At 43.1% G+C, this 121,896-nt stretch overlaps 3 protein-coding genes across 5 annotated transcripts; 1 reads left to right on the forward strand and 2 right to left on the reverse strand.

Annotated features, from left to right (window-relative positions):
• Nucleotides 1-19,026: 19,026 nt before the first annotated feature.
• ERLEC1 (endoplasmic reticulum lectin 1) lies at nt 19,027-35,017 on the reverse strand. Its single transcript, XM_072140558.1, has 14 exons — nt 34,708-35,017; nt 32,905-33,009; nt 31,665-31,745; nt 30,519-30,596; nt 28,735-28,795; nt 28,023-28,066; nt 27,525-27,748; nt 27,154-27,283; nt 26,448-26,606; nt 25,089-25,148; nt 24,721-24,845; nt 21,216-21,293; nt 21,060-21,135; nt 19,027-19,265 (listed from the first exon to the last, which is right to left on the reverse strand). The coding sequence occupies exons 1-14, from the start codon at nt 34,858-34,860 to the stop codon at nt 19,194-19,196; spliced, it is 1,446 nt and encodes a 481-aa protein (XP_071996659.1). The 5' UTR covers nt 34,861-35,017; the 3' UTR covers nt 19,027-19,193.
• Nucleotides 35,018-41,691: 6,674 nt separating this feature from the next.
• On the forward strand, nt 41,692-58,433 carry FAM161A (FAM161 centrosomal protein A). Of its 2 annotated transcripts, XM_072140559.1 has the most exons (7): nt 41,692-41,901; nt 44,901-45,124; nt 48,350-49,513; nt 50,143-50,304; nt 52,382-52,481; nt 54,661-54,815; nt 56,511-58,433. In XM_072140559.1, the coding sequence occupies exons 1-7, from the start codon at nt 41,761-41,763 to the stop codon at nt 56,644-56,646; spliced, it is 2,082 nt and encodes a 693-aa protein (XP_071996660.1). In that variant the 5' UTR covers nt 41,692-41,760; the 3' UTR covers nt 56,647-58,433. The 2 variants fall into 2 exon arrangements, with proteins under 2 accessions (XP_071996660.1, XP_071996661.1); XM_072140560.1 differs by lacking the exon at nt 50,143-50,304 and having other exon boundaries at nt 41,693-41,901.
• Nucleotides 58,434-61,048: 2,615 nt separating this feature from the next.
• Nucleotides 61,049-118,858, reverse strand: LOC140121224 (uncharacterized). Of its 2 annotated transcripts, none has more exons than XM_072140562.1 (11): nt 118,719-118,858; nt 93,714-93,816; nt 90,236-90,322; nt 76,333-76,866; nt 74,660-74,779; nt 72,776-72,967; nt 71,053-71,148; nt 69,638-69,685; nt 67,787-67,955; nt 63,384-63,501; nt 61,049-62,637 (listed from the first exon to the last, which is right to left on the reverse strand). In XM_072140562.1, the coding sequence occupies exons 2-11, from the start codon at nt 93,732-93,734 to the stop codon at nt 62,505-62,507; spliced, it is 1,518 nt and encodes a 505-aa protein (XP_071996663.1). In that variant the 5' UTR covers nt 93,735-93,816; nt 118,719-118,858; the 3' UTR covers nt 61,049-62,504. The 2 variants fall into 2 exon arrangements, with proteins under 2 accessions (XP_071996663.1, XP_071996662.1); XM_072140561.1 differs by having other exon boundaries at nt 76,333-76,869.
• Between the last annotated feature and the right edge of the window lie 3,038 nt (nt 118,859-121,896).

Below are 121,896 nucleotides of genomic sequence, written 5' to 3' on the forward strand. Positions count from 1 at the left end.
TTGTATTTTTTTTTTTATTGGATGTAGAATGTGTTTAATTGTGAGCAAATATTTGGGGGACTTGTGTAAGAAGACAGTTATCATGTTAAATATTTGCAGTCGTTCTGTTTGTTTTGGATTATTTTGCTCATGAGTAAACAGATGCGATGCGGCAAAATTATCATCCATTATTTCTTAAGGGGAAATATTAGTTCACACTTTTACTTCTACCTTTTAGGATGTGGTCAAAACACTGAACATGTTGGGTTACATTTGGTCTCGCCAGGGCCGGCGCCAGCACTGGGCATACCTGGGCAAGTGCCCGGACCCAATGCTGCTGGAGGGAGAAATCTGTGGGGGCGAGGGGGGCTGTATCTAATGAATCCATAGGGTACGAGTGAGGCTTACATAAAATGACCATCCTAAACTAGGGAATATTCTAGGACAGGAGACTGTTTTAGTTTATGAATGTTGAATGCCGCCACGTGAGTTCACTGCAAAGGGGCCCACTGAGGTTCTGTCGCCCAGGGGCCTACAGGATCCTGGGGCCGACCCTGGGTCTTGCCTATGTTTTAGTAGATCTTAGATGATCTTTTCTTGAATAAGATCTGAGCTGCAATAACCAGGAATGGATGTGGCACAGTGGGGTACGCTTTGCCAATTTAAGTGCCCATGGCTGATACTTGGTGGTAATACCTTAGCATAGCATCTACTAGGAGCTGGAACCCACCATATTGATGACCTAATCTAATTGCCTAATCGGCAATCACAGGAGTCTGTCAGTGCCAGACCTTTCTGACTTCCATCGGGCAAAGCAGTCACATCTAGCCTAATGATAAAAACTGGACTTGCTTCTAAGGAAGCAGGTGCCACATAAGAACGTTCTGATCCAATGGAAGGGAAGACAGGCACACGACTGTGCACTTGGTGCGGGGATACATCAAAGTGTTTGGGGGTAGCAAGAAAAGATGATTCCTAATGTAACGGTCACTGTAGAGGTAGTCTATAGGGGATGTAGGGTACCTGGCCTATAGGGAGAGCTCTGGTCACATATCTATTGTTTGTATTTAGATCACTTTTCAACATAAAAATAAATTTTCTAAAATAAACTAATCCATACACCAAGGTAAGAACAGAATATACCGAGGCGCTGCGTCAATGAGTTGCTTGATGTCATTCCATAGGAAGCTTTATCGTTTACTTCCTGTGGATGAAAACCATCTCCTGGTCATGTGATGTCACACAGGTGCACGGCTCGTTATATCCCTGATCATGTGATGTCACACAGGTGCATGGCTCATTATAACACACAGCTCTGATTACTCTCTGTGATGTAATGAGCCCTGCACCTGTGTGACATCACATGACCAGGGATATAACAAGCCCTGCACCTGTGTGACATCACATGACCAGGGATATAACGAGCCGTGCACCTGTGTGACAACACATGACCAGGGATATAACAAGTCGTGCACCTGTGTGACATCACATGACCAGGGTCTTTTTTTTTCTCCACAGGAAGTAAACTATAAAACTTCCCATAGAATGACAGCAAGCAGAGATCTAGAAAACCATTAGGAATTGATACAGAAAGTATATCGGAAAGTGTATAATTTTTCATTACACAAACAATATCCATTATTTGCTGAACCCCTTTAATGATCAATATGCGCACTTGTACTTTAAAAAAAAAAATCATAAAATATCTTTATACATTTGTTGCAAAAACCGCTGCACTTGAATCTTTTTTCCCCTCAATCTCTGCTTAGCACTTTGTTTTCCCAGATGAAATGGAGAATAGTAAGTAAATGTATTAATAATACCAGAGCTTTCTAGACAGCCCCCCACACTGTTACCACACAGGGGGCACACACTTGGTGTGTGTGGGGATTACATGGACATACAATGGTTCTGTACTTGGATCTAAGATAACATTTACCTGGGACAGAACCTCTGCAGAATTTCCATCAGCGTTGGGTTTTCATGAAAGTGACAGCTACAAAAACAAGAGGCTGATATGGTGTCGTCCTGCCGGCGTGACAGAGGGACTTCCACAGGTAAACCCTTCGGATCACAATATATGGGCATGTGCCCCAATCACTGCACCTCTGTGTATAATGTTTGCATGTATTGTCCCTTCCAAACTAACTGTGGACATACACACAGCCATAAAGTGTAAAGCTGACCGTGACCTTGTCCATGACCTCCTTTCATCTAAAATGAATGTTTAAAATTATGCTAATGACCCAGAAGGACACTCGTAGAGCTAAACTATTGTAGAGACTCACCTACAATAGTTTAGTGATAAGTTGGATTACAACTTACTGCTATTACACCAGAAGGGGCTGCAGCAAGTCTGCGCATGCGCATACTCTGATCCGTGGGGCTTGCGTTTCAGCCTTGTGTGTCACGCATGTTTACTGAAGTTTGATCTGATGTTTAGAAGCATGGAGAACACAGGATTTGTCCTTTCATTTTATTGACACATATGCACTTTAAGGGAACCTGTCACCAGGAGACCCCTTTTTAGCACCCTCCATCCCCATAGAGCATTGCACATACACTACTAAACATTTTTTGTATGAAAAAATCGGTTTTACAGAACAAAAGATAACTTATATATTACCTTAGAATAACATGTGCTGTGTGACTAGTCAAGTCGCCCCCTAGGTGGGGGCTGAAGAGGAGTAGTGTCCCGACCACCCCCCACCCTCGGGAAACCGCTCCACCGTGTGTTATTTTCAAAAGACTAATCCCGTCCCTGGCCCGCCCATCTCCTTAATTTTTACACCCCCTGGCTCGCCCCCCTGCAGTCCCGGAGCCTTGTTGTAGTCAGTGTAGTCTGTAGTCATTGAGGCGGCGGGAGCAACGCAAGCTACATAGCTACTCCGACTCGGTAGTGTGGTGTGGCGCGGATGAATGCAGGGACCTTCCGACCAGGCATGCGTGACGCGGTCAGCGAGAGTTCCGGACAGCGGGCGGGACATGAGTAGGTGATATGTGCAGGAGGGGGGGCGAGTCAGGGGACGTTTAAATGACAGAGAAAAGTGAGTGAGAGGCGGGATTTTGCTTGAAAACAGTTTTGATTGAGCCGAAATGTCGCTGTCACTAATGGAAAAACAAGAGCAGCATGTTTATTGCTCCTTATTTTTCTGGAGTGCTGCTCTATGGGGCACATGCTTCATAGTTTTTTCGGCTGCCACTTTTTCAAGTTTCCTGTACTTGGCCTAATTATTTATCATTTCCCACAATTTAAAGTTAGGCCCGATTCACAGGATAGGGCAAAACTTGCTGATCGGGGGAGTTCTCAGTAATGAGACCCCCACAGATCACAAAAATGAGGGGTCCAATGGGGTCCTTGTTACCTCTGTCGGACCCCTTGTCCCTCCATGACAGTTGTTGGGCTGTCACAAAAAGAAGGATCCCCCTCCTGTGTTGCAAATGTAACAGCCACTGAAAGAACAACTTTTACAGTCAAAAACTTTATTGAGACCTCTTCCTGTGGTTCAAAGGGGGTCCTGACAGAGCACTCCGGGCCAGGGAGAGATCCCAAGGAGTTACAACAGGTCTCCCTGAAGGACAAATATTTATGGTGGACTTAAAGTGGTTTTCCCACAAACAAAAGTTAGGCCCTATCCACAGGATGGGGCCTATCTTGCTGATTAGTGGGGGTCTCATTGATGAGACCACCACAGATCACAAAATCATGGGGTTCCACGTACATACGTCAGACCCCTTGTCGCTCTGTCAGACTAATGGAGCAGACGGCCGCGCATGACTGTTTTGTTCCATTAATTTCTATGAAGCGGACGAAAATTTCCGAGCGCCACGCAAGGGTTGATTCTACTGAGGAATCAGGACTGTAAGGGTAGTGAGTGAAATTGCGACCAGGGGACCTCTGGAATGACCACTGTCCAGCAGGGACATGGCCTGACGAAGGGTGACTACAGTGATTTTTTCAACCTTTTCGGACGGAAGAAATAATTTTCATAACAGTATGCCCAGTATAACCCAACAGTATAACAGTTGGGAGAGGATAAGGGAGACCTTTCCCAGATTTATTAGCCAACCTAACTTTGAAAGAATCTTGCATTTCAGCATTTACGGCTTCTACGGACCCCCAGGCTAGCAAAAAATCGTCCAGGTATGGGAAAAATGAACCCTTATCCTCTCTTATGTGGGACGCTACTTCAGACATGATTTTGTAAACATCCTTGGTGCTATGGCGGCATCAGAGGGTATAACCCTGAACTGGAAGAGATGGACAACTCTTGCAACCTGGATGGCCACTCTTAAATACCTTGTGAACTGATGGTGGAGTGGGACGATGGTTAACCTCTGAGTTTCCATCTTCCATCTTGGGACCACTAAATATCTGTTAAGGCCTTTTAGGTTTATAATCGTCCTCAGATTGCCTGACCGCTTTTTTATCCAGAAGAGAGTCAAGTAGAATGTGTTCCTTCTCTCTCCTAAAGAGACCGGTTGTAAAACCTTTTTGTCTAGAGAACTTCTGAAACCATGGCCGCACAGTTTATAGCTGAGTCTGCCCGAGTAATCCTGAATCTTGTGGGGCAAGGAGAATGAAAATCTAACTCTAGGCCCTCTTTGATGATATGAAGAATCCAACTGCTCACACAGATCTTTTCACAAACTTGGTAGAAGTGGGATAGCATTCCCCACCGGAAGTCTAGTATCATTGGCTATGTTTTTTTTGTGGGTTGTCCAATAAACGAGAGAACAGGAACCCCCTCGATCTCCTGGTATATCTTGCTTACCTGCCTTTATCCTGCGTAGATATCCACTGTGGAGAAAAGGGGTAAGAAAACAGTCTAAAGGGCTTATCTGCTCTAGGGGGTCTATCAGTAGCAGGAAAACCCATTTTTCCTATCCCCTGCTTTCTCAAGAAGATCCTTCAGAGTTGGAATAAAGAAGATACCACAGAGGATGCCACAAAGCATATATTTGAGGTTTAAATCTCCAGACCAGTTTTCTAGCCAGATGGTGAAAGTTGGTGGACGTCTCTCCAGAGATGCTCTATTGGGTTTAGGTCAGGTCTCTGGCTGGGCCAGCAAGAATGGTCACATAGTTGTTATGAAGCCACTGCTTTCCAGCACTCTGGAATAGGTTTTCATCAGAAATATCGCTCTTCTTGGCCGTGTTCATGTTTCCTTTAATTGCAACCAGTTGTCTTGTCCCTGCCACTAAAAAACATCCCCTTAGAATGATGCTGCCACCACCATGTTTATTTCTTGGGATTGTATTTGGCAGGTGATGAGCAGTGCAGGCTTTCACTTGTCTTGCATTGTGGAGAAGCTTTTGTTGGAACATAAGAACTTTCTCCCATCTCTCTACTGCATCTCTGGAGCTCAGCCACGGTGATCTTCTTTAACCACAGGGTCTCTCACCAAGGCTTTTCTCCCACAATTGCTTAGTTTGGCTGGGTGGCCAGGTCAAGGAAGAGTTGTGGTCTTCCCATACTTCTTACATTTAATTGCCACAATTCTTTCTCTGAGCTCCTTGGGAAGTTCCTTAGACCTAACGAGATTCACTACAGGGTCTTATATAGACAGCTGCGTGCCTTTCCCAATTAACTCCAACCAGTTAAATTAAACACAGCTGAACGTCAATGAAGAATGAGTAGAACTATCTCAAAGAGGATCAGAAGGAAATGGACAGCATGTGAGTTAAATATGAATGTCACAGCAAAGAGTCTGATGACCTTGTGATAATTTAGTTTTTCTTGTTTAACAAATTAGCAAAAATATCTATATTTCCCTTTTTCAGTCAGCATGGGGTGCAGAGTGTCCATTAATGGGCAAAAAAAAGACTCTTTTGATCTTACCAATTGGCTGCAACAAAACAAAGATCAAAAAATTTAAAGGGGCCTGAATACTTTCTGTACCCTCTGTAGCCTTAATCACCCTGCTGGAAGCTACCCAGCAGCATTACGGGAAACCTTTAATTTGCTGGTAAATTATCTTTAACAATTGTTTGGTCACTAATGTCTATTAACTAAAATGTGAAACCTTATGAGCACTTTCTATAATTCAACAACAAATTTTTCATGTAGAAGTTTATCCATCCCACGCTTCTGTCTATTGAGGTTTTAGGGCATCGGGTTCACCCCCTCTTAATAGCCTTCTATCTTAATAAGGTTGAGACCTGAGCACGGATTTTGATTCCTCTTCAGCCGTTCAGGACGTGGATTAGCTGATTTACCAGGAATCCTTGTCTTGTTACATAACCCAATTTTGGTCTTGCTCCAGTTGGAGGACAAGTGGATTCTTTGTTGTCTTAATTAGTTTCCCAGACCCTGTGACTAAAAAAGAAGTCGCCCACAACCCGCCACCCACCACCACCACATGGGAGCTGGCCTGAAGCAACAATAGGGATTTTTATACTTGCTTTGAGAAAGGTCCATAACTATTCTTGATGTTACTCCAAGCATCATACAGCAAATGACTCTTATACTGGGGGTCTGGGATATAAAGCAGTCACACGGCCTATATTTTACAGACTGCATACACCTGTGTATAGGGGCCCTAAAGCACGATGCAGACACACATCTGATACAAGACGCCTACATTTTGCTGTACATGTGGCCACATTTCAGCAGCCAGGTGACATATACAAATAATAGCATGTTTGCAAATCTAACAGCCAAAACATTATAGATCTCCTATCAATCAATTTGTTTTTGTCAACCTAAATTCACAGATTAATTTTAATGTATATTCATATTACACCAAAAAGATGTCGGAATTTTTATTATTATCGGAAAAAAAATAGCCCCTATTCAGCCAAGGAAATTTCATCAGAAACACCACACAGACATTAAAGGGTTTGTCCACTCTCAGCAAATAATCAATATTGTTTGAGGGACTGATTTGGCATGCTCTGTACAGCGTAATCTCTGTGCAGTATATGAATAAAAGAATTATTATTATTATTATTTTTATTAGTATTATTATTAGTAGTAGTAGTAATGTTAGAAAATGTTCCAATATACTTTCTGTATCAATTCCTCACTATTTTCTGTTCTCTGCTTGTTATAGGAAGTCTCAATTATTTGCTAAAAATGGACAACCCCTTTAAAGGATTATTTCATGAATTTTTAGATCACCAGGAATTTTAGTGAATGGATAGATACACAGAAACACTCAATAGTCAGTGACTTAGGTCAGCAGTACAGAGCACTGAACTATGTCTCCCATTCTGCTGGTGTCTCCTATTTTCTGGTGTCATATTAAAGGGAACCTTTCATGGCAGTTTGAGACACTAAACCACCCACAGGGCCTTACGTTTACCTGTGGTTTTGTATCTCAAGTCACCATTAGGTATTTTTAAGTTATCATACTTAAGAAAAAAAAAAAAACCTTTATACTCACCTACTCCCTCGCTCCCTACAGTGGATGTGCAATGCAGCAAGTGAAGCTAGCGTAGTACTCCCCAGTTTCACAATGTAAGTGCTATAGGTACGATGCTTGCACAGAGTGAATCCAGAGCATTATCCCGGCTTCACTTGCCACATTGTGAAAGGAGGCCCCGACGCATCATCTTCTGATGTGAGTGTGATGTGCCTCACCGGAAAGACTTAAAAAGGGTCAATAACGGTCTTTAATGAGGAGAATCTCCCCTTTAATATCACATCAGAAGTGTCGTAACAAGACTCCAGTGGGCCCCGATGCAAACTTAGAATTGGGGCCCCCATATACCTACATTCTCACTCCCGGCATTATCCCGCACATCATACTTCAGAAGACCCACTCATATGGGGGAGATTTATTATTAGTCCTATGTAGCTTCTTGGCGTATAATTGTTGCAAAAACAACAACTCTAAAGTCACGCAATGGCGGAAAAAATACACCACATTTATCAACTGAGAATTCTCAAAAGAACGCAAATTTAAATCGCAAAACTACACCACACAGGAGTTAGTGTATGTGTGTCCATTGCTACTACAGGGGGAAGTTTTTGCTCAATTTTATGTTTCAGGTATCTGAGAATTTCCTGTGCAAAATCATCGCAAAAAAGCAGAAATTGCATACGTGCAGGCTCACCAGATGGATCCTGACAGGTAGAGGGCCTTATTTGCAACAGGTAGAGGGCCTATACATTGGCAGGGGTGTTGCATACCCCCTAGGTAATTGAAAGAGCCGCCCACGGCTCGGCTATGTACCGGATGGGAAGGAAAACCAAAGCTGGCTAGCAGCAAATGGCCTCCAGATGGTCCATGCACACTACAGCATGTAGGGGTGTAGGTGGTAAAGTGCACTTTACGGTAAGTGCTGGCTATGTGCAGGGTAGGGGAGACAAACTGCCCACGGTCCTGGCTACACAGTCACAGTCCTTGATGCAGGAAAAAGTAGAGCAAAAACACAAAGGGTCCCCTCTTCAGATGAGGGAGACAGTCCTTTGGTGAGCTAGCAGAGATGGGTGCTTTCATAGCACAACTGCGGGAAAGTTCAGGAAACTTTACGACTGTGATTTAAATAAATGAAGGGTCCCGAGGGAGTCTCTGGCTCTGTGAGGGTAAATGGGCTCAGCCCAAATGGGAGTAGAAAAAAGCTGTATTTACAGAGTAAAAAAGTACCTGATTGTGGGCTTTGGCCCGTCAGGGAATTGCTCCTCTTGTGTAACAATTGCTGCAGGCATGGGAGCAGGACCTGCAGCATAGACTTCATCAGCCTGAGTAGAGGCAGCAGTGTTGGGATCTGTCGCATGGAGACATTTGATGGTGGAAACTGGAACTGCAGAGGTAGGTGCAGAAGCAGCAGGGATGTCATCTGGCGCAGCTGTAACTGTAGCAGAGCCGCAGGTTGCGGGAACAGGTGCTATAGCAGGAACTGGTGATGCTGGAACACATTCCGATGCAGCTGGAGTATCAACCTGTGAAATAGAAACTTTCACCACCAGGAGATCGACTTACCAGGAACCTTAGGAACACTGGTGGGCTCTGGAACTGCTGACATTCAGAAGCTGGAGCTGTAGCTGGAGCAGCAGGAAGGTCATCTGCAGCAGTAGGCATCTAAGTGAAGAAGGGAGGCAGGCACTTCTCTGACCAACCTCCAGCCGCAGGTGCTTTAGATTATTCTCCATTGCTCACAGATAGAGGAGTGTCATTCTCAGACTGACCGGCAACTGTTGGGGAAGCTGCTGAGCTGGCGTTGGCGACCTCTGTAGGTAGCAGGACATTCTCAGCAGGTAGTCCTGGATACTCCATGGGCTGGTCAGCGATGGCTACTGGTGTGTTGGGCTCCTTTAAGATAGCCTCCAGGGTGGAAGGAGCCTAAGAGAATACTGGTTTCCATGCCGCTTGGACTGGCTGCGACAGATTCCCCAAACAAAAACGGAAATCTTCCAGAGCATACGGAACCAGAACACCGATAGCGAAGAGGGTCCTCTGCAGGGGTGGAACCGGAGCCCCAGCCACAGAAGATGGCTGCTGAGGATGGTCCGCCATGCTGGACCTATCGCAAAGAAGTCCGTCAGCTGAAGAATTTGGTGCGTGTAGAGAGCCACGCTCCCTCCCAGGCGGAAGGTAAGTGTCCATATGGGAGGCCCGAGCCAGTGAGCAGCAAATGGCCTCCAGATGGGATGCATTGCCACGATGATCAGAGTCTCAAAGGCCACGAGGAACTCTGGTTCCTTATTGAGAGGTAAAGGCCTCGGTCTTGCTATGATTATGGCTGCGTCTTCACTTCACGAGGCGGTTAGTGATTGACTTCCTGCGCTGAGGTGGAGCGGGAAACTTTTGCACTAGAGGGTGGGGCTTAAGTCCTCGCCGCCAGGAGCTGTGGCGGCCTGTGCCAAAGAGCTCTGAGGCAGGATTTGCGCTATATGCGCAGGAGGCGGAGCTTACCCCGTGCAGATTGAGTTCCCGCAATTGACTTTTGCTGCATAGTACAGAGTTTTGCAGCGGTTAATCCCTTCAGTCCTGCAGCGGCACTCTTTCACAAGGTGTAGCAGAGCTGACACAGTTCTTTGCAGGAGTTAACCTCGTGGGTGCTGGAGCAGAGCTCTACCGCACGTGGCAGCAATAAAACACAGTCTATCTTGTAAATCACAATCACTTGGGCCTTAACCCGGATGGCAGCAGGGTTAGGCAGCACAGTCTTTTAGTAAAAGGACAGTCTATAGTGACAGTATAAGGCACAGAAGTAAATATCCTGTTCGTGACACCATTTGCAACATCCCCCACCGAGGCCTAGCCTTTTCTTGGGGCCTGGAGGAAGACGGGGCCCAGAATACCATAGAGGCGGGCGATTGTGGCCTAGGGCAAGCTGAGGTCTCGGTGCTTGGTATGGGGACCAGAGGGCTGTCCTACAGCCTGGCAGGTCTCCAGCAGGTGGTGTGTGCGAGAAATATGGAGGTAGAGGCTGATGTGCTGGTTCTCTCTGAGGCAACCCCTGAGTGTCTGTAAGATAAGTCCCTGGGTAATGGATGTGGAAGCCTGTGGTGGTAGACAGCCGTATCCAGGGATCAGACGGAGGCAACGTTGTGCAAATCAACTCTTTATTGAATAACATGTAGCAGGCAACAGAGTTGTCATGGAGAGTGTCCCTCAGGAATCAGGCACCAGCCTGGTAAAAGATGCAGGCTGGGATAATTGAGATGGAGCTAAGTCCAAACTGTGGTAGCTGCAGCTCTTGATTAGAGTCTCCTGACTCAGTTCCTGGGATTGGGTTCTGTCACAGCACTAAAGTTGTACTGACACTGTCTCTCTGTTCACTCTGTCCATGAGCTAAGAGACCTTGTGGTAAGAGGAGACAGACTCCCGAGAAGGAGCATGAGGTCTGGACCATGTGCTCCCATTACACAGGGGTTTTATACTCCCCCTGGTCAGGTGGTAGCACCTCTCCAATTACACTCCAGTTTACAATACAACCACATAATTGGATAAAATCTTACAGCCATTTAACTATTGCCTTTCCAGGCAGAGGCTACAGCTGCAGATTACCTAAGATCTCCCTGCATTATCCCTTGGGAGAGTTGGGCACTAGATCCTGACAGGTAGATGGCCTTATTCGCAACTTCCCCCTTGCCTATATGTTGGCACAGGCACTGCACATCATTTGCCAAATCCAATCGCAACAGTGACACATTTTGGTGGCAGCATCATGTTATAGGGCAGGGACACGACTCTATTGAGGGAAAGATGAATGCGGCCAAGTACAGAGATATCCTGGACAAGAACCTCTTACAGAGTGCTCTGGACCTCAGACAGGGCCGAAGATTCACCTTACAAAAAGATAATGACCCTAAGCACAGCTAAAATAACAAAGCAGGCTTAAGAACATCTCTGTGAGCCCGGACCTAAACCCAATTGAGCCTCTCTGGAAAGACTTGAAAATGGCTTCCACCAGCGTTCACCATCCAACCTGAAGGAACTGGAGAGGATCTGCAAGGAAGAGGCAGAGGATCCCCAAATCTGGGTGTGAAAAACTTGTAGTATCTTCCCAAGAATACTCATCGCCAGTGGCGGAACTTGAATCTGTGGGGCCCCAGTGCAAAGTCTGTGCCAGGCTCCCCTGACTATAATGTATGGTTTATAGTAATAGTCTTCTCATATGGGAAGTAATAGTCTTCCCTTATGGGCCCCAAAGCCTCCTGGGCCCGGTTGCGATCGCACCCTCTGTACCCCCTCAAGCTACGCCCCTGCTCATTGCAGCACTTACCCCAAAGCTGCTTCTACTCAATACTGAGCAAAGGGGCTGAATACTTATCACCATGTGAAATTTCCCACTGTATGTATAATTATATATATAGCACACACCACCATTTATACTATTAGAGGTCAATTTTACTTTCGAGGCTTCCAAATTACAATAAACTATGGGGGCACTGTCACTGTTTCTAATAGGGCTGCATTTGAATAAACTATGGGTGCACTATTGGGTTATTATTGGGAGCCAAATTATGAGGCACTATGGGGGCATTGTTACCAGGCTTAGTTCTGATGCATTATTTCTCTCCTGGGCTAGTTACCAGAACTGTATTTACTTAGCCTGGTTCTGATGCAGTATTTATGTAGAAATGCTGCTTTTGGTGCTATATTTATGGACCCAGTTTGGTTCTGATACTGTATTTGTTAATGGAGATTGTTTATGCACTGATCTTGGTTTTAATGCTGTATTTGTGCACTGAGCATTAGAAATGCTGGCTTAAATCATATAAAGAACACATAATTCCATTATTACAGCGAATGATGTCTAAAGACACGGAAAGATGCGCTGCCAACAATTGGTCAACTTTTATGCTACACTTTTCAGGTAAGACTCAATATTGGAGAAATGTAAAGATATTACATAAGTGTAGTACCGTATATACTTGAGTATAAGCCAAGGTATCTAATAAAAAAAACTGGGAAAACCTATTGACTTGAGTATAAGCCAAGGGTGGGAAATGCATTGGTCACAGCCCCCCCAGTATATAGCCAGCTAGCCCCCTGTAGTATATAGCCAGAGTACTAGAGTACAGAGTAGTAGAGTACAGTGTTAATTTTTTTTATAGACGCCGAGTTTGTGTTTTTCAGCACAAATTTTCTACTTGAGTATATATACAGTAATCATCAGGGGCAGGGTACTACAAGTCATAAAAGTAATGAAAAGTAATCCTAGAAACACTAGTAGACAATGGATGCAGAGTAAAAGCCAGTTATTTTATCAATTTTTTGCATTAGTTATTTTCAGCCAAAATCAGGAGTAAAGATTACATAGATATAAAAGGATCTTTATAAATCCAAGATCCATTTCTCATTTTCAGAACACAGTACAGAATTTGCTGTGCAAAAATATTGGAACAGTTTTCCTCATGTTTAGGCCCCTTACACAATGCACGTTTGGAGTAGTATATCCGGCTGCAAGTCTGCGGGTTGATATACGTCCCTATAGAAGGTTATGGCGCAGGTGGGGTAGGCTGTTAGACACGTGTGGTACCGTGCATGGGAAAATGAGAGAACATGTTATATCTTTTCCCTGGAGCCAGGCTCCGTGCATTGCAATGGAGAGGGGAGGGGTGAGCAGCACTAACTCTTCCTCCTCTGTGCTGCCGTGTGCTCAGCCATGCTCCATAAATAGGTGATCTCTTTGTGAATCTACATTTCAGATACCACACAGTCTATGCTCTTGCAGTACCTACCCATAGACCATATTACCCAAGTACAGGGTGAAAGTGTAGTTTTGAGTGTTTGCAATGCTTTCTGTAAAGGGGGGAACTTATAATGTGACAATGTCATGGGTTTTTACTTATGTACAGCAGTATATAACATATTCTACTGAAAAACCAATGAGAAAAATAGGTATACATTAAAGCAGGGGTAGGGAACCTGTGGCTCGGGAGCCAGATGTGGCTCTTTTGATGGCTGCTGTGTGTCTCTTAGTAGCCGTTCCACACTAGCGAGTGTGATGCGATGAACTCGCATCACACTCGCAACGCATGCTGTTCGGAACACACGGCCCGAATGCTGCACACCGGGACTGAACTGACATGCTGAGTTCAGTCCTGTTGTGCAGCGTTCGGGCCGTGCGTTCCGAGCAACATGCGTTTGAGTGTGATGCGAGTTCATCGCATGACACTCGCAAGTGTGGAACTGGCCTTAGGCCCCTTTCACACTTGCGTTTTTCACGCGCATTTTCTGCGCGTGCTTTTGATGCGCAGAACTTGCATTGCACTCTGACCTATTGTAATCAATGGGTCTTTTCAGACTTGCATTCTTTTTCACGCACACACGCGCGTTTTTTTTAACGTGCGTTTAAATCTCGACATGCTCTACTTTTGCAAGTCACGCGCGTGAAAAACGCACCACACAAGTCTATGGAGATGCATCAAAAACGCATTGCACTCTGAGACACTTACAAGTGCAATGCGTTTTTCACGCATCAATTGCCATAGAAAAGATAGAGCTCAGTCCTCAGTCCATTTCACGAGCTTTATATGCGCGTGAAAAACGCATTGAAATTGCATAAAAAACGCGCGTGAAAAACTGAGACACTGAACAAACACTGACTGAAAACTGATTGCACTCTGATCAAACTCTGACGTGAAATGCAACGCGAGTGTGGAAGGGGCCTTAGACTGATCACTGGACACAGGCAAAGATATTATCTCTGCCTACGTCCTTTGTGCGACCCAGGCACCATCATGTAAGCTTGGGTCAAAGAGAAGAGCATGGGAGCGATGAAGAGCTGGCTGCAGGGAGCACAGGTAGCTGAATATTTTTTTTTTTTTTTTTTGCTGTGACTACCGGTCTACTGGGGGGCATGTGATGTGGTTACCTATCTACTTGGGGGCATGTGATGTGGTTACCTCTCTACTGGGAGGCATGTGCATATTGTAGGGCTCTTACGGAATAACATTTTCAAATATGTGACATTCATGGCTCTCTCAGCCAAAACGGTTCCTGACCCCTGCATTAAAGGGAACCTGTTACCAGCTTTTGCCCCCAATAAACTAGCAGTACCCTCTGGAATGGTATAAAATTTAAATTTCCAGAATTCCTTTTTTAATGGGAATTATCACCTGTTTACCTATATAATAAAAATTATGTTAAAATTAGCATAAAACAGTCATCTTTTGCCAGGGATGAGTCGTTCTGATATGCTAAAGGGGAAGCGTTACTTCAGCTGCCTGGATTTGGTTCTCTACACCAGCTAGAACCATAGAGAATATATATTTATTGAAATGGTGTGTGTGTGTGTGTGTGTGTGTGTCGGGGCCACCGCCTCCCTGACCTTTTCCCACTCCCCCACCCCACATCCCGCTTTCTACTGCAAGCTTGCGGTAACAGCTCTGTGCTGCCGACAGCTGGAGTGGGGGCACCAAAGAAGCAGGGAGGTGGTTAAAAGAGATTCAAGGGCGATAATAGCATTTGGTAGTAGCCAAAGAGCTTGGAGGGGCTCTAGTGAGACTCCTGAAGCATTTCTTCATTTACATAAATATAAAGTAGAAAGCAAAATGTGGCTAGTTAAAACATAACTTTTACTATTTATTTAAAAAAAAAAAAAAAAAAGCGCACGCCAGCATCACGACCCGCACGCCTGACACGGCCGGGCCAGCAGGAGGAACGGCCACTGCCACTCCTGTTCAGCATCTTTCCCCGTTACCTGTGGGGGAGCATTTTTGAGGTAAGGCATCGGGAACCTTTATCCCGTGCCCCTGCTTTTTGTGAAATCCCCTGATGAACCCCAGCGAATTTTTTGGGGGAAACGCGTTGGGATATATAGTTTTTTCCTGTCTCCTGTGACTATCTAGGGACAGAGCAGTCATTAGGGCGAGTGTGGGACCGTCCTTGTTAGGACGGGAGCAACGGACCGGGCGATAGGTACAGATACACTAGGGATGTATGAGAGACCATCATATCCCAGCTGACTTTCCTGTACCGTGAAGTTCGCAACCATACAAACTACAAGAACTGGTGAGACCTTTCCATTTTCTTCTTGTATCACAATTTTCATATGCATTTTATGTGGATAAAAAATACCTGTTTGCTAGTAGCTACCCTAACAGTGTCAATTTAAACTCTGACAACGGGTCACAGCTGTATAGGTATCCACTATACTCATGAGATACGGTGAGTTAAATAGATTAACTATCACTACCCCACACACCTGCTCTTGTTGTGTTATGCTGTTTTGTGTGACATATTGTGTTTCTTTCTATTGCGGCGCCATTCAAGTATAGATCAACAGGGTCTTATGGACTCTCTTTTTTTAAAATAAATAGTAAAAGTTATGTTTTAACTAGCCACATTTTGCTTTCTACTATAATCTCTATTTCTATGCGGTCGGCACTGGTCATCACTTGGTAATTGAGGATTAGCACTGGTTGGCTTGCGAGTTGCAATACCAGTTTTATGGTCCCCATACGTTGTGCTCATTACGCAATATCTATGGGGCCATCCTTGTGAATGACCAATACCTTGCTTACATTTCTTTCTACATAAATATAAAAGTTAATGTTATGACTAAAGTACAGAAGCAGTGCATAGCACCAAACAAACATATGGCTGTAACCACACTGCTGGGAGCTTCCAGGTAACACTAAGGGTGCGTTTACACGTTCAGTTTTTCAGATGCAGTTTTTGAAACTAAGAGTGTAATGAAAAAAGAGGAGGACCGTAGGTTTTCATCCATTATGATCCACACCTGTTTTTGGCTTCAAAAACTGCATCTGAAAAACTTAACTTGTGAACGCAACCGAAGGGTTAAACGACATCTACCACCAGGATCCAGGATTTTAAACCAAGCACACTGACATACCGGTGTGTGCACCCTCTGGCAGGTTCTGCTCTTCTTTTAAGTTACCCATGTCCTGGATTTTAAGAAAAAAGGCCTTTAATGCAAATGAAGGGCTCCAGGCTTGATTAACACCTATGGAAGCCTCATTTGCATAATGTTAAAAGGCTTTTTTTTGCAACTACCAGGACATAAGATGCTAAAAGAAGAGCAGATCCTGAGAGAGGGGGGCACGCACCAGTATGTTAGTGTTCTTGTTTTATAATCCTTTAACCTGGTGGTAGATGTCCTTGAAGAAATCTCTACTTTGCTGTTAAATTTCCTTTAACAATTGTTTGGTCACCAATTTCTATCAACTAAAACGTAAAACCTTATTGGGGGAAAATAAAAAGCGCTTACTATAATTCAGCAATCAGTTTTTCATGTAGAAGTTTATCAGTGTCATATTTTCTTGCAGGAATTTCATCCCACGCTTCTGTCTGCTAAGGTTTTAGTGCATTGGGTTCACCCCCCTCTTAATAGCCTTCTATCTTAGTAAGTTTGAGACCTCAGCACAGATTTTGATTCCTCTTCAGCCGTTCAGGACGTTGATTAACTGATTTACCAGGAATCCTTGTCTTGTTACAATTTTGGTCCCGCTCCAATTTGAGGACTCTTTGTTGTCTTAATTAGTTTTTCCAGTTCCTGTGGCTGCAAAACAAGTCACCAGCCACCCACCACCACACATGGGAGCTGGCGTAAAGCAAGAACAGGGACTTTATACTTGTTTTGCGTTTTCATTTTTCACTCCCCATCTTCAAAAGTCTATAACTTTTTTATTTTTACACGTAATTAGCTGTGTGGGCTTGTTTTCTGCATAATAAATTGCACTTCATAGTAATGCTATTTAATATTCCATACCGTGTACTGGGAAGTGGGGGAAAAAAATCCAAATGCAGTGAAACTGTGGAAAAAGCGCATTTGCGCCGTTTTCCTGTGGCCTTGGATTTTACAGCTTTCACTGTACGCCCCAAATGACAGGTCTACTTTGGGTTGGTGCGATCACGGGGATGACAAATTTGTATAGGTTTTATAATACATTTACAAAAATTAAAACCTCCTGTACAAAAACTTTTTTTTTCAATTTTGCCATCTTCTGGCGCTAATAACTTTTTCATACTTCAGTGTATGGCGCTTTGGGCTGTGTCATGTTTTGCATCTTTTGATGACCTTTTCAATGCTACCATGAAAATATGCTTATGATTTTTCCTGTATATATATATATATATATATATATATATACACACGGATCGCCGCTCCCCGATGATGAGAAGAGGAGTGGCGATCCTCGGCAAGATGGCGGCGCCCATGTGCTGCCATTTTTTTTAAGCCGCTGGCAGCTTTGACGACGGCAGTCAGCGGGCTAGCACCGTTCACGGCTGTTACCGGTAAACCTTTGCTGCAAAAACCGTGACCCCCTCTCCATGTACCCGGTATGTGACCTCACATGTCGGTAAGGGGTTAAATTGTTCACTCAGAAATTGTAATAACTTTTCATTACTCAAACAGTATCAATTGTTTGCTACTATACAGGCAGTCCCTGACTTAAGGACACCAACAACTTACAGATGACCCCTAGTTACTGATGGACCTCTCTGCCCACTGTGCCCTCAGGTGAAGCTCCCTTGTTACTATTACTTTAGTCTCAGGCTAAAGGGTCTGTAATGAAGTTTTATTGATAATTCTTGCTTCCATGACAGCAAAAAATGTTAAAATTCGAATTGTGTCTGGAGCTACAATTATAAAGTATACAGTTCCAGCTTACATACAAATTCAACTTCAAGAACAAGCCAAAAAAAAAAAAAATAAATAAAGAACCTATCTTGTACGTTACCGGGGGACTGCCTGTACTTTGTTTTCAAGATCTCTGCTCGCTGTCATTTTACGGGATGTTTCAATTATGTGCCAAACATTGAAAATCCTTTTAAAGACAGGAATTTTAGGGAATTAGTAGATATACAGATTATCAGAAATTTTAGTGAATTCAGTGCAGGACTTTTCCACACTAAAGTACGCGTGCCCGGGCCGTAGCACCCCTCCCCTCTCCATAGGGGGTCGTGCACCATGGTCGTGTGTACGGGAAAAGATGGAGTTTGCTCTATCTTTTTTCCGTTCACAGTACAGTGCAATGGGCAGTACGTCCATAGAAATGCATGTGGCTGTAGGCTACCTGTACCAACAGCTGAACAAAATGTTAGTGTGGAAGGGGCCTAAAGCCTGCTACGTACTACTGTCCTGTGTCCCCCATGCTTCTGCAGGTGAGGGGAGAGGTTTGATTATTCTCACTATTCTCTGGTGTCATATTAAAGATCATGGCTAAGGCCGTCTAGACAGAAACGCCTTGATTTTTTCACGTGTAACTTGGGATATCATGTTGTGTATGCCCTATTCAGCTTTTTTTACTTTGTTTAAATAAAGGAAAATCAATTTTTAACTCCACCAGAACCTGTGCTGGACTAAAGTTTTTTCCTTCCTTGGTATGAAGTCCGGAGTCTCGGAACCGTCCTTTAAACAATGCATCTCCCAGGTTCTGCAACACCCAGAAACACAATCTCGCCACAGTTCAGAAGTTATTGCCGTTTACGTGTGGCACTGTCATGGCATCTATAAAGGTGCCATCACCTGGGGAGGGTTCAATTACGACATGTGTAGTGATATGGCAGCCATGAAGGGATTAATACACAGTTTATATATTGACCCATAAGAAAAAAAAAAAAAAAAAACTAAGCAGTACAGTAATCATAAAAAAAAGTTCACAACTTGACGAAAAAGAAAACTTTCATAAAGATTGTTGTATTTAAAATCTATATTATCCAATATATACACACATACATATACACAAATGGTCTGCAAAAGTTTGTACACTTGATCCCGCTGATTGATCAGATATAGATTGATTGATACAAATCCCCAATGAACATTCTTCTTCATTCTGTGACTCAGTTGGGAATTGAGAGGAGTCCGTTTTCATCAGCTGTATCAAGAATCTTACATATTACTGGGGATTCCACCTGCGGAGACAGAAGGCATAAGACTAATATACACCGGTGCAGTGGATGAACATAGGATGCTGGGCACATAATGTCCCCCTATAAGGAACTCATAGCAATAGCAAGAAAATATGAAGGAATAGACGGCACTCAAGAGTCTTCCGAACAACTTTTTATTTCATAGAAATTACATTCTTAACAAGTCCTCCTGGCGATGAGTGAGGGAGGACATGCAAGGTGCTATACCGAGACAACAGCCGTTTTGTGCAATGCAGCGCTTCTTCCGGCTTCTGTGTAAAGCGATTTATTTTCCTGTGTTATATTAAGGGAGCAGTAAACACCACAGTGTACAGCTAAACCGGTGCATAGCACTTGCTATTATGTAGGTCCCTCTCTAACACAGGGGTCCTCAAACTTTTTTACATAGGAGGCCATTCACTGTCCCTCTCAGACCGGAGGGCCGGACTAAAATTTAAAAAAAAATAGTGGTACATGTGACCGCATCCGTAATACACAGGCCCCCCCCCCCCCCTCAACCATTAATTTCTTCCTATGCTGCCCCTCCACCATTGATTTGATTTCTTCCTATGCTGCCCCTCCACCATTGATTTCTTCCTATGCTGCCCCTCCACCATTGATTTCTTCCTATGCTGCCCCTCCACCATTGATTTCTTCCTATGCTGCCCCTCCACCATTGATTTCTTCCTATGCTGCCCCTCCACCATTGATTATTTCCTATGCTGCCCCCCCCCATTAATTATTTCCTATGCTGCCCCCCCCCATTAATTATTTCCTATGCTGCCCCTCATAATTAATTATTTCATACATTGGGCCCCCGGCCGCCACAATTTTTTTACTGCCGTTTTTTAAAATAAAAAAACCTTGTACTCACCTCAATCTCCTGCCACACGTCTTCTATCTTCTTGCCGCGCCCAGGAAGGAAGGGGTGCGCAGCCGCGTGATGACGTCGTCACGTGGCTGCGCAGCCTAGTTCATGGAGCGATGTGCGCCGGGGTTGTTTTACTTGGTGCAAACTTGTTTTTGGCAGTATTTGAAGATATTTACATGTACGGTTCCAATTACCCATCCATTATGTACATCCATAGGCCAAGGGGTACAAAATCGTCACTGTTGTGTGTGAATACACACCAAACGAACCTGCTCAAAACTCCAGGTGAACAAATGAGGTCGGCACTTACGCGTTTCTGACCGATAAGGTCATCTATGACTAAGGACCTTATCGGTCAGAAACGCGTAAGATGATGCTTTTTCCTGCACTTATGTGTTAATACCTGTAGCTTGCTATTTTACCATGAATGAATAAAGGATTCAAGATTTCCGCTGAATCAAAAAGTGGCAACCTCATTTGTTCTGAAGTTTAAGTTTGGGTACAAAATAACAGTTTGGTTTCTTGTAGAGAGAGGGTAACAGGCTTTCTTGACACAATCCCTTTTTTTTTTTTTAACTTGTGATCATAAAAAGGTCCTAAGTTTAGCTACATGTTGGGTCTTCTTTTAACTTTTCTAACAACCTGTTTGCTTCTGCTTTATAATATTCCTTCGTCATAACCACCATGCATTTTACCTACGGTCTATAAGTATGTAATTTCTATTATATAAAATTACGGTTTTTTGGAAGAGTGCCGACTGTTCCTTCAAAGTGAAAACTTTCATTTTTGGACTGAGAGCACCACTGGTTCCATTGAAAAACTATTTGTTGTGTAGCACCCAGTATACCATTTCCTGAAGCCACCTCATAGAAGATATTAGGAGAGCGGGAGTAACACTATTACTTCAAATTGTTACTTATACTTACTCCAAGGATGTACTGACAAGTCTGTGGCTCGAGCATATATACAGTGACGGCGTGTGGAGACTCGGACTCTTTACACCTAGGTCAGGATAGAAAACATTATGTTTCCATATAACCAGCATGAGTGATAGGGAGAGATATAAGCAACAACATACTCACTTTAGTTTTACGATCACCTGCCTGGGCTTATTTGTAAGTTCGCATGTATCTCCACCACCATAGAAATGTGATACCATTCTGTAGGTAAAATTTAGACTATTTTATAACTTTTTTGCAAAAGAAACGTACAAACGATGCAAATACTATATGAAAACCTAGACACATTGTAACAAACCCACCAAGTTTAGCAAAGCAACTTTTACCCGACAGCAGATGGTTAGAGGAAAGTAGGGCAATTATAGGATTTTTACAAGTCTGATCGTTTGTTTGCCCCCATTAACCCCTTAAGGACGCAGCCATTTTGTAGCTTAAGGCTCAGCCCGATTTTTTGGATTCTGATTTGCTTTGCTTTATATGGTTATAACTTTTGAACACTGTTACTTATCAAATCGATTCTGTGATTGTTTTTTCCCCACATGTTGTACTTCATTTTAGTGGTAAATTTTGGCTGATAAGTTTTGCGTTTATTTACAAAAAAAAGAAAATATGATAAATGTTTTGAAAAATTTGCTATTTTCGAAATTCTAAATCATTTTCAGGCAGATAGATTTACCACCTAAATAAGTTGCTGAATAACATTTCCCATTTGTCTACTTTACATTTTCATAATTTCTGAAATGTCTGGATAATTTATTTTGATGTCACGCGGCTTACAAAAAGAATATCGCTTTTCCGGATTTTCAGAATTGACTATTTTGGGGATAAATACAGTTTTGAATGAAATTTTACATATTTAGCATCAAAACCCCCTATATAACCAACCCATTTTCAAATCTGCACCCCTCAAGTTATCAGAAACAGCTTTTACGAAGATTGTTAACCCCTTGAGATCTTCATAGTAATTGAATCAAAATGGAGGTGAAATTTATAATGGTCATATTGTTCCCTTATACGTTCATTTAGCACTAAAATTTACACATTTCCAAAATATAAAAAGAGAAAACCCACCATACAATTTGTTCTGCAATTTCTCCTGAGTACAAAGACCCCCCACATGTGGCTGTGACTTGTTTTATGGGCGCACAGCGAGACGCAGAAGGGAAGGAGCGCCCTGCAGCTGCCAGGATTTTAGTTTCCTCATTGGCCCCTTTTGAAGGCTATAAAATTTTCGCTTTTTCGTTATTGGGGCCATGTGACGGCATTTTTTTTTGCAGGATGAGAAGCTTTTTCCATTGTTATCATTTTGGGGTTGGTATCACCTATTGTTGAAAATTTAGGAACTTTTTTTGAGGGCAGGAGTAGAAAAGCATCAATTCTGTACTGGATTTTTTACTTTTTTTTTTTTGGTGTTCACCGTATAGACTAATAATCACGTTATCTTTATTCTATGGGTTGATACGATTACGGGGATACCAGACATGAATATATTTTCTTACGTTTTACTAAATTTGTCAAACAAAACCCTAATGTGGGGAAAAATCTAACATTTATGCATTGCCGTCTTCCAAGTGGCATAACATTGTTACTTTTTTGGCTACGGAGCTGGTTGATGGCTTGTTTTTTGCGGGACATGTTGTACTTTGCACCAGTATCATGTCTGAGTACATATGGTTTTTTGATCGCATTTTATAGCATTTTTTGTGGGATTGAAAAGGTAAAAATCATAATTTTTGGAGGGTTTATAACAGTTTTTTTTACGGCGTTTATTGTGGGGGTTCAATAATGATTTACTTTTATTCTACGGGTTGTTACGGACGCGGTGATACTATATATGTGGGGTTTGTGTTATGATTTAGACTTTTTTTTGAGTTATATGTCTCTTTATATGTTTTGGGGGTTTGGGGCATTTTTAGTGATTTATGACTTTATTTTTTTATTGAATAACTTTTTTTTTTTTTACTTTTTCACTTTTATACCATGGGATATGAACAAGCAATCATCTGATTGCTTGTTCATGATAATATTCTGCAATACTGATGTATTGCAGAGTATTATCAGTGTCAGCCTATACACTTGCATAGGCTGGCACTGTGCCAGTAAGATGACGTCACAGACGCCATCTTACCGGCAATTCTTGCAAGTAACTCTGGGGTCCAGATCGCGGCATTTAACGGGTTAAGCACCCGCGATTGGAGACAACTCCGATCGCGGGTGTTACACTGGGGTGCCGGCTATTAGTTACAGCCGGCACCCCGTGTTTCCCGATGCCGGTTTGGCTCTGATCCAGAGCCGAGCCGGCATAAGCGCCGTGGCGGATATATCCGCCACTGAGCGCTAAGTCACTGCGCTCCGTGGCGGATATATCCGCCACGGAGCGTGAAGGGGTTAAAGATGTATGGCAGAAGGATATTCCCTGAATAGCAGCACGGGAAGCAGTAGGGCAAACAAGTATTCAGCTACGTTAAAGGGGTTTTCCAATTATACTGAAAAAAACTGAGTGTCCAGAGTGGGAAAGAATAACATCAAAGTTGAAATAGGATAATCATTTTTTTCTTTCTGACTGATCCCACAGCTGGTGCCCTGGATGATGACACCACATGACCGCTCCGGGAACTCAGTCATAGAATGGCCACAGACAACCGCCAACATTTTCAGCTCCACTGGTGGTGTCAACCAAGAGTGAGGCAAGTACGTTTTTTTTTTTGTTCTTTGCTCCACTTTGGCCACCTATAGATTTTCCCATAAAAAAATAAAATAAATAAAAGTCTTGTAATGCTGCTGCAATAGGTTCTTGCCCAAAGCAGTTACAGTTCTGATATGACAATACGACTACATTCACTGCTTGTTGTAAGAATACGTCATTGTATGGACAGTTACATCACTGGGGTCCTCATAGAGCAGTGGTGGCGAACCTGTGGCACTGGTCCCAGAAGTGGCACTCAGAGCCCTCTCTATGGGCACCCAAGCAGTCATTCCAGCACAGAGTATGTCAGGCAGGACCTCCTCCTACAGTCCCAGGCAGCCCATGATGTTTGGTTTTCAGCGCTATTTTAAAGAGACTTATCCTTGGCTACGTGTAAATGCAGGAGGAGTGGATAGAGCTGGATTATCATTGGAGCCCCTGCTTTGGGCCTGTTTAAATGACCCTAGATGGAAACTACAATGATAATCCGAATTTCTCCTTCCTTGTACTGTATTGGTGTCCTCTGGCCACCAATATGATTGAAAGGTGTGACAGAGCAAAGAGCATTGAGTAACTGCTTATAATGTTGTGTGGGCACTTTGAGAAAAAAAAAGTGGGTTTTGGTTGTAGTTTGGGCACCCAGTCTCTAAGAGGGTCACCATCACTGTCCTAGAGCATACACCTAGCGGTGCAAGGGTGTGGATGCAATCCAGTTGCAGCTATCATCCCTGAGAGTACCACGCAGATGGAGGCAGAAGGATTCCTCTGTCAGCCACTATTGGGGAAAATTTTTCTGGTGTAGAAGCAGTGGATTAATTGCAAATTTTTGTGCAGTGCAAGTATTCGCTGGTTTTTATGCAAAACTAAGCTAAGTTCAACCCGGTGTAGTTTAGTGCGAAAGTATGCTCTATAACACAAAGCTCTATAAAATAAAAGCCCTACCTCACAGTCTGCACTCCCTCATCAGGTGGATGGTACAACCTTGCAGTGTTCTTTTTAGCCCATTCTAAATGTTGTTCTTCTTTCCAGACACCAACAACAAGAGTTGTCCTGCCAGTATCTTTATCCTGTGTGTGAAGAGTCAAAAAAGAAATTGATCAGTATTGATCAGCCAAAATGTAACTAACAGAATAATATGTCCCAAAAGCAGTCTAAACAGTGACGGTGTATGAGCCTCTTCCCATGTATAGGCATTAGGTTATTGGTTTTCTAGTATTTTCCCTTTTGTTAGCTGCAGACAATGCTTAGACATCCATTACCATATAAAAGGAAAGCTCCATCTAGTGGGTGAGCACAGTACATCCATTTACCTCATGGTACTGATGGACATATTTTCCATAACAAAATTCATACTTCCACCAGCCAACACCCTGCAAAAGAAATTGATGATAAAACTAAATAAACACATTCTAAAAGTCTGAGGCTTGAGAATACGATTGTGAAGGCAGACAGTGTGACGTTAGACTACACAGTATTAACCCCCACCAGATATTAGTGCGCAATGCTGAATGATACGTACAGAATTGTACACTTTATATGGTGGATTTTACACCAGACTCTGAGCCATCTGATTGCTTTGAATAAAAGGAAACTTTATGATTTTTGTCAACCTTTGCACCACACCCTAGATTTCCAACCTTTGTTTTTTTTTTAACTTAGGACAGTTTCTGGTGCAAGTTGCGTTAGTTTATAACTGGAGTAGATTTCCTGTTCTAGTGAACTAACCCAAGTCATGCCTCACTGCAGCAGCTAAGAGTGATTTATAATACACCAGAGTTAAAGGGAACCTGTCAGCAGAAATTGAGTCAATAACTTATTTGACAACATATTGGTCATGGTTTAACATCTTCTACTTCAGGTTTCTTTCGTGGACCAGTGAAGTGGCATTGTGTGGAAAATCAATTTTGAAGTGAGATGTAATTTTTTTGGCGGAAAGTTTACTACTTATGCTCTTCTGTAATTGACAGTCCTGCGTCCAGAACATGTAACAGTCTCTCCCAAAATCTGGAGAATGAAGTCAATCACAGCAGAGTTGATATTCTGTGGTGGGGAGAGCTGGACTTCAGCTCTAAACTCTCTGCCTCCTCCGTGACTCTATATAATCAATTTGCATTTTACATCACACTTGTTGATGCCACGACACTGGTTCATGAAAGAAACATAACGTGGAAGGTGTGAATTTTCTTCACAACATACTGTTAGTGGTTTATTTGGTCAATATCTGCTGACAGGTTCCCCATTATAAATCTGACCCAATTTGGTAAAGGCAGCACAAGGTTTTAATTACATTTGTGTATCAAGCTATTTCGGACACGTGAAATACAGACCCAATACTATTTACAGTACAGAGTTTCCTGTAGATGTATCCAGTTTAGACATCTGTCTGTAAACATGTGATACCAGCAGCAAATACCCCACTGAACAGATAGAAATAGCACCCGGACACCTCCATTTTGGGACAGTAACCGTGAAAGATGAGGTATCACACATACACACACTACTTGAGGATAGGTGAGAAGTTGTAATAGAAATTCTGGAAATCTGATTTTGGAGTCATGGATTATAGCTGGGTGCACAGCAAACTTTTTTTTAAATTAAAAAAAGCAATTATAACTGTTATTTACTAAAGTTAGAATAATTTCAGTAATACATAAGAATATATGTCTTACACCATGAAAGCAGTAGGATCCTGTGAGAAACTCTTTGATCAGCTGCTCGTCGGTCAGCTTGGAGATGTGCGTGGTGCCCACAGTGACATGCTGCTGAGAGCCCACCGTCACCGGCTTATGGATGGTGGAGAACTTCTCTTTCACGCCTTGTCGCTCTTCCTACAATTATATAATTAAAACATTTTTTTTTTTAAAGGAAATCTACCATCAAAATCCAGCACGTTTAACCAGAGACACCTACTCATAGATTCAGGCACTGTGACTGTGGTAATCTTCTTATATTTGTCATCCATTGCCTCCATCCTTCTAAAATCAACTTTTAAAATTAATCTGATAAGCCTGAAGGGCTCTGCAGGATGTTACAAGAGAACAACATGACAGGAGCTCTTCAGGCTCATGAGCGTAATTTTAAAAGTTGATTTTAGAAGGAAGGAAGCCAAGGATAACAAATATAAGAAGATTAACACAGTCACAGTGCCTGCATCTATGAATAAGTGTCCCTGGTTTATCCCGCTTGATTTTTGGTGGTAGATTTCCATGACATGAATGATCCAATCTCAGCTTCAAGTTACGCCACTTGTTTTCGATGGGAACTGATGGGATCATATTGCTTCTTGAGTGAACCCTCCATATGCCGTTTAGAAATTGTTAGCATCCATAGACAAATCTACCCCCCATACAAGTCTAGAATGCATGGATAACATACCTCTTTGTTCGGCTTAAATGGAGCCCTGATGGTCTCCTGCTGGTGTTCAAGTTTCTGCAGGCTTTGTGGTCTCAGTGGTGATCCTGGCAATGACTGGCAAAAGATATCATTTATAGGAGAGGTTTTAAACCTGTGTGAAAGGAAGACAATCACGTGACAATTTATTGCTGAACCTGAAACAGTTCTACAATGTATGGAGCTCCTAGTAATGAAATACTGAAATCTATAAAACAGGAACAGTCTGTTCTGAAAAGATTGATACAACAGAATTATATGTCACCTGCAAATAAAGTAACTTTCTCAGTTTCACCACTGAACATACGGCAACCCAGTCCCCTACTACATATGGACAGATGTCTAGGACAACCTACCTGTACTTTGGATGGGAACAGAGAAGAGGGGTGAGAATTACAACTTCATATTCGCACGTGATGACTTCAGCCACCGACAGGATCTCATGTTTGGCATCGGGGTGACATATGTACATGACTGTCGTGGTGCGGGGTTGGTTCTGTTTTAAGCTGCATGGAGTTCCATTTCCCATTTCAATGGGGTAATACGGTGTCATCTGTCCTTCAATGTTTTTGGTCGGGATCTAAACGGAAACAAAGACATCCGATATTAGTTATTTATTCTTAGGGACCTTTGGCTTACAACATAAGCGAGTAGAAGGCAGCAAATCTATTCCACTCAACTATTGTTCTGATAAAAAAGAAGACATTAAGGAAGCAATGCTCTGCGATATCCCTGGCAACGCATCAGAATTCTTCTAGATGAATGTGCAGAATACAAGTCACCTGGCAGCCTGTGCTCTGTCTCTATGGGAACAATTCTAGTTATAATATATATATCTGATAATTCCAACTTACTTTTTTATTCATTTCAGATTTGTCTCCTTCTTCTTGTTTCTCCCCTGTAGAATACAGACAGAATGTGGACTTTAATGCAGTACAAATGAATTATCCCTCCAGATCTCTTGAAAGAAAATGATTGAAATCACCGTTTCATAAACCAGTTTTAGAATATGCATATACATACATGTCTGAATGTAATAAAACTGTAATATTCTGGATTCAACTTTCACACTGGTCACTGGAGAACAATAAGTTTCCTTGTAATTTCTTGGGGTGTTGCAAGTTATTTCCTAGATGTTATTTTAATCTATTGTGACCATAAATAGGTTTCCCCACTAATATCCACTAATCCACATTATAGACACCTGGAACTATCAATGTTCATGAGATCCTGTGTCCTCAGTCTGAATGGAGCACTACTCATGCTCTAGTCATTGTATAGGTAACTTACAGAAAATGGAAACATCTGCATTTTCAGTACCGATTTCATATATGCAGTTAGTGCTGCCATTGTGAATATATATTATTGTTTGACTAGACGTCTCCATCTTCTTTTCCACAGCTCAAGGCAGCGAGAACAGCGACACAAAACTTGAGGGAAAACATGTAAAGTAAAGAAACTACTAAAACTACTAAAATCACTAAACAGGAAATATCAGCTCTTCTTTAATCACAATATCATCTAGTCATACATCTATTTTATAGTCTCCAGGGCTTAATAACAAACCTGTGTCAGAGGAGGTTTTTTTCATCATGTTTCCAAGGTAATATTCTTGAAGATTGGTTTGCTAAAGAACAAAAAAAAAAAAGTCTTATGTAGAAAAACTACTCATAGCTGGAAAAGGGTATCTATTTAATTGATTTCATTTCAATGTCAACGCCTAGAGGATGAGCAGGGACAACACAGGTAAATGCCTTGGGTGCTGGGGCTCAGCTGACAATATATATAGCACATTCTGCAATTCAGGTGTACAGCAGGCGTTGTGCAAAGGTTTATCACTCATCGATAGTATTGCAATTTGATTGCATCCTACCACTGGGACCCCCAACAACCACAAAAATGGTGGTCAAACACTTGTCCCGCTACTCATTGTGTCAGGGAGCATCGGAAGATTCCAAGCACATCACGCGGTTATTTCTGGCACACTCATGGAGAATACAAGAGAGTCCCAGAGATATCGTTCTGCGCTGTGTTAGTCCATTTCCAACCCTCAGATATTGAATGGAGCAGTAAGTCCAGAAATTAATGAGAGAAGGACCCCCCATTCTTGTGCTCACCATGCTAGCAGTCAGACTTTCACCACTCAGATACCATTTTAGCTCTCCCCTGTGCTTTCCCAGTGTCAAGGTGCAGGAAGAAACCCTTCCCACATATTATTTAATTGACTTTGATTCATTAAATAATATACCACAGCATAGGGCATAACATTCCAATAACTGGAACCACCACAGATTGCAAAAATGGGGGTCCCATTCAATAATAAGGGATTGTTGGAAATTAGAGCATAGCATTTGGCTATCTCTTGCACTATTATTCATTGTGTATAAGGGAGCCAGAGATAAATTGCGATAGCGCTCTAGGACGCTCTCAATAATATTGAATGGAGCAGCAGAATATAAGCTTTACCTGTTGCTTTACGAATTGGTAAGAAAGGGACTCCTGATGTTGTGATCTTCGGGATCTCCCCCAATGATGAGTTGTTATCCCCTATCCAACCGGTAAAACCCCTACTTTCCGCCATTCCTCTTGTGTCATCCCCTTGACCCTCCCTCCAGAGGGCAGTCTTTTGCAGTTAAATATCCTGCGCCTTCAGAAAGTATAAGCTACGGCTTATACTTCTCTCTCTTCTCTGCATTCGTTCCTTCCTTGACCCATGTGATTTAGCCACCTGGTTTGCCCAATATGCTCACAGGAAAGCCGACTTCAATAACTTTACTCCTCATGTTTATTACAAACATCTACGTATGTTCTAGTCACTTGAAAGATACTTGTTGTACTGTACAGCCTACTGTTACTCCCATAAGCCTGGCATTAGGCCCCATAAATACAAATGTATGTGCAGGCTGTATACTATCACTACGAACGACATAGAAGTGCATGATACCATGGGAATACACGTTTCACCGTTCTGTGCAGTTGCTAGAAAAAAAAAATCTATGGCATGCTCTTTTTTTTCCTGCAAAACAGCTGCCTATAGAGGGGATGGGTGAGAAGTGCTCCACCTCCCCTTCTGCAGAGAGCCCTATGGTATGCCCAGGTTGCATGGGGTTTTAGGATGTTAGAATGTAGATGTATCATGTCGTTCCCGATGATCCTTACAGGGTGAATTTACTCTAGTCTCATTATTGTTATCTTGTGTATATATGTACATTTGTTAAGTATTCTTATAACTGTATTTTCTGTTTATTTCAGTTAGACAAAGGCCGATTGTAGTGCACACTTCCTGATAAATTTGCCAATATTGTCATCTAAGCAGCCAACCATAACTAGAACAGCTACAATGTACATACCTGTCCAGCTTCCTTCTCCTCATGATACTGCCGAATATGTTTCCCGTGACACACCTCGTATGTCCAGTACGATTCAATCTAAAATATGAAAAATGCTGGATATATTAAAAGGAACACTAAATGCATAGAATGCGGTAATGGAAACCTTGTGCAATAACTGGCAACACACAGGAAGAACCTTTTGGATTTAACTAAGAGGAAGTATTTCTAGTCTGCACCAGTACAGGTTTATTAGTAAGGAAGTGATGGTTATAAATAGCCAAGTAACAGACACGTCCATTATTTTATACATAGATAATACTTGTCCTTTGCTATTATTCAAATAGAGGTAAATGGAAGGTACAGAACCTGTATAGCAGAGTGAGTTTCAATTTTATCTCACCTACGTCTACCTGCCATACAATGTTAAAACAGCTCCTACAGAGGTAAATACAGAAACAGCATAAAAGAATCTTATGGCCTTCCACACCAGGTGGACAGAGACATAGCTATTCCCGGTGAGAAAGGAATAACCCTTAAAGAAGATCTAACATCACAACCTAATATCAGATAAACCAGGGATATTTCTCATAGATCCCAGGCATCAGGATTGTGGTAATATTCTCTTATTTGTTATCCATGGCCTCCTTCCTTCCAAAATAAACGTTTAAAATTATGCTAATGAGCCTGCAGAGCTCTGTTGGGCGTTTCAGGAGCCTCTCCATGCCGTGCCGTTTTTAGGCAGTAACAATGAGCAGAGCATGTCTCCCCCTCCTCAGTCTGTCTGTCTGTCTCTGTGTGTAATCTAGCAGGAAGTGCAGGGGGGAGGGGAGACCTGCACTGCTCAACAGAGCAGTGAAAAGACATCCCTCAGGGTACTCACCAGAGCCCCTCAGGCTAATTAACATAATGGTAAAAGTTTATTTTATTAGGAAGGAGGCCACAGAGAACAAATACAAGAGGGTTACCACAGCCATAGTGCCTGGATCTATGAGTAAGTGTCCCTGGTTTAGCATGCTTGATTTAGACGGTAGATTTCCTTTAAAGTTTCTAATTTACCAAAACCTTATTTTTTCCATTGGTGTTAGTTCTGCTAAACTACTCAGCCAAAGCCATAGGAACTTCACACGTGTTCTTTTGTAGGAGACTAAAATAAATCCACCTTACCCTGTATGAACAGCTGGTTTGCTTGAAGAGAGGATCTAAAAGTTCTCCAGGAGTGGGCCCCTTATATTCTCTTTCTTCTTCCTACAAATAAAAACTGCTTTATACTAGAAGAAGTATGTTTATATACCATAATCCACAATCACTTATTCCCCAAAATAACAGATAAAAGATAGAGCCTGAACTTCCTACTAAACTCGACTTGCTGTCTAGACAGTTTCAGAATATATAGTAAAAAAAAAAATTTTTAAATGTAAAACTTTTCTTTGGATTGGTCATCAGTATCGGATCTATGTGAATCTAATGGCAAGCACCTTCACCACTGAGCTAACTAAAGTGTTTTATATACTGTAAGGTTTTGCGAGCAGAGGCCTCATTCCTGTTAGTTTATCTGGCCATGTTAATACTCGGTAATGTCTTTTATTTGTAAATGTTCCCAATGATCTACACAGCGCTGCAGAATATGATGGCGCTATATAAATGAAAACGTATCAAGATCATGAGAGGGTTGTGGGAATTGGCCATGAGCTGCAACCTATTCAGCGCCATACACTGTGGGGCAGCTGTGCTAGGCATATGCCTTTAGAGATGCCAGGTGACAGCAATGTCATACAGGCATAAGATACATCCCCAAATATGGGATATGTACATTTTAGTGGTAGGGGAGTTTTGACATGGATTTTCTTAATGGTAAATATGTGACAAAATCTTCTGTGTGAACTAACCCTTAGGCCCCATGCACACGAACGTAGAAGGAAAACATGATCCAGCCATAGAATTTGTGGCAGGATCACGGCCTCCATAGACGTATATTGGACCCAGTTAATGAGGCAGATTTATCAAGCTGTCTAAAAGTCAGAATGTTCTTAGTTGCTTACGGCTCCCCTTTAAAGTATTCATGAGCACTGGTAAAATGAAAGCTGAGCTGTAATTGGTTGCCATGGGCAACTAAGAACATTCTTACTTTTAAACAGCTTGATCAATCTGCCCCAATGTGGGGTGAGAGCACAAAGTCTCTGCTTTTAATGGAGAGGGCAGGGGTGAGGAGGTCTCACCACTCCTCTCCCCTACACCCGGCTGTATGCTCACCCGAGTGAGCGTACGTTTGAGCGCATGAGGCCTAACTGTTCCCTATAATGACAAAGGATGAACAATCTTCAATTCTTACTACTGACAGCAGTAGATTGGAATGCAAAATACAAGCAGAATTCCAAATCACTGAGCCATAATTCATAGGTCATACCTGGTGTTCGCTGGCTGTAAGTGGAAGCATACACTTGTAGGTCTCTTTATCGGCCGTTGTCATAATGATGTAATTGTCTTCTTTGTATGGTATTCCTGTAGTTGGCTGTAAAATAAGCAAAAAACTTTATATCATATGAGATTTTGTTTTTTATTGCAAGCAACCAGCAGAGCGCAACATATTCCTTTATACAAATACATCACGGCTCTATAGCAACAGGTAAGTAAAAGGGATCAAATCCAAAGTGTACTGTTAAACAACTCTATATCCTGCTATACTTACATATAATACTAATTCTTTATTTATATAACGCACACAGATTACGCAGCGATACACAGTGCTTGCCAAATCAGACACTGTCCCCAATGGGGCTCACAATCTAATCAAGTGTTTTGGAGTGTGGGTGGAAACCCACGCAAACACGGAGAGAACATACAAACTCTTTGCAGATGTTGACCTGGGTGGGACTTGAACCCAAGACTCCAGCGCTGCAAGGCAGAAGTGCTACCCACACAGCCATATTACATCAACACGCCCCTTGTGCTATGACCACACACTAATAAAACCTGCATGACACAGATCCAGGATTTGTGAGCTACAGGTTAAAAACAGTTGTGTTCCTAAGCTGCAGGCAACACAAGCAAATATTTGTTACAAGGTTTATAAAAAAAATATTGCTGTAAACATCGGCTGAGATTCACCAAGCAAAGTCTAGAAGTATCACATTTACCAAGTGTTTCAGACTCTCTATACTTTAGATCAGGGACAATATTCTCCATCACATGTAACATTCATTAGCTGTAAAGATTTTTTTCAACTGTCATTCTAGTTGTGATCACTCCGCATCGATTCAACACATGTATAAGACATGGAAAAACCTGGGCACAAATCCTTAAAGGGTCCCCAGAGTCTGTGGTGGGTAAAGCATGGGCACATCAAGGAGATTTAACACAAGTGTCTGAAGGAAAACTCTAGTTGCCCATGGAAACCAATACCAGCTTTAATTTTATAAACAGTTACCTGCAAATATAATACAGCTACATACAGATGCAATATAAAGCCTAATAAAAGCTAATACTAGGTCATTCCTACTGCCAGGGGTCAGAAGAGGCTGCGGAAGACTAGAGAGCTCTGAGAAATTTTCATCAAATATTTACATTTTACAATAATTATGATATTGGACTCTGCATATAATAATAATTCTTCATTTATATAGCGCACACAGATTACGCAGCACTGCACAAAGCACGTCAAATTCGTCCCTGTCCCCATGGGGCTCACAATCTAGCAGTATGTTTTGGAGTGTGGGAGGAAACCGGAGAGAACCCACGCAAACACGGAGAGAACATACAAACTCTTTGCAGATTTTGATCTGGGTGGGATTTGAACCCAGGACCCCAGCACTGCAAGGCAGAAGTGCTACCCACTCAGCCACCGTGCCGCCCTAATCCTGTGTTATGTGGTCCCTGTGTTATTCCTCCGGTAAATGTGGATGACATCACTGGTTGTGGGGGTACCTATATACACAGTAACATGCGGACTGCCCAGGGACCTCCTCAGCACCCACCCATGGGGATTTCCAGTAGGAATAACAGACGGGGCACACAATACACATTTCGGGGGGGCGGGGGGCATTTTTTGACATTACATAAAATTACATTACAGAAGAAGTGTCATTGATAAGGGGCATCACAATGTGGGCAATCCTGGTCTGTCCAGGGGTCCTCCAGTCCTGCTCTGCAGTGACCATATGTGGGGGCAGTAATAGCAGTAATGTCCCCTCCCCAGCACACAGTGACTAACCAGAGAGAAGTCCGGCCCGGGCCAGTTGAGGCGGAATGGGATGTCATCACTGAGAGCCGGCAGTGTCCTTGCCCCGCCGCACAGTCTGAACACACCGTACAAGACAAGCAGGGCCGGGGCACAGGCGCGGGCAGCCAGTCCTCTCCTAAGCATCGTCTCACCGCAGCCGCGGGTACAACTCTCCGCACAGTGTGTACACAGCCCTGGCCAATCACATAGCGGCACAGTGCACACAGCCGGGGACGCCACGTCTCTTCCGGGAGCAGTGAAGCCGGCCCGTACTGGCGACAGCTCAGCACTTCCGGGGGAGACGAGGTTGTTTTTTTTTAAATAAACTTTATTAACCATAACAATGTATCTGTTTACATTGATTTTTCAAATCTGACATGTCTCACGATAATTGGTTATAACTTCGGAACGCTTTAACATATCCGGGTGATTTTGAGAATGTTTTCTCGTGACACATTGTACTTCATGTTAGTTATAAAATTTAAGTGATAAGTTTTGCGTTTCGTTCTGAAAAAAAGTGAAAATTTGGCAAAAGTTTGCAAAAATTCTTCATTTTCCAAGTTTGAAATGTTCTGGTTTCCAGACAAGATGTAAAACTACCCAAAAAGTTTGATAATTAACATTTACAGAATATCTGCTTTATGTTGGGATGATATTTTATGCTTCCGGTCATTTTTCTAGGATGTTATGAGGTGCAGAACTTTAGGTGCGATTTTTCTTATTTTCATGAAAATTGCCAAAACTCACATTTTGAGGGACAACTCAGCTTTCAAGTGACTTTGAGAGGCCTAAATAATAGTAAAACCCCATAAATGACCCCACTATAGAAAGTTCACCCCTCAACGTATGTAAAACAACTTCTATTAACCCTTTAAGTGTTTCACATGGGTTAAAAAATATGGACCTGCGATTTAGAAACTATAGAATTTTTTTGGAAAATACATTCATTTAGGCCAAACTGACAGTTTCAGAATAAATTAAATGATGAAACGCACTGCAACGCTTGATGCCCAATTCCTCCGATTTTACTGATACCCCATATGTGGTGGTGACTGCTGTACGGACGCACGGCCGGGCATAGAATGAATGGAGGCGCCATTCACAGCAGATTTGTACGACCTATACATTTTTAATTTTTTTGGTAATGCAAACATATGAGGTCTTATTATTTACGGGATGATATACAATGTATAGATAATTAATTTTGGGAGTCTAAAGCTTATTCATGAGATTTTATTAACTATTTCAAGGGGGACACAAACAAAATCATCAATTTTTATTTTGGATTGTTAGCATTTTTTTCCCCCGCTCACCGTAACGTAAAAATAATATTTTATCTTTATTCTCTGGTTCACTACGATTGCGGTGATACCTCATTTATATAGTTTTTCTTATCTTTGCTCAATTTTCCTGGGCAAAACCAATATTGGAGAAAATCGCATTGTTTTTACTATTGACAACTTTTCAGGGCCATTACTTCTGTATTTTCTGTTGTCAGATCTGGTTGAGGGCTTTTTTTTGCGAAAACAGTTGTTCTTTTCAGTCGTATCATATTAGGGAACGTAACTTTTTTTGATCACTTTTTAGAACATTTTTTGTGATGGTGTTTGATGAAAAATTGTATATTATGGTTTTTCGAGTTTTTTTTTACGTAGTTCACCGAGCGGGTTCAATATTGATTTAGATTTATTGTACATATTAATACGGACGCGGTGATACCAAATATGTACGTGTTTTTGTGTTTTATTTACATTTTATGTGTTACTAGGGAGATTATGGGACTTTTATTTTATTTATTTAATTAATTATATTATAAAAAGATTTAATTTTTTTTTTTTTACTTTTTAACATTTTCTACTTCTTGGCTTGAATAAGCGATCATCCGATCGCTTATTCAAGCCTTTACACTGCAATACACTTGTATTGCAGTGTATAGTGTAAGTAACTGAGTTACTTGCTCAGTTACTTACAGCCGGGTCCTGCCAGGAAGGCAGAACCCGGCGGGGAGAGAAGCCGACAGCCTTGGGTCACTTGTTGGAACCCGGGGCTGAGGCAGGAGGGATCGGATCCCCCGGTAAGCACACCGGGGGGGTCCGATCCACGGGGGACACACTTGCACGCCGCGGTCATGCTTGACCGCGGCGTGTAAGGGGTTAAACTCCCGGGATCGGAGTTTTTCCGATCCCGGGTGTTAGTGCCGGGTCTGGGCTGTGATATCACAGCCCGACACCGGCACCAGCGAGACCCGGTGTCCCAAAATCTTCTCCTGACGCGCCGCCGTAGAAAGGCGTACGCGTCAGAAGAAGTACCCTTAATGACTGCCGTAAAAAGCCGATACGGCGGTCATTAAGGGGTTAATTATTTTATTTTTTTTGTATTTCCTTATCCAATAATATTTATTATTTTACCATTTCAGCATGTCTGTACCCCCCTCCCCTTTCATAAACTGAGGACTATAAATATTGTGTAACATTTTACTGGAAATTATTTGTTTAGTTGACATTGTCTTTTGGGCTTTATTTTTAGTTTCCAAATTGTTTTATTAACCCCTACGGGACTCAGAATCTTTTGGCCTAAAGGACGCGGTCCCATTTTTCAAATCTGGCCTGTGTCACTATAAGTGGTTATAGCTTTGGAACGCTATGAGATATCCAGGGGATTTTGAGATTGTTTTCTCGTGTCACATTGTACTTCAAATTAGTTTAAAAATTTGGAGGAAATCGTTTGCGTTTAGTTATGAAAAAAAAAACAAAATTTGGCAAAAATTTGGAAAAATTCTTTATTTTCAACATTCTAAATTCTCTACTTTTGATGCAGATAGTCATAGCTCCCAAATAAATTCATAACTTACATTTCCCAAATGTCTGCTTTATGCTGGCATGGTTTTTTAAGATTCCACATATTTTACTAGAATGTTATGAGGCTCAGAATTTGGGTGCCATGTTTCACATATTTTGTAAAATCACCAAAACCCGTATTTAGATGGACCTGCTTAACTTCTAATTGACACTGAGAGGCCTAAATAATAGCAAGACTCATAAATTACCCCATTGTGGAAACTACACACCTCAACGTATGAAAAACCACTTTTAAGAAGTTTGTTAACCCTTTACGTGTATTATAGGGGTTAAAACAAAATGGAAGTGCAGTCTGCAAATTGTAATATTTTTTCACAATACACTCATTTTGGGTCAAAAATTAAACATTTACAATGGATTAAATGAAAAAAGGCTCCACAAAGTTTAATACCCAATTTCTCCCGAGTACACGGATACTCTATATGTGGTGGTAACCTGCTGTATGGGCGCACGGCCGGGCATAGAGGGGAAGGAGGCGCCATCCAGATCAGATTTGCTATGGCTATACAGGCTATGACAGTCTATAATTTTTTTCTTTTTTTTATTGAGGACCTATAGGGGCTTATTTCTTTTGCCACATGAGATGCACTTTTCTGGTACGTAATTTTGGGGCATCTATAGCTAATTGGTGAGATTTAATTAACTCTTTGTTGGTGGAGGAAATGAAAATCATCAATTTTTAGGAAAATTTTTATGTGTTTTTTTTTTGGCTGTTAACCATACCATGAAAATAGTATATGATTTTTATTCTATGCGTTGCCACGATTACGAAAATACTTCATTTATATATTTTTTATATTTTTCCCATTTTTACTGAATAAAAAGTAATTTGGCGAAATTGTTGTTAATTTTAGCATCATCGTCTTTCATATGCATAACTTTTTTATTTTTCACCTCACAAATCTGTTCAAGGGCTTATTTTTTGCGAGAATGATAGCTCTTTTTAGTGGTCTTATTTTTGCGTAACTTTTTAAAATCACTTTTTAGAGCATTTTTAAATGGCATTAATAAAAAATCATCGCGCCTACGGGTTAAAGCATATTAAGCTGTACAATCCCTCACAGCTACTATATCCCCTCACAAGGGGTCACATGTGGAAAAGGCATAAAGCATCATATAGATCAGTGATGGCGAACCTTTTGGAGACTGAGTGCCCAAAATACAACCAAAATCGACTTATTTACCGTGAAGTGCCAACATGGCATTTTAAGCAGTAACTCATAGCCTACCTGTTCTTACACATCTTTCAATCGTATTGGCCCCCTGAGGCCACCAGTACAGTTAAAAGAAGGAGGGCAAATTTAGACTATCATTGTAGCCTCTTTCCAGGGTCCAGCAAGATGACCTCCAAAGATAATGTCCACATCTTCTCACTTTCCCCACAGTTCCAAACAGCCAATGAAGTGTTGCTTTAAAATAGCGCTGGGAGCAGCAAAAATTTCTCTGAGTGCCACCACTGAGTGCCATAGGTTCGCAACCACTGATATAGATCATTAATAAGCTTTATTTTTAAAGAGATATTCTCACCTGGGCATTGACATTTCATTCATCTCCCATGTACATACATTTCTTAAATTGAATGTTGTTAAAAATAAATGTTCCTGTGTGAAGATAATTTCTTTCCTAAAATTTCTGCTTTGGGTATATGACACTTATTGATGTGGATCATGGAGTTGAAATCAATTTATGAACAGGAGCGATGCTATAGTGAGGGTGACACTCGCATCACACTCGCAACGCAAGCTGCCGGGAACGCACGGCCCGAACGCTGCACCGCGGGAGTGAACTCAGCATGTCAGTTCACTCCCGCGGTGCAGGGTTCGGGCCGTGCGTTCCCGGCAGCTTGCGTTGCGAGTGTGATGCGAGTTCATCGCATCACACTCGCTAGTGTAGAAGGGGCCTAAGGCACATCGGAGTTATCTCTGGAACTCAGGTGCTCCCCGCTCGTTAGTTGTGCAATAATTCAATGAAGCTGGAGAAGTACACCTCGGCTTCAATGCGGAAGCACCATACCTAAAGCACATGTGCAGTGATTTACTATGGCGTTTCTGCCAGTTTTGTGGCGCTCTCACCACATGTTCTGCTCTCAGACCTACTTATTAGTTGGCGGCGCCAGAAAAAAATGCCTTTTTCCTCCTGCTCCGACTCTTCTCCGAAAAGGGGCGTGGCTTTGGCAGAGTGGAAACTCAGACACAATTAATATGTGTCGCAGCCCATTTTGGGCGCTGAAAACTGGCGGAAAGTAGACCAAAAGAAAACTGGTCTAGCAGGGACTGTTGGACACATTTCTGGTGCTCGGGACAGATTTTGGTCCCAGGGACAGAAAATGGTCTCGGCGCCAGAAATGTCTCTGCACATCTCTACAATATTAAATGTGTATCTTCTTTCCCAGAGCAGGTCGGTAACAAAGCCAATGCAGACACCGACACTTTATGTAAATGTCCCCCAGTGTGTAATACTGTGGCTTCATTGAGTGATTGTGCAGGACTGTGCAAGGTAAGTATTAAACTTTGGGGGTCATTTATCAAACTTTTTCTGATACATTTTAGTGTAATTGCGCCAATATTTGCAACTTTAACACCCGTTTTGCAAACTTTGCTGCAAGTTTTACACTACCACGACTGATCTATCTTAAAAATACAAGTCACAATTATTTGCGCACATACCCTCCAGTTCAGAGCAGGCGTAGGCAAGGTGATGCTTAAACATTTGAAACTTTTGTGCAACTTTTCAGACAAAAGTCTCAAAAAAAAAAAAACAGATTCACATACCTCATATCAAGCACTAAAATAATTCAAGCAAGCCCAAAACCTTACATAGCACACAAAAACTAGACACACGTTTCCAGAGTTATAATACATGGCGATTTGGGACACTAAATAAGGACCAGTGGGGGTTTAGTGTCCCAATTTGACCATTTTAATGACTACTTATTCACCTTCGTTAATTTTACTAATCTTGAAAACTCCTTTAATGTCATCTGAGCCTGAAAACATACATCCAAGACCCATTTCACATTTCTGTCAGGTTTTAAGTTATTTCTTCAGTTGTTGTGTCACACAGAAAACATACAAGTCTTTCCAGCATCTATACAGAGGTTAGAGGGTCAGAGTATTTCATTTAATTCATCTGCCATTTACATACATTTTTAAATAATATCCTATTAAAGAAATGTATCTGTGTGAAGATAATTTCCCACAATTGTAGCCATATGGTCCCTTAGAAACAGTTGTCTTTGGATACGACCACCATGATTGCCCAAACAAACAAAAATATAAAAATGTTCAGGGGTTACTGCATGTCCCACAGCCGTTCTGTGGTAATGAACGCTGATTCCAGGTGGTCAGGGTCCTCAATAGTGCATGTCTGGCCACTGCTTCCAGGGTGAGAGGGTGGTCATATCCAAGAACTAACACGTTTTTTTAAGGAGCAACATGCCCAATTTATGGGAAATTATCTTTTTTTTTTTTTTAAATAACATCCAATTGAAGAAGTGTGTACATAGCAGAGGAATTAAATTTAATGTGAATGCCCAGATGTATGGAAATGAGCCTGAGGGGCTCCAGGCTCCATAGGTGTTAATGGACGCTGGAGCCCCTCAGGCTCATTTGCATATGATTTTTTTCATCCTGGTTGTAGATGTCCTTTAAGATATAATGGAAACTCCTGAACCGGTTCCATTTGTTCAACCACCGCTGGTTTTTGTTCACTATAACCTCAACACTAGATGTCAGAGGAGTTAAGCTGCCACTTTTTTCCCTCTCCTATCAGCCAAGCATGCATGTATATTGGGTGTCAGGAGGGAAAGCTGTCAAATAGTGCCTGCCTATCTAAGTAATAAGCTGTATGATCAGCAGGGATCCCACAAAGATGTACTGGAGCTCACTAGTTTAAATATTTTGTGTTTTTGGCAACGTTGGGCATCACTTTACTAGGAAACCCCATTACAAATCCTCCCTTTGCAGAAGATGCTGTATACTGAAGGTCTGCTATACAATGACTGTGTGAGCTATGGTTTATGCAGATCACCCCCGTGCCCTCCTCTGCAGCAGCAGATGGTAGAGCAGGATTATAGCCATCTGCTACAGCCTTTAATCCGCTTGTCAGCTTTTTGTCCCCTCCCTGCTCCCGTAGCGTCACTGGTTGCCAGGCAGCAACAGAGCGGTGACTCCGGCCAGTAGTCACTATGGCGGCTTCTCACCGGGACTCCGTGCTGGCCGCTTCATGTATCCGCACCCCGGTGAATCCCCGCACCCGGGCGCCGCTCACCCTGTATGAGAGGGAGGAGGAAGACAGGCTGCGGGGCTCCATGGAGCAGCCCGGACGGGTGAGACACCATATATACAAGTATAGGGCCGGCGCCCGCATGTGGGCGGCGCTAGTGCTATGTGACTTTTTTTTTTTTTTGTATGTAACTTTATATTGCAGATAAATTTTATTAAAATTTATCTGGTTATTATTAAAATTTTCTGGTCACCACGATATCACTGCTAAGAAAATGCTTGACCTCCTTAAAGGAATTACAGGAAGAGTCTGCTCTGATCTGTGATGACCGGTACCACCTTCTGCCTCCCCATCCACCTCCAGACCCACATCTCGGGGCCCATGGACCTGGCCGCAAATTTTGATGCAAGTTTTCTCAGATTTCAGTCTAAGTTCTATCTGAACATCTGTTTTTGGAAGGGTGGCGGAGGCCCCTGGACGATACATTCACCCCCCCCCCCCTCAGATTTATTATTTTCTCTTTAAAAACTAAAAATGTTTCACCCCCTTCCTGAATTAATGCTTCTTCAAATATTCAAGATAATAGTATGCCTATAAACAAGCTTAATAATCATAACACTTGACTGCAGAGCCTCGTAATAAACACATCAGTTGCTGTGGATTGCATTGTGGATCACTATGCACGTCTCGGCAGCTGTAGAGCAACATAATACACATCTCGGCAGCTGCAGAACATCATAATGCATGGTTTCTCATAATACAAGCCTCAGCTATTACCAAACCTCATAATACACATCTGCTGCAAAACATCAAAATACACACCTCAGCTACTACTGATACTCATAATACACACCTCAGCAGATGCAGAACAATATATTTCACACATCAGCAAATGCTGAGCCTCGTAATACCCACCTCAGCTACTGCAAAACCTTATAATACCCACCTCAGCTACTGCAACACCTTATAATACACATCTCAGCAGCTGCAGAACATCAGAATACACACCTCAGCCACTGCAGACTTCATAATACACACCTCACCTGCTGCAGAATGTTATAATGCACATCTCCACAACTACCAAAACTCATAATACACACCTTCGCTGCTGCAGAACATCATAATAGACCCCACAGCTGCTGCAAAACATTAAAATACACACCTCAGTTACTACTGAACATGATAATACACACACCAGCTGCTACTGAACCTCATAATACACACCTCAGCAAATGCAGAACATTATATTACACACATCAGCAAATGCTGAACCTCGTAATACGCATCTCAGCTACTGCAAAACCTTATAATACATACCTCAGCTGCTGCAGAACATCAGAATACACACCTCAGCCACTGCAGACTTCATAATACACACCTCACCTGCTGCAGAATGTTATAATGCACATCTCCACAACTACCAAAACTCATAATACACACCTTCGCTGCTGCAGAACATCATAATACACCCCACAGCTACTAGAAAACATTAAAATACACACCTCAGTTTCTACTGAACATGATAATACACACACCAGCTGCTACTGAACCTCATAATACACACCTCAGCAGATGCAGAACATTAAATTACACACATCAGCAACTACTGAACCTCAATACACATGTCAGCCGCTGCAGAACACCATAATACACATCTCGGTTACTACTAAAACGCAAATATTTTTAAATATCTTTGCTGCTGCAGAACATCATAATACACCCCACAGCTGCTGAAAAACAAAATATACACCTCAGTTACAGCTGAACCTCATATTACAAACACTAGCTACTACTGAACCTCATAATACACACCTCAGTGGATGGATGCAGAACACTGGGGGTAATTTACTAAGGGCCCGATTTGCGTTTTCCCGAATATTTCCGATTTGCGCCGATTTTTCCTGAATTGCCCCGGGTTTTTGTTGCACGCGATCGGATTGTGTCGCATCGGCGCCAGCATGCACGCGACGGAAATCGGGGGGCGTGGCCAAATGAAAACCCAACGAATTCGGAAAACCCGCCACATTTAAAAAAAAAAAAGTGTCGCTGGACACGCGCTTACCTTCACTTGGACCGGCTTGTTGAACTCCAGTGCATTAAGCGCAGCAGCGACACTCGGTGGACGTCGGAGGAACTGCCTTAGTGAATCGCCGGAAGACCCGAATCCACCGCAGAGAACGTGCCGCTGGATCGCGAATGGGCCGGGTAAGTAAATCTGCCCCACTATATTACACACTTCAGCAGCTGTTGCAAAACCTTATAAAATGCACCTCAGCTTCTGTAAAACCTCATAAAATGCACCTCAGCTGCTGCAGAGCCTAATAATATGCACCTCAGCTGTTGCAGAACATCAAAATACACATACTTGCACAGCTCGCTCCTACTTTTGCCCCTGGAGCAATCGTCCTTCACCTGGGAAGCTCCCCATGTCTGTCCCCTTGTCGCTCAGCGAATATGCAATCAGCCATGGCACGCCCCAGTGCCTTTCGATTCCGTTTGTCAGTTTCAGTTTGTCAGATGCAGTTTTTGGTGTCCAAACCAGTAGTGGAGTAACTCTTCACAATATTGGGGCACAATATTGGGGCAATCATGAAGGTCGTGCGCCCGATTTCCTGCATGTGTCGCTTCCCCGCTCAGGTCCGCCGGAGTTCACCATATTCTTCCCGGTGCATGTAAGTGCTTGGCTTGCGACACAATTTTTAAGTTAAATCCTGCGGTTTGTTCGAACCCGCTGGATCGGCCGACGATCCACCCCACGATTTGTGTTGCATGAAAACCCCTTTTAAATCCCTGTCCCAGCGGCGCAAAACGGAAATCATCAGGATGTCCTTAGTAAATGAGCCCCAATATGTTCTTCCCCATTATCATCCACACTCTCTTTTGGCCTCAAAAACAGCATCTGAAAAACTGAAGGTGTGAATGCACCCTGAGTGAGATAAGACCTTGAGAACTAAGCAATTGCTTAGTTCTACTATAGTATTAATGGTTCGGTTCTACATAGACCTGTATCCACCATTGTACAACATTTTAAATCTTTTCTAGACTTTTTCCTTTTTTAATGCTTTATCTGTCACTAATGTATTCAAGTGTCATGTTTTGCAGGATGATCTAGACTCATATTCCGATACTGAAGGAGAACAATCCAGCAAAGACTGGATAGTGGAAGTCTCTAAAATCCATCACTCAGACACGGAGTACTACATGCAGCTTGAGAGATTGAAAAATGTTCATGCACTCAACATGGAACAGCTGGAAAAGATGTATGACAATAAACTCCATCTGCACGGAGTCCAGGACACACAACCTGTCACCAGGACAGATTACTGGTAAGCAGGTTTCATCACTTGTAGTGAGGGCAAAGTCACAATGTTAGGGAGATACTGGACAATAATTGGGGTCTTGGATTCGTTGTTTTAGAATAATGCGTGTGCTGTTTATTTTGCCTTTAGTCTATGAGTTATTGCAGTTCAGCTTCTTTTCATTTAAATGCCCAGCCGGACCACTAGGTAGCCACTGCACAACCTTTTGGTCCAGTGAGCTGCATGATGATGGAGCTGCATAGAAGACTCCCACCAATTAACAATAACTGATATATCCTTAAAGGGGTATTCTCGTCTGGGCATTCACATTCAGTTTGATTAATCTGCCATATATATACATTTCTTCAATTAGATGTTATAAAAAAAAATGTTCCTGTGTGAAGATAATTTCTCATAAATGTAGTGATATGGTCCCTTAGAAACAAGACTGTGTCCTCGGATACGGCCACCTCTGCTGGAGGGATTGCCCAAAGACACAAAAGGTTTTTGTATATGAAATGTCTTTGAGTTACTGTATGACCCACGGCCGTCCTGTGGTAATGATCGCTGAATCCTGGAGGTCAGGCAGGACACAATAGCGCATGTCTGGTCACTGCTGACAAAATGTGAGGTGGTCGTATCTGAGGAAGCCATCTCGTTTCTAAGAGACAGCATGGCTACATTTATGAGAAATTATCTTCACACAGGAACATTTTTTTTTTTATTGACATTGTGAGACACTGAAGGGGTTAACTGTGGATGGGCGGTATGTTTCCCCTAGGTTTTGCTTCTATGCAAGGCCTTAGTGCTGAGGTGGGTTTGTCCAGCACCTTGGACACAGGTGATGGGTGCAGACTAATGAGCCTGCATAAAATCTCTCAGCAGAGTTGAGTGTGTTGTCTCTCTGTGGAAGGAGGCTGAGAGGACACAGCTCTGACCTCTGGGCCTGGAGCAGCCACGTGATCTTTTGTATAGTGTGAGTTAGTGGACTATTTGTATAGTTAGCACCCTGACGGGTAGGTTTTTGTTTGTTTATTCAAATACCTGAATGTAAAGGCTGGTTTATTTTTGCTGCAATAAACGCAGGCGAGACCTGTTTGGACTGTACCTTGGTGTCACTGTCTTGAACTGCATCACAGCACCCCGCTACCACAGTCTCTACCGGGCCAAATCTTCCACAACATCCAATTGAAGAAATGTTTACATATGGCAAGTGAATTTAATTAAATGTAAATGCCCAGATGGGAACACCCCTTTAAGATAGGTCTATAATTATCAGTCTTGGAGACCTCTTTAAGTGTCTCTGATGGTTATACCTTAATTTTAAAGGAATCACTATATTTGCTGTATGGACGCTGTATCTGAAATAAAGAATACATTTTTATATGAAGACTTTTTGTGTAGTGCCGGAGTTTCTACTTTTTAACTGTACCTGTGCCCCATGTCTAGTGCATATACACTAACGTGAGGTATACAGACCTCAACTTCAACCAGTGTAAGGCTACATTCACATCGCATTTTTTAATACGCTAAGTGTATACGCCAGGAGAGCCGACATACATATACTGAAGAGGGTCGCTCCGATACCAGAATTTTAAGTGTGATTCAATATGTTGAGAATTATCTTGATACCGATACTTTTTTTCTTTTCTTGAAAATATTGCATTATCTGAATTCAGTGTTTTGGGTGCGGTCACATGGGGCATTTACATTGTGTTTAGAAAGGCAATGCAATCGTCTTGGGAGTGGGTGATCAATGATCAACCAGTGTTTTGCTAAGAGAGATTTTGTTTTTATGACGGTTTATTATATATATATATTGGAAAAATTGTCCTGGTAATGTGAATATAAAATATATAACATACAAAATAAATATACATTTTTATTAATTCTACTTTATTAATTATATGCTTTAAAAAAATATATGATGTAGTGATATATGGAGAGATCCATGAGAAGATCCATCTCTATATATCAGTGCATTAATCTTGCGTAACAGTGTAAATTTTGAAAAACATGAAATATTTTAGAGACATTGGGGCACATTTACTTACCCGGTCCTGTTGCGATCCAGCGGCATGTTCTCCGACGAGGATTCGGGTCTTCCGGCGATTCACTAAGGTCGTGCGCCCGATGTCCACCAGTTGTTGCTGCTGCGCCGAGGTCCACCGGAGTTCACCAACCTATTCCCGGTGCATGTGAGTGATTGATTTTGCGACACAATTCTTAAATTTTTAAATTCAGCGGTTTTTCCAAATCCGTTGGGTTTTCAGATGGCCACGTGCCCCCCCCCCGATTTCTGTCGCGTGAAAGCCGCCATGTTTGCGGCGAAATCCGATCGCGTGCGCCAAAATCCCGGCGGAATCGGCGCAAAATGGAAAAAGTCAGGAAACCCGACGAAAGTGCGGCCGCGGAGCCCCATTATGTCATGGGAAGCCCTCAGAGAAGTAGAAACAGTTCATGATAGTTCCCTGATGACGTGGCTCTACTGATGGCCTTATCAAAGGATCCGAACTCTCCTCTGAGGATTCCCCTGCACACAGCTACTCGGAACGGCATTAGTACTGAAAATGGCAGAAACCAGATTTTGAACCGTTTTGAGTTTGAAAGTATTGAAAAAGTAATGAGGTTTCAAAACATCGTGCAACCTTAATGCTGAGCATATCCATAGACTTTTACTGGTAGATGACCGCATCCTTTTTGCCTTTGTGTGACAAGTATATATTGTATATTGTGAGAAACGCATAAGCAGCGTCTTTCCACCCTGATCTCTTCTGCTTAGTAACGTATACACTCAGCAATGGAGGATGGATGCAGAGTAGGAGGGAGGTGCCTGGTGATGTAACACTCTGATGTAACATCAACAGCTTTTGGGGGAGGAGGAGCAAGATGTCGTATCCCACTTTATGTGCATCAGTAGAATATGTCCTACCCCTCTGTTGTAAGGATGTATCCTCCCGATGCAGTGTGAATCCAGGCTAATATGCATGTGCTGAAGTCAACTCAAGTCCAGAGCCCCTCAACTTTCCTCTTGGTGACCAGCTAAATAGGTTCTTCTGAGGATCATAAACACTTCTTTGTGGATTGTGATCCAGCTGATAAATATGTAGGTTACATGAGTGTTTTTAAACCTGCACACGCAGGTGCGCAATATTGGGTATTTTATCCTACCTATTTTAATTTTGGTTGCTTTTTCCTTACAGTATGTGACACCCAGAACAGTCATTTCTTACAAAGTTTCTTAATTTCTAGGTTCCAGTGGGAGCAGAAATCTTCACAGCCCACCGAATGTGAATGCTGCTTTCTGGAGCACAATGTCAGCTCCTCCGGCTTATCATCATCATCGTCCTTGGGTGATCTGTCTGACAGAGATGATGGCAGTGATACATATGATTCTATATCTGTCAGAGAGAAAATTGACCAAATGTGGGATGGATTTTCAGTTGAAGATTATATCAGTAAAACTGATTTTGGGAAGCATCGGGCCAAACATAAGGCTAAGAGTAGAGGATGGTCACACAGAGTGACTGTCCCCCAACCATTTGAGATGACAATAAGGGAGTCTAAGAAAAAGGAGATGAATGTGAAGTCTAAATCAGAAATTGAGATGGAGAACAATATGTTAAAGAAGAGACTAGAAGAAGAAGCAGAATGTCAAAAGAAATTTCGGGCAAATCCTGTACCCGCTTCAGTTTATCTCCCACTGTACCACGAGATAGTGGAAAGAAATGAGGAAAGACGGAATTTTGTGAAAGAGAGAAGCAAAGAGATACTTCTAGCATCTCAGAAACCGTTCTTGTTTATTGATCGAGAAGAACGCAAGAAACAAGACAAAAAGATGCAGCTGAGGGATCTTCCAGATAATGGCCAATGTGTTAAGCTTTTTAAAGCAAAGCCAGTCCCAGAATCTATCTATGGAACATCTGCGAATGAAAGGCTAAAAGAAGATGAACTGTACAGACAAATCAGGATACATATGAGATCTCAAGAACTTCTGCACAGCTCTTCTTATCCCACCAGCACACTGGCCGGCACGACTAGAGTAAGACGGAGTAAAACGAGACGTCAAGAACACGAAAATAAACCAAGCCATAGGCCAAAAATCAACACACAAATACCCAACTTTAAAGTTCTACATGAAAATCACCAGAAGCACCTCCTAAAAAATAAAGACGTCAAACATGTCACCATTTGTGACCCCTTTCATTTGCGAACATCCAGCATTCCATCAAACAAGGGGAAAATCCTGAAAGACATTGAGACAGATGAAGAGATGCTTAACGAGACTCGTTGGCCATATAAATCTCCTAGAAACCAGACATGGAAAAATTCTGCAGGGTTATCTCCACGTGAAGAGGCTCCGGTTATCGCTCCAAGATCTACTGAGTCTTCTAAAAGGAGAGAACAGGCTATTAGGTAACTTGAGTGACAATAATCTTGGCATACCTAGGCAATGCATTGAATCTCTAGTGAAACTTCAAGACTTAAATGGGTTGTCCAATATCACAGAACTTTACTGGGGTGAGTACTAGATCCTAATTAAGTCACCCATATTATACTTAATCATGTAAAGCTGTCAGAACCAGCAAGTCATTGACCCACAGACAGCAGGACTTAAGACTTCCTGTGATGTCCTGCTGCCTTCCGGTTGATGTTGGAGATTATCACTGGATGTCACTGGAAGTTCTAAGTACTACATGGGCGATCCTTCTAGGATACAGTACTAATCCTGGAAAAGCTCTGTGAAGGGGGCCGACCCAACAAGAAATTTGGCAGGGCACAATACCAAAAGGGTCCAACAATGCTCCCCAAAGGATCCAGTATTATCTCGGGGTAGTTATACATCTATTATTGGTCATTTATTCAGACAAACCTAGATTCCATGCATCCTTAGTAGGCCACATTCCCACTACCTTCCTTTATACAACCTTCCATATTAGAATAGCTGTAGGTTAGAGAAAGGGTTCATTGTTCCTCTTAGAGTCCCTTCCCTTTGTGGTCCTAGATATTACATCAGTTTTCAGCCCATTTGTCTTCCCACTCAGGAAGTCAATTGAAGACAAATTAAAACAGGAAGAAGAAGAGAAAAAGAGACAAACAAGAAGGAGGGAGAAAGAGAAAACTCTGAAGAAACACATAAGTAGGAAAGCCACAGCTATTCACCCAGACCAAACCCCAAAGTCACATAGTAAATTAAAAGAATTGAGGTAATAATTTCTAGACACTACAGTGTAAAACGTGAAGGTAGAATAGATTAGAAAATTAGATTGTTAATCATAAATAATTAAGGGCTTTGTTGTAGGTAAAGTTTATAGAAGTTCTCTGAAATTATGCTAATGAGCCAGAAGGGCTCTGGGGTATTTTATCTGAGCTCCTCCGTAGTGCAGCTTCACAAGTTGTTACTCCTGTGCAGGAGCTCTTTCCCTTCCCACTGTTGTTGAAACTTCCTCTGTTGCAGTGAGATCATCAAGCAGAGGGAAGGGGAAGTGCTGAGCAGGAGCAGGGTGAGACAGTGTAACGGCCAGTGAAGCCAGAGCACGGAGGGACTCTGGTAACACCCCCGGAGCCCTTTGGCCTCATTAGCATAATTTTAACAGGAAGGAAGCAATGGATAACAAATATAAGAAGATTACCACAGTCCCAGTGCCTGGATCTATGAGTAAGTGTCCCTGGTTTATCATGCATGATTTTGATGGTAGATTTTAAGGGCAGATACGCAAAGACGGTGAAATTTGTCCGTGTCCTGTCCATTTTTTTAACAGATGGGACACGGATCACCAACAGACTTAAGTTAATGAGGATCCATGAAAAACAGAGCCCAAACTGAATAGGACATTAATGTCAGTTTTTCAATGCAGATGTTGGCTGTGTCCATGTGCAGGTAGCCCAAGTCATTGATTGATGATTGGCTGGGTTGCATCCCTACAAATCACCTATTTATGACCTAACCTATGACTGCCCTCCTTAGGCCCTTTTTTGTTTTTCTGTTTCCATTTTACTTTCCCCACCTTCAAAAATCTATAACTTGTCACTGTACATTGCAACATATCTTCTTAAATAGACCTGAGGCTGTCATGGCGGTGGATTATAGTTCCCCAATGACATCACAGGGAACAATAGTCTAAGCTAATATGGTGGCATCCAAGTGCCAGCGGCATTCAAAGGGTTAACACCCGCAATGAGTTTTAGCATCAATCATGGGTGTTAGTGGTGTCTGTTTGCTGCAATATGCAGCAAACTCCCAGCTCGTATAAAGCTCTCCTAACAGATGTGATGTAATAGTGCGTCACATGTCGTTAAGGGTGAAATAGTTTGTGCCCCGAAAATTCTTTTAACCATAATAATCAAATATTCTTTAACTTTCTAATACCGTATATACTTGGGTATAAGTCGAGTTTTTGTAGCACAAAAATTGTGCTGAAAAACTCAAACTCGGCTTATACTCGACTCAAGAAAACAAATTCAAAATTCACCTTTCCGACGCCCCCCCCCCCCCCCCCCAGGTCTGCTCTTCTTCCGTCAGCTGTCGCTGACATCATAGTGTGCACCGCCTGGGCCACATGCACGGACCTGTTGCTGACCTGGAGCTGAAGCAAGAAGAGGACCTGCCTGGGGCGTCGGAAAGGTGAGTACTTAGTTTATTTTTTCTTGTGCTGGGCAAACTGGGGGCTGGCTAGCTATATACTACACGGGGGCTGGCTGGTATTATACTACACAGGGCTGGCTATATACCACACGGGGGCTGGCTGGCATTATACTACACAGGGCTGGCTATATACCACACGGGGGCTGGCTGGCATTATACTACACAGGGCAGGCTATACACTACACAGGGCTTGCTGGCTGGTTATATACTGGGTGTAGGCCGTGACCAATGCATTTTCCACCCTACGCTTATACTCGAGTCAATAGGTTTTCCCAGTTTTTGGTGGTAAAATTACATGCCTCGGCTTATACTCAGGCCGGCTTATAACCGAATATATATGGTGTACTTCATGGATATCAACAGAGCTTTTATTTCTCAGTCTTAGAAATGGAGCTACTTTGCAAATAGTCTTGATAAAACAAAAGTCCTGAACGCCTCCTGGATAAGAGAATCAAACCCTATGTAGCCTGATCCACAGATTGTACTCGCATCCATATGTTTTTCATAACCTTGTAGTTGTTTTATAGCAACAAATCAAAGACAGATGGAAGAATCTGACTGCATGGGGCTTGTGTGTATAAACATGTAGATAACGTAAGACTTAACTTTGCTTTGCTACATTTATTTCTAAATAATAGGAAAAGCGAAAAACAGAGGAGTAAAGAATACAAGCAAGAGCTGGATGCTATGAAAGAAAGGGTCTCCCAGACACCACTCTTACTGGAGAGGGCCTCACAGGTTTGTACTTTGTAGTATTAAAAGAATCTTATTGGATAATCTTGTATCTTGTGACTTTTATCACTTAATTATGAGATAACCCCTATTCTGCAGTATTTTGTATTATCAGCAAAAGTGCGCACTTCTCCTTCAATCACCCAGATGGGGTTTTCATTAGTAAAGGTATTGAAGAGCAGATCCTTGTGGCACCACATGGCTGACCTTAACCCATTTAGGGGGTTGTTCCATTTACAATCCTCTAGTCACCACATCCATTGCTGACCAACATCAAACGGTGCACTTACCTCCTCATAATGGGGCTCATTTACTTACAGGGTCACTGGAGTTCACTGGAGTGCATTGTCCGTCTATAATGCAGCGTGCGGCGATTTACTAAGATTGTGCTCCTGAAATCATGAATGTGTCGCTTCCCCGCGTTGCTACGACAGTTTTTACCATCTTTTTAGTGGTGCATCTTCAACATAGGGCAGGGGTCCCCAAACTTTTTTCATAGGGGGCCGTTCACTGTCCCCCTCAGACCGTTGGGGGGCCGGACTAAAGTTTAAAAATAAAGTTAAATCCCGCGCTCTGTCCGAATCAGTGGGACCGTCCAACAGCATGCCCCCTAATTTGTGTCGCAGAGAAGCAGCATAGCTGCGCCAAAAAAGGGTAGTGTGCACCACAATCCCAGCGCACACACTTATAAAATACCTGTGCAAGCCGTGTAATCCCCGGAAAAGGTGCACAGTCTGACAAAAGTGAGCCCCAATATGTTGGTTAGGGATGTTCTGTATTTGATTATCAAGTGGTTATCACGTTATTAAATTATTCATTGCTGCATACTGGAAGATCATCTCTTAGAATACTTAAATATATTTCACATACACGGGGCTTATTTACTAAGGGTCGCGGATTGCACTTTCGTAGGACTGTTCACTGTTTTCGGGGTTTGTGCAGCTTTGACAGGTATTTAACAGGGGATTGTGCTGGGATTGTGTCACACGTGATCTGATTGTGGCGCAGCTGCGCTGGCTTTCATGCGACAGAAATCGTGGGGGCGTGCCGTCGGGCGATCCGACTCATTCGGACTGAGTGTGGCATTTAACATTAAATTTGTGTCGCAAGACAATGCACTTGCATGCACCAGGAAGAAGAAGGTGAACTCTGTCACACCTGAGAGGAGAAGCGACACATGCAGGATATGGGGTGCACGATCTTAGTGAATCACAGCACAGTGCAATATCGTCGGACAACGCACTTTAGGTGAACTCCGCAGGACCAGGTAAGTAAATGGGCCCCAACATGTCAAATATATTGGACAGTTTATAAAATTAGCCGTAAATATGACTACAAATGTGAAAAAAAGTAAACTTTTTTTTTTTTTGTTATTTTTCCGATTTTAAAGTTTTTTTTTAAAATAATTAGTAAAACTACTGACAGACTTGGAGGGGGGCACACTTCAAATGCCTGTGACATCCATTGTTCAAGTTACAGTCAGAAATTTTGGAGGTAGAAAGCTGTATATAAAAATTGAATTTTTTTTACTACAACTTTAATAGTGGATATCTCCGGTTTTGTGCAACATTCATACACAATCCAGTTATCATACTAAATATGTTAATATTTGATATCATGTTCAATATGACACCGGAATTGTGTTTCTAGGTGCCAGGGTTCAGGAGAAATAGCTGTTTTAAGTTTGCCACTGTTATAACGTTTATGAATATCCTTTTTGTGCGGGGCATGTGCAAATAGGAGGTATATGGTCGTATGGCGGTCGTGAAGGGGTTGATTCACAGATCTACTTTATTACCTTTCTTATGTACTGGTACATCAGCCATCCTTCAACAAACTGGAGTTCTGCACATCACAGCAGCAGTGAAAACTGCCTGTAGGAGGGATGAAAAGAGGCTACTGGGGCATGGAGTAGCCATAGCTTCCACTCCACGCACAGCTACTCCAAGCCCCAAATGTGCAAATTTACAAGATAAACTTTTTGTATAGATCTGGGGAACTAAAAGTTTTAGTGAAAAAAGCATTGGACTGCCAGTAAATACAGGAACCCGCTACCCGATCTATCTTATTAGGTAGGTCTTGGATGGTAGGTTTTCTTTAATCATTGAGGCTATCCGTACGTGGATCTAGATATTTGATGCGTTGGATCTATTGCATTGGACACATCATTTTCTTTATTTTTCAGAGGAACGCCCGTCTGTGTGCGGAGAAGCATTACTCCACTGTGCTCAGAGATCTCGGCTTATCTGATGACTTTGTGTCAGTGAAAGGACGTTCAGCAGCTTTAAGAGGACCGGAGCATACTAAGGACAACCTGCTCAGCATAGATGATGACGAGAGGTAATTCTTGGTGTGTAGAGGTCTGTGCACAAGGCCAAAGTACAGAGCAATGCTCCTATATCAGTGTAGATACTATATTTGGTGGAATATACCGTATTTTTCAGCGTATAAGACGACCTCCTACTTTTCCAGTTTAAGTATAGAGTTTGAGATATACTCACGGTATAAAACTACCCCTCTTCCAACACACATATGGTAAAAATAAAAAATAAAAATCTGATTTGATGTCATCTTCTGGGGTTAATAACTTTTTCATACTTCGGTGTAAGGTGTCATTTTTTTGAGACGACGTTTTCATTGCTACCATTTTGAGGACTGTGCGGCCTTTTGATCACTTTTTATTATATGGTGTTTCGAACATTACGGGGTAAACACCGGGAACAAGTGTATTTTGATAGATCGGACATTTTGAGATGCAGTGATATCTAACATGTTTATGATTTTCATTGTTTATTTTGGCAGTATATGGGGATTTTACTGACATTGTAATAAATGAGTATAAAGCATACAGAAAGACCCGAGGTTGTCATGGGAACAGATCATCGCTCACCGATGATGTCATGGGGAGAGACTATCTAAGCCGTTTTGATGGCATCAATGAAAGGGTTAATACCCGCGATCAGTGGTAGCAATTGTTACGGGTGGGTGTTTGCTGCAGGGGGCAACTTATTGAATCTTGAATCTTCAATTAAGTGCCCCCCTCACCTGGTGTATCACCTAACTTTTGAAAAGAAGTTCAGTTTGGGATTTAAAAGTCGTCTTATACGCCAGAAAGTTACCTCTATATGCTTGTTTTTTAAATCTGAGACATATTGAGGTACAGTAGATCTGCAATGTATATACTTACCAACTTCACTGTAAAATAGGGATGTTTAAAGGGGTATTCCAACCTTGGGTATTCATGACATATCCACAGGATATACTGTATGCTCTGCTGTTTCCTATACTTGCAGAACTCCTAAACACATGAAAAGAGAGTGGCTACATGCAGCCCCCATTGTCATCGGCTGCATGCAGCCCCCATTGTCATCGGCTGCATGCAGCCCCCATTGTCATCTGCTACATGCAGCCCCCATTGTCATCTGCTACATGCAGCCCCCATTGTCATCGGCTACATGCAGCCCCCATTGTCATCTGTCATGCATTTACGACAAATGAGCTGATTATTTTTCCTTTTCATGTAAGCACATGCTTAAAGGGATTTCATGGGTTTGAAAATCATGTTTGCTATCACATCCAGAGGTTATGTGTGGTACTGCAACTCTTTTATAATTGAGTATAGTAGACTAGAGCTGAGCTGCTACTACACACAACCGGTGGTCTTTGAAAGAAAGCAGCCATGTTTTTGCAAACCTGGACACCCCTTTAATTATTTGATTTAGTTACAAGTATATAATGGGGGAATCACTTTCTTTCTTGAAGTTGATCTTAATAATTCAGCGCTTAGAGGGAGTGTACACAGAAATATGGGAAACAAATGCAACCTGTTTTACCCTTTTTTTTTGTGGGTTATTATTTTTGTGTTATACAGTTGGTAATAATAAGAGGGATGGTAAAAAGACACCAAGTCACTCTGTATACAGAATGACTCTAATAGGTGCGCAGTAGCCTGTCCAATAGGTGCAAGTAAGAGGCTCTGCATACAGATATGGACAGTTCTGATATGTAATAATTGTCCGCTTTTTGTCTTTAAAGGAGCTCTGAAGGAACATTGGAAATAGAGGATTTACATGACCATGTCGAAGATGATGAGATCCAGAGAAATCAGTCCGAGGATGAGAAATATGGGGAGTACAGTAGTGATGAGGATCACATTGAAGAAGAGCTGTAGTCCGTCACATTTTGCCTGCGTCAGTGCTTATTATCAACGTGTTTTATGTAAATGAAAGGAGGTTTTGGGGGGGAAAAAAACCATTTGATTAAAATGACCCAGCCGGTCAATACACATACAATTCTGCACTTAGCAATGACGTCTCAACGCAGGGTCTTGTCATTACTTCAGCCAATTACTGAGTGTAATGGTGATCGCCTAAAATCAGCGACGATTAGGTGCAGTAGTGACAAGACCCTGTGTCAGCGATGTAACTAACAGCCCTGGGGTAAAAGTTAAGATTGTGTAACCCACACTCCCATATGGGGAGCTCCCACGCTATGTTTTCCTCATGCCCACTAGTACCTTTTAGCAGCCCACATGATCCATTTATGCCGGACTAGCGGTGTCCGCAAGCCAATTGGTATGTTTTGCCCTCTCACACCATAAAGTCTGTATGTATGAAAACATAGCATTAAAACATCTTTTCTAACAAGATAGCTTAGATACAGATAGCTTAGATACAGTAGTTCAACTCTGTAAAAGGTGAATGTCTGTGTAATGGCATCTTAGATACAGTGGCTCCACTCTATGTATGTCAGGCACCTCTGTAGTGTTGTATATATACCAGGTGCACACAGTGAGAAGTGATGATGCTCCAGTTATATCCAGTGACCTCTTCTCTGAATGTAGTGAGAATGGAGTAAAAGTAGAAGGCCTCATGCACAGGATATGTTTTTCTGTTCTGTATATACAGCTGTCTTTATCGATTTGTAGCCATAAAACAACGGTTCTCCTACAGCTCCAGGTCTCCTTGGCTACTCGCTGTATATACAGGACGCATGCGGTGAACAAATGTATGTGCACGGTTTTTTTTTTCGTTCCCAGAGACTTCTATGAGGGTTTACAAAACGGAAATATGGGAGAAGATATGTGCTATATTTTTTTTACGCTACAGTAGGCCATTGGTACGGGTGACCGTAGTGAATGCAGACATATGCTACCCGTATGAAAACGGTACGGTACAGGTAGCACATGGCCGGAAATATACGTTTGTATGAGGCCAAAGTCTGTAACCCTTGCAGCACCATATATAGTTCCAATTACTTGACTATATACTCACCTACTACTACTTCTGACATTACATAGTTGATTATATTCTGAGGAAGAGGAGCACATATTTGGCAGCTTGTGCCATAAATCTAAGTGCACTCTATAAGGTTGAAGGATTTACATTGCTTAAATTACTAATGTCAAATAACATCAAAGTGTTGTACAGCAGTTTGTGGACCTCCTGGCTTATGGACCCTGTCCTGACTGCATTTCTGTAGTAACTACATTGCAAATCATGAAGTGCAGAGATGTAGTTGATCAGGCAATCTCAGGAACAGAGCACAAGGAGATCCAGGAGATAAGTATGACTTTTTATTTTTATAATTCTTTTTTTTAACAAAGAGGTAAAGTTCCAGAACAGGGTTGTCACCCCACAGGAGATAAATACAATAGTTGCAGGTATATAAAACAGCATCAATAAACAATCAGTTATTCCGCTGTGTAGGTTCATAGGAACAAAACATAAAAATACCAGTGCGGATTGTAGGGGACACCCATCTTGCTTCCACCTCCAAATTTATAAAAACTGGAAACGGTCAAGACTTGTAAAGTAGTTGGGAGAAAGGAGAGAAAAAAATAAAATTAGGATGATGGAGGGAAAAGTTGAGGAGTATGACATGTCACTATAGGTAGGTTTGGTATAATGTGTTACTACAGGTCGTTTTAAAGGGAACCCGTCACCACTATTTTCACAAATACAGCTAGTGACAGGTTCCTATAGAGCTCTAATAACTATTTGACACCCTGCTTGTAGCTAAAAATTATGCCCCTGAGATTCCCATATATTCAACTTTATAGTTTTATCTGGTAACTAAGCATGGCTACATGTAGTCCAGGTGGGCGTGGCCTCCTCGGGCTGAATCCAGCAGCTCCTCCCCATCCCTATCTCTGTATGCTGCTATAATGTCATGTGACCAGGGTGACATCATCGCAGGTCCTATAGCTTTTGTAGCATTAGGAGCTGTACACTAAGCATATATGTCATGAAATCACAGCATATTTTATCACATGAAATCACAGCAGCCTGCATGGAGAGGAGTAGAAGTCCATGGAGGCTGCTGTGATGGTTTTATGTGGTCAGATATGTACATGGGGTATAGTTTTCATATTAAGTAGCTCAAGGACCTTTGATGATGCCACCCTGGTCACATGACATTAGGCCACGCCCCCGTGGACTAGCTCCAAAGCTGCATAGATACCAGGCAAGATTATAACTCTGATTTTATGGGGATCTGAGGGGAACAATTTTTAGCTAAAAGCAGGGTGTCAGATAGTTATTAGAGCTCTATGGGAACCTGCCACTACCTGTATTTGTGAAAATAGTGGTGACGGGTTCCCTTTAAGGGTAGTCTCCATAAATTTCAAGCAGTAACACCAGGTTTTATAAAAGCTTTTGTAGGTACCTTAAAGTGGGGGCAAATCCGGTTGTATTTTTTATTTTTAAATAACTACGGTAGTTAGGTCATTTTAAATAGAATTTTATTTTTCAGTGGGAAACCCCATTTAATCACGATTGTTAAATCTTCTGATAATCTCATTGTGCTGTGGTTACCACTGTGATAAAACATGACTGGCTCTTACCATTGGCTGCACTTATCTCAGGAGAAATAATGGATAATAAGGCAAACAGTAGATCAGTACCTCAACGCAAGTCAAAAGGGTCTAGATTCCTGCGACTAAGTCACAAAAATAAAATTTAATCTCAATGTCCTATTTGTGGTAACTTAGGGACGCAACTTGGGTACAAGCAATGACTGTAACTTTGAATCCACTAGTTATTTTCTGTCCTGTGGATAACTTTGGGTCAGTGGGTTTCGGATCTGTAGAGCTGGTTTCATCCAAGCACTGGATCTTTTTGTCAAGGGCTAAAAATGTTTTCATTTCCTCTTAGTGATTTGTTATAGAGATTTAGAAAATACATTATATTTTTGCAATAATTTATACATTTTTATGTAAATTTATAACATAATCGATTCTATTATATTTGATAATAAGCCTTTATAAACTTTATAAAATGTTTGCATCAAATAAATATATTTTCCCGAATGTAAACACTTTGTGTATTCATGTCTTTATTGCCACTTCATTACTGATCTATTACAGGTGGTCCCCTACTTAAGGACACCCAACTTACAGACGACGTCCTGGTTAAAGACGGACCCTCTGCCCACTGTGACATCTGGTGAAGCTCTCAGGATGTTACTATAGTCCCAGGCTGCAATGATCAGCTGTAAGGTGTCTGTAATGAAGATTTATTGGTAATCATTGGTCCCATTACAGCAAAAATTTAGAAAATCCAATTGTCACTGGGGCAAAAAAAAAAAATTGTCTACAACTTCAATTATAAAATATACAGTTCCGACTTAATGCAAATTCAACTTAAGAACAAACCTATTGACCCTATCTTGTACGTAACCCAGGGACTGCCTGTACAGGTTTACTGGACTAAAGATATTGATGATTTATCCTTAGGATATATTGTCAATATTAAATATGTTGGGGTCTGACACAGCACCCAAACTGATCAGTTTTACACAGCTCCATCTACCTTTTAGTGGCTGAGTCAAGTATTTGTTTATTATTATTATTTGCAGCTCAGAATGTAGACACGAAGACTGAGGCACCATCGGCAGGTAACTTTGTCTATATAAGTGTGTGTAAAATCCCATTCACTTGTGTGGATTGTATTTGTACTGAATGTAATACAAGTCATTACAAATATGTTACATAGCTACCAAATATTTTATACAATACTAGACAGAATCTTCCTGGGATGCATTGATACATTTTACATTCTTCGTAGCTCACTATTATATATTATATAGATAAATATCATTGGATATATTTTTTTTCTTCCAGATATTTTGTTCCCAATGGGTGTCATTTACTAAGGGCCCGATTTGCGTTTTCCGGACATGTTACCTGAATATTTCTGATTTGCGGCGATTTTCCCTGAATTGCCCCGGGATTTTGGCGCACACGGTTGGATTGTGGCGCATCGGCGCTGGCATGCATGCGACGGAAATCGATGGGCGTGGCCGAACGAAAACCCGACGGATTCGGAAAAACCGCCGCATTTAAAAAAAAAAAAAGTGTTGCGGGACTCGCGCTTACCTTCACCAGGAATAGGCCGGTGAACTTCAGTGCATTCCAGCGGGCCTCGGCGGACTTCAGCGCAGCAGTGCCACCTGGTGGACGTCGGAGGAACTACCTTAGTGAATCCCGGCCGGACCCGAATCCACCGCAGAGAACGCGCCGCTGGATCGCGAATGGACCGGGTAAGTAAATCTGCCCCATTGTCTTCCAACTTCACTTCAAGTATCTGACTGTAGTATCTGTAAAATCACCATTGTATACAAGTTTAGATTTTATTTATATTTATTTAGTATCCTTGTGGATGGGTCACACATTCCAAAGGATGGTTTATGGACTGGTAGGGGGATGCAAGCTCTAGAAATGGAAAGTACAGAATATGTCTTCATGAGTTCATTGTATAAATACTTATAGAGCAACTATACCCTAAGGCAGTGGTGGCGAACCTATGGCACTAGTGCCAGAGGTGGCACCCAGGCCATCACCAGAGATGACTCCAGGTATCTCCCTGCAGTCCCAGACAGCCCAGGACTTGCTGTGCACAGAGATATTTTAAAGTAACAGCTCTACCTGGGACTACTGGAGGAGTGGGAAGTTGTGAACAGATCTGGATTATCATTGTAGCTCCTGCTCCGGCCCTGACAATTCTTCCTGTCGGAGGAAGCTATAATGATCATCCAAATTTCTCCTATTTTCTGCTTTATTGGTGTCCCCAGGGTGCTGGTATGAATGAAAGCTTTAACAGACCAGGGAGCAAAAATCACACATTAAATTTCTGTTGGTGCTATGCGATAAATAAGTGGGTCTTGGTTGTAGTTTGGGCACTCGGTCTCTAAAAGGTTCTCCATCACTGCCCTAAAGGATATGAACCCAGCGGATTACTTTTCTTTACAACTGCCCTCAATAGGTAACATCAGACACCAGCCACACCTCCAGTTACAGTGGTGGACTATTGCACATGCTTTCATTTTGACTAAAATTGGATGACAGGTGTAGGAATACTTCTTCTATCTTCAGTAAGTTGGTTACAAGAAAAAGTGGAAGTTGTATGCCTTTAAATGAAGCCTGTCACATACAGAACACTTTGCATTTAGATAATTAAGCCCTCCATGTGAGGAAGAGACTCAGTAACGCAGTAGAGCTGTTTGTCATAAGCTGGGCTGGCGCCAGCACTGGGCATACCTGGGCAGGTGCCGGGGCCCAGAGCTGCTGGGGGCCCTCATAAGGCTGTACATAAGGAATCCATGTGGTTGAATGGATGAATACATAGGAGGTGAGGGGGGCTAATATAAAATACCTACCTGGTGGGGGGTGGGGGGGCTGTATAAAAAATGACCATGAGGAAGCAGTTTGGTAGGATAAACCAGGGAATATTTTAGGGAACATGGAAAATGTTTAATGTTGCCATGCGAGTTTACTGCAAAGCGGCCCACTGAGGCTCTGTGGCCCAGGGGCCTACTGAAACTTGGAGCCAACCCTGGCCGTAAGTCTAAATGAGCAATGGTGATACAAGATTTTAGTGTCTCCTTGCAAATAGTATGTCCACTCTAATATAAATGCTCGGTTTAGATTTCTAACCATATCTAGCCTACAATCTGTGTCGGACACCCCATTGACACAATAAACCGATAGCTGATCCTTTCATAGTAAAAATAGTTACAGGGATTCCTCATCTAATCCACAACGAGAGCCAGGGCTCCACATTTCTTCAGGGCTCTTCTGACATGTGGTACAGCTTCTTCTACAAACCATCTCCTCTCGTACATGATGACCATGACATCAAGTAACAAGTTCCTTTCCCGTTTCCTGCAAGGATTGAATTAGCACATGTTAGTTCTATGATCAAAGGAACTCAATCGTTGTATCTTTGACACATCCACCTGATATTTAGAACTTTTCCCCCTGCACAGCTTTTGTTAAAGGGATTATCTGGAGATTTGGGGGAAAAGTGTAACAGAGTAAGTCTGTGACCCAATTGTCTGTGAACCATATTATACTGACACACTGTCCAGCAGAGTGCCCCCATAGATAGAGGGGCAGATTTACTTACCCGGTCCATTCGCGATCCAGCGGCGCGTTCTCTGCGGTGAATTCGGGTCCGGCCGGGATTCACTAAGGTAGTTCCTCTGACGTCCACCAGGTGGCGCTGCTGTGCTAAAGTTCCCCGGAATGCACTGATCTTCACCAAGCCGGACCTGGTGAAGGTAAGCGCAAGTCCCGCGACGCTTTTTTTTTTTTTTAAATGCGTCGGGTTATCGTTCGGCCACACCCCCCGATTTTCGTCGCGTGCATGCCAGCGCGATGCGGCACAATCCGATCGCGTGTGCCAAAATCCCGGGGCAATTCAGGGAAAATCGCCGCAAATCGGAAATATTCGGTTAACACGTTGGGAAAACGCGAATCGGGCCCTTAGTAAATGACCCCCATAATGTCCAGCAAAGTGCCCCATTTATGTAATGTCCTGCAGAGTAAACTCTACAGTATATCCCATCCTTATGTCATATTATGTATCGTTTGCTCTGGCTAGATGTGTGTATGGGCAGAATCCTTACATCTGCCTGTAGATTTCCTTCACAGTCACATGTTCTTCCACTGCAGAACCTTTACTAGAAGCTGACGTCAGATTCTGTAGAGATTTACCACAATTTCCAATCTCCTGGAATTTGTAATCTAAGAGATATAAAACACACAGACATTATATATATATATATATATATATATATATATATATATATATATATAATATAAGAAAGTTACTAGTTTCTATAATTGACAATACAGGCAGTCCCCGGGTTACGTACAAGATAGGTTCTGTAGGTTTGTTCTTAAGTTGAATTTGTATGTAAGTCGGAATTGTATATTTTATCACTGTAGCTCCAGACAAATTTTTTTTTTTGCCCAAGTGACAATTGGAGTTAAAATTTTTTTGATGTAATTGGACCAAGGATTATCAATAAAGCTTCATTGCAGACACCTTACAGCTGGACATTGCAGTCTGGGACTATAGTAAAGCCTCCAGAGAGCTTCACCAGAGGTCACAGTGGGCAGAGGGGTCCGTCTGTAACTATGAGTCGTCTGTAAGTCGGGTGTCCTTAAGTAGGGGACCGCCTGTATAGTAGAAATGAAAAGTCCCGGACTCCCGGTGATGTGTTAGGAGATTATAAATCCAGTGACTACTCCACCTTATGTAACCACATCATTCCAGAACGTATACATATAGATGAGATTTGTGTAATGCCTATACTTATACTGAGGGTTGTAGCATCTGCCCAATCACTGCGCAGTATATACTGTTATGCTCCTTAGGATTGTGGCTGATTACACTTTCTTGATTACATTACAAAGAATCCTCAGAGACATTAGAGGAAAACGAAGTCTGGAAATTCACGTTAGAAGTAAACAGAATATAAAATAGTGATTTTCTGCTTTTTCCAGAAATACAGTTTTATATAAGTCCTGTATATCACATAAGAGTTAATTTAGTGCTGGTCTATTTTTTAAAATCTAAATTTCATAGGTCCCAAAAACTAATTTGGCTGGAGTTATAGTCAATAAATATAGCTGTTTTGACTTAAATAAGACCTGTCAACTTGATTTGGGCCCCTAAAACAAGTACAGGTCCCAATTTAGGGTCCTTAATCAACCTTTATTAAGTCTTTAGATGCCCTTCTTCACTGTGCATATGATGATCCATAAGGACCTGTGGGTAGCTTAGTGTCCTAAATTGTTGACACTATATGACGAGTTCTAAAGAGCCTATCTTGTACGTAACCTGAGTAATAATTGGATAAGATTTTTTTTTCTTAATGTCTTTAAAAGGCATAAAGGGCGTGTTTCTTAAACAGAAGCAGTTATGAGATGAAAGCTTCATGCAATTTTTACTGTTACGGATTGCCTTTTGTAGCGGACATCTTGGATAGATGTTTTACGAAACTATTACTTAAAGGAAACCTGTCACCACATTTTCACATATACAGTCCATGACAGGTTCCTATAGAGCCCTATTAACTGACTGACCCCCTTCTTATAGTTACATTTTTTTTTTGTTTACATACACATAAATCACCTTTTATCTTCTCTAACCTGGGATCAGAGGGGGCGTGTCCTATGTCTTATGCCTCCTTTCTATTCAGCATTCATGTCATGTGACATAATCTCAGGTCTCATCTTAACAATGACAAACTGTACCCCATGCATGTATCTAACCACATGAAGTCACTGCAGCCCCCATGGACTTCTACTCCTCTCCATCCTCCATACAGGCAGCACGGTGACTCAGTGGTAAGCACTACAGCCTTGCAGCGATGGGGTCCTGGGTTCTGCAAAGAGTTTGTATGTTCTCTCCATGTTTTTGTAGGTTTCCTCCAGGTCCCCTGGTTTCCTCCCACACTCCAAAACATACTGGGAGGTTGATTAGATCGGTAGCTCCATGGGGACATGGACTGATTTAGCAAACTCTGTGCAGTGCTGTGTTATCTGTGTGCGCTATATAAATAAAGGAATTATTATTATTATCATATAGGCTGTTGTGATTTCATTTGATCACATACAAGGGGGAAAGTTTGCTATTGGAGGCTATAGGACCTGCAATGATGTCACTGGTCACAGACAGGGCACTGTGTAAAAAATGACACAATATTTCCCATCTGTACATAGAGCTTTATATGTCTGTGGTTGAATATTAGCAGACAGTCCTTAAGTATAAGGAGGAAGAGCAGTGATTTGAAGAGACACAGACCTGTCAGTCATAATAAGGGGGCGTGGTTCACTGCCAGCCTGAGCGAGAGAAGAGTCACAGCCAGCAGACATGAGTCAGGATAGCTAATTGCATATCAGGAAAATGGCTGTAATTAAGGTACAGTGCCCCACTGGCAGTTAATTTTAGGTGATATTGGGAGGACTTGTAACCTTTTGTCAGCAGGCATTGTTAATCATGGTTGTGACAGGTCCTCTTTAAACTATTTACTTAATCTATTTATGACCTATCCACAAGAACACTACATTGGGCCAAGCTTACAGCCTACTCTGAATTACCAAAATACTACTAGTGGAGCTTGTCTGTAGAGGCACTGCAGGCGCTGCTACCCAGTAAACTCCTAAGCCGTAGGAGCCATATTATAAGGCCTCTATGAGAGACATCTTGCCATTGTTTTTAGAGTCACACTATACGTTTCTATGTGAGAAATTTCCTGTCTACGCACGTTTTAGTCAGCCATTAAATACATTTAGCGTTGTGCATTATTGCCCTGCAGACTCGTGTATGTGAAGCCCGATATGACTAATGGAGGAACCCTCACCTCGTGGCTCTATAATTAGAAACACATTTAAGAGCTTTATCTTGACAAATCGCTATTTATAGAACGCATAATGGCGAATACAAAAGACCGTGCTCAACTAATGGAGCTTATCTGACCTTTCATTCTGCCTGTTCACAGAAAAGATCAAATGCAGGAAAAATTAATTTGCTGGGACATTTCAGTAGTTAGCTATGCATGGCTGCCTCCTGTATCTAGAGCCTATGAAAACTGAAAAACTGGCATGTGACTGTGCGGAGAAATATCAGAGATGACTGCATCCTAGTTATATATATTGGTTGAAGCAACATTGCACCTTGTGGCCCACAAAATTAAAGGAAACCTACCACTTAAAAGTGGTAGGTTTAGACACATATACATGGCACCAGCTCAGGGTGAGCTGGTGCCAGAGCATATTTTTGTTAGGGGAACAAAGCCCCTATCGCCGTTTTATAAGTTATATTAACTTATAACTCTAAAGTGCTGGAGAGCCGGTGACGTCACCGAGCTCTCCGGCACACGCGCGCCTGCGCAACTTAGCACGGCCTGTTTCCCCGTGCTAAGTTGCGCAGGCGCGCGTGTGCCGGGGAGATCGGTGACGTCACCGTCTCTCCAGCACGTTAGAATCCGGCGCACGCACGGGCACGCGCATGGTGCGCCGTGCCCAAGTGCGGTGCGCCGAGTTATAAATTAATATAACTTATAAAACGGCGATAGGGGCTTTGTTCCCCTAACAAAAATATGCTCTGGCACCAGCTCACCCTGAGCTGGTGCCATGTATATGTGTCTAAACCTACCACTTGTAAGTGGTAGGTTTCCTTTAAGATTGCCAATTTGGCGCTGCCAAACACTGCCAATAGCAGCTTCCATCCAGCAAGTCTGGATATCTGTCATTTGCGAATATGTGCAGCATGTGGAAACAGACCCTTATGTTGGTCCGATCCTACGGACTGCATAAGACAGGGGTACTTGGATCCTACAGAAATATGATGCAAAGACTCCCTGTCTGCAAACCGAACTGCAGCTCTGGTACTATAACAGTTAATAGTGCAAGGAGACAGGGAGTCCTTGCAACATATTTGTGTTTGATGCCAGGACTCCCATCCTGTGAAATGTGGGCAGCCAAGTGCTTAGACCAACATACGGATGTTGCGCCAAATATACTAAGAGGCTCTGGCTGGATTAATTCTATGCAAGGTCCTGCCTGGTTATAAATGGTGTTACAACTATTCCGACTACAGCCCACTCTGCACCATCCCGTCCAGTAGTTGTGGATGTAGTGTATTGGAGGGGGGGGGAAGAGTTGCAATGATAATGCCCATTCTTATTTATGGAGTATGTTCTAAGGGAAACATATGGAAAGGGGGGGAGGGTAGTTGAAATATTTATTAAAACCCACTTTCCCACAGTTTCTCTGTGGGTTATATTAAAGAATTGAAGGGAACTCTGTAAAAAAAACTAAATAATTTGTACTCCGTGGTTTATTTTACTGCTCCAGGACCACTGCACCCATCATTCTATATTAGCTTTCCACACATGTACTTACTGTACAACTAATAAACTAAGAGCAGTTATCGGCAGCTGCAGTCATGTGTGAGTAGTCATCACGTCATCATTGTAGGAACACTAAAAAAGACCAATTTGTGCACTTTTCTTTTCACCTGTTGTTCCTGTGTGTGTATATTCTGGTGCATTCCCATGAGAGATCAGCAGAACCTCAGCTCCAGATGTGTACAGTGGAGGACTAAAACTGGAAGATATGGACCTCTTCTCTAGTTCCTGGTGCAATACTCGAATGGTGTCGGAGAGAGACAAGTTTTCTTCTTTCATCTGTAATACCATTCAAGGAATAACAGGCATAAAACCAAACTTGGGTCTGAAGATTAGTCACACATTTATAACATGACTCCTTGTACGAGTGTTTTTGTACTGAGAATCAGCACCGCCCTGATAAGCAGTGTGGGGGGGATTTATCCAACCTTGGTGCATTGTGTTCCTCCCGTCCCTTTGCTTGAGCATGATATATCGAGAAGGTGCGACCCGGTCTGTAGTAGACTTGATGTCCACATCCCGACACGATCCACTACACTCCTAACTAAGAGGGGAAAATAGTCGCAATTCCTGGCCATTCACAAGGAACGGCTCCTTTATAAAGGCTTGTATTCTGGTATAAGCCTTGATAAATCCCCCAGTATGCGTCATCAGTGACAACTCAATTCAATAAGAACCTCCAGCACCTGCTCTTCCTTCTGGCAACCTCAGGTCAACAGTCATTTTGGGACAGTATTCAGAATACTGATGGTTTTCAATTAGCATTGAGCTCTTAAAGGGGTTATCCGGGTTTAAATTTTTTTTTATGTCCGGGCTGGAGAGGGCTAGTTAAACATAATAAACATGTACTTACCTCCTCCAGTGCTGCCGATGTCCCGCGCCGCGGCCCGTCTTCTCTGTGCGCCGGTTTCATTACACCGGCGCACAGGGAGCTTCCGGCCGGCCGGAAGCTCCCATGCGCACCATCTCTCAGCGTTGTAAGCGCTGAGAGATGGTGCGCATGGGAGCTTCCGGCCACATCGTGGACCGGAAGCTCCCTGTGCGCGGCTTCCGTGCCCCTGTAAACAAACAGGGGCACGGATCGAAGGGACCGTGGCGCGGGACAACGGCGGCGCCGGAGGGGGTAAGTACATGTTTATTATGTTTAACTAGCCTTCCCCAGCCCGGACATAAAAAAAAAAATTAAACCCGGAGAACCCCTTTAAGTCTTGGCCACCCCTGATGGTTCAGTGTCTCAATGAATACTGAATACATTGTTAAAAATAAAGTTAGCTGTCTCTTATTTTTGGGTAGCACCTGTTATTACCTAGGAAGGCACAAAATCCCCTGCAGGTGAAATGTAGTTTTCATGACCATTAGTGGCCTTCTATGTAACACATGGATGATACTGGCTCATTAGAGCGTGAACCTCTTTCAATAGTGGCTCTCCCTTCTATTACGTAGAGGTGACCCCAACCCCATGGAATCACAATACCCTAAAAATAAAGTTTGACATCTCTTACTTTTTGTTTGGACGTCATCTGTTATCACCAAGACAAACTGAGGGGGATTTATTACCTGTGTGGTAGGATACGATTGTGGTGTTTCTGGCTAGCTTTCAGCTTCTACACTGTAATACATTAATGTGGTGCACAGACATCATTTATTTGGCGCTTGGCAGTACTATAAATGCGCCAAAAAATAAAATTGAGTCGGTATTAAGGTTCGGATTGTCGAAGTTTACATCAGAATCAGGTCGGTAAGCCCCCTCACTGTGTTAAGGCTCAAGATTCCCTGCATGTAGTGCCGTTCCATGATGGACATTCATATAAGAACACATGGGACACATGGGATGTGCTGGATCACTAGAGCCTTTGTAAATTGTGACCACCTACCTCTATATGCCCTAAAGTATATAAACGGACAAGGGTTGTTGTACAGAGATATTCCTTCATAAGCATCTAGAATAAAATACAAGTTACCTTCTCAGAATAAGCTTTCAATTTCTCAATTTCTAGTAAGTAACATTCCTGAAAAATAAAAAAATTGTGTAAATTTTAAATTGTGTAGTCATGATCAAAAAAAGAAATGGAAATATTCCTTATTGATTCTGGTTGGTCTTGACATTATGGCACCACACATAAACTGCATATAATATATTTCCATTGGTCTGATCCACAAGTGGGCTACTATTTGGATCACAACTCTATGCAAGATCAATATAAAGGTGCTCTGGCCGTTCAGTAGCTCACTCCATTATTTCCCATTATAATCACATTTGACACCATTGCTGCTTTTGAAAAAAAGAGAAAGTTTTCTGGCAAAGATGAAAATCTTCCTCAACTATGAGTTGGGATAAATTTGAAAAAGTTACATGGCCCTTACCAATGAAGGGGTTATCAAGACCAGTGTATGGCTTTTATCATTATATTCACTTCTGTGAGGCTGATGGAGTGTGTAGAACTCCTGTTCCTGTTATCAGTGAAGGATCTTCCCTTCCTCATCCAATCCCTTCCCTTCCATGGTTAAACTTGATGGACATGTGTCTTTTTTCAACCATATAAACTATGATATTATGATATTAAGTTTATGTGAATACTCTTTAGTGCTAAACCATTTTGGTCTTACAAAGAGGACCCTGTTGACAACTCGTCGTCTAAAAAGTTGAAGTTTTATCCAATGTATATAGAGCATTTCATCAGGTGCAGCACAATAAGCTCTCACTATTCCCAATATTCATCTGGAAAAGGATCCATCAGTTCTGGATTCATTTTTATCCTTAAGCTTTCCCATTCATAAAATGTACTGAAAATGCAATAACTCTAAGAGAGATTTTTATTGACACATCATTTCGATCATATTAGATACAAATGCATGTAATTGAGAATATAGATCTGAGTGGTATATACCCCTGGAGCACACACCATGGGGGGCATCTATCAGGGCTTGTATGCCAGTTTTCTTTTGTACAAGTCCTGAAATAATCAGTTACTAGTGAACCGCCAGTAATTGTGATTATCCTCCCTCTTTATGCCTCCTCCATGCCAAGTAGGTGTGGAGTGGTTTGAAGGGGGGTAGGGGCCTGCTGCGGAGTGGGCCAGTGCGGGGTGTTTCTGCCTCCCATCTACAGATTCGCTATACCCTGGGACCATTCAAACTTTTTCAAGGGTCGCTGGTTAATAGCACAATAGTACACTGTGCAGCCCGGCCAGCAGATACACCATGTGGCTGAGGCATCTTCATGTATATGGCGGTTCGTAGTGGCGGCGACTTTATCATATGTCTCGTATGTCTCTAAGTGGTATTCTTGCTGCTCTCCTGATGTGGCTACAAAGTGTGTATCAGACAGTATAAAATGATAAAATTAAGTGCAGAAACTATGCAATATGTAAATTACATTTTCTTTGCGTAATTCCGCTATTGCTGGGGAACGTCTTTTCTTAAGCTTTTCCAATTCAGCCTTTGTAATCTCCAACTTCTTGAGGTTTTCAGCCTGTAAAGTAGAGTTAGACACATAAATGAAAAAGCACCATTATAAACGACATTAAAAAGAAGTACTGACCATTATTGGAAAGAGAATTAATACTAAAAAAGGCTGTGATATTATATAGGAAATTCACCAAATACTGTAACTGTCTCCTCATCTACTCCCTACCCTCTATCTATACCTTTATAGCTTTATGTAAACTAAAATATGTGAGCATACAGATTGGGGCACATTTACTTACCCGTCCCTGCGCGTTCCCCGATCTGGAGTGTCTGACGAGAATGAACTCTGCCTCGATTCACTAAGATCGTGTGCCCAATTTCCTGCATGTGTCGCTTCCCCGCTCAGGTCATCCGGAGTTCACCTTCTTCTTCCCGGTGTATGTTAGTGCATGTCATGCAACACAATTTTACTGTTAAATACCGCGTCGGATCGTCCAACGGCATGCCCCCCGATTGAAAGCCGGCGCCAATGCGGCAAAATCCGATCGCGTGCAACACAATCGCCTGCTAAATGCCTGTACCTGCGGCGCGATCCCCGAAAACATTGGGAAACACGACGGAAATGCAGCCATGGGACCCTTAGTAAATAAGCCCCTCTGTCTTTGAAGACCAAGGCAGAGATTTGAGATTGAGTGAAAGGCATAAAGAGACTAAAAATTAAACCATGATTTCAAAAACATTACTATAACACCAAAAGCAACTACAGTGGAGTTTAAGATAGGGGCATCTCAGGAGACGCTTCTCTTGCAGACTCTAAAAGTGACCTGTCGCAGGTAAAAAGTGACATCTCAGCTAATTTGCACATCAAGTTTTCCCTAACTAGCTGAATGGTGCGGGTCCCAGTGGTGGGATTCCCACAGATCACAAGAAAGGGTCCGTTGCGTTGTATTCCAAATGAACATTGCAGCTGGTCAGACATGATCCTACTGCTCTATTCATCTCTATTCATCACTGCCATAGACCGCTGTCACTCCAATCATTTAGGGTACAGTAGAACCCCATTCTCTTGATCTCTGAGGGCTCCACCGCTGGTTCCCCCACACTCAATACGTTATCCCATATCCTGTCGATAGGGAATAACTAGTTGTGACTGGACAACCCCTTAAAGTGTTAAAAGACATCTACCACCAGGTGTTAGGATTGTACACCAAGCACACTTACATTCTGGTGTGTACCCCTTCTGGCAGGATCTGTTCTTCTTTTAGCTTCATATGTCCTTGATTTTACAAAAAAAGAATTTAAAAATGATACGATTGAGCCTAAGGGGCTCCAGCATCCATAGGTGTTAATGGAGCCTGGAGCCCCTCAGACTCATTTGCATAATTTGCCTTTTTTTCTTAAAAACAAAGGCATAATAAGCTAAAAGAAGAGCAGATCCTGCCAGAGGGGCTACACACCATTATGTCAGTGTGCTTGGTGTACAATCCTTAATCCTGGTGGTAGATTTCCTTTAATTTAAGTCTCACACAACATAACAAGAACTGTACAGCCAGAAATTAGCAGTGATGTAAAATTATAAATTACTTCTACATATAAAGTCTCATTCCTATTAAATATTTGAGTTCCTATGAGGCCACTTCACAAAACTAAGATTTATGGGATTCTGAAATAACATTTCATGTTAATTATACCTTCTCTCCCTCCAGACAGGAGACTTTGGAGTTTTCACGCTCTTTGGCCTTCTCCAGCTGCGACCTCAAGTCTTCTATATCAGAAACCAATTTGCTCTGCTTAGTCTTATTCCAGTGTTCCTGGTTTCTTTCAGCATTTTGTATTGTATTGAGCTTTGCATTTAGCTCTTCAATTTCTGTTAGCAAACAGTCCTATTGCAGGAAACAATAGCTGGGAGAATAAGTCAAACGCTTTTTGATAATTGTGTAATATTGTGTCAGGAAACAGAATTTAGGACAGATATTAAAACTCCTCCATGCAAGAAGATTTGTCTTGCATTTAGATAGGTGATCCCTGGCTTCTTTAAAGAAGAGATGATATAACTGTGTATTATTTTTCTTAAAGCATGCCTAGCTTTTCCAAAAAAATTAGCAAAAATCAATAGTTCAGAGTATATACATGAGGAGTAGCACTATTTCTGGTCATTATGGGACTTGTAATCGTTAATTACTATCGATGGTCAGGGCATATGCTGGGTTTCTTCTCCCATGTATTAACCATTGATGTCCGCCATAATAATAGGCCATCCATAATAATTCTTGGAAAAACATTTAAAGCAAAGCAACCATCAAAATCCATCAGTATAAACCAGGGACACTTACTCCTAGATCCAGGCACTGTGACTGTGGTAATCTTCTGTCCTCAGGGCTACAGCTCCCGACCCAATAAAAGCTCATGTGACCGGAGCGCAGTTATTCAGTGTAAACTTTTAATGCTTTGGTCACATGACCTTCTACAGTGGATGGATGATGCGGATGGATGATGTAATCTCACACAATGGGAGGGAGGAAGTGCTCCTTCACACTGTAACAGCCTATTACAAAGGGGCTCTGGTAACAACCTGAAAAGCCCTTAAGGCTCATTAGCATAATTTAAAAAGCTGACCAGGTGTCCCCATGCTGTGGATTTTCTTTAAGTTACTCCATGTATGATATTTCAATACAACCAGGAACATAACAGTAGTTAATGTCTCAATTATACACAAGTAACGAAATTCCCTTCCGCACCACATACCACTTCATATCACAACAGTATTATAAATCATGTGTCCAATGAGTTACAATATGTGTGCTTAGTAGCAATTCGGTACAGTATTACATTCTTTTAACATTCTTAACATAGCCTTGAGCATGTGTCTTGAAGTTAATCTGTAAAAAAATAGAATTTCCCTCAATATGAATTTAGTCAGTTCCAAAATTTCTTAAAATGTTATGAAATGTATGTTTACCTTACCAGTTTCCCACCACTCCTGTTCAGCTTCCCAGTACCCCCTACTGGACTGTTCTTCCTGCTGCAGCAATATTGTCTTTTCACAGGCATGTGGCCATAGCAGTGACCTGTCCACATCACAAACACTAACCCGATAACATAGCTGTTCCCCAATTAAGCATTTGTAACACACCTTAAAGGATATCCACCACCAGGATCAAGGATTGTAAACCAAACACACTGACATACTGGTGTGGACCCCGTCTGGTAGAATCTGCTTTTCTTTGGGCTTCTTATGCCCTGATATTTTTAAATTATGCTAATTACCTTGAGGGGCTCCAGGCTCCATAAGTGTTAATGGAGCCCTGGAGCCCCTCTGGCTCAATTAGATAATTTTTAAAGCCTATTTTTCTTTAAAATAAGGCCATAGGAAGCTTAAAGAAGAGGGGATACCACCAGAGGGGGCATAACACCAGCATGTTAGTGTGTTTGGTTTACAATTTTGATGCTAGTGGTAGATGTCCTTTAACAAAGGTGAAAGAATTACAGAATTTCAAGAATCAAAAATTCTATAATCTCAATTAAATTAAAAAATCCCAATTAAAAAAAAACCAGTTAATAAAAAAATGACTCACAATCTTCTCCTGTTTCTCTCTGTTGCTGTTCTCAAGATTTCGAAAGTCTTCACAATTTATAGCGATTGTATCCTTGTAATTGTTATCACTGTTTTCCATGCACGCTTCATCTGGAACATCCTACATCCAAAGAATTATTTTAGGAATTACAAAGAAGCAATGAATTTGTATTTTTCCCCTATTTTTCCATTTTAATACAATGGTCCAATGCACTGTGGATTTTTCATACAATTCTGAAATGTGTAACGGAAATGTGTAGGGTAATGGTATAATTGTTAGGGATTGTTGAGAGAAATTGCAAACAGATGAATGAATGGTAATTAAGTCAATATTTTTCAATCCAATCAATATTTCCTAGAAGATATGACTGAGGTAAAATACTATATTTACAAACATTTCCATTAGAGCTTTATTGTAATCTGACACCCCATCGAGTTTCTGTCTATATAGCTAGCAAAATGGAATTCAGTAAAGATTCCAAAATTAAAAGCAGATTAGGAGAAAAGGAGGGAGGATGATAAGAGCCAAAGTAAGCTGACAGCAAGCTGTCAGACTGGGTAAGGGGTGGCAAACTAACCCTGCAATATTCCCGAGGGCTATGGCCCTGCCAACAGCAGACAAATTTCCTTGATAAGGGGGAATCCACTTTCAGGAACCTACTAACAGAGCCTGAAATACCCTTCAAGTTGAGAGGGAAAACTTACTTCTTCTGGAAGCTGCTGGATGGTGGAGCAGATGGAGTCAGAGGAAGAATTAACAAAGACACAGGAGGACAAACAACAGATACAGACAAACAAGTTGAGTCAGATAGAACCAGGTCATAACCAAGATGGTGAAGCAAATATCTAGAGAGAAGTAGAGTAAATGTAGCAGAGGTCAGATACACAAAATAGCAAAGTAATAGCAAGCAGAAATCGGGAAACGGTATGAAGAGACTAGTAGAACCAGCAACATGTAATTGAACTTGGTAGGTATATAAAGAATTTCCTGGACGCCATCCCCAGCAGCTCACTGGATCGGCCGTCCATCGCTATAGTAGCCCTTGCTGGACAAGGCTGGGCAGCAGAGGAGCAGGTTGGTGTTCAAACCATCCCAAAACAGCAGTAATCTAGCCACAGTTCACAAAGAACACTGAGACGAATCAAAGCCTTCTAAGCCACCTACTGCGGACAGAAGACGATGCTGGTATGGATGGGTTTGTCTGAGATTTAGTGATTTTGTCTACAGGTAGGGAAGGCAGCAAAATGTGTACCTATCTACTCCCTTCCATTTCAGCATATGCCACTCCCCATTTTTTATAGCACTGCTCCCCTTTCTAGTAGACAAAAATGACTTGCTCTTAGATATTCCCTTTATCCATGGTCGTTCATTTGAATGTAATACTTTTTCCCTGCAGCAGATGCCACAGTAATGCAGTCTACGACCTGCTGCATCTTCCCCTAATGATGACACATAGTAGTAGGGACCAAACATAAATTGATCAGCTGATTTCTCTCTGGCTTTATGTCAAAAATGGATTTGTCCTCATAACATGGACCCTCTAAGCCCTGTAATATGTGCCATGTATCTGTATGCAGACTCATAGACGTTCAGTCAATGAGCCATTAATGTCTCAGCTATACATTAAATGACTCTTTGTAAGAAGATCAACCAACTTTGTTAATCCCGCTTACCACACTGACAGATGTACAGTCATGTTCTTCTTTGGACTTCTTATTGACTTCTTGTCTTCGCAGCTCAGCTTCTAACTCACTAATCTTGAGCTGCAGGGCTTCATTTTCCCTCTTTGTCATCACAAGGACCTTGTCATAATCATTTCTCATTTTCTTCTCATTTTTACATGACTGACATTCTGGGAGCTTGACTATTTCAGGAGACAAGCGATCTGAGGTCTTTGGAACTGGTACCTCCAGCCAAGTTTGCTTTTCCAGTCTAATTTCCTTTTGTCCATCATAAGAAAATGTAGGCACATTGACCAGATTACTAGTGGTGCATCCAAAATCCTTGGAATATTTGGACTTGTCAAGGAATGTCTTAGCAGGTTTGGGGGTTTTCTCTAATACTTTTTCCACTTGTGGTAAATTGAATTTTTCCCCTCGCATTTCTCGAGTGAGATCTGAGTTTGATGCATGATCCTTGAGTTTTCTATCCAGCGGTTTCGAGTTGGAGATGAGGCTGAGGTGAATTGGGGGGAAAGACGTCTGTAGCTGCTGAGACACATATTTTAAGATGATGTTGATTTGATTTGCAAAGTAAAAATACATGCAAGATTTAAATACTTGACACCTCTAACAAATAAAATGTGAGATTCTAGTATGTCCTAGTATCAATATACAATGAACCCGCTAGGAGATTTTCTGTAAGGCTGCCATAACCTGACTGTAGGTCTTCCAAGTACAGAAGCCTATTAGGCACAGCCTTTCAGTGTACATTGAATTTTAAAAGTTCCCTTGTGAGAAGTTATAAAAAGTTACATGTTTTTAAAGGTATTAAAATACATATACAAAAACATGCACAATATTGTCATTTTCCCTATCACTGTATAACAAAACTGTATTTTGTTCCATCTGCAACAATCTTGGCTTACAGTGGGTATGGAAATTATTCAGTACCCTTTACATTTCTTTGTTTCATTTGCTACTTTTGCTAAAGTAGTAAAACATAAGAAAGCCTGCACATATATTGGCCCACATTTACTAAAGCTCCTGTGGCAGTTTTTTGTCTGACTTTGCACATTATTTTTAGAGCAAACTGCTGTTTGCACATGTATTTATAAAGTGTCTGAGACACATTTCTGGTGCATGCGGCACAATTGTGGCACTGAAAGGGGTGTTCCTGTGCACAGTCGGACGGTGCTCCAAATTTATCATACAGTGTCCAAAAAAAGTGGCGCACATTTCATGAATGTGGTGCACCCTCCATTCTCTACACGTAAACGGCACATGGTGCAGTCTGCACTAGTTTTGATGAATGTGGGCCAAGTGTCTCTTCATCCTATACAATGGGGCAGATTTACTTACCCGGTCCATTCGCGATCCAGCGGCGCGTTCTCTACGGTGGTTTCGGGTCTTCTGGCAATTCACTAAAGCAGTTCCTCCGACGTCCACCAGGTGTCGCTGCTGCGCTGAAGTCCGCCAAGGTCCACCGGAGTTCACGATCCTATTCCTGGTGAAGGTAAGCGTGTGTCAGGTTTTCGTTCGGCCACGCCCCCGATTTCCGTTGCGTGCACGCCAACGCCGTTGCGCCACAATCCGATCATGACCCCCATTATTTTCTGCATGTCTTTTTAAACTGTGCAAAAACTGTAATTAAAAATCTAGTGTCAGAATAGGCCATTTATTCAGTGCTTCTCCCCAAGATAAAGTTGATACATTTTAATTTATGAATATTATTGTATTTTTACCGTAAAATTAAGCCATTGCAAAATACAATTTTTACTGCAAAAACAAGGGCTGATATGCCTATATCAGCTAGAAGGGGATGGAAACATATAACAATATGCCCAAACAGGAACTGTCCTCAAGGTATTAAAGAAAATTTGTATACATATTTATATATTATATATATTTTTATACAGTATGAATGAAAATGTTGGTATTTTGTTTTTACCTTCATATTGATCAGATTCAATATCTGATTTAAAGGAAATCTACCATAGGATCAAGGATTTTAAAGGGAACCTGTCACCAGGAGACCCATTTTTAGCACTCCCCCAGTCCCCACAGAGCATAGTACATACACTGCCAAAGTGTTTTTGTATAAAAAATTGGTTTTACAGAACCTTAGCATCTGCTGTGTGACTAGGCAGTTGCCTATTGGGAGGGGCTGGAAAGGAGCAGTTCCCCCCCACCCTTGGGAAACATGGGACCTTTTCAAATATATGAATAACTCCCCTCATTCGGGATTGGCTGTAGAGGAGCAGGGGGCGTCGCTAAGCTCAGTGATGGGTGTTTGCATATATTTGAAAAGGTCACATGGAGGAGCAGTTCCCCAAGGGTGGGGGGACTGGGGGAGTGCTAAAAATGGCTCTCCTGGTGACAGGTTCCCTTTAAACCAAGCACATTTACATGCTAGTGTGTGCCCCTTCTGGCAGGATCCGCTCTTCTTTTAGCTTCTTATGTCCTTGTTTTTACAAAAAATGGCTTTAAAAATAATGCAAATTAACTCGAGGGGCTCTGGGCTCAATTAACAGCTATGGGGCCTGGAGCCCTAAGGTTCATCTGCAAAGTTTTTAAAGCCTTTTTTTGTAAAAATAAGGGCATAAGGAGCTAAAATAAGAGCAGATCCTGCCAGAGGGGGATGCGCCAGGATGTCAGTGTGCTTGGTTTACAATTCTTCATCCGGTGGTAGATTTCCTTTAAGTAAAATATTTTCCATTCCTTGTAACCATTATGATTGGATGCTATAAACAGTGACTGGAAGAAAAACCTCATAAGGCTTATGTTTCATAGAATATGATGGTTTCCCTTATCATCTAAACCTGGGAAATTTTCCAGTCTGTGCCTTTATTTGCTGTTGTTATGTTGTCACAATTATTATTGTTGTGTTAATAAATAACAAGTATTAATTTATGTTTTAATTTTTTTTTCTGCCAAGTTAATTAATATTCTGTCATCCCAGTAGACAATACAATCACATTGCACCCATGATAACTCCTGCAGTCTGAAGTAAGGAGGACATGACAAGATCGGAATCTATTCTGACAGTCGCTAGAAGCATCACCACATTATTCACACAATATTTCAATGCATTTACATTTTACATTTTACAAGGAAAACTGTATCTACTGAACCACAACTGATTGTTATCAGCTAGGGCACACAAGAGCAGAGAAGACGACTGCTGACGCTTTTCAGGGGAGCGAGGACAGGTGAGGAATTTGTAGTTTTTTCCCAGAGCGAGAAAGGGGGTGGCACTGTGGCTGCTGGGGTAGCACCAGCGTCGGACTGGCCCAGCGGAGTACCGGAGAAACCTCCGGTGGGCCCCGAGTCCTGACACTTACACAGTAAACAGTGTCTGCGATCAAGCACTGGCGGACGGTGTTTCCGCCAGCACCAGGTCGCAGTGCACTGTAGATGCGGTCGTTCCCGGCGTCGGCATCAGTGTGCACGCTGCCGCCGCTGCGCAACTACTGGGAGGCTCCTAGGAAGGCAGGCTGCAGTGTTCTGCAAACGGGGTCATCCGCGGTGTCGGCATCAATGTGTGCGCACCGCCGGCGTTAGCGTGCGCGTCATCAGTCTGCGCGCTGCATAACTGCTGAGAAGTGGGTAGGAAGGCAGGATGGAGGTAAGCTTACGGTACGGAGCAGTGTAATGTAAGCTGCAGGGGCCCGGAGGCCCTGTATTGGATGCTATGGGGGGAGGGAGGCCCTGTATTGGATGCTATGTGGGGATTGAGGCCCTGTATTGGATGCTATGGGGGGAGGGAGGCCCTGTATTGGATGCTATGGGGGGGGGAGGGAGGCCCTGTATTGGATGCTATGGGGGGGGAGGGAGGCCCTGTATTGGATGCTATGGGGGGGAGGGAGGCCCTGTATTGGATGCTATGGGGGGAAGGAGGCCCTGTATTGGATGCTATGGGGGGAGGAGGCCCTGTATTGGATGCTATGGGGGGGGGGGAGGCCCTGTATTGGATGCTATGGGGGGAGGGAGGCCCTGTATTGGATGCTATGGGGGGGGGGGAGGCCCTGTATTGGATGCTATGGGGGGGAGGGAGGCCCTGTATTGGATGCTATGGGGGGGGGGGGAGGCCCTGTATTGGATGCTATGATGGGAGGGAGGCCCTGTATTGGATGCTATGGGGGGGAGGGAGGCCCTGTATTGGATGCTATGGGGGGAGGGAGGCCCTGTATTGGATGCTATGGGGGGAGGGAGGCCTGTATTGGATGCTATGGGGGGAGGGAGGCCCTGTATTGGATGCTATGGGGGGGAGGGAGGCCCTGTATTGGATGCTATGGGGGGAGGGAGGCCCTGTATTGGATGCTATGGGGGGAGGGAGGCCCTGTATTGGATGCTATGGGGGGAGGGAGGCCCTGTATTGGATGCTATGGGGGGAGGGAGGCCCTGTATTGGATGCTATGGGGGGAGGGAGGCCCTGTATTGGATGCTATGGGGGGAAGGAGGCCCTGTATTGGATGCTATGGGGGGAAGGAGGCCCTGTATTGGATGCTATGGGGGAAGGAGGCCTGTATTGGATGCTATGGGGGAAGGAGGCCCTGTATTGGATGCTATGGGGGGAAGGAGGCCCTGTATTGGATGCTATGGGGGGAAGGAGGCCCTGTATTGGATGCTATGATGGGAGGGAGGCCCTGTATTGGATGCTATGGGGGGAGGGAGGCCCTGTATTGGATGCTATGATGGGAGGGAGGCCCTGTATTGGATGCTATGGGGGGGGGGGAGGCCCTGTATTGGATGCTATGGGGGGAGGGAGGCCCTGTATTGGATGCTATGGGGGGGAGGGAGGCCCTGTATTGGATGCTATGGGGGGAAGGAGGCCCTGTATTGGATGCTATGGGGGAAGGAGGCCCTGTATTGGATGCTATGATGGGAGGGAGGCCCTGTATTGGATGCTATGGGGGGGAGGGAGGCCCTGTATTGGATGCTATGATGGGAGGGAGGCCCTGTATTGGATGCTATGGGGGGAAGGAGGCCCTGTATTGGATGCTATGGGGGGGAGGGAGGCCCTGTATTGGATGCTATGGGGGGGAGGGAGGCCCTGTATTGGATGCTATGGGGGGAGGGAGGCCCTGTATTGGATGCTATGGGGGGAAGGAGGCCCTGTATTGGATGCTATGGGGGGAGGGAGGCCCTGTATTGGATGCTATGGGGGGGAGGGAGGCCCTGTATTGGATGCTATGGGGGGAAGGAGGCCCTGTATTGGATGCTATGGGGGGAGGGAGGCCCTGTATTGGATGCTATGGCGGGAGGGAGGCCCTGTATTGGATGCTATGGGGGGGAGGGAGGCCCTGTATTGGATGCTATGGGGGGGAGGGAGGCCCTGTATTGGATGCTATGGGGGAGGGAGGCCCTGTATTGGATGCTATGGCGGGAGGGAGGCCCTGTATTGGATGCTATGGGGGGGAGGGAGGCCCTGTATTGGATGCTATGGGGGGAGGGAGGCCCTGTATTGGATGCTATGGGGGGAAGGAGGCCCTGTATTGGATGCTATGGGGGGAGGGAGGCCCTGTATTGGATGCTATGGGGGGAGGGAGGCCCTGTATTGGATGCTATGGGGGGAAGGAGGCCCTGTATTGGATGCTATGGGGGGAAGGAGGCCCTGTATTGGATGCTATGGGGGGAGGGAGGCCCTGTATTGGATGCTATGGGGGGAGGGAGGCCCTGTATTGGATGCTATGGGGGGGGGGAGGCCCTGTATTGGATGCTATGGGGGGAGGGAGGCCCTGTATTGGATGCTATGGCGGGAGGGAGGCCCTGTATTGGATGCTATGGGGGGAGGGAGGCCCTGTATTGGATGCTATGGGGGGAGGGAGGCCCTGTATTGGATGCTATGATGGGAGGGAGGCCCTGTATTGGATGCTATGGGGGGAGGGAGGCCCTGTATTGGATGCTATGGGGGGAGGGAGGCCCTGGATTGGATGCTATGGGGGGAGGGAGGCCCTGTATTGGATGCTATGGGGGGAGGGAGGCCCTGTATTGGATGCTATGGGGGGAAGGAGGCCCTGTATTGGATGCTATGGGGGGGGGGGAGGCCCTGTATTGGATGCTATGGGGGGAAGGAGGCCCTGTATTGGATGCTATGGGGGGGGAGGCCCTGTATTGGATGCTATGGGGGAGGGAGGCCCTGTATTGGATGCTATGGGGGGGAGGGAGGCCCTGTATTGGATGCTATGGGGGGGAGGGAGGCCCTGTATTGGATGCTATGGGGGGGGGAGGGAGGCCCTGTATTGGATGCTATGGGGGGGAGGGAGGCCCTGTATTGGATGCTATGGGGGGAAGGAGGCCCTGTATTGGATGCTATGGGGGAGGGAGGCCCTGTATTGGATGCTATGGGGGGAGGGAGGCCCTGTATTGGATGCTATGGGGGGAGGGAGGCCCTGTATTGGATGCTATGGGGGGAGGGAGGCCCTGTATTGGATGCTATGGGGGGAGGGAGGCCCTGTATTGGATGCTATGGGGGGAGGGAGGCCCTGTATTGGATGCTATGGGGGGAGGGAGGCCCTGTATTGGATGCTATGGGGGGGGAGGGAGGCCCTGTATTGGATGCTATGGGGGGAGGGAGGCCCTGTATTGGATGCTATGGGGGGAGGGAGGCCCTGTATTGGATGCTATGGGGGGAGGGAGGCCCTGTATTGGATGCTATGGGGGGAGGGAGGCCCTGTATTGGATGCTATGGGGGGAGGGAGGCCCTGTATTGGATGCTATGGGGGGGGGGAGGCCTTGTATTGGATGCTATGGGGGGGAGGGAGGCCCTGTATTGGATGCTATGGAGGGAAGGAGGCCCTGTATTGGATGCTATGGGGGGGAGGGAGGCCCTGTATTGGATGCTATGGGGGGAAGGAGGCCCTGTATTGGATGCTATGGGGGGAGGGAGGCCCTGTATTGGATGCTATGATGGGAGGGAGGCCCTGTATTGGATGCTATGGGGGGAGGGAGGCCCTGTATTGGATGCTATGGGGGGAGGGAGGCCCTGTATTGGATGCTATGGGGGGGGGAGGCCCTGTATTGGATGCTATGGGGGGGGGGGAGGCCCTGTATTGGATGCTATGGGGGGAAGGAGGCCCTGTATTGGATGCTATGGGGGGGAGGGAGGCCCTGTATTGGATGCTATGGGGGGAAGGAGGCCCTGTATTGGATGCTATGGGGGGGAGGGAGGCCCTGTATTGGATGCTATGGGGGGAAGGAGGCCCTGTATTGGATGCAATGGGGGGAAGGAGGCCCTGTATTGGATGCTATGGGGGGAGGGAGGCCCTGTATTGGATGCTATGGGGGGAGGGAGGCCCTGTATTGGATGCTATGGGGGGAGGGAGGCCCTGTATTGGATGCTATGGGGGGAGGGAGGCCCTGTATTGGATGCTATGGGGGGAGGGAGGCCCTGTATTGGATGCTATGGGGGGAGGGAGGCCCTGTATTGGATGCTATGGGGGGAAGGAGGCCCTGTATTGGATGCTATGATGGGAGGGAGGCCCTGTATTGGATGCTATGGGGGAGGGAGGCCCTGTATTGGATGCTATGGGGGGAGGGAGGCCCTGTATTGGATGCTATGATGGGAGGGAGGCCCTGTATTGGATGCTATGGGGGGAGGGAGGCCCTGTATTGGATGCTATGGGGGGGGGGGCATGTATTGGATGCTATGGGGGGAAGGAGGCCCTGTATTGGATGCTATGGGGGGAAGGAGGCCCTGTATTGGATGCTATGGGGGGAAGGAGGCCCTGTATTGGATGCTATGGGGGGAGGGAGGCCCTGTATTGGATGCTATGGGGGGAGGGAGGCCCTGTATTGGATGCTATGATGGGAGGGAGGCCCTGTATTGGATGCTATGGGGGGAGGGAGGCCCTGTATTGGATGCTATGATGGGAGGGAGGCCCTCTATTGGTTGTTATGGGGGGAGAGGGGCCTTGTATTGGATGCTATGGGGGGAGGGAGGCCCTGTATTGGATGCTATGGGGGGAGGGAGGCCCTGTATTGGATGCTATGGGGGGAGGGAGGCCCTGTATTGGATGCTATGATGGGAGGGAGGCCCTGTATTGGATGCTATGATGGGAGGGAGGCCCTGTATTGGATGCTATGGGGGGAGGGAGGCCCTGTATTGGATGCTATGGGGGGAGGGAGGCCCTGTATTGGATGCTATGGGGGGAGGGAGGCCCTGTATTGGATGCTATGGGGGGAGGGAGGCCCTGTATTGGATGCTATGGGGAGAGGGAGGCCCTGTATTGGATGCTATGGGGGGGAGGGAGGCCCTGTATTGGATGCTATGGGGGGAAGGAGGCCCTGTATTGGATGCTATGGGGGGGAGGGAGGCCCTGTATTGGATGCTATGATGGGAGGGAGGCCCTGTATTGGATGCTATGGGGGGAGGGAGGCCCTGTATTGGATGCTATGGGGGGAGGGAGGCCCTGTATTGGATGCTATGGGGGGAAGGAGGCCCTGTATTGGATGCTATGATGGGAGGGAGGCCCTGTATTGGATGCTATGGGGGGAGGGAGGCCCTGTATTGGATGCTATGGGGGGGAGGGAGGCCCTGTATTGGATGCTATGGGGGGAGGGAGGCCCTGTATTGGATGCTATGGGGGGAGGGAGGCCCTGTATTGGATGCTATGGGGGGAGGGAGGCCCTGTATTGGATGCTATGGGGGGGAGGGAGGCCCTGTATTGGATGCTATGGGGGGAGGGAGGCCCTGTATTGGATGCTATGATGGGAGGGAGGCCCTGTATTGGATGCTATGGGGGGAGGGAGGCCCTGTATTGGATGCTATGGGGGGAGGGAGGCCCTGTATTGGATGCTATGGGGGGAGGGAGGCCCTGTATTGGATGCTATGGGGGGAGGGAGGCCCTGTATTGGATGCTATGGGGGGGAGGGAGGCCCTGTATTGGATGCTATGGGGGGAGGGAGGCCCTGTATTGGATGCTATGATGGGAGGGAGGCCCTGTATTGGATGCTATGGGGGGAGGGAGGCCCTGTATTGGATGCTATGGGGGGGAGGGAGGCCCTGTATTGGATGCTATGGGGGGGAGGGAGGCCCTGTATTGGATGCTATGGGGGGAGGGAGGCCCTGTATTGGATGCTATGGGGGGGAGGGAGGCCCTGTATTGGATGCTATGGGGGGGAGGGAGGCCCTGTATTGGATGCTATGGGGGGAGGGAGGCCCTGTATTGGATGCTATGGGGGGAGGGAGGCCCTGTATTGGATGCTATGGGGGGAAGGAGGCCCTGTATTGGATGCTATGGGGGGAAGGAGGCCCTGTATTGGTTGTTATGGGGGGAGAGGGGCCTTGTATTAGATGCTATGGTGGGAGGGAGTCCCTGTATTGGATGCTATGGGGGGAGGGAGACCCTGTATTGGATGCTATGATGGGAGGGAGGCCCTGTATTGGATGCTATGGGGGGGAGGGGGCCTTGTAATGGATGCTATGGGGAGAGGGGACCCTGTAATGGATGCTATGGGGGGGAGGGGGCCCTGTAATGGATGCTATGGGGGAGGGGGCCCTGTAATGGATGCGTTGGGGGGAGGGGTGCCCTGTAATGAATGCTATGGTGGGAGGGGGGATGAAAGGCCCTGTCATGGATGCTATGGGGGAGGGGGCCTTATAATGGATGCTGTGAGGGGATGGGGGGCCCTGTCATGGATGCTGTGGAGGATGGGGGGGCCCTGTCATGGATGCTGTGGAGGATGGGGGGGCCCTGTCATGGATGCTGTGGAGGATGGGGGGCCCTGTCATGGATGCTGTGGAGGATGGGGGGGGCCCTGTCATGGATGCTGTGGAGGATGGGGGGGCCCTGTCATGGATGCTGTGGGGGATGAGGGGATGGGGAAGAGAGGGCCTTGTAATGGATGCTGTGGGGAGAGGGGGCCATGTGATGGATGCTTCGGGCCCTGTAATGGATACGGTGGGGGGAGGGGGGTGGGGGGCCTGTAATGAATGCTGTGGGGGGGGCCGAATGGGGAAGAGGGGGCCCTGTAATAGATGCTGTGGGGGCTTTGGAATAGATGCTGTGGGGGGGGGGGCTTTGGAATGGATGCTTTGGGGGGGGCTTTGGAATGGATGCTTTGGGGGGGGGGCTTTGGAATGGATGCTTTGGGGGGGGGCTTTGGAATGGATGCTTTGGGGGGGGGGCTTTGGAATGGATGCTGTGTGTGGGGGGGGCTTTGGAATAGATGCTGTGGGGGAAGGGGGGGCTGTAATGTTTGCTGTGAGGGGCTCTGTCATAATATATTTATTACTAAGGGGATCCGGTGGCTATCTTGGCTACTTTGGTGGCACTGTAAAGTGGTGGCACAGTCACCAGATCTCAATCCAATAGAGCATCTTTGGGATGTGGTGGAACGGGAGATTCGCATCATGGATGTGCAGCCGACAAATCTGCGGCAACTGTGTGATGCCATCATGTCACTATGGAGCAAAATCTCTGAGGAGCTCCAGCACCTTGTTGTATCTATGCCACGAAGAATTGAGGCAGTTCTGAAGGCAAAAGGGGGTCCAACCCGTTACTAGCATGGTGTACCTAATAAAGTGGCCGCTGAGTGTATATTGAGCATAGGTCACAATAGACATTTTTTAGCACTCTCTTGGTTTCGCTTTTAGGTCTGTCTCTCATCTAAAGGTTAGTGGATACACTAACCAGATCTTCCCTGCCTGGGGCTTCCAGTACCGTTATGTCACCTGTGTTGTTATGACCTATTTTGTCGTTGGCAATGTACAAATCTTGTATTTTTTATGGTTCTGGTACTGTATTTGTGTACTGAGCTTTGCAGTGCAGTTTTTAGACAGTTTTGCAACTTAAATTACTAAAGGGGCTGTGTCTCAGTACTAGTTTCAAAAGTGCCCAAAAATCAGGCTTATTTTTTGATGTAATCTAAACCAACTAATAGAAGGTTAAAATTTATACTAAAAAGACTTATACAGTGGCTGAGTGAGTAGCACTTCTGCCTTCAATGCTGGGATCCTGGGTTCTAGTCCCACCCAGGTCAACATCTGCAAAGAGTTTGTATGTTCTCTCTGTGTTTGTGTGGGTTTTCTCCGGGTCCTCTGGTTTCCTCCCACACTCCAAAACATACTGGTAGGTTGATTAGATTCTGATCTATGGGGACAGGGACTGATGTGACTAGTTCTGTGCAGCGCTGCGGCATCTGTATGCGCTATATAAAGAATTATTTATTATTGCTACAACATATTTATCATCCAGATTAATACATCGCGAGGCTGGATGATACCTGGTTCTGTTTCCGTTTACGCTGTCAATGTTCAATGCTTCTGATAAATCTGCCCCAACGTGTTTTGGGTTCTGTAGTATTCTTTCTATATACATGAAAGGTGGGCCCCAAAAAAGATTTTCTCTGGTGGGCCCAAGGTACTCCAGTCCGACACTGGGTAGCACTGTAGAAGCTCAGTGGCTGCCGGGGCATTTTGGCTGCTGTGGGTGAACTGTGGCTGTTAAAGTGGCACCATGGCTGCTGTGGGGGCACTGTGGCTGCTGAGGGGGCACTGTGGCTGCTTAAGGAGTGCACTGTTTGGGAGTAATGTGACTGCAAGGGGGGAAACTGTGGCTGCTGTGGGGCACTGTGGAGGCACTGTGACTGCTGGAGTGCACTGTGGGGGCTTAATGGCTGCTGGGGGCACTATGGCTGCTAGGGGGGCACTATAGGGGCTCTGTGGCTGGTGTTGGACACAGCTTTGTGGTTACCCTTAAATGCAATGGTAATGCTGTATAAATGTAACTACTAAACAGCTCAAATAGATACATCTATAAAAAATGTAAAATTACATTCAGCCCCTTTATGGCAACCACGAGGCTGATGTGGCCCCCCGAGAAAATGAGTTTGACACCCCTGCTTAAGGGATATCAGGGTTGAAGGACACTATTACCGTTTATGGCACCATGGATAAAGAGGTTGTGTGTACAGTGCGGAAAAATTGGAGTTGTGGTAAGAACGCTTGGTAAGTCTACGACTAGAATGAGGCAAACTACTCCATTTAGAGGTGAGATCACATTAAGCCATCATCTTCAGGCTACCTGCAACATACCCCTAGTCCGTTAGGATGTTTTGGGGATTTGCGCTGCTGTGACAGGTAATTAAGCAGGTTGTGTCGCACACGATGAGATTGTGGCGCAGCTGGGCTGGCTTTCATATCACAGAAATTGGGGGGGCGTGCCGTCGGACGATCCGACTGATTCTGACTGAGCGCGGGAATTAACTTTCAAGTTGTGTCGCAAGACATGCACTTACATGCACCGGGAATAAGAAGGTGAACTCCAGCGGACCTGAGCGGGGAAGCGACACATGCAGGATATCGGGAGCACGATCTAACTGAATCGCGTCAGAGTGCATTCTGGTCAGACATTGCGCTTTCGAGGAACGCGTCAGGACAGGTAAGTAAAGGTGCCCCAATGGTCTTTAAATGTTCATAAATACCGGGATCGGTTAATGTACTATAGATTCATGTACGTGGAAATAAAGTCACACGATTTTCTTGATGGAATTCAGATGGTTATGCTGATGTTTGGGACAGAAAGGTTACAGTATATATATAAATGTTGATTTTATTGTATAAATATAAATGTGAATTCTTTTTCATGGAATAACAAGACATCCCCTGAAAATAAGACCTAAATGAATAAAAATAAATGATTTCTGGCACAGCCTGGTAGTGCTCTGCTGAGTCCCAGAGGCTGATTTGCATGTGTAATAAACTTATTTTTTACAAAAATGCAACCATGCAAGGTTATAAGAAATAAAGCTTGGTACACACAGGGAAGGGAAGGGGAGGTAAGTAACTATGTACCATCAGGTAAGCTGATCATAGATGTCTTTCAAGTTGTTTTCATACTCCCAAAGTTGAACCCTAGGAGGTCTGACCTTGAGTGGTTTTGCATAAAAAACTATTATAACATTTAGGACCCTGGAAAAGCTGGGTGCTGCTGGCTGTCTACATAAACACATTACACACAGAGCTTCCTGAACTGTCCAGACAGGACTAATCAACCTGAGCTGGATCACTCATACTCAGCAGCTGGTGGATGGTGCAATAATTGATTACTTCTGCCTGTCAGGCACAACACAGTGATTACATCATTCTTCGGAGCAGTGCATACTTAATGTGAGAGGAGAAGCACCGAGCCCCAGCACAGAAGGGACAGAGCTTCATTATCATAATTTTCTAATTGTTTTTTCAGAACAACCACTTAGTTCAGGGATTAAACAAGATATGATTCTCCATCAGTGTAGCTACAGCATTCTCAAGGTATGTTTGGTTCATACTGCATCAAATCAAATGGTAGAAACAATGATTTCCGCCCATGATGTCCATAACCACTCTGAGACATAGCATTACCTCATGATGCAGTTAGTGGTTGACGTATTTAAGGGGACACTGTTAGCAGTTTTTACCCATTAAACCACTACTCCCCTCAGGTAGGGTACAAAATCTCCCTTTTAGAATTCACTCTTTTATTTGAAATCTCACCCATTTTACGAACAGTTAAAGATCTTCAGATCGAGATCCAGTTTTTGCCTATTTAATTATTTTCAATATGCCACCTGTTTCTAGGTACCATGCAACCTGAAGTTACACTCCTCCAAACTTGACTCATCTCAGGCAAAAAAAAAAAGATTCTTCTCAGCTAAATGGGTGAGATTTCATTTAAAAGAGGGAATTCTAGAAAGAACATTTCAAACTCTACATGAGGGTGGTAGTAGTTTCACAGGGTAACATCAGGTGACATGTTCCCTTTAAGCCTCATAGTAAAACAGAAACAGCAGCTTATGCTTACATCTCTTTCTACAGTACATACATAGAAATGACTAAATTCTCGTTCTCTGACATTACACATGTGCTGTCAAAAAACTGTGACACTAAGATAACTACCCAACAATCTGCTGTATATTAGGAAGAATCTTTTACCTTTACTTTCCTTGTGGTTATGTTTTCATCTGATGACCCACTCCCTTTCCTTCTGTGATTCTTCTGGGAGGGGAGAGAACCTACTCTCTTAAAACATAATTAGGGTACATATTATTTCACAGTCTTATATACACGAATGCTAAATCATTTTTTTTACTGTTATGTACAGTGATATAATGTACTGTTATAATACTGTAGTGTTATATTACATATTACATACTATTGCATATGATGAAATAATGGGAGATCTCCTGAAGTGCCAGAAGATTTGACAATGCTCCCGAGCTTGGGAAAATGCTTCTGCATCTTGTGGGCTCGATGCCTTTCTAATGTCACACGGGCACCTTATTAGCCGGTTATGTCCAAAAAAGGGACCTGACCTGTGTGTTAAATGCCGTTGTCACCATCAGCCCTATGTCACAGCAAAACACCATTGCCCACATTTATTAAAGTGTTTGCACCAGTTTTCTGTCTGATTTTGCACTGAACTTGCAAACTGCTTGTACATGTATTTCGGAAGTGTTTGCGCCTGTTTTGAGTGGCGGTTGCACTGTGTCCGCCAAGCCACAAAATTCTGAACCTTAAAGACGAGCTGTCACCAGATTTTGACCCCACCCCCACCCCCGATGAAGGGTTACAAGTCCTCCCTATATCACCTAAAATTAGATGCCAGTGGAGCACTGTACCTTAATAACAGCCATTTTTCTGATATGCAAATGAGCTTCTCTGACTTATCTATGGCAGCCTGAGAGAGGAGAAGAGTCAGAGATACCAGTGAGCCATGCCCCATTATTCTGACTGACTCACTGACTTATTGACTTATTGTCAACTACAGACGTATAAATCTCTATGTACCGATGGGAAATATTGGGGCAGATTTACTTACCCGGTCCGTTCGCGATCCAGCGGTGCGTTCTCTGCACTGGATTCGGGTCCGGCCGGGATTCATCAAAGCAGTTCCTCCGACGTCCACCAGGTGGCGCTGCTGCGCTGAAGTCCGCTGGAATGCCTCGAAATACACCGGCCTATCCAGGATGAAGGTGAGTGAAATTTTCGCGACACAATTTTTTTTTTAAATGCGGCGGTTTTTCCGAATACGTCGGGATTTCGTTCGGCCACGCCCCCCGATTTCCGTCGCGTGCATACCGGCGCCGATGCGCCAAATTCCGATCGCGTGCGCCAAAAACCCGGGGCAATTCAGGTACAATCGGCGCAAATCGGAAATATTCGGGTAACACGTCGGTCAAACGCGAATCGGGCCCTTAGTAAATGACCCCCACTGTGTAAATTTTTCAACGCGGTGCCTTATGTTACATTCATGACATGTGACCAGTGACATTGCAGGTCTCTCAGCCTTTTAAGAATAGCAATTTGTACACCATGTATGTGATTACATGAAATCACAGCTGCCTCCATGGAGGACGGAGGGGAGTAGAAGGGAAGGCAAGTATAAAAGTTTTTTTTTTTAAATTGCACCCACATAGGAACATCATAAAGGGTGATTCTGGGCACTAAACCATCGGTCCATGTGGTTTAGTTCCCAAAATGCCCTGGCAGGTTCTCTTTAAGGGGCGTTCCGGTGCTGAGTCAGACCGTAAAACACATTTATTACTGCAACTTGACAGAACTGTGTCGCACTCTCTATGGTGCACACTTCCAGAGCAGTGCAGGGTGCACCATACTAATGAAGACCATTCACACTTTTGATTAATCTTGCACACGCCCAGTACATTTTGCACTACTTTTTATAAATGTGGCCTAATCTTTTGATCAGCCATTTTCTTGTATTTAAACATAATAAATGTAGCCTAAACTACATCTGTGAAGACCATATCTATTTTTGCCATTGGTCAGAGACCAAGGGCATAATTTTGTAGAGTGTAGAGGGCTCGGTCACACCTAGACCTCGATTCCTTAGGCCCAACATGTTTTCCCATATGAGGAGAGCAGTGCTACAAGCAATACATTATAGTTGGGGCTTGTTACACATTTTACATCAGTCCTGCAGAGTTAAGTTATGCTTCTGTTGATAACAAATCTTAAGTCGAAATAAGAGAGGGAGATTGTCTTATGTCAAATGTCACCTATAGTTCCAAAACATCTCATTGGAATTCCATAGCTTTGAGGAAACTCTAATATTTGTTTAAGGTAACAAACTGATAGGTAAGTCTTAAAATAGGGCCTCTGACCTAGGGTCCCAATGAAATAAACAAACTGTCCGGCGGCAGTAACCATCATTGCCAACCAGTCTGGTAAGAACCCAACTGGGGCATGGGCATTATTTTTATTTTTTTTACTTTGTACAAGTTTTGTGGGGAGAAACTTTTTCAGGGCTACAAATACAGGAATCAGCGTTACTAAGTGAATTAAAGGAAACCTACCACAAGGAATCTACTATCAGAAGAAGATCTGATGGTAGATTCCTCCTGCATCCCATGCCCTAATCTGTAATGTAATAATCCTGAAACCTAAGCAAACTTGTTAAAAACTTAATTTTAGTAATATGTAAATGAACTGCAGAGGCTACTGTGGTGTATCCTTAGCTCCCAGTTCCTTGCAAGGCTAGTACACAACCCAGTAGCCCAGATTAGGGCAGAGACAGGCAGGAGGAATCATCAGATGTACTTCTAATAGTAGATTCCTCATGGTAGGTTTCCCTTCAGCTCCAGACTTTTGAATTATTCTGTGAAGTGTTATCCCTGCAATAGAACTAGTTGTCCCTATAAAAGGTTAAACTATTTGTCTCACTTGTATTGTAAATTTTTTGTCTATAGTATATATGGTATATATAAATTCAAGTTCAAGTTTAAGAAATAATTTAGGGCCAGGCTGGGGCGGGTTATTTAAAAAAAATAAATGTGTACTTACCTCCTGTTTGTTTACAGGGGCGCCCAGGGCGGTCGGCCGGAAGCTCCTATCCGACGACATCTCCCAGTGCCCTACAATGCTGAGAGATAGGGATGGATGAGAGGAGCCGGCCACCTTGCCACCCGGAAGCTCCCTGTGCGCGGCTTCTGTGCCCCTGTAAACAAACAGGGGCACGGATCAGTTGGACTGCGGCAAGGGATAACAGCAGCGCTGGAGGAGGTAAGTACACGTTTATTGTTTTTAAATAGCCCACCCCAGCCCGGCACTAAGTTATTTCTTAAGCCTGGATAACCCCTTTATACAGCGAGTATTAAAAGTTATGTTTTAAATAATTAGTCACTTATTTGGATTTGAACTCGGTTGATGACAAGTCACAAACTTTTCTGCTAAAATCTTGCATGGATTCACTACACAATCTTGTGGTACAGTTTTCTTTGACCTGGTGTCACAGCTACAAAATAAAGGTAGTAATTGAGCTGAACAGAAATATTTCAGAAGAACTAAGAGATTAAGAATGTGAATCAAAACCATATTCCAAACAGAAATAACACCCCCAATATGGTGCACAGTGTTGCAATTTCTATGTACGGTATTTTTTTATCCACTGTACCTGTTCAATGATGTCTTGCATCAGATGGTTTTGCTAGATATATCTTTTACTTCCAAAGTCAAATAAAATCTCCCTGAACAGAGATCTTCACACGGAGACATCACTGTACAAGACAAAGAAAAACATTTCTCAGTATTAGGGTTTACAGAAATATTCAGTGTTACAAATCAACCAATCTACATCGTACAAGTAATGCTTCTCACAAGTTTATATACCATAAAGGCAGCCAGTGATCTATTACTTTTCTCCTGTTGCACACCATAGAATCATAACAAAAAACAAAGAAATAGCAAAAGCAAAAAAACTATTTCTTCATAGTATTGCTAAAATGTTGTTTAAAATGGTTGCATAAAGGCAGCACGTTATGTTATGTTTTGTTTTTTCTGCAGGCAGAATGTTATAGAGCAGTGGTGGCGAACCTATGGCACGGGTGCCAGAGGTGGCACTCAGAGCCCTTTCTATGGGCACCCAGAACTTCATGCCAGCACAGAATTTGCTAGATGTGGCGCAAGGCTTCCTCCTGCGGTCCAAGACAGCCATGGACATGCTATGCTTAGTGCTATTTTAAAGCGACACCTCCTTGGCTGCCAGAACTACACGAGAAGTGAGAAGGTATGGACAGAGATGGATTTTTGTTGGAGCTCCTTCTCTGGGTCCCCTGATTCTTCCTCTTCAGGGGACCCTGGAAAGAAGCTATAATCCAAATTTCTCCATCTTCTTTCTATTGTATTGGTATCCTCAGGACGCCAATACCATTGAAACTTGAGACACAGCTGGGATCAATAAGTTACTGCTGAAATTGTGATGTTGGCACTTTGCAACATAAAAGTGGGTTTTGTTTGTAGGTTGGGCACTCTGTCTCTTAATAGGTTCGCCATCACTGTTATAGAGCAAGAGGCATCGGCGCAGGCATGCACGCAACGGAAATGCGGGGGGGGGGGCGAACGAATACCCGGCGGATTCGGAGAAACCGGCACATTTTAAAAAAAAAGTGTCGCTGGACACGCGCTTACCTTCACCCAGCAATGGATCGTGTACTCTGGCAGACCTCAGCGGACTTCAGGGCAGCAGCGACACCTGGTGGACGTCGGAGGAACTGCCTTAGTGAATCGCCGGAAGACCCGAATCCACCGCAGAGAATGCGCCGCTGTATTGCGAATGGACCGGATAAGTAAATCTGCCCCATTGTATCTAGTGTCCAATCTGCAAGTGCAACGTTACCCCGAAAGGCCTGACCACCGTGTGGAGGCAGCTGGATTCTCAGGGACCGGAGTGGCTGGCCTAACGCCAGGATGTGTCACAGTGGCTTGGTCCACAGGAACAAGCTTCTTCCAAGCTTGTCAGGGTCCGTAGAGAGTTGCAAGAAGAGAGGGAGGCTGCAATGTAGATAATAAATTCCCCTGGGGCACTCCCGGTCTGGGTGATAATGGATCCTTGGGCAGATAGTGAAGGGGAGGCCCATGATGTTTAAGGCAGGCCAGGGATTCACACTTGAAATAACTCATGTCTCTTTAATGTTAGACACAGTACAGACTGCAGAAGGTAACACGATGAAAATGGTCCTTCCTGTATGGAACACACAAGGTGGTAGGTTGGTTGTCTGTGGTGTTGATTCTGTTGTGGAGTAGAAATTTAGGAGTACCTCAGCACTGATCTAGTGGTCAGAGGGTTGGTAATTGGAGCCAGGTTGGTTCTGCTCCTTGGGCAGCAATCTGGATAGAGAGATGTATCTCTCTGAATGAATCAGCAAGAAACTAGCTGGGTCCTGTCTCCATGCAGGAGCTCAGAGAAAGACACAGAAGCTTGGAATGAGCACCTATTTATAGATTATTGCAGAGCTAATTCCAAAGCATGCAGAGCTAACAACCAATCACAACCTGAGATTCTGCAAAAAAAAGTTAATAAATGTTTCAACATAACAGCAAAATCACATTTTAACCCTTCAGTAGTATTCATAATGTACTACAGGTGACAATACTACATTTGACAGTAAGGGGGCAGCATAGGATAGATGTCAAATCAGGGGAATCCCAGTCTTAACAAGAAAGGAAATTTAAAGGCATGGGAGAGCTGGCAGACCTGCTCCAACCGACCAGGAAATCAACTGGAGCTAAATTTAATTTTGACTGCTACAGCGGGACATTACACAAGCAGCATGTTATAGAGCAAGAGTAATAGCCATAGCTTAAAATTAGTAATAGCCATAGTTGTAGTAATAGTTCATAGCAGCCCTTGTGATTATCATAATAGTAATTTCAGAGCTATTGTGGTGGTAGCAATATTAATATTTGTAGTCATCCAGTAAAGGTGATTCCAGATGTATAAGGCCTAATAAGGTATCATTTATCTACTAAGTTAATTAAGCTAATTCTGTTATTAGTTATTAAAAAATGTATATCAAAATGAAAACATATGGTAATCTGCTTCAACGCTTACAGCAAAACGATATTCTCTTTATGAAAGGGTTAAGAGATGAAACCGCACTTTTTTGCAATGCTTCTGTTACAAGCCTCCTCCATCCGCACTCGTCATTCAAGCAATGCTCAGCCTCATGAAATATAATATCTTGCTAGACTGATAAGTTGGTCCATTCACAGATATCACACCCTGTAAAGTAGACCACCGAACTACAAACCACATCATCTTATTCAGGGGAAGGTAGCACTTTTCATGTCACTTTCTGGAGTCAAGAAGATGTCAAATGGGGTAAATTACATGGTTGTTATATTATGTTATCAAATAATACTACAATAAATTTAGCTATTTAGGGGGGACATGATTGCATTGTACTGTTCCATGAAAGATTGGCCAGTTGGCTTGTACTTCAATTGTCTGGTCTGAACTTTGATCTGTATCCTTCCTGACCTTTGCCTGCTCTGACCTTGGGCTGTCTGTGCCTATTCTCTGCCTCACCCTCTGGTGCTGTCACAGTGGCTAAAGGGAACCTGTCAGGCACATCTAGCCCCCCCAAACCAAAGGCCCTACCTCATTTACTGTAGGGGCTTTGGAGAAAAAAAAGGAGGTATATTTACCCTGCTGTATTTTGGCACTGCACCTGGTTGGAAGCTCCAGGGGGAAATGGTACCCACTCTGGCTAATAACTGATCTCCTCAGACAACACAACCTCTCTTGCGTGGACCATGGGAGTTGACTTCCTTTTTTGTACCAGGGTACAAGGAGGTCACTCATTAGCTGAAGTGGATCCCATAATTCATGGAACTTGTAGGTGAACACTGGAGGTAGCATTCATTGTTCTCCCACCCCTACCCTAATGACCCTAAAAACTAACTTACCTGGGAAAAAAGGGGCATAGATAATACATTCCTGTGAATGGATGAGTGGATCCAGTGCATCTGTTAATGAATGCAAAGAATCACATGGGGGCATCTCAGTCACATTCTAGTGAATTGGCTATGCTGCTTTACAATGTATGGCACAGTGCTTGGTAGGAAGCAAAGAGACCACTAGTTAAGTGGTGTCTCAGGTCTCTTTATTATGCAAATCTCTCACCAATCATTTATATTTAATGCAGGTTTTGTAGAACAAAATTATTGCACTGTCCGGGAAAATCCAATAAATGTTAACTTTTACTGAGGCGCCATGTACAAGAAGACTGACAATTGGAACAAGCATATCCCGGAGTAACGCCGTGCTAGTCAGGAATGTCACCCTGCCTATTCTTTTTACCATGAACTTCCAGAGTTCCCGTTAATGGGGCAATAACTTGCAAGGAATCCTATAATAACCGGCTGGCACACTTCCTGGACTCATTTTCTTGTGTGTACAAGGAGTTTAAGTTGGTGTCTAGAGGGTACACAAACACAACCCCACACAAAAGAGAATGAGCGTATCAAAGCATTTACTGCATTTTCTTCCCCTTTGGTAAGAGGCCATGAGAACTGTAAACACTGGTGTTACTTCCCAATAAATGGATTAGTTTTGCCTTTATGTCTGTTATTTAACTGCATGCAGACGGCTGGACACCACAATTATAGTGGCTAACCCAACGAGACAACGCCTTTCCATATTCAGTTAAGACTTATGGATAGGGCCGGCGCCAGCACTGGGCATACCTGGAGAAGTGCCGGGGCCCAGGGCTCCTGAGTGGGGCTCACATAAGGCTGCACATAAGGAGTGAGGGGGCTTTAAATATAAAAAAAAACATGAGGGGGCTGTTTGGTATGATAAACTATGGAATATTTTAGTGAACAGGAGACTGTTTAATTTCAGAATTTTTAAAGTCGCAACATGAGTTAATTGCAAAGGGGCCTAATGAGGAGCTGTCGCCAAGAGGCCTGCTGAGACCTGGAACTGACTCTGCATATGGATGTCATAGCCTGGGCCCTTAAGGAAACAGTGTCCTATTAGTCTGTAAGACTGCCTTCCATTATGGTGATTATGCAATATCAGTTGATTGCCGGAAACAATCTTTAGCCATACACCCAAAAATCAGATGAAAGGAAGCCAGCATCTTATCTTTAAAAAATTGTAATGAATATCTTGTTTTATTTGTTTTTGGCATGGGGCAATTCTATTTCTGCGAGAGACTCCAACCGATGTTGGAAGGTTATAAAAAAGATTGGTTTGATAATTGAACCATGAGGGTTGTTAGTCAATTCTGCATCAACAAATGTTGAGGAAGTTGAATGGCATTCTTTTTCGGGACTACAGAGTACATTTAGTAATCGTAACTTCCAGTAGCCTCCCAGTATATAATCTGCCAGCCCCTGTAGCATACAGCCTGCCCAACCCCTGTAGTAGGAAAAAAAATAACACTGTACTCATCTTTCCGACGTCCCCCATAGGTCCTCTTCTGTCTCAGACTGTCTCAGACAGAAGAGGACCTACGGGTGACGTCAGAAAGGTGAGTTTTGTCATTATTTTTTTAGTTGACTCGAATATAAGCCGAGTTAGAGTTTTTGAGCACAAATTTGGTGCTGAAAAACTAGACTTATACTCGAGTATATAAGGTACTTTTATATTTTCAAGTATGGAATTGTGAATGTTTGTTTGTTTTAATGTTTGGTTACAATAATCAAATTTCCCTTATGGGATAATAAACTATTATTATTAATATTATTCACAGGATAGGTGTCAAATCACTTGTGTGCCCCAAATCTTATAAGGGCGTTAGGTGATGTGCATGTCCAACCAGTGCTCCATTCACTTGTATTGGGCTTCAGGATATAGCTGTCCTTGACATTACTGAAGTGAGGAGAGAACTGCTGGAACATGTGCACATGAGGCATTTGGGAGCAGTTGTGGATCCCTGTTCTTTTAGAGGCTAGTGGTCCTAGTGATGGGACAGTAGAGATTAGGCACATATCCTCTATCTTGCTAAATCAACTGAGGATAAAGGTGCTTGACCTTCTAAAAAAGAGTAATAAGTGCACAAGTAATAAGTGCACACCCCCTAGAAATATGAGTAGGTTATAAAAAATATTTATTGATAATTCAAATTCTAAAGATGTCAAGTGTCCATAAAAGCGAAACCAATTAAATACCATAAAAATTTCATGGACAACACAATTGGGATTAACAATATAAATCCCCCTTCACATTTTGGTTAAAGACACAATGGGGGTCATTTACTAAGGGCCCGATTCGCGTTTTCCCGACGTGTTACCCGAATATTTCCGATTTGCGCCGCTTGTACATGAATTGCCCCGGGTTTTTGGCGCACGCGATCGGATTGTGGCGCATCGGGGCCGGCATGCGCGCGACAGAAATCGGGGGGGCGTGGCCGAACGAAAACCCGACGTATTCGGAAAAACCGCCGCATTTAAAAACCGAAAATGTGTCGCTTGGGGAGCGCTCACCTTCACCTTCTATGGGATGGTGCATTCCGGGGCGTTAAGATTATTTTCGGCGCTGCAGCGCCACCTGGTGGACGGCGGAGGAACTACCATCTTAAATCCCAGCCGGACCCGAATCCTGTGCAGAGAACGCGCCGCTGGATCGCGAATGGGCCGGGTAAGTAAATGTGCCCCAATGAGGCAGATTTACTTACCCCGTCCGTTCGCGATCCAGCGGCGCGTTCTCTGCACTGGATTCGGGTCCGGCCGGGATTCATCAAAGCAGTTCCTCCGACGTCCACCAGGTGGCGCTGCTGTGCTGAAGTCCGCTGGAATGCCTTGAAATACACCGGCCTATCCAGGATGAAGGTGAGTGAAATTTTCGCGACACAATTTTTTTTAAAAATGCGGTGGTTTTTCCGAATACGTCGGGTTTTCGTTCGGCCACGCCCCCCCGATTTCCGTCGTGTGCATACCGGCGCCGATGCGCCAAATTCCGATCGCGTGCGCCAAAAACCCGGGGCAATTCAGGTACAACCGGCGCAAATCGGAAATATTCGGGTAACACGTCGGGAAAACGTGAATCGGGCCCTTAGTAAATGACCCCCAATATGACAATTAGAACAATAGCTTCTGATGACAATTCCCTAAAGTGCAATGATAATAGATACCTAAAGCCCAATGAATAAGTATGTTACTTTGAGTACCTTTGTAAGCACAGAATGTATCCATATTTGTATAAAAGTATCTCAGTGTAGGTACCACACTAAAATGTATAAGTAAGTTTCAAAGAATAAGTGGTCCAGATACCAAACTTATGTATAAGAAATTAATATCTCAACCAAAATAAAGGCCATCATGGTTGCATTGGTAAACATGGGGCAGAGCTAGGAAGAACATAAGGAAAAGCTGGCAACCCACATGTATCCCACCATCCACGTCCTTCCAGGAGACCAGAAGAGGTGTGGTACACAATACAAAAAAGAGGGGAACCAAGAGGTCCATAAATCCCTCCCCCATCCAACGTCCGAAGAGGATGACAGTGCATGCATGAATGGACATCAACGGCAATTCAGAAATCTGCTGTGGCGCCCAGCCTCTCCTAGTGCCCCTGTGGTTCATCATGTATCTACAACCACAAAGTCAACTTGTGAATTGCAATTCCTTGCAACAGTACAAATAAGAGTATTAAAAAAGATTTTAAAAGTATTCTTTGAAACTTGATTTAGAGGTTCAGGGATTTAGATTTGTGTATAAACTGGTGCCCAGGCTTATTGCCAATAGCAACATCACTATCAATTGTTAAATTTACAGTTTAGAAAACAAGATTCTTATTGCCACGTGTTTTTGTTGGGTTGTAGTGTAGACTGTGGCTTTATAAGGTTGCAGAAATTTTTTGTGCGCTGTTCTTTAGAAGTAAGTCCAAATGTGTTCAGTGCTTTTAGTGAAAGGTTAATAGTTCCTTAAGATGTGGAATCTGGAACACAAGGCACCCATGTCTGAAGTGTAAAGCTCTGCCCAGACAGAGCATGATAAATGAACAAAAATGGCCAAACATGAGTGATCTGTCAAGGCCTGTGGTTTTCAACCCTGCAACAGATCTGATAAGTAAGCACCCTTAGTTTTGCCATTCACATTAAAAGAGAATTATTTTATGATCACTCAGTCTTGCATTTGGAAAACTATAGGAATGTTTGAAGCCAGAAGACTGAAGTATAAGCCTGGAATACTATACATTAATTCCTGAGGCGTAACAGGATACCTCATTGGACAATAACCACAGATTGTGAAGGGTTACCTCTACGCTCAATCTATCATACCAAAACCTAGGCCATTTTACAGCTGTATAAACAGCAATTACAAGATGTGCTTAGTTAAAAGAAAGTTTATGCATTTAGTTTTGGGAAAAAGGTCACAAAATGTGTGAAAACCAAGAAATGAGCCAGAAATGTTGATCCAGGTTAGCTCCTTGTTGTACGTGAAGAACTACATATAACCCCTGGATAGTGTTTTCCAGCCTTGTTCACATTTTTTGTGTTTGTCATGGATTCTGAGAATTGTAATTAAAATGCTGAGAGGCATAACTAGACTGCAGACTGGATCGGGCGTGTGGGGTTATGGGGGTCAATCAGTGAAAAAGCCCTAGGTACAGATATAATTGTGGGAAGGTGGACCAGTTAGGCTGAACACTATTTTCTGGATCCTTTCTGCCATGTTTTCAACTAGGTCTGTAATTAAAACAATCATGAACAATCACTGATGCAGGAAGTGACATCACACAGGAAGTGACATCACATAGGACATTACATGCAATGTCTAATAAGATTAGATTTTTTTTTAGATAATACGTTTTCATCTATGGTAGCTAAGCACGAGGGACGGTTTACCCTACAACCAAAACTTGGTAAATTATTTACATACAATTGTCCATTATAGCAGTAAAGGATCCAATAGGATATGTTAACATAGATCTTATAAGTTTAATCCATAGTGTTGTTTGGAGGATGGATGTAGTTCTACTAACTTGTTCCTATACTAAGCTATGCTATACCTGCAGAGTTATATTTATACATCTTCAGAATATCAATCTATTTTGCCTATTTCTACTACAGTTCCTCATCGAATTTGCATATAACAATAAAGTATATTAACCATGAGCGAGTTTGGTCTATGCACATGCAGAATATACTGGACCCAACCTAGAATCACCAAACGGTAGTCAGCACATCAGATGAATTTGGTCATTCCAGATTAGAACATTGATATACTTATTCAAGACACATTGGGGCACATTTACTTACCCGGTCCATTCGCGATCCCCGATCCGGACTGTCTGACGAGGATGAAGTCCGGCGCGATTCACCAAGATCGTGCGCTTAATATCCTGCATGTGTCGCTTTCCCGCTGAGGTCCGCTGGAGCTCACCATCTTCTTTCCAGTGTATGTGAGTGCTTGTCTTGGGACACAATTTGAATTTAAATTCCCACGCTTAGTCCCAATCAGCCACACCTCCAGATTTGTGTTGCATGAAAGTTGGCGCATGCGCCAAAAACCTCTGTTAAATGCGGCGCAAATTGGAAATAGGCGGGAAACCCGATAGAAATGCGGTCCGCGGACCCTTAGTAAATGTGCCTCATTAGGTTGTCCCATCCTGCTGTACAGGATATGTCATATGAGAACTGGGGTGAATTTCTATTATTAAAACTTAACTTTTAATATTGAAAGTATAAAAAAATTGGGCAGACAGACTCAAAATGCCAAGGACCATCTATGATGACTGATGGTGCTTGCTGCTGATGATCTGCCTGTATTCTCTTGTCGCTAGCTACTGTTGAGGGACAGTTCACATCTCAATTGGGTCTTCAGTTATTTCCATCAGTTACGGTCAAACACACAGAATCGGTGCAATTCTTTCCAGGGATTATAGGCTAGTAAGGTATAATGGAAAGACTTGCTCCAGTCTGTTCGACCACTCCTAGTTTTGGCCCAATATAACTGAACAGTCCCTAATTCAGTTAGTCCCTTCTATCTCACATAGTTCCTGCCTACACTTTATCTGCTAGTCCACCTCCTCCACTATTTTCCTGAAAGCTATCCCTCATCTAACTTCTCCTACATATTTTACTAGAGGATATTATCCCAAGCTTATCAGGCAGAGATCTGGCATAGTAATAGGTAGTAATAGTAGGTAGGCATGTAATAGCAGTGGCGCTGGTCGCTCCAGATGATTAATCTTTTATTGGCTTTATTCCCCTCCTATCAAGAGCCTAGACTCCAGGTCTGTCCAATGAAACACTGTGACATGGGGAGAGGTTGGAACTTACCTCCACCACACTATATGCCAACCCGGCTGGCTAGGCAGAATACATTAGAGACCTGATTTGGATTAGTTTGGGTCTCCAAGGGTAACTATATAGAAAAAATTTCTCTGAGCTGCCAACACAATCCACGTAAGGTCCCAAAAGTTTAAAGGGCATCTACCACCAGGATAAAGGACTGTATGCAAATGAGCCTGAGGGGCTCCAGGCTCCAATAGATGGGGCCCCTAAGGCTCATTTGTATACATTCTTTCACCCTGATGGTAGATGTCCTTTAAATAGAGTAAGCTTGTGTGACCAAACTCTCTTGTGGGCAATTGGCCTATGGGCTTTGCAGTAAATTCTGCAGGGAATTTGCAATAGGTTTTTTTATTATTGATATTTTGAAAAAATATACTTGACATATCCTGGATTTCTGGTGACCTATACCATCTTAGAACTCATATAATGGGATTGTATAAATGGAAAAAACACATTTTTGTATCTAGGCAGGTCAAAATGTAATTTATAAATTGCAGTAATAATGGAACTAGTGAATGTTTATGTAGAAAATCTGTCTATCACAAAACCACATACAGTATATATATTTTTATATTTTATATTTTTTATAAAGAACCTGGAAAACAACATCATTTTCTACTGTAGCGACGATTGATAAAATTGCATAGTGCAGAGCTCACATTTTTATGACAGAAAGCTGACAGCATTCATTTCCTTTCTACATCTAAATGGTGATGTTTGATTTGGAGTTCTGCCCTTCCCTTAGTAGTTATAATGTTAGAAAGTATAAAGCAAAACAAAAAGACCGGCTTGTTTTTTTTAGGTTTTCATTAAGAATCTGATATCCATCTTTATTTCTCCAGAAAAATGATCTTCAAGATCAGCTCAACCAAATCTGATACAGTAACAGAGTCAGCATAAAGAGTTTCTCCATTTTGCCATAGGTTAGGAAGGAATTCATTCTCCCCCTTTTCAGGCATACGGTATCTTTAAAGTGAACATTAGCATTAGCATTTCACCTAATGACAAGTTTCCATATACAGGCAGTCCCCTACTTAAGAACACTCGACTTACATACGACCCCTAGTTACAAACGGACCTCTGGATATTGGTAATTTATTGTACTTTAGTCCTAGGCTACAATGATCAGCTATAACAGTTATCACTGGTGTCTACAATGAAGATTTATTGTTAATACTGATTCTTATGACAACCAAACATTTTTAAAATCCAATTGTCACAGAGACCAAAAAAGTTCTGGCTGGGGTTACAATGATAAAATATACAGTTCCGACTTACATACAAATTCTTGTATGTAACCCGGGGACTGCCTGTACTTTTTCCCATGGGCAGCACTGGGCTCAGTCATTAGCACTACAGCCTGGAAGTGCTGGGGTCCTGTATTCAAGTCCCATCCAGGTCAACATCTGCAACAAGTTTGTATGTTCTCTCTGTGTTTGCATGGGTGTCCTCCAATTTCCTCCCACACTCCAAAAAACATATTGGTTGGATGATTAGATTGTGATCCCCTACAGCAGGGGTTGGGAACCTATGGTTCGTGAGCCAGATGTGGCTCTTTTGATGGCTGCATCTGGGTCACGGACCGTACTCCTGGTGGGACCGGTGGAAAAATAAAAAACTACATACTCACCTTTCCAACGCTCTCCTGCAGCTCCGCTACTTGATGCAGTTGGACGGCGGTCACAGCTCCATGCACGCTGGCGTCGTGCAGACTATGATGTCGGCAAGCGACTGACATCATAGTCTGTGAACCGCCAGCATGCACGGAGCTGTCACTGCTGGCCGGACTGCTTCAAGTAGCGGAGCTGCGGGGGAGCGTCGGAAAGGTGAGTACATGGTTTTTTATTTGTACATACTGTGGTGGGGGACTGGCTGGCTGACTGTATACAAGGGAGGGTCTGGCTGTAAGCAGGGGGTGACTGGCTGTATAAAGGAGGGGCTAGTTGTATACAAGGGAGGGGCTGGCTGTATATGGGGGGGCAGAATGACCGTATGCAGGGGGGCTGGCTGTATACAGAGGAGGGCTGGCTATATACTGGGGGGCACGGTGGCTCAATACTGGGGGACACACTGGCTATATACTGGGGGGTTGGCTGGCTATATACTGGGGAGGGGCATGCTGGCTATATATAGGGGGCTGGCTATATACTGGGTGGGCAGGCTGGGTATATACTGGGTTGGAATGCAGCCTATATACTGGGGAGGGCTGGCTGTATACTAGGGGTACTGGCTGGCTGTTTACTGGGAGGAAGGCTATATACAGGGGGGCTGGTTATATACTGTTAAGCTGTCTGGCTATATACAGGGGGGCTGTGTGTATACTGGGGGGCTGTCTGGCTATATACAGGGAGATCAGGCTGTCTGTATACTGAAGGCTAAAAAAGATGTTGTTGTTTGTGTGTGCTCACCCTTCCATGGGGATGTCTTGAGTCAAAGCCGTGGTGGATAAAATTTTTGCTTGGTCCGGATCCAAGGTACAGGATAACAACAGAGGGTCAAAAAATAAAAAATGTATATATCCGCACCGGCAACTGTTAAAAGTTAGAAAGTTCTTCCAATTTTTATTAGCATCTTGTTAAAAGTGACATCACAAAACAAGGCCGGGAAGGGGAAGTCTGGTAACGCGTTTCGGACAAAAAATGTCCTTAATCATACCTATCGACAAGGAAATCTGAAATGATTTATACAATGGAGGAAGACGCCACCGGAAGCTGGGAGGTGGGCGTGACGGGGGTGTGTACAAGAATGAGCATGCTGCAGATCATGTGATACTATGTGGGCATGGCCTAATCACATGATCCGGCAGGGGAAGAATGAGGAACAATGAGTAAGTGACATTATTATAGAAAATAGACAATATGTTTAGCAATAAAAATACAATGCAGTGTAATGGTACAAAAAATGTGCATAAAAATCAATATACAAACATAAGATCGTTTCTATAATTTAAACCTTTAGGGAAACGTGTATCCAACTGCATAATCCAATATGCTTCCCGCATATGGAGTTTTTTCTTGTGATCCCCTCCACGGTTATTTGCAGAGACCTGTTCTAGCGCTAGAACAATTGGGGGGCTGTTTGGCTATATACCTGGGGGGGTTGGCTAGTTATATACTTGGGGGGGTTGGGTGGCTATATACTTGGGGGGGGACTGGCTGGCTATATACTGGGGGGCATGCTGGCTTTATACTGGGGCTAGCTGGCTATATACTGGGGGGCTGGCTGGCTATATACTGGGGGCTGGCTGTACACTGGGAGGCTGGCAGGCTATATACTGGAGGGCTGGCTGGCTATTTACTGGGTGGCTGGCTATATACTTGGGGGAGCCTGGCTGGCTATATACTTGGGGGAATGTCTGGCTATATACTGGGGGGGCTGGCTGGCTGTATACTGGGAGGCTGGCTATATACTGGGGGGCTGGCTATATACTGGGGTCTGGCTGGCTATATACTGTATAAACAGTAATTGTACGGCTCTTGCAAAATTTTATTTTAAAATATGTGCCAAAAACGTTCCTGACCCCTGCCATGTGGGGGCACAGGGGCATCTGTTTCAAGGCTTCAGTCATCATCATTATCTGCTCCCTGAGATGGTAGCTCTCTCCCTTCTGGCCTTTTTGCATAATCCCTACACAAACCTATACAATAAAGCAACAAATCTAATAACAAAAATCCAGTAATGACAACCAAATCTAAGTGGTGAAGTAGTACAGCAGGAAAAGAGAGGGTTTCCTCCTAAGTAGTATAATTTGCAAGGTATAGTAGGTTAGGTGTCAGAAAGATCAATCAATCAATCAAAAGCATAGGACCATAGATGAGATCAACAGAAACAAGGATCAGCAAAAGGTATAGGAGGAACATCACCATCTTCATTCTATGAATATCAGAATCTCAAAATAGTTACGGATTAACTTTTAATTTCTCTCTTGGTAAACAAAAGCTACAATGAAAATTTAAAGGGAAGGTATCATGAGGCAATGACCTATTTTTATCTTATATAACTTTAATTTTAATGAATTTTCGGTTATTTTCCCTTCGTTTTATGGCTTGAGTTCTCTCCATACACAGTGGGTGTCAGCTGTATAAGGGTACATTCACACTACGTGTGTTCGCCCGGGCTGTAGCGTGGAGAGGAGGAGGGGTGAGTGATGGGGAGGCCAGATATCGGTTCCCATTGTGGCTGTGTGAAAGAGCCCTCACACAGCAGACATCCGCCTGTACCTGCCACAGTCAGTGCTGGCACCAATTGCTGTAGTCAATCTGTTAGATGCGACCGCAGCACCTACCAGAGCTGCTGGTGGGCGCCGCCATCTTGGATGGCCGATTCAGTCTCATAGGGACTCGTAGGCCTTTCATGGATAGTGATCTCAGTAGTAAAATTACTATATACTGCAATACAGTAGATTTGCAGTATATAGCAGAGTTAAAGAGGGTTAAAGAACCCTAAAGGATCTGAAATAATAGTAAAAAAAAAAAAAAGTATAATCATTTTTCAAAAAGTAAGTTTAAATGACCCCCCTTTCCTTAGAACATATATAAAAATAAACAGTGAAAGTCATAAACAAGTTATCAAAAATATTATTCCCACCCGTGAACACCATGCCGGAAAATAAGTCCCAAATATACAATTTTTCCATGGATAAATATTTGAATAAAAAATGATCAAAAGAGCTCCCAAATTGATAAAAAAAATGTAACCAACAGCGCGTCCCGCAAAAAATGCCACCTTACATCGGTCCGTACACCGTGCGTCAATGCATTAATCCCTTGCGTCACAATCTAACATCCTAGTATAAATTTTAGCACGGTTTGTGCGCCAAAAACACAGATCCTGCATCCGTAACTTTATTAACAGATCCCTCTAGGTCAGTGATTTTTAACCTTTTTTGAGCTGTGGCACACTTTTTATACTTAGAAAATCCTGGGGCACACCACCAACCAAAATAGCGCAAAATGACACTAAAACAGTCATATTCTACATATAGTTAATAATATAGATTCTAAATTTATTTTACTGTGAAACCTGGGCCTGTTTCGATAAACACAAAAGGGATATCCTGGCAGGAATGGTGAAAAGACAGACACGAAGCTCTTCCTCAACAGTTCTCAGTTTCTCCCTGTTTTTAGTATATGGTGCTGATTATTATGTGGCTCATATACTGCAAAATAAAGGGGTACAATGAGAAGTACTATGGCCATGAGACCAGAGTACAAGTGCCAGCTCATATACTCAGCATATGATCTGGTACTTGTAGTACTCCAGCCTCATGACTATAGTATTTCTCATTGTTATATGCAGTATACTGCTGGAGTACTAAAAGTACCAGCTCATATGCTGAGTATTCTGCCAACAGTTCATATACTCAGGCAAAAGCTCATATAGTCAGCATTATTGGTGGGCATTACCTTGGCGGTGGGCAAATGCGAGAGTACCTCCGCTCTCAGGATTATGTGCCGGCATCGGCGACGTCATTTTGTTGCGCGAGGTTCAAAGCTTGCGCATGTGTTATTGTACACGTCTCCTACATTGTAAGAAGCCGTGACTGCGCATTGCCGGGAAACAAAACACAGGGGGCACCATAGTTTGGGGAACTTTCCCCACGGCACACCCGACCATGTGTTGCGGCACACTAGTGTGCCACGGCACACTGGTAGAAAATCACTGCTCTAGGTTATAAGGATCCAGATCCGATACAGAGATCTCTAGATCATGGAAGTAAGAGGACTGGAGACTTTGCCAATTAAGGCCGTCTACTGTTTATGGCCTATAAATCAGCTCAGGCAAGATGGCTTCCCCATAATAAAATCAAATAAAAAATCTATTTGGATATAAATAGAGGACTGTGGATGGTAAAGAAGCCAAGGAATAGTCAAAGATATAATACTCTGATATATAACATCAGATTTCATTAACTATCTAATAGCTGGGCTGTGGGCGCGGGGTTTCTTGCAGGGACAGTGCACATCCTGGTCTCGGAGCGGTTCCCTGTTTACAGATGATTGTTTTCATAATCAGCCACATCTCTGATGTTACCATGGTAAATATCATTCTTCCTGCAGCTCCTATTGTTAGGTTGGAAATCAGGAGCTAGTTTTGTGATTACTATTGTGAGCCAGAAACATTATATTCAAAGACAAAAAATACCTGAACTAAGGGTTTATTTGATTGTTTTTAGATTTGCTGGTCACTAACAATTAGGTGGGGTGTCAGATTGGGGTGCCTAGGTAACATGTGGAAAATTTATTCTGGGGCCCATATTAAGACCACATGTAAATACTGGCAGAAAAATAGCAAATCTTAGCAAATTCCCAAAACAATATTTGTTGTAGCAGCTTGTTGCCTCACCATTCCTTCTGATTATTTCTTCTATGGGGGTCTGGTCAGTATCCTGCTGCCTAGTCCTTACCTGTGACAGATTCTGTTATGGGGGTCCGGTCAATATGTTGCTGCCTAGTCCTTACCTGTGACAGATTCTGTTATGGGGGTCCAGTCAGTATCGTGCTGCCTTATTCTTGCCTCTTACAGTTTCTGTTATGGGGGTCCAGTCAATATGTTGCTGCCTAGTCCTTACCTGTGACAGATTCTGTTATGGGGGTCCAGTCAGTATCGTGCTGCCTTATTCTTGCCTCTTACAGTTTCTGTTATGGGGGTCCTGTCAGTATTCTGCTGCCTAGTCATTGTCCCTGACTGTTTCTATTATGTGGAGCCTGTCAATAATCACTCTTGCGTTCCACTTTGGGGGTCTTTCGATCCGTGAGCCAGGATTATATGTCACAAAGAGACAGATGCTGCAAGATGATTAGCAATGCAAAGCAAAGTCTGCCGGAGGTCATTGAAGGAGGATACTGGTATTATTATATACATTGAAGGAACAACACAGAGGTGGAGGGAGACTTGCAATGAGACAATTGTGGTAGGTTGCAATGTATTATGTAGGAAACTGAGGTCAAATGGAAAAAGTCTGAGAACCCTCCTATTAACAATGATGGCATTATTGGAGAATTTAGGAGTAAAGGCTATCGCTGTACAAGCCCTTTAATTCTGACATTGTTCATTAGTAAAACTGATACACATACATTCTCTTTCTGGCTCCTAGTATCCCTATGTTAGACCCTTGAGCCCGTATATGAGGCATGTAACACAGTATATTGTTGTTATTTGGAGTGTTTCTTTCAGAGATCCCCTTCCTTTAATCTACATGTGAGCTGTTGAATTACAATGTTGTGATAATTTGTTTGATACATTTATTTATGTTTTTGCTGGATTTATAGAACAGCAGTAATATATGTCCATGAACCACTTAAGAGCTAAGAGTTGCAAAATTAGGTGGAAAATGCCTTGTACCATAAAAGTAAGAGGGCTCAAGCTGTGTATTACTTTACTATAGTCACAAAAGAAATGACATGAATGGGCCTTTCCAATACACCCTTATGCTACGCTTAGCAACACAGAGCAATAAACATTCCATGCAACTTGTTACCCAACAATAGCTAGTGATAGCACAAACAGGCTTACACATATAGGATCGGTGGCATGGCAACTAATTAATAAATATAGATTCTATGTAAAGTTATACATTGGATATTTTCAATTATCACAAAAATACTTGGAACATTTTGATACCAGCTCCAGAACAAGAAAACATATATTTATTTCCTTTAAACATTGGTAATAAACCTACCACTCAAAAGCGTAAATCGTAATCAATAATAGCAGCTGCCAGTCCGATTGGCAAGTTGGGATCATATGGCTCTAGCATTGGAATAATTTGTAGCTGTGTCTAAGTGGTATCTTCCAGCAAGAACAATGCACACAATAAATCATATTATAAAGAACGTCAATTGTCTTTGTTTTATATGGAACTTTTATGGGATCATAGTAGATCTGATGGTAGATTCCTCCTGCCTGTCGCTGCCCTAATCTGTAATTTAATAATCCTGGAACCTAATCTAACTTGTTAAAAACGTTATTTTAGTAAATCAACTGCAGAGGATACTGGAGCCTGTACTAGCCTTCATTCCCAGTGCCCAGCCATGCTAGTACACACCCCAGCAGCCTCTGCAGGTAACATACATATAACTAAAATAAAGTTTTTAACAAGTTAGATTAGGTTCCAGGATTATTAAATTACAGATTAGGGCAGAGACAGGCAGGAGGAATCTACCATCAGATCCACTTCTGATAGGAGAATCCCCATGGTAGGTTTCCTTTTAATTGATGGTCCCATAAAAGTTGCCTATAAAACAAAGACAAATGATGTTCTTTATAATATGATTTATAGTGTGCATTGTTCTTGCCGGAAGATACCACTTAGACACAGCTAAGTAAATTACACATTAGGGAACAGACAGGCAGGAGGAATCTACCAGCAGATTTACTTCTGATGGTAAATTCCTCATGGAAGGTTTCCTTTAAGCTCCTTTTAGAATTAAAATGCCCGATCTTTAAGACTTTTCTTGTGTTTCACAAGTTTTTAAGTATTTACTACAAGGACAAAATATGCATTTCCAACATCTGATTTTCTTTTAAAATAAACCTAACAAATTTAATCTTAATTTTTTTTAATAAAGAAAATCAGATTTTGGAAATGCATATTTTGTCCTTGTATTACATTCTAGAAAATTTGTGAAGCACAAGAAAAGTCTTAGAGATCGGAAATCTGAATTATAAAAGGGGGTTAAATGGATGATCCCATAAAAGTACCTTAACCCCCAGCCACAGAACAAGGATAAATTAGAGATTGCTAAGGGTCCAGATGGCGGGACTTTCAGTGATTGGCAAAATGGTTTGCAGAAAGTACCCCAATTAAGTCCACTATTGCAGGTTACACAGCTTCAATTTATAGGGGGACTTTCTGTCCGTTGTTTTGACGAACTGTAATTGGACCTCAAGTAATCTGTAACTTATCCCCTTTGCTGAAGTCAGAAATTTTCATGTGGAAAATCCGATTACTATTGCAGATTAAAACTGTGGTGAAAATGTACATGTACATGAAATCTGCGAAATCTTATTGACTTGACTGCTATAGTATACAGGGGATTGTATGCACAAAAATCAGTTCAGAAAATCTGTATATAATATAAAATAAAATTTTGGCCACTGTTAAACATTAAGATCTACTACTTTCCCAGGAACATATTTCTACCCACTGTGGTTTGAGGGCAATATAATGATACATGCAGTTGTAAGAGTATGAAAAGGAAGGATTTGTTAACCAATGTCTCCTGCCGGGTCCTTTGTAGCTTTCAGAGAGGTTTTGAGGGAGGACCCTTTACTACCTCTGCAATGGCTAAAGGTCTTTTACACTGAACAGCGAGCCTCTATATGTCACCTCTGAAAGACATCAGGGCACATGTGAATTTCAATCAGCGATGGGATGTATTTTACTTTATACATTATGGCTACTAAGGAAACTTAAATAATCTAAACAATGAAATTGGTATAAAAACATTTCTCAACATTTATAACATCTGGAACAATTTATAGTTTCACTTCTGTTTTCCTTGGGATCCAAGGGTGGAAGAGGCAGAGAAAATGGTATATCAGACTCAATAAAAGCATTGTTTTGGGACCAAACCCCATACTACATATACATGCCTGTGGCCTAGAATATGTGATAACACAAATACATAATATGGAATATTTTGGAAGGAAAGTTAAGTTTCTAGAAAGATTAAACCATCATTTTTTTTTCCAAATACCAGACTAGTAATTATTTTCATCCACAACTATCCATTAAACTGCTATAACTGTTTCATTATAAAAGTTATGTAGGACATATATTTTTATTTTTGCATCCCTTTCTTGGATAATCCGCTACACCTAGATCTATATGCTTATCGTGGGTAGTGGGTTGAAGAATCATCAATTTAATTCTTTCTTTTTACAGAACTCTTAGTAGAGTTTGGAGCTCATTCTGATCTTCTTTTGAGGGACCCAATGATTGTTGCATACATCCCTGCAACTCCTGGCGTGGGAGAACACTGGCTTTTACTGAGGATTATATCATATTCACTTGAATAGGATACAGCAGCAGTAACCAGGTATTGCAGTAACACTGTCAGAGGTGCACTAGCTATGAGGCGAGTTGAGCCTCTTGTCTCAGGCAGCATTACTTGCAGCAAGATGTGGGGGCAGCATCAGGGGTGCAGTCAACTGCTGCAAAGCAGGACCTCACACTTAAAAATAGTGTTTCTTAATACCTAATGTCAGTATGGGTGGGAGACACTGTAGGAGGAACCCAGTTACTACAAAAATAACCTGATATATTAGTACTGGAGGGACCGGTGTTCCATAGTTTAGGTTTAGAGAGTTTAGGTTCACCCCTGAACACAGTGAACAGCACTTTACTTGGTACACTGTGTATCTGGTTTTGGTGTGCAGCAGGCCCTGCCATCAGACGATGAATGGAGGTACCAAAAGTTTGATCGCGATTGATGTGCTGCTGAAGCCCTGATAAATACCCCCCATTGTGCCTATTCTTAGGGCTCCACAATGATTTCCTGACTTGCCAAGTGTTTCTTAACTGGAGTGAGTGGGCTCTTTGTCCACCATAGTCAAGTGCCAGGGTGAAATACTCACTGTGTGCACTAGTGAATGACTGTGGGAAACACAGTCTAAGACCGGATGAGGGGAGAAAAAACAAAGAAAATATATAAAAGTATTCTAACAGTTGAATTAGGATTAATCCCTTTACCCATATTCACATATTGGGGCACATTTACTAAGGTCCTTTGCACATTATTTTAAGTGGAAATTACTTGCTCAGGTATATAAGAAGGGTCCGCGCCACGGGACCCTTTTGTGTCATGGCTGCACTATTCTGCACGTGACACATATTTCTTCATTGAGGGGGGCATTCCTATGCCAATTCAGACCGTGAGCCACATTTATAATGCAGAGTCTGACAGAAGTGTCTCACACGCCCCATGTTAAAGGTGCACCAAAAAAAGTTGTTCCACTCTGTCGAAGCAGTGCAGGGGGCACCAGATTCAAGACGAACATACCCCACAATACATGAATCTGGTGCCCCCTGCACACTACACAGGCAGTTTGCACAGTTTTTATCAAATGTGTCCCATTATATTTGGCTTTAGAAACTATATAGAAACTTGATTCTGTTTGTGTGAAACTATGCTATGATCCTTTAAATGAGCCCTAATCTAAACAGTAACCTAAACAGGTCGGTAGATAGTATAAGACCTACTGTCCTAAAACACAGGATCTCAATGCAGACGTGGATTCCACTCTAGTAATGCCAGGATGTCCTATCGTTATTATTGGGCTGTATTTATTCATTCCGATTATTTATCAAGAGAATGTACAAAACAGTGGATAACTGTCTATAAATAGCAGCCTAGCTGCAGGCTTGTATTACCCTTGCACTTGCCCATTTACATTACAGTTTTTATACATTGACGCTCCTTGGATGAAGGCTATATTGTGTTCTTAATCCTTTAAAAATTCTACACTATAGCAAAGAAGCACATTTAAAAATATTTTATTTCTTATAAGAAGGCAAAAAAGGCCTCTACTGTTCAACTTTGAAGTCAGGCATACCAGAAAGCTAGGAATCAATGGTGATGTCAATAATGGGAAACACATGAATGCATGTAATGTAACTTTCTGGAATGATGCCACTTATGTTAACAGTCTCCGCCATTGGGGCTGCACATTGAAGTAAAGGGGGCTCATAGCAGAGATTTAAATAGGACCACACCTCTGGTGCTGGATTACAGCCCCATATACCTAACTACTTGGGAGTGCACTACTTGGATATCTTTATTTTTTTCCAATTGGGTTACTCTGTTGCATGGTGCGGTTAGTGCTATGGCCAGGGACGCACACTGTGGAACTGCAATAACAACAAAGTGGATGGGATTCATAATAATGCTACAAATTATTGACATTGAGAATTTAGAACTTTATTGCTGCTACAGATTCCAGGTTCGTAATTTAAAGGTCGAATCCCTGGAAAGCCTGCTGTATTACACAGTCTTACACTTTTAGGCCTAGGACAATGTAGAGAGGTACGAAGTAGGGAAGCAGTATTGAGCATTCAAACGGCAGATGTATCGGCCTGCCGAATGGGTTACTTTACAAACTTTATCCGCTTCCAATGCCCTCCAGATGTAGGTGAAGGATGGCCAGCTAATTCTGTGTAGTTCCATCGGAAGTTGCCTTTAAAGGGAACCTACCACCACATATCTATATATATATATATAAAGTTAGATTGGGTGGTAGGTGGACCTATAGGACATGAGGATAGCCCTTTTAAGGGCTAATCCTCACGTCACTACAATCTTTAGCAAACTTTTATTCAGTATATATGTAAATTTCCATACACGGCTACTGGGGCGTGGAGTAGCCGGAGCTGAGGCCACACGCCCCGGGTACTCCATGCCCCGGTAGCCTTTTTGTTCGTCATAGCTGCACGCCCTCGTACGAAGATCCTGCCATCTGCGCATGCGCAGTGGCTCCGGGTTCGGATCAATGACCGCGCAGCCGCGGGCCTGCTGTTCTGCGCATGCGCAGACGGAAGAATCATCGTCGTAGCTGCGTGCCGAAGATTTTGGTAGGCGGAACAAAAAGGCTACCGGGGCGTGGAGTAGCCGCGACGTGTGGCCTCAGCTCCGGCTACTCCACGCCCCAGTAGCCGCGAACGGAAATTTACTTACATACTGAATAAAAGTTTGCTAAAGATTGCAGGGACATGAGGATTAGCCCTTAAAAGGGCTATCCTCACAACCTATAGGTCCACCTACCACCCTATCTACCTTTATAGGTAGATATGTGGTGGTAGGTTCCCTTTAAGAACATATCTTCCGCCCTCAACATGATATAGTCATTCCTTATATTGCCATCTACTGTCTATATATGGTATTGCAGCTGCATTACACCTTCCTGGAAAGCACATGTTTACATATTGAATAATAGGATGTCATGTTTATTAATTGTTAATTCTATCTAGTAAAAAGGTCTGTGATTGAATAATAAAACTTGCCTTCCCCCCAAGGGATGTTCCCCTTGCTACCGGAAAGTTCAATTTTTTTCTGTGAGTGCTGAGGACACATTGCTACACGCGGCCTGCAGACCGCTGTGTAGAACCTTTTGCTTTGTTCGTGTTCTGGAATAAAGGAACCGTGAGTTGATGTTTCACATCCCTTGTCTAAGTGGGATCCCTGGTAGCCACATAACATCAACAGCCTCCCCTCTACCATCTACCCGGGGATTCTCACACATACACACATAGGGAGAACTGTTTCCATCCACCCGTGCCATCTCCCTCTTTCTCACAATCCACCTGCCCGGCATGGACAAGCGCTGTTCCACCTCTACTAAGCAACCGTGACCCAGTCCAGCACAGTATGTTCTCTCTGTGTTTGCATGGGTTTCCTCTGGGTCCTCTGGTTTCCTCCCATATTCCAAAACATACTGGTAGGTTGATTACATTGTGAGCCCATTGGGGACAGAGACCGATTTGGCAAGCTCTGTGACGCGCTGCGTTATCTGTGTACACTATATAAATAAAGGAATTATTATTAATTATTAAGCCGCGCTCAAGCCAGCCACTCGAGTACCAGGGGAATCCAGCTACCTGCAAAAAGTCAGACCCCAGTTGGGGAAGTTGCTAGTTTTGGTCATGCAGATTTGTATAACCATACCTATGTATGCTATGTTTTTAGCAGCAGAACTGTGAAAAAATGCATTTATATTCCAGCCTATTCCAGTCCATTAGCAACAGGGGAAGTGTTGTGCTATGTTATTTGATCTTTGCTTTCAAACCCTTCCCAGCCCCCCACATCTGCTGTAATATCAAACAACATTACAGCAGGGGGGGGGGGGGTCTATGGCATTATTACAAAGTTAGTCTGGGGTTAATACAAAGTCCAGCTGTTATCTTGCATTTTTCACAGTCCTGTTGCTACTAACAACACACACATCACTTTGGTTACACAAATCTCAAGGGGCCAAAATCTAACACTGTCGGCAATTTAATATAATAAAAACTGATGGTGGACCCCCATAAAATGTATTTCAATGTTTTCAAGGATATAATCCAACCCAGTGGTGAATAGTGCGGGGGAAATCTACATTATGAAAGCAAAGAAAATATGTTTAAAAAACTTTACAGATTTATATTTGCGTTGAAATTTTCCTCCTATTACATTACCAATAAACATTTTTTTACAACATTTCATCACTAATGTAGCAAACAATATGAGAAAAATCTCATATAATCTAAAAGTTAATAAGGCCTTTCAGATCAATTTGTAAATTTCAAGATGAAAGGCATAAATAGGGAATGCTTATATGGTGAGTTCCCTGGGTACCAAGGGAAGGGTGCAAATAGACCCCTCTGCCTTGCCCAAGTATTAACTATTCTTTCCCTGCCTGAAAACTTATGTCTCATTAATGGATAATCAACCACTTATTCAGTAGGTCCTTTGTATGCAAGAAACAAGAGAGCTATTAGCGTGGATCGATAGTGCAAAGCAAAAGGAGCTTACATGCTTTACTACAACACAATATTACATTCTGTATCTACTAAAACAAAGTCTTCCATCTGTTTGGACAGAGAGAGAATTATAATATTGTACAATGATCAACAGAAAAAAAGAAAACCCATCATATTATATCATGATGTAATGTCATGTTTGTTCAACAAACCGTCAGAAAACATCCCACAACAATCGCTGGGTCCCCGACCATCTGCACTGAATTCCTGGAGTGACCAAGATTGATGAAGTTGTTTGCACAAATCCATGGAGATCAACAAGTCAAAGGGATACTGTACAGTGAATAAACATATGCAAAGAGACATTCAAAAGCTTAGGTCCTAGAAAGAGGTTGCTGAGCCGTTGTAATATACAAAACTGATCCCTAAACTGAGATAAAAGGTGCGTTAGGTGTGATGCCTAATACTTACACTTGTCCACTGCGCCCTTTAACTTGGTGTATGTACATACATCCACCATGTGGTATGGAAACTGACTGAAATGTATACATATATATATATATATATATATATATATATATATATATATATATATATATATATATATAGGTTCCATAGGTTTGTTGAATTTGTATGTAAGTTGAAACTGTATATTTTAGAATTGTAGTTCCAGGCAACAAAAAAATTACCCCCGGTGACAATTGGAGTTTTTTGCTGTAATGGGATCAAGGATTATCAATAAAGCTTCATTACAGACACCTTAGAGCTAATATTGCAGTCTGCGACTATAGTAAAGCATTCAGAGATGTGGCAAATACACTTAAAAATAGAAAAAGTTGTTCCATGATTTTCACTTGTGTATCTATAATAGCTCCATAAAACACATTGACTAATAAAATAATGTATGACCTACCCAATACGGATGATCATGTGATTTGCAAGCTGTTTGGCGTCCATATTGTGGAAGAGTATAAAGGTATATCCTTTTGGAAACAGCAGGATAAAACTGGAGACACCTTACTGTGTGCAGCTATGTTTCACTGGTTCTCTCTGTCTCATTCTATCAGATTTCTGAACATGTGAATTAGCAGTGAGTGGTTTGGGGGGAAAAGCAGGGGAGGACGAGAGAGGGGGTGGGCTGGGAAAGCAGAAGTGAGAAAGGTTTTTTTTTTTGGCAGTCTCTTCTTCTAGCAACACTGCATTTTTACTATGGTCACCCCCTCTCAAGCCTCTCTCCCACTCACAGGTTCATGGAACAGCCAGGCCATGGCTGTCTAAATTAAAGCATATAAGTATAATAAGTAACACAGTAAAGCAAAATGAGCAAAGAGCATAAAACATTCAAGATACTCCAGTAAAGTTTTTTTGAGTTGTCCATTGGGGTAATTTTCACTAGCATTATTAGGTATTCAGGGCACCAGCACTGGACATATCTGGGAAAATGTGGGAGCCCACATGGGGTTGAGGGGGGGGGGGGGCTATATCTAATGAATCCATATGGGCTAAGGGGGGTTTATATAAAATAACCATGAGGGGACTGTATATAACATAACCATGAAGGGAGTGTTTTGTATGATAAACTAGGGAATATTTTAGGGAACAGGAGACTGTTTTAGTTTCTGAAATTTTAATGCCGCCATGTGAATTCACTGCAAAGAGCCCCACTGAGGGTCTGTCACCCAGGGGTCTACTGAAATCTAGAACCGACCCTGTAGGTATTTTTGTTACTGATAACTGGCTTGTTTAAATATGAAGGTGGACACCTAACAAATGAGGAAGATCATATCTTTTATGTGATACAAGAAATTATTGCTTGCCTCTCCACCCATGTAGTTTTTATTGACCTGTATAAAAAGACAAATGAGATGAATTGATGTGTTATGTAGTAGAATGTCCTGTCCTGTATTTGCCTTAGTCATGTCCGAGCATGTGAGAGCTAGGTTACAAGTGGCTTCCATTTAGGGATGAGACAGGGCAAATGCTAAGAAATCCATTCTCAGTTCAATAAGTGTCCTGAATGGATTCTGTTGAGAACAATAGTTGCTGTAGGTTGTATGAGCTAGTGTTCTCCCTAGGAACAGAATCCATCAGTGTGTCAGGAAGGAGACACTGCCTGGACAGGCCACACAGATAGTGGATAACACAAAACATAAGTTATATCCACTTATTCTATAGCAGGGGACAGGGGTCACAGATGCTTGACTCTGTGACCTAAACTGGAGGGACCCAATGTGACCTGAGTCTGGGGGACCCTGCAGCTGCAAGTGCACAGGAAGCAGAATGTATGAATTTGTGTATGAATGAAGAACTGTATGCTTATGTATATAGGTATATAAATGTGTGTATATTTCAGTGTAATATGTATATTTTGAAGCGGGAGGGGGGCCCTTTCAGAAGTCTGCTATGGGCCCTTTTTCTCCTAGTTATGCCCCTGTGCTCTTGTATGAAATGTCATCCTAGACCAATGGTGGCGAACCTATGGCACGGGTGTCAGAGGTGGCACTCAGAGCCATTTCTGTGGGCACTCAGACCATTGCCCAGGACAGAGTTCACCAAATAGGACCAAATCCACCAAAACTTTCTGCAGTCCCAGGAAGAGATGCTGCTCTCAGCACTATTTTAAAGGGACACTCCATTGTCTGTTTGGAACTGCAGGAGAGTGCTGAGAGACCCTGCAGAGAAGCTACAATGATAGTCTGAATTTTCACTCCTTCTTTCAACTGTATTGATGGGCTCAGGGGGCCGATACGATTGAAGATGTGGAAGAACAGGTAGCAATAAGTTACTGCTTCAAATGCCATGTTGGCAATTCACGGTAAATAAGTGGATTTTGGTTGTAGTTTGGGCACTCTGTCTCCAGAAGGTTTGCCATCACTGTCCTAGACTCTCGAATGGTCAATCTTTATACAGTAATATGTTCATACTCCAATCTCACCATCTTTAGAGAGGATTACAATGGTCAGATACTTGGACTGATATCTCCTCAACCATGGGGGCTAGAAAAAAAATTCAAAGTGCCACATATCTACATGTGTGAAGTGATGAATGATCTTCTTTAAAGAGGACCTGTCACCCATAAATTCAGAATTAAGAGCTGCTTACTAAAGTAAACAGCTCCTAGTGCTTAAACATATGCCGCAGTGTTAGAATGATAGCGTTATCGGAAACCTCCGATAATGCTATCTAACACCGCAGCGGAGTACAATGTGAACGTCGGACCACACCCAAAGCGCTCCGATGTATTCATGAGGGGGCGGTCCGAGGTGCTGCCTCTCCCCCTGAACGCCCCTCTCGCTCCATAGGCCGGCGGTGACTGCCATGCATCATGCCGCAGTCACCGCCCCTAAATCTGCCCACAATCCTGCCCCCTCATGAATACGTCGGACCGCTTTGCGAGCGGTCTGGGGATTCTATTGTACTCTGCAGCAGTGTTAGATAGTGTTATCGGAGGTTTCCGGTAATGCTATCCTTCTAACACTGCAGCGTTTGTTTAAGCACTAGGAGCTGCTTAATTTAGTAAGCAGCTCCTAGTGCCAAATTTATGGGTGACAGGTCCTCTTTAATAATAGTATAAGCTATCAATATTTGTGGTGCTGACCCCGGAGAACCCTGCCTACTATTAGAATATTTTTTTCTACAGGCATAGCAGCTCATCCATAAACATGCCTGTGTCCGGCACTATGGCTCAGCTCCTTTCAATATTTATTAAAATGCTGCTTATTATTATAGCATGCGTAGGGTATACCATTTTCAAAGGGAATAAAAATAAATAAACCTCTCTCTCCAGTGCCAGCTATAGGTGGCTATCCTATAGGCCAGTACCTTAATCATTACACAGCAGACAAAATAAACTTGACACTGGTTGGCCACAATGGAAAATCTATATTAGCATACCTCCCAACCGCCACAAATCGGATTTTGGGCTCTGTCCCGCTGTTCCATACAGCAAATAAAGTTAAATACAATGATGATACAGAGAGCCGTCATCATTATGCCTCTGCTGTATGGAGGCTGGCAGGTGCATTGTGATGATGTCACGGCTCCTTCCGGCTTCAGAGCACACCAGTTGCAGAAGAGGAAGCAGGACTACT

This window comes from Engystomops pustulosus, chromosome 3 (genome assembly GCF_040894005.1).
Source record: "Engystomops pustulosus chromosome 3, aEngPut4.maternal, whole genome shotgun sequence".
NCBI lineage: Eukaryota > Metazoa > Chordata > Amphibia > Anura > Leptodactylidae > Engystomops > Engystomops pustulosus.

What these genes read in the sequence shown, in the direction of transcription:
- ERLEC1 (XM_072140558.1), bottom strand. Translation starts at nt 34,860, where the DNA reads ATGCTTAGGAGAGGACTGGCTGCCCGCGCCTGTGCCCCGGCCCTGCTT. An exon ending in CCGGGCCGGACTTCTCTCTG is followed by an intron (nt 33,010 to 34,707) that starts GTTAGTCACTGT and finishes CTTATTTTACAG; the next exon opens with CCAACTACAGGAATACCATA. An exon ending in GATCCTACTGCTTTCATGGT is followed by an intron (nt 25,149 to 26,447) that starts GTAAGACATATA and finishes TTTCTTTTGCAG; the next exon opens with GGTGTTGGCTGGTGGAAGTA.
- FAM161A (XM_072140559.1), top strand. Translation starts at nt 41,761, where the DNA reads ATGGCGGCTTCTCACCGGGACTCCGTGCTGGCCGCTTCATGTATCCGC. An exon ending in CCATGGAGCAGCCCGGACGG is followed by an intron (nt 41,902 to 44,900) that starts GTGAGACACCAT and finishes CATGTTTTGCAG; the next exon opens with GATGATCTAGACTCATATTC. An exon ending in AGGAGAGAACAGGCTATTAG is followed by an intron (nt 49,514 to 50,142) that starts GTAACTTGAGTG and finishes CTTCCCACTCAG; the next exon opens with GAAGTCAATTGAAGACAAAT.
- LOC140121224 (XM_072140561.1), bottom strand. Translation starts at nt 93,734, where the DNA reads ATGCAAGACATCATTGAACAG. An exon ending in GAGAGAAACAGGAGAAGATT is followed by an intron (nt 72,968 to 74,659) that starts GTGAGTCATTTT and finishes TTCCTGCAATAG; the next exon opens with GACTGTTTGCTAACAGAAAT. An exon ending in CGGAATTACGCAAAGAAAAT is followed by an intron (nt 69,686 to 71,052) that starts GTAATTTACATA and finishes TTTATTTTTCAG; the next exon opens with GAATGTTACTTACTAGAAAT.